Raw genomic sequence first — 144,179 nt, forward strand, 5'->3', positions numbered from 1 at the left:
ATTTATTCTGGAATTCTTACAAATAAAGACAAAATACTCTGTATTGGCAATATTATTATTATTTTTTATTTTTTTTTCATAAATAGCCACCGTGTGGGGGTGGATATAATTGTAACCCCCTGTCACTGTGTGTAGTGTGGGGTGCAAAGGGTACACAGTGCACCTCCTTCTCAAGCCCTGGCTAGCTGATGGGCATGGGTGTAAATGATCAGGGGGTCCCTGCACATGCAGGTGTTTCTTTGTAGTTAGTGGGACACAGGTAATGTCACTTTGGTGCAGTGTAATAGAAGTCACAATAATTTGGGCGCCAGACCATCTCTATAACAAACTCAACTCTTTATTTACACTCTTCCTCCAGCACGATAATCATAATGGTTGCAGCAATAAAGAAATATATGTACAGCTCCTTACTCTCTCCAGCACAGTTCTTAATGAGCAATACGAATATGGTTGCAAATATATCTCATTACTCCTCCTGCACAGTTCTTAATGTTATCCAGATGTTATGTAACATAAATCATTGGTCTCTCTTACACTCCATACTCACTGCAGATACCCTTTCTGCAGGGGCACATGCATGGATGCTAATAGGCAGGCAGCCTCTCCTCCATGCAGCTCTGACACACTCTGTGTACCTCTCAACTGCAGCTCATCCCTCCTCTGCGGGGATGATGTCTCCTGTGCTCTGACACGTCACTCTGTGTACTCTCAGCCTCAGGATCTGACACTACAGCTACCTTGCCTCTTGTAGCAGCCCTCACTCCAGGGCCTCTTCCATGCAAAGTGTCCCCCTCTCTCTTGGGTTCTCTATAGTGGCATGGAGTTCTCCCCCTCATCCAGTGCACACATTCCTTGCCCTGGCTCAGTCACCATGCTCAGACTTCCAGGCAATGCTGGGGGAGCCTGGGAGCTTCCACCCCAGGTCCCCAGCTACAACTCTCCTCTTGTGTCTCCCTTCTCAGTTCCTATCCCCCCTTAATGACAGCCCCTCCTTCCTCTCACTTAGTCTCACAGGCTGGGCTGGGTTATCACCATGGTAACCAGTTTATGTAACTTTTCAGAAACTTCTATCTTACCCTCTAGGTGACCCCTCCCGTATACACTGAGGTAAAGGTTTAACTAAAACACCACTAGGGGGGTGTTACATTCTCCCCCGATTAGCTGGGCACCCTAAACTACACCTAATGGGGCTGCCTAGCTAATCTCACTCACACCTAACTCACATATGACCACACACATGTAAACTTTTCTACATCACTATTGCATGAAAAATCACAGTGTAAAGTGAATACATACATAGCAATACAATGGCAGTATCAATATAAAACACATTTCACATTGCATACCCCACAACACCCCCAATGGATGTAAACATGTGAGTCACAGGTGTCCTGTTTTCTTTCAATGTACATTTAAATATGGCTTTATGCCAAAGCAATGTAGCACCTGCCCATGCCTGCCCATGTCTCCCCCCTCCTGGGTCAAAAAGAGACAGGTGGCTCTCGTGGGCCCCTCCCAACAAATACATCTCAGCAATATATGCAGGGGTGGCATTTGACCAGCGGGGTTGTCTTCCCCCCCTTTCTCTCCAACGTGGACGATCTGCCTTTCTTTGCTCCCCCTAATCCTCCGGAAGGGCAATATACAGACGTCACTTGCACAGCCTGCCTCTCTTTGCTTCCCCAAATCCTCAGGAAAGGCAATATACAGACTGCATTGTAATTGCACCTCACATGTTGAACCTTTTCTTCTTTTGCTTCCCACTCAGCTGGGATAAGTGGCACTACAAGTCTCAGCAACAAGCACACTGCTGCTCCATATACTGTCCTGGACAGAACTACTCAGCAAACAACTTGCTTTACCTCCTCATTACCCTTGGTCTCTGTTGGGCACCTAGAGACGGTCAGACATGGTGTCCCAAGGGTGTTTCTCCGGCTGGGCACACTGCTCTCAGTTCCTGTGTCCTGCAAGCACTTTCTCCATCTGTTGTGCTCGAGCCCCACGTTGGGCGCCATTATGTAACCCCCTGTCACTGTGTGTAGTGTGGGGTGCAAAGGGTACACAGTGCACCTCCTTCTCAAGCCCTGGCTAGCTGATGGGCATGGGTGTAAATGATCAGGGGGTCCCTGCACATGCAGGTGTTTCTTTGTAGTTAGTGGGACACAGGTAATGTCACTTTGGTGCAGTGTAATAGAAGTCACAATAATTTGGGCGCCAGACCATCTCTATAACAAACTCAACTCTTTATTTACACTCTTCCTCCAGCACGATAATCATAATGGTTGCAGCAATAAAGAAATATATGTACAGCTCCTTACTCTCTCCAGCACAGTTCTTAATGAGCAATACGAATATGGTTGCAAATATATCTCATTACTCCTCCTGCACAGTTCTTAATGTTATCCAGATGTTATGTAACATAAATCATTGGTCTCTCTTACACTCCATACTCACTGCAGATACCCTTTCTGCAGGGGCACATGCATGGATGCTAATAGGCAGGCAGCCTCTCCTCCATGCAGCTCTGACACACTCTGTGTACCTCTCAACTGCAGCTCATCCCTCCTCTGCGGGGATGATGTCTCCTGTGCTCTGACACGTCACTCTGTGTACTCTCAGCCTCAGGATCTGACACTACAGCTACCTTGCCTCTTGTAGCAGCCCTCACTCCAGGGCCTCTTCCATGCAAAGTGTCCCCCTCTCTCTTGGGTTCTCTATAGTGGCATGGAGTTCTCCCCCTCATCCAGTGCACACATTCCTTGCCCTGGCTCAGTCACCATGCTCAGACTTCCAGGCAATGCTGGGGGAGCCTGGGAGCTTCCACCCCAGGTCCCCAGCTACAACTCTCCTCTTGTGTCTCCCTTCTCAGTTCCTATCCCCCCTTAATGACAGCCCCTCCTTCCTCTCACTTAGTCTCACAGGCTGGGCTGGGTTATCACCATGGTAACCAGTTTATGTAACTTTTCAGAAACTTCTATCTTACCCTCTAGGTGACCCCTCCTGTATACACTGAGGTAAAGGTTTAACTAAAACACCACTAGGGGGGTGTTACATAATGAAATGATAATAAACCAGGTTTGTTTGCCATTTTCTCACCATTAAATACTTTCAAGGCTGACATGCATCCTCCCCCAATACCCAAGCATATATTGCTTCTGTTGTGCAGAGCATTTTGTTGATAGCATGCAGTCTGCTCTCAGTTCATTCAATCACAGTCCTGCTTGGAACATGTGGCCCACACTTTAGGTTAGGGAAATATTGCCATTGCACAAGTTGGAATTGTATGTTATCACCAGATAGTATAGCACTTTCAGTATGCTTGGTTGTACTTGTGAGGCTTCATAAGCAACATAAAGCTATGAACAACTACATTATGACGGGATTCCAGGCTGCAGGATGGGGCCTACTGACTAGGCATAAACTAAACCTACTGTATGTTAGCTGCTTGCATCCTATGAGGAGATGCTGATCTCCGTCTCATGTTGTGTGCAGTGAATTGAAAACTGTGTTGCAGAAATATTCAAGAAATATATTCGACATATGAATATAAAGGGGTATTTTACTACCCTAAATGCCTCATTTCTTTTGGGTACCAAGTAGCAATATAATGAGAACTGTAATAAGAACTGAATAGATTGTCACTCCACAACTGAGAATTACGAACTCTTTCATTTGTTTCATAGAGATCTGCCAAATAATTTCAGATTGCGATGTCCTTCAGCTGTTACAAGGAACAATCTCCCTTCACAAAACCTTCCAACATATATCTTCTGCCTTTATGGGGTTTCAAATGAATGAAGAATTCCTACTAGCAACAGTCAATCCACCGTGTGTGATATTGTTTCTGGAATTCAACCCATACACCACAAAATAACACTAGCAAAATATATTCATATGAGAACCATGGTAATTGAAATAAAAAAAATCTGAAATAGATTTTAAGATTCTAAAAAAAATGAAATATTCAAAATAATAAAATGTAGTATTCCAGAGATGTTAATGGTTTCTTCCCCAAAGGCATTTATTTTGCTATTGTTTTTTGCTTTTGACTGCATATATTTTTTTCATATTTTATTTATGTTTGACTAGATAACCTTTTTAACTCCATTTCACCATCTTCTCATCTATGTGTCACCATTTCTGAAGAGGGGATAAAACAACTAGCAGAAAATTAGATGATCAGAATATTTCTAAAAACATTCAAGAAATGAGATTGCTAATCTTGTGGGAGGCAGGGCCTGCCCACTCGTGTGATTGTGTAAGTGAAGATAGAGCTGCACGTGAGAGCAATAGAGGTAAGCAAGAAATCACAGACTAAGGGGCATATTCAATTAAGAGGACAGATTGTGGTTACACACTTCCCGTTACCGCAACATGTCCAATTTCCCTTTGCACCTCATAGGGTTTCGTAGGGAAATTCGCAATGTTGCAGTACCGTATTGGCACTTAATGCGCGCAGCTGCGATCTGCCGTCTTCATTGAAAATGCCCTGAAAAGTAAAATAGTGGAAAGAGCAGTGTCCTCCAACAGCACAAAGTGGTGATGAGGTCTCTGCAAAACTGGTGTGGGAATATTGTGGTGCCAATGCAGCTCTATATAAAATTCTGTTTACACATCCAAATTGTATTTAATAACTTTTAACAGAAAATGTGATCTGCATAGAAGAAACAAAAAATGCCTCCCATCCATGGAAAAATGGTTAAGTCAAATACTGTACCTTAAGTTCTGAATGAAAGAGTAGTCTGAAGTAAAAAAACATAAGGTCCAATTTTCTATAGGTTGAAAAAATATATCCAAAAACAATACTATCAGGTACAACAGTACTATCACTATACACAGTACTATCACTATACACAGTACTATCAGGACAGACGAGGGATTTTTGGCTCTGATACAGCAACTTCTTGGAGGTCCCTTCATAGATAATGAGAACAGTTGTTTGTCGCTGCAGTGCAGCATTGCGCCACCAAAGTGTCTGTGGTCACACTGTGTTAGTGGCGTGGCCATACTGGAAGTGGCAGCTCCTCTTTGGGCATGACATATTAAAAATGTGTTGCTCTCTTCTACCTGTTATTGTAGCTTTTCACAGCCTGCTGCTGGTTTATTGTCTGGATTCTGGGGCCAGAGAGGCTGTCACAGCCAGGAAAGAATGACACCAGATAGAAAAGTGATAGGAATATACACAGTGACAGGAATGTACATATACTTACCTTATTTGACTTCAGTATCCTAAATGTGTAGGGGAGAAGTGCGCTGAATATCAGAAGCCAGAGCCCAGTGGGGGAGGAGAAGAGGTGATGTCAAGGGACACCCAGCATATGTAGTAGCACTGGCTGACCACTGCCCCATCAGAAGAAGAGTGCTTTAAATATGGCGCAGGTGAGGAACTTGGTAAAAATCGCAACAGCGCCTAAGCAACTCACAATATGAAAAAATGAAGTAAATAAGTGACATATAATTTCCACACTATTTGAGATATAATGCAAGAATATTACACGTGAGGTGGAAAGACAATATACCCTGAACGTAATTTTAATCAATAGTATCTTTCCATTTTTAATATTTTGCAATTTAACATGTTTGTTTTATGAAAATATAATAAAGGTTATTTTTTAAGTGTGAACTTAGTAGAAGTGTAACATCCTTTTAGATAATTTCTGCATTTCTGATAAGTATAAATGGACATTTATAGGTTATTGTTTAGGATTATTAATAACTAAGGTCACTATCTTTCCTAAAAATAAATGTATATTGCCTGTCAGGCTGTCACAAAGCTGGTGGCTCAACTGCTGCTGCTGTTCTTCAAGGGCTACGTTACATAGGCACCATCAGAGCTGGCTTAAGGCTTTGGGGGCCCAGAACCATTCAGATGGGGGTTCCTATTGTCTAGACAGAGGTGCAGACATTCAAAGGGGAAGACACGGACACACATGGACTGGGGGACAGGGCACCTGTGGGTGTCATGGTGTTGCTATCCTGCATTGCAATCTTTTTATATTTTCTGATGGATGTGTTTAGGAAAAGTGACACACAGGAGAGTACAAGCAGTGTTCGCTGGGTTTTGTACCAGGCTTTGTACCCATGCCCCAGGTTTTGCATTGGTGTACAGAATTCCTGGACAGACTGGGGAAGTCCTTCTCAATATTTGTATACCAGATACAGAGCAATAGTGCAAAAACAATATTTTGACTCTGTACCGGAGATATTTAAATGAGCTGTAAGAGATGAGAGTGCTTGAAGATGCTACCTTTTTGCCCATTGTGTTTTTAAGGCAAAGTTCTGATGTGTCATTAACCACTGTATTCAATGGAGTGCCATTTCCACCAGACATGTCACACAAATAGTTAATTGCATTAATGTCACAAAGTCCATAAATATGACTACAAATAAAGTCAACTTCCTAAACTGTCTAAATAATAGCCTAAAAAGCAGTTTACTAAAAGAAATCAGGAAAGGTTTAATTATCTTACACTCAAAGTTTCTTAGTCCAGCTGGACAGAGCTGCTCCTTTTTCACAGCAATTCTAAGCAGTGCTACCACCACAGCACCCCCCCCCCCTCCTGCTTGACTTTTAGCTCTTAGGGTTACCCTCAGGCTGCAGCTGAATGTAGCAAGACCAGATATTAATTGGGTCCTTTGGCTGGACACACAATTGAGCTTCCCCCGGAGTCTGCTTCTAAAGCTGCCTCCGACTTTCCACAATCCCTTACTTCCCCACTCTCACAGATCAATGGACGAGAAGTCGGCAGCGGCACCCATGCAGTCACTGACACCAGGAACACATGCTGTGAGTAGCTATTTGGAGCCACCCCAGAGTGATGCTCCAGGCGCCATTGCTATTTAATGAGCTTCTCCGTTGAATTACTGTGCAGGAGTGAAGGGAAAGGCACCTCGCTGCGCTGCTGTGCAATGATTCGCTGAATGACTCAGTTGCCGATCCTGATTAATTCATAAGATGTGCAGCTAGTAACGGTATTGTAGGTGAGCTTAATTATGCCAAAAGCATTAAAAAAGACATTATTAACATTTATACCCTGACTCAGTGGTGCCCCCCAGAGCATGGCGCCCTAGGCAGCTGCCTAATGGAAGCGCCGGCCCTGCTTGGTATATGTATATGCACACACATATAAACAAGTTGGCTCTTTGCGTTAGCCAGAGATATTTTTTGTCTCTTGGTCTCTGACTGATTGGCCACCCATGAACTAGGACTTTGCACCCAGAAAAAAAGACAATCTTTTTCACATCCATATCCATCCTGTATTTTTGTCAAGATGCATTGCCTGGATGCTGCCTCTTTGTGGGATCATTGTATAGACCCTGCTTTCTGACATCTGGGGGTAAATGTATTAAGCTCCGGGTTCTTCAACACCCGGGAGTTCGGCGTCTTCAGTGCTTAAATTTAAAGTGCCGCTGCCTTGTAAAGGGAAGTTTCCCTTTACAAGGCAGCGCCGCTTTAAATTTAAGCGCTGAAGACGCCGAACTCGAATGTGTTGAAGAACCCGGAGCTTAATACATTTACCCCCTGGTCTAGAGTTGTAGACAGACTACTTGAAGCTCAATGTTTTGTGTTTCTCACTAATAACTGAGTGCTGGCACATTTCTTCAGTATGTATCCCCCCCCTCCCTCCTGGGTGCTTAGTGCCTGCATTGTCACCTACTTGACTTTTAGGTTATTAAATTTCCTGGAAATGCTGGCTGGCTGCATCGATCAATCAATCCTGTTTGTGACCTTTTCAGTCTTTAGTATTTGGAGTTCCTAGACTGTATCTGCCTATCCCTATCAGACTCAGATGTATCTCTCCCTTGCAGCTCTCTATGCTTAGAGACAGAACAGGCGAAGTGGTGGGCCAGCATCGTAAATTAAGGACATGTTAACGCTGATATGTATTATGCTGAGAGGGAAGTAGCCGCAGCTAAGCCTCTAGGAGGCGTATCTATTACAGCTGCTTTCTCCTTGGTGCAATATCCATGGTGATGATGGAAACCATCAACATGGACCTTGCTGTGTAAAAAAAAGGAAATAAATCATAAAAAAATACAACCCCCCAAAAAAACCCGCTTAACCAGCCTTAGTGCTCCCAGCCTAGTATAGTACTAGCAAAATGGTGGTCCCTCGAATTTACTAGTACTAGCAATAGTTTTTCCAGCCAGGGAAACCCGCAGCGTGGGGACCACCTGCTGTAATGCCACATTTCTAACCCTGAGTTCAGCTCATGGAAATTCCCACGGATATATATACGATTGTATTGCCGCTAAGAGCTCCTGCTGCATTAACTGTAAATTTAGCGAAATTACTAATACAATGCAGAAAGACATTTTACAGAACGCTGAAACTTGATTCATGTCAAATTTCACAGCAACTTTGTTCACGTTTAGTTCTGGAGCCATGCACTGCGGTGAGAACCATTATATTTAGGTGGCGTTTATAAATGGCTTTACTGCATAAAGCCTACCTGTCCGGAAAGGAGTATCAGAAAATCCCTGTAAGAGGTGTGGTCAAGTGAATTTATGCAGTGTTTGCTGGTAATATCACAGCAATGATAACCAACATGTTATGCCCCCATTTATTTGCCAGGTGGATCTGACCTAGAGTATTAACAATAGAAAGGATATATAACTATCTCCTTGGGAGTCCCAGTGAAAAAAAATAAAAATAAAATACTTACCCTTTTCTCTGTCCTGATAATTGCATTATGCTGCAAAAACAATTCTATTTGTCCTGAGGGAGAAAATATAATACAAAATTGGAAAACTGGAGTTTTCACAGGTTTTAGAGCTTTTGTCCCAGTTGTAAATAAACCTGTTATAGTGTTATTTCTAATACAAAACAGGATATGACACAAAGTTGCACAGTAAACATGTCAGATAAATATTTGAATATAACATAAATATGATGAGTTTTTAGGATGCCACGGAATAGCTATGAAGATGAAGCTTTTGTCAAACAACAAACATTACTTTTCTGTCGTTCCATTAGAACAAGAGGACCTAATATTACCACCCAAATAAATGCAATTGGCCTAAACCTGACTGCACATCAACCTGACATGTCCTCTCCTCCAATGGAAGCGGCTCATTCTCCTAAGAGGAGCTGCACAGGCTCAGCCTGCGCAATATAAGACCCACTCTGGGCGGGAAGTGCTATTAGGTGACACCATTATTCCATCATCTGCATCTACCTCTGTGCAGCAGCAGGTAAGTAGTCCTGGCCACCCATACACACAGGCTGGTGATTTGCCCTGATAACCCCGTATGACTTGGCACATCACGGTCATGCGTCCCTGATCCTAACAGTGATGACCCCGGTGAGAGTCTTATCATATTTACAGTGTAGTTGAAACAATTCAACGGCTTCTGCAAACAATAGGAAGACATAATAAGAATCTTTCGTTTCTTTTAATACATTTGATACAGCACATGCTGGTGACACTCCAACCAACACATATCTACCATTTTAGTGATGCGATTGTTCAGTAGTGCACCCCCAGCTGGACATGCATGAAATGGCTGATATTAGAAGCCGGGATCCCGGAATGTGCATGTATTTGGGGAGGAGACTCCTTACTGTACCTTACTGTACTGCGAACTAAGCTTATACCTTAACTCATTGTACTAAAGTTACTACTATAATAGTTAAAGTCAATTACAAGTAAAGAGTTAGCTTATTAGGAAAAAAAAATCCTTAAAGGGATGACTGTACCCAAAACCAATATTTAATTTTAAGAAAGCTGCACTCCTGAATGGGCTCTGAAATGGGTAGAGGGTACCAATAAGAAGCAGCAATCTCTGTGCTATTTGTGCAGCCACAAACCCTTCCACAGCATCATATATCCCCAGATGCTAACCGAGGATCTCTGGTGTATAATGACTGTGAACTGAATTGACAGGGACTTCCCTTAGCGCTAAGCTAATCACAACTGGATTCCCATGCTAGCTGTGATATGATTGGCTGGTGGCAGGTTTTGATCACACATAAATAAATAGTGGCTAAATAAATCTCTTGACCCAGAGAAGAAAAAAATAAATAATGGTATGAAAATAAATTCAACCTATAAAGATATAATTTCAGACCTATTCAATTCAATGGAATACTCCCGGAAAATAAATGGAACATTGGAATGAATGGGCCGTTGACAGGAATGGGAAAAATACAGCACAACACTAGTGTAACTGCTTCTTTTACCCCATAGTCATAGTGAGTATGTACACAATGTGCTCCCATAGTGGTGAATTTACTTTTTGAAGTGCAGTGACACGACTTGAATGAACTTAGGTTAGGTACGCACTGAATAATTTTCCGACCAATGTGTCATCTACAATGATTTTACGAACGACTGAAGGTCAGATTGCTCGGGCGATTCATGCGTACACATTAGCACAATTTACCTTCATATCTATGCTCTTCATCTGGTCATTTAGAGAATTACAGCACAATAGTCACTCATTCATTCCTGTCACACTTATTAAAACTGCCTTGTTATAGCTATATACACATTCTTACGAATTTCATTAGTTTCTGTGACTCTGAAATTAAATTTTCAGTCTCAGAACGAACAAACTATTCCATCTACAGCACTCACTGCGGGATTATGGGCCCAGTTTCCAGCTAGGTGCGGGATTGTGGACCCAGATCTCCCAGTTTGCGACTAAGTGCGGGATTGTAAGCCCAGATGTCCCAGTTTGCGACTAAGTGCGGGATTGTGGGCCCAGATGTCCCAGTTTGCGACTAAGTGCGGGATTGTGGGCCCAGATGTTCCAGTTTGCGACTAAGTGCGGGATTGTGGGGCCAGATGTCCCAGTTTGCGACTAAGTGCGGGATTGTGGGCCCAGATGTACCACAAACCAATACTATGGTACAAATATACGCTCAGGTGCGAGGAAACATGAGCGGATAATTCTGTAAATATCTATGAACTGAGGGCCTCATTTAGAGTCGGACGCAAGTCCTTTTAATCAGCGCAAAAAGCACTTTTGGCCAAAGATCCGTCAGGGCGCTGTGTATAATACACTTGCACACCGGCCCATAAGGCAGATAAAGAGGCGTGTTTGTGCAATTTGCACACTATACTAAGTCACACGGATCTAAAGATCTGTGCCACTTTAAATACTGTGTAAATTACGGGATGTAATGTACACTTGTGATTTTAGTGTAAATTGCGTCCGATTCTAAATGACTTGTGTGTCTTAAGTGTCTCTGGAATGCCTGCAAGACAATTCATGCTGAATTGAAATTCCCTCCCCAAGAGTCAAATTGATCTCATCCAATTTGGACATGCACAAGTGTAGCCTAATTGAACAAAGTTTCCTTTATCAGTCTAAAACACAGTTGCCCACCCCAGATTGGATCACAGAATGTCTTTTTGGGGTCCCCTGATTATCAGATATGCAGCACCTTGCATTGTAGATCACCACTTTTGACGAGCGTTAGCACTCTGACACTCAGGGCCACTAAAAACAAAAAAAAGGATTGAGCGCAACAGATCTACATCATGTCCTTTTTGCCTCATTAGCATACACTAACTTTTATGACTGAAAATGACTTAAAAGGGTACAAACTATTATTCAGTTTATGGTAATTTTTGTAGAATGACCAAGTTTTCCAAGTGCCACTTCCATGTCTTCATTTATTTATTTTTTGAATTCTTTCAGTACATTTTAACTTTGTCACTTTTTTTTGCCTTCTCAAGACATTTTTTTTCTACTTCTGATTTGAATATATTTCTGATAAGATTGGATCTATGGGGTCTAGATAAAATCTTATTGGCTAGCTACTCTCTAAAAGAAAAGAAAGCCCTAAAGTGACCAGAGCACATCTCTAAGAAACATATACACAAATCCTAAAACTGATGCCTGTTCACAAAATAACATGAAATGACTTTGTAGAGGAGTTGTATATACTGTAGTAGCAGCTTTTTGGAATTCCTGAATTACATTTAAATGTAAAAGAAATATATATTTTAATGAATGTGTTTTCATCAATGTGCAGATTCCTGTAGAACTCCATTATATTTTAACGAGAGTTAATGCTTCTGAACACTGCAGGGAATGACGAATGTCTGTATACAGGTTTATTCACTTAAATGATTTTTATTATATTAGGGTCAAAGCACATTTAAAAGTATTGGAGAATGTACCTTGCTACGCTTGCGTGTGAGACTGTAGGAGGGATATCAGCTGTACAGGTCATTTGTTGCCTCCCTTTGATTAGTCTCCCACACAGACATCTACACATTCCCAGATGTTGCAAAGTGTTTTTCTACTACAGACTAAGACCGTGTCAGTGTAATATTAAAGGAGTGTAAGTTACCTTAGCCTGAAGAAGTGAATGTAATTTACAAGGAACCCATTTTCACTCTACCTTTCTGATCACTGTAGGATAGTTTTGTCAGGAGGACAAGGATGCCCAACAACGGAGAGCCATTTACCAAGCCTCGCAGCTCTGGGCTGCCCTCCACAGGGAATCATGGAAAAAAGAGCCCGCGGTTGCCCAAGTGTGCTCGCTGCAGGAACCACGGCTATTCCTCTCCACTGAAGGGGCACAAGCGTTTCTGTATGTGGAGGGACTGCCAGTGCAAGAAGTGCAGTTTGATAGCAGAGAGACAGCGCGTCATGGCTGCGCAGGTAAAAGATACTGCATTGGCCTATACAGAGATAAGGGAAATCAGGAAATATGTTTATGGGCGAAGATATCGCTATATCTAGTGATACATGTATATACTGCTGATGTGATGTAGAATGATTATATATATATATATATAATGAATATTTGTAGAACATAATTTCCTTTCTACATTAGCAATGGTTCGTAGCTTTAAAAAAAAAATAAAATATATATATATATATATATATATATATATATATATATATATATATATATATAAATAAATTGAAAAATGTTGTGCTCTGTAATACAAATCGTCTGCTTCAATATAATCATATGAAGTCTAAAGTGGCTAATAAAGAGAATAATAGACAATAACAAATTTAGATGTCAATGGTCTCATCTCCAGTCTTAATTTAGGAACTTGCATATACATTTGTGTCGGTTACAGGAAAAAGGTGCCTGGTATTTTACATTTGGAAAAACCCATCATTGTACTTGTAACATTATTTTAATTTGCATTCTATTTTTTTATGTACGATTGTTATATTTACATTTACTATAGAAAAAACAAAAAAAAGTGTGCATTTTTCTCACAAACATGTACAAAATATCTATAAGTATCGGGGAAGTTCATCAGAATGCAAAATACTTATCTTCATGTTTATGTTCAACCAAACTGTATAGTTTCTTGAGCACCATGCAGTGATTTTGGATACATTTTTCTCTATTTGGAAAAACTAGGTTAAAAATGTAAATAAAGTCCTGTATTTTCATCTGTTTTAGTCCCTTTTCAACAGGGAGAAATATAAAGCTAGATTTAAATTGAAGAAAATGCATTAGTTGGAACTTTTGCATGCAGTTATACTGTGTAACTCATAGGGCTCGTTCACACATATACACTGGGAAAATACATACGTGAACACTGACATACACTTTAGACTCCTAATAACATGCTTTTCCTGAGCGGCGCTTTTACAGACATAATTTATTGTACCGAATACAGGCCTTGAGAAATGGATGGTGCAGCATTCTAAAATTGAAATGCTGCTTTAAAATATTAGAATGCAATGGTGGGATCCACTCTTCCTATGTATTTTTCAGGTGTTACCCTGAGCCCTAAAAGTTGAGGTTTACAAGTTGCAGTATAATGCACAAACCTGTATTTATATTATGATACCTTATTGTTCTTAATATTTTCAAGATTTTAGTGTGTTTTGAAGCAAAATACAAATAAATGATTAAGAAAACTATATACAATAGACATGTTGTCAAGTTTTTTTCAGATTTCACTAGGTCAATAAAAACAAACATCTTAAGGTCTTGCTTACCCTTATTTACTGTTAATGCACTTTCATGATAATTTGCGACTGGCTTGATATTTCTTTCTATGGACAAAGAGGACAAATCAGGACTATATTTATATATGCAGTGAAAACCATGTTGTGTTGCTGGTGGGGCAAATCAAAAATTTAGAGTTGGAAGGGGGCAGTGTTTTTATTAGTGTGCTACCTGCAAAAGCAGGTGGTATTTTCCTTGCATGATGTATTTGCACCACTTGCATGGTTTGTCCAGGTATAAATCTCCACCCTTTATCAATGTTTCCTAAACCCAGTCTTCAGGGCTCCCTAACAGTACATGTTTTCCATATCTCCTTGCTGGAGCACAGGTGTAGTCATTACTGACTGACACATTGTAACAGATCCACAGGTGGTATAATTATAATATGCTTCTCGGCCTTTTGGCTAAGATCAAGTGAGTACCTGTCTGAGTAAGGCCTCGCCCAACCTGAAAAGACCATGGGAAAGCTTGGTCTGGCCAGAAGGCCGGTAGCTTGGAAGCCTGAGTTTAAAAAGTGCCCCTGGAGTGGTGACCCAGGGGTGCCGATATCACTTGAGGTTTAAATCATCCTCACTTGACACGAAGGCACAGAGCACAATCTCACTTCCAGCTACCACCACCTTTTCTTGCCCCGGCCTTTTGGCTGGGCAGGAACAATTTTTAACATCTCGGCCGGAAGGCTGGGGCCGTTATGCACGGCACTATTTATTTTCTACACCGTTTTGTCACTTGCCTTTTTTATGTTTTTTCTCACGGATTGGATGGGTTTGGGGCATCCCTTATGGGTCCGATCCCCTGACGATCTAGGGGAGGCGGTGTGGTCCTAGTGGCTCCCATCTCCCTGAACCCCTCTGAAGTCTCCCCCTTTGGGGGGAGGCAGAAGAACTGGTGCCTTGGGGTAAAACCCTTGGCAAAAGGGACCCCCCTAGCCTTGCGGCGAAGGGGGTCTGAAGACCCTTGCCCCCTAAGGGTCCTTATGGATCCGGGGGTCGGGGATCAAGGGACCCTTCCTCTTTTGAGGAGGGTCTGAACCCGCAACATTGTGCACGTTTTTTATTTGGGGTTTCTCACTTATTTTTTCGAGCACTAGGACACGAAAGCACGCTCAAGGCTTTCAATATAAAAAAAAAATAAAAAATTATAATATGTAATATGTTTGTCGGTCAGTAATGAATACACCTGAGGACTGAGTTTGGGAAACATTTGGATTTGTTCCTAATTCCAAATGATGCCCTAAGTAGCATTTTTGCATGACAAACATTTCCAACCCAGTTTGTGAAATGGAGAAAAATGTATCCAAAATCACAGCAGATCGCTCATAAAGCAAAAAGATTTGGCAGAATACAAACATAAAGATATTTTACATTCTGATTATTTTCCAGATACTTAGTTATTTTCTGCAAAAAATATGTCTCTGTGAAAAATACACACTTTTCTTTGGATTCTATTATTTAGTATGTGTAAGTGTAATTGTTATTAGCAACAAATGTAATTGTTAGAAGTACAGCCATTAGAGTTTGGTTTTCAAAGGTAAAATACCAGACACTTATTTTAAAGTGAACGGTCACAAATGTATATGTAAGTTCCCAAATTAATATTGGGTGATTGACCTCTGATCTTGTCTTATCTGATTGACATGGTGCAAACAATTATTTTCCTACAGCCAGTTTAGATGCAGAATAAACTTACTAACAAGCCTGATATGCACAAGAAGAAACTCCCCTTTGATTAAACACTATCTCCAACATCTTTTACTTCTGTCAAGCTCTCAAATCTATGTGTGTATATATAATCATACATATTTGACAATATTAGTAAATTCTATATAACAGAGTACATCATCTCAGAGCTCAACTAGATTGATTTATATTCTTTGGTGGAACCTGAAAAAAATGAATTTTTGACATGTCTATTGTATAATGTTTTCTTAACCTGTATTTGTATTTTGTTTAAAATTGATACTACACTGTTGAAAATACTTTAAAACTGTAAGACATGATGATAAATATACAAGTTTGTGCAATGTACAAACCTCAGTTTTTACAGCGCAGTCCTGTTAACACTTTAATGTGCTTTTAAGCTGCTAACTACCCCCTGAAAAGTGCATTAACAATAGGATGAATGGTTGCTTATGGGCTCATTTCTGCAAGTGCTTTCTAAAATTCTAACACCGCATTTAAATGAATGGAAGGCAGCATGATTTATTTCTCATGCGTTAAAACTTGCTCCATGTGAAATAGATGTTCGTAAAAGCACGACGCTTTTGCACACTAAACGCAACAATCTTGAACAGTAAATAAGCCCTGGTATCATCAGCTTTTTGTATGTGTAAGTTATAACGTTTATATTCAGTAAGGTAGAATGTTTGCTGTTTGGGTGTGTTGACAAGACAAAAATAAATCATTTGTGCATTCACTTCATTCTTGAATATATAAGAAAGTCTGTGTCCACAAAGCGGTAGGCTTTAAACTTGCATAGTGTTGTGGTCGGTCATCTAGGTACATGGTTCTCAAAACAAAATTATATGTGGTATACATCCAATGCACTTCATAAATGAGGTCCAATGTGCATGCTCAGCTGGTGGCGCTCAGTCTAATAAAAGTACTTATTTTAGTTATCAACAAAATCTAAATACTAACATTATATTTCCCTTGCAGAGTCTGTAGTGGTTTCTGGATCTTTTCAATTTTTTTTTTACCATAAAGTAGCTATGGAATAATATTTATTCTAAGATTCCACATTTGTTGGTTTTGCCATGTATGATGGGTAGATGCACAGAGCTCAAGAAAGCAATTTTTTCATATTTCATATTTGCTCCTGCTTTTACTCTAGGATTTAGTTCACCAAGATGCCATCTGCTAAGAATTTGGCTGCAGATTGTGCGAATTGGGCTGTTCCTTAAATGATAACTCCCACCTTTAGTGGACCCCTCCTTAATCAAATATGTCCTTCACATATACCTGTCACCTGGTGGTGACCTGTTACCTAGAGCTCTGTGAAAGTGATACAGATATTTTTTAATAGACTGGCATAAATCAGCTTGAGCCAGCTTCAGATAACATTCCTGTGGAGGGAGGGGGCAGGATTACCCATTTGCTATATATAGGGCTCATATTTATGAAGGGTGGGTCCCCAAAAGTGGAATTATCCTGTAACTAGCCTAGTGTTTGAGTTTGTGAGTTGAGCCTCTTAATTTGTAAAGAATTACAAAGCTCTCTCAGTTCAGTTGGCTGAATTTGTATATGTTTTCTGAAGGTAATATAAGGCTCAAATTTCAGTGGTAATCTATATTTACACCCAATAAATGTAAATCCAATAAAGTAAATGTTTTAAAGGCAACTATCTAACACAAGTATCTCACACAATCCTCCCCTGCTAAGGTGAAGGCACTGCACATACACATTGACACACCTACATACACAACCTAAAACTACAAAGGGGTATCACACATGTCTCCACCCATATCCAAGATCTGAGTTATTAGGGAGCTTCTGGGTCTTGTTACTAATAGAACATTAATGGGCCATACTCAATTCAGCCTTCTGTTTGTCTGTAAATGATGGTTATGAGTTATTGGGGGATGACTGTCATCTCTTGTATATAAGTGAGATTAAATTGTGTTTTTTTTACTTTTTTTCCAAATATAAGTTCATAAAGAGTGTGAGAAATTACAAATGGATATTAGGAAATGTTCAGATTAAATGCTTTGCTGGAGTATATTTCTAGGAGTCTACCTAAAACCCGTCCCTCTAACGATTAAAGGGGTTCTCCAGCTAAATTAATAATTGGCGCACTCCTGCACCGGTTTATGACTGCCCCTTCCAAAACCATTTTTTGTTAAATTATGTTTATGCCCAGCCACTGAATCCTGGTAGATGGTGAAGCTTGGAACCTACCTATCTGATCTTCCCATAAATAGATCTATTTTAAATTCTACTATTCCAGCAATATTGTGGGATGAGCCAATGTTCATGAGATTGCAGCTTATGAATTCTTTAGCAATCAGTGACCTCACTGTGACACTTCTTAACAAATATTCATGAGGCATGACCAATATTTATTATTTCCTTGTGAATGGATAGGCTGCGTTTTTATTAATATTGGTTCTGTCCACAAGATGGCTGCCTGCACTGTGAGTAGGCAACAAGTGCTGAATGGAGCTTGTTCTCATTGGGTTTAGTAAATCAGCCTAATAATACGAGGACTGTACTTAGATACTGTATTTTAACTTATACACTAAATTAGATATATTTTATCTGTGTTCCTTTAAATATAATGAAAATGCATTATCATATATTTTGTGTTTACTTTTTTGTTATGCTCCCACCCATACCGAGGGTCTGATGTAGAGATTTGGGTACAATTTACACGGAAATTGTAATTGTAAATTGCATCCCGCAATTTACACTGATTTCCAAATAGGACAGATTTTTGCACAAGCACAACTCTGTATCTGTCTTATGGGCTGGTGTGCATGATACACTTAAGCGTATGAGTCAGAGCGGCTCTGTAAAGCAGAGGAATAAATAAATGAATGTAAAAAAAAAATTGTCCTCTCTCTTCTCTCCTCCCCAAACATCACAAGGGTTGGTTATGCTGTTTGGGAGGGGTGCATACCTTTTTTTTAAATTTAATTATTTTTACTTTTTTTAACACATGAAGGTCTGTTGCACCAGTAGAAAGCACCCGCAAAAAATAAGTCTCCTAGAGACCTATATCTGGCTGCATAGCATGTAAAGAGTGTGAACACGCCTTTACATTGCTAGGCTCGCCCACTACCTCCCCCGTTTCACCTCTAAGCGCACAGAGGTGCAAAAGGGAGATCCGTCTCAGTCGGATCCTTGGCTGAAAGTACTTTTTGCACTCATGAGTTGGACTTGTGTCCAACTCTACATCAGCCCCCAAGTAAGCAAACTGGAAATAGGTATTAGAGATGAGTGGTTTGGATTATGTTAAATCCGACGTTAGGGATTCGAGGGAAACCGAGTCATGACTCCCACCAACCTCTGATCTCAAAATGAGGTGAAGCGTCATTTCCGGGAATTTATTGTGCAAAACTCTTGCAAGCTTTTGATCGCCCTCTTTTGTATATATAGTCCTCCCTTGTTTTCTCAAGCGTGTAGGGAGGAGGTTAGCTGCGGTGCTGTGCTTATAACATAGCGTTCAGGGTGAACCAGGGACATAGGAAAGCAGTAGAATTCTGTAACTATTGTAAAACAGTTCTGCAGACAGTAGTTTACTGATCAATTGCTTATAATTTCACACTTAAACAGACTTTACACAGACTAGTGGCTACTGGTTGTTGTTGTTGTTAATGCCTTGTGTGTGTGTGTGTATATGTGTATGTATATATATATATATATATATATATATATATATATATATATATATATATATATATATATATATATATATAGTACTAGACAGTATATACAGACAGAGTTAGATAGCTATCTTTCTGAGCTAACTAGTATATTTATTTCTTAGTAAAACAGTGTGCTTTTGCTGTCAGACTATTAGCAGCAGAATCCAAAAAACAAAGTTTTTCTAGTAAAAGTAATCTTGTGTGGGGCAGTGACAACTGAAATAAGTTTCAGCAGTAGTTGCACACTCAAAAAAAGGCTATATATTATTATACTCTAATCTTTTCTATTTTTCAATACTTGTCTATTTTGGAGGGGTCAATCAGTGAAATCTATTTTTAAAGGGAGTTTGTGTCTGAGGGTTTTTTCTGGGCATTTTCAGCATTCAGTGATCGCATGTAGAACATTGCAGCGGCTGCAAAAAAATGTCATCTGCCATGCTATCAACTGAAGCAAGCCCATTGGATAAATTAAACACCCCCAAAAATTTACTTTAAGGTGCAGTAGATAAAAATGTTGAAACGCAATGTACACACTGTTTGAATCTTTATACAGCAGGCATTGTGGAGAGTGAAGAGGCAGTAACAATACAATGTCATTAGATGAACAAAGGCATCAGTAGATATTTAGACAAGTAGGTACTGAATTGTAAAGAGCTACCTAATTTGCTGTCGCTATATAAACAAAAGAGAATTCTGAGAGATGAAGGTGGCCTGCACCCATACTATAAATATTCAAATATTAGGCACACAATACATTGCCAGAGCATTCATTGGTTGCCAAGAGCATGGCTTTCATTTCCTTGTTTTACTTATATGCTCTGTGCCATAATGCTGCCCTTCTGAATCAAACCAGGGGACTTGTAAATATTTATGTGGGAGGGAGGGTAGAAAAATCATTGCCCGAGGTAAGCTTCTTCCAATCCCGGGGTAACAGGGACTGCCCGAGACTTGCAGCAGAGCGGTGTATTCACTTTGATGCCAGGGCAACAGGGACACCTCACACTGCTGCTGCATCCAGGCTATTGACAGGCAGACGGGGCACGCGGTTGTAATAAATTATTGCTGCCTCCTGAGTGGACATGGTGGGGGCCGTGCTCTTGGCCACGTTTCTCCTATCTCCTGGTTATACTACATTGAGTTAAGTCCTGGGGGCATCCAAGTACATGTGAGTGTGTCCAACTCTATGGGAAAAGTGGCTGCTATAGATGAAGACATCTCCTGCTAGTTCTAAAAGCTTATGACAGTTACTAGGAAGCTGTAACATCTAAAGGATTATATTCTGGGACCAGCGGTGTAATGGCAATTTGACCATTCACTGTTTGGTATTGTTGTTAGCTGACTCGCATTGCTCTCTCTGCCACCATTTTTGTTTATTGGTGTCCGTGTGGTTATTTATTTATTCAATTACAATAGTAAATCTGAACATGCAAAGGAGCTTTGGGGCCAATGAAAGGGAGATATCAACACTATTCAGTTTATTATTTTTTTAATTGAATTAGAGAAAGCAAATGCGATGATCCTTCATTAAGACAGCTCGCTACAGACTTTGACCAAAAATTGGTGAAAATTGTAAAGGGATCATTAGAAAACTGGGAATGACTGGAAATGAATGTTAATGCTATAAATAGTAATATAGGAGCAAAAAAACTCTCAAAATTACATCATTTTATCAATTTTAATTAAATTGAAATCCAAAACCAAAACCTTTTGTGTTTGTTCGACAAAATCGGTAGCTAAGCCAAAACATCGGTTTCGAAATCGAAACACGAGGGGCAGCGCATATCTTTAATAGTTATGTCATTCACCCATACACCTAAAATGAGAAAATTAGAAAAGACATCATCATCAATTCTATATTTATATAGCGCCATCAATTACGAAGCGCTGTATGGAGTCCCTGCTCCATTTGATCTTCCAGTCTAAAGTCCCTTACACACAGACTGACACAAACACACTAAGGTTAATTTTATCAGCAGCCGATTAACCTACCTATTTTTGGTTTGGGGGGAAACTAGATTACCCAGAGGAAACCCACGCAAGCACGGGGAGAACATATAAACTCCACACAGATAAGGCCCTGTTTGGGAATCGAACTCATGACACCAGTGCTGTGAACAAATCAGTAATTAATACCATCACAATCACATTCATCGGTCAAGAACAATTAATTTATCCACACTCATTCATTTGTTTGTTTTCCAGGTAGCTTTGCGAAGGCAGCAGGCCCAAGAGGAGGAACTGGGAATAAGCCACCCAATCCCGCTAGCCAGTGCAGCAGAATTGCTTGTGAAAAGAGAGCATGGCAACAACAACTCCTGCCTATTGTTGGAAAACAATTGCCCCCAGGCAACAAGCGCAGTTACACTAGCCTCAACGACCAGCTCTTCAGGTAAAGACGAGTGCAAATCATACATTGAATAATTAGTTGGGAGGAGGCTATGTACATGTTGGAAATACCTTGTCTGACAGCCTCTAATGCTTTCTCTTAGTTTACCAACGCACCATCTGTATAATGTGAACATTTCCTCATGAACCTACTTTAATTTTTCCACTATCCTTCTTTTCTACTCCACACGTCCCCCTTTCTTTACTTTGAAATAGCCCTCGCACACTGTAAATGCAAGAATTAACAACACGTTCTGAGCTATGTGAAGTTATTATTTTTAATATGATCTTATCCCAGTGGGTTCAAATTAAAAATAATCCAGTATTTCCCCAAACCCACTTCAAACTCTGAACCAAATCCAGCAACGATCTGTACACTGGCTGTTGACAGCAGAGGTGACAGCCTTACTTATTGTCTTTTACGCACAATTCAGAACTCCCTCTTGGTGTTTTATGTTAATTCTGGAGTCATTCAGAACCAGTGAGTTTTCATTTTAGTTTTCAATGACCCCTGGACACTGAGAGAATGAAGTGTAGGTTGGGATGGAGGGAGGGGGCACTGATTATCAGGTGGATGGGAGGAGGGAGTCTGTGCAGCTGGAGTAACCCCTGAACATTGAGAGAGTGATATGGAGGGTCCAGGAGATCAGGCTGGTAAATTAGTGGAGTACGCAGGAGGGTTGGGAGGGAGAGGACTCTGTGCAACATAGGACTGGCAAATGGGGGTTTATGTGCTAGTAGTGACTGGTAGTTGGGTTGATGTCTTGCAATATTTGGTTTGAAATGTGGGATGGGGCAGTATTTCTACTAATTGAAGTGAATGGTAGTCATTTGCTGTTTAGGAGAATGGCAGTCATGGCTGCACAATAGAATGTGGTTATTGTTGGATATGATATGTAATATTTAGCTGTCCCTTATGTGCATGCATTCTTTGAAAGGATTTTACAAAAGTGTAAGTATGTTTTCAATAGAACTTGTTTCAAGATTCGGTATCTCTCTCTCTATGGCTGTGTAGAAATCTTATAGATAGATGGAGAGATAGATAGATAGATAGATAGTTTTTAAAGGCATGTCTTCCGCAATTAAACACCATGGGAATGACCTGGCACTAGTTTGATTTAAAAAGTTTAAACAAAACTCCCCAAACAAAAAATTGGAGTGCTTAAGAAAGATGTGACTACTTTGTATAAACTAGATTTTTTGCAGCTCCATAAAATTCATGTGACAAAAAACACGCATATTCGCAAACACTGTGCTTTTGACGTTTTTAAATAATAAATGCAGATGCAAGATAACCCAAACTTAGTCAAAATTGGTGTGCACTCACATGGTCATTTTGTGCAATTACAAACCTGGAGAGTGCCTCCCTCACTCAGATGTTGCAGCACCTGACTGAGGATGACTCAGACCGTCCAGTGGAGTTTGCATACTGGGTAACACATCATCTTCAACTGAACCCACATTTTCCACACCAGGGGGTAAATGTATCATACCCCGGTTTTCTCAACTCTCGTGAGATCGGCGTCTTCGCAGCTTAAATATAAGGCGGCGCTGCCTTGTAAAGGGAAATTTTCCCTTTACAAGGCAGCGCTGCTTTAAATTTAAGCTGCAAAGACGCCGATCTCACGCGAGTTGAGAAAACCGGGGTATGATACATTTACCCCCAGGTATTGTTTAGTGATGAGGTATATTTCTTCGTCAATGGTGATGTAAATAAACAGAACCACAGGTACTGGTCAGAGACAAACCCTCACTGGATGGATGCCTGTAGGCCTCGGCTCCAGATAGCAAGACAATCTCCACACGTTCTGTTTGTATTAGTGCCATTGTCATTAATGTCACTACCTGTGAAAGAAAGCTCAGTTAAAATTTGAGAATAAACAGTTATACCATTGTTTTTACTTTGAAATTCCGCATCTCTTTGAAATGTCACATGACTACCTTCCCAGTTAAAAAATTAAAGTTGCATCCAAGATGACCAACTTCAACATGGCCGTCATACTAGCCACATACCATGAAATATGTGTATTTTAAAAGGATGTTTCCACACTTTCCACCCATATATACACACACACTCAGTGGTCACTTTATAGGATGAAAGCATGCAGTCATGGTCAAGAGGTTCAGTTGTTGTTCAGATCAAACACCAGAATGAAGGAGAGCTGTGATTTAAGTGACTTTGACCATAGAATGTGTGGAACCAGGTGGGTGGTTTAAGTATCTTAGAAACCACTGAATCCTGGGATTTCCACACACAACAGCCTTTAGAGTTTACAGAGAAAGGTGCGCAAAACAAAAAGCATGTGGTAAGCAGCAATTTTGGGGTTGAAAATGCCTTGTTAATGAGAGGTTAGTGGAGAATGGGCAAAAAAAAAATCAACAGTTAAAGATTGGAACATGTCTATTGGTTTGGCAAATCTCAATTTCTGCTGCAACATGCTGAATTTGGTGTAAAAATCATGAATACTTGGATCCATCCTGCCTTGTGTCAACGGTGCAGGCTTGTGGTGATGTTATGGTGTGGGGAATGGTTTCTTGCCACATTAGACCCCTTAATACCAATTGAGTATCCTTTAAATGTAAGACCCAAACAGAGTATTGTTGCTGACCATACACACCTTATGACCAGTCTTACTATCTTCCAATTGCTACTTCCAGCCGGGCAACCTGCCATTTCACAAAGCACACAGTATCTCAAACTGGTTCCACGAACATGACAACAAATTCAGTGTTCTCCAATGGCCCCCACAGTCACCAGATTACAATCTAAGAGAGCACATTTGGGATGTGATGGAACAGGAGATTCCCAGCATGAATGTGCATGATATATATCTATATCAATCAGAATATTTGTAATAATAAAATTGAACAAACAAACAAAACTGTAGTCAGCAAATGTACAAATGTCAGATTTTGATGTGACATTAAATTATTTTTGTAATCATTGTCTTGTGGGAGAAACATATTGTTCTAATGTTTCTGATTATAAGGTTAGGGAGTAAGTTTCTGCCAAGGCTGCTGCCTGACCTTACAGTGCAGTGTGAAGTAAAGCAGCGTTGGCCTATCAAGCTTCCTTTGGCAGCCAGCAAGGGAGTGAACGCTTGCGGCTGAAGCAGAGGGGTATCTGAAACCATGATATCTTCATCCTTCCTCTCATGATGTGAGAAGCTCTGCATTAGGCAAACAATAACTCAGTGTTAACAAATGAATGCTGAGTTTTATGGCTTACTGCTCCGTTTATCCGTAAAAGGATTAATAACTTTACAAGAAATGTAGTCTGTTATCGCACGTGCTTGCTTTTTTTTTTGTGTGTGGTAACATTCTAGAATGACTAAAAGTGGTTTTAATCACTACAGCTGTAATGTTAGATGGATGCAAGAAAAAGTGTTCTTTTTTATGCTTGGTTATAGAAGTGAAACAAGTTTGAATAGCAAGTAATTGAAATAGAATGGGTACACTAATTACAGAAGTAGATATAGTAGTTTTTATCCCAGCAGTAGTGGACACTTGGGGCTAGATTTACTAAGCTGCTGGTTTGAAAAAGTGGGGATGTTGCCTGTAGCAACCAATCAGATTCTAGCTTTCATTTATTTAGTACCTTCTACAAAATGAAAGCTAGAATCTGATTGGTTGCTATAGGCAACATCCCCACTTTTTCAAACCCGCAGCTTAGTAAATCTAGCCCTTGGAGGCCTATTCTTTTCCCTGTTTTTGCTTGTAATAATGCTTCACAAATGAAAATAGGATCCATTTTACCTTCATCCATTCAATTCCTCTTTTTTTCTCTCTTTTGTGGGAGATTCAGTTCATTGCATATGCCACTTTCACAGGCATGTGATGAATTGTTCTCGCCTAATGCTGCCTGACACTCTTTAGATGGCAGAAAGATTCAGGGAAGGTGGGGTTCAAGCACCAATGTGCTGGGCGCAAAGGGTCACCAAAACCGTGTAGCCCTCCTTCCAAAGACGACCAACCCTGCTCTGGAAAGTTCTATCCGGCCACTCTGGGGGGCTGGCATAATAAATAAAAAGATTGCGGCCCCCAGAGATACCTTAATGCCAACGCCCATGATGGAATAAATAATTATATAGTACACAAGACACATTTTTAAAATACATTTTAATTGCAATACAAACTTACTCAAGCCCCATATTCCCCATGTTATTAAAATTAAACACAAAAATATATCCACTGGGAAATTATTCTTTCTTTATAATCCAATGTGAAACAGAAAAGTAAATAATCCATAACAAATGATGCTAGACCTGAAGTAATTGAAAGTTTTAGTAGTATATTTAAGGGGCCAAACAGTACATCAACCAACATCCACCTCCTCAACTTTCATAATTGTGAAGATGAAGTGAATTGTACCCCACGTTTCTGGATCACTCACCATAGTTAGCATAGCACAGGATCTTCTGTTTGCATTGACAATTGGCTGTAGAGGTGACATAAACAGCAATGTATTACTTTCTAACACGGCCGTTTACTGCACAGACCTGTGACTGTCCAATACCTGCCTATTTTAAAACCCAACAAATACATAGGTTATAAACGTGGACAGATGACCTAGTTCATCTGTGGTTTGTGAACTGTGGTTTCTCCTGGCATGTGACTACTACAGTTCTGCTATTTGGCTGCCAAATATCCTTTAGTTACCCAGAATACATTGTAATTCCTGTTTCAAGAAATGATTGCCTGTCATAAATTTTGACACATTATTAAGGGTCATTTAAAATGCAGAAACACACAAAGATGCAGTGCAAGTTACATTTTTTATCTATTTCTACGTATACATAAGCCCTTTTATACATTTACTCACATGGGTTAATATGTCAAGATTTGGCCAGAGGGCAGAATGTGGCTCCTTCTGATGAAATATTGGGGTGTTCCATGCTGAATGTGGACCAGCTGCAGTAAGGCGCCTGGTTCTGCAGCCAACAAATATTCTAATGAACTTCAAGGGTTTGGAGTGTTCTGTAAAGCATTTCAATTTTAGTGGCTGTCTGCAGTGCCTTGTTGGGTCTGCAACATTTTTACATTATCTGGGATAGCAGTGATTGGGTGTTGTCCTGGGAGTGATAAAAGGCAGTACTTAAATGATGCCTGCCACATACTTCTCCAGCTTGTTTCATTCCCAGCATATAAAACACCTCTTCACACCTGTCTGTGCTGTTATTTACTATACTTTTTTTGCGTGATTTGTAGTGGAGCATTTTGTGGTGTCAGTTAATTGTACAGGCACACATTTAGCAGGGAATCAGCCAATTGGCCCAGCTCATTTTATTACAAGGAGTCAAATTGAGGTGTACTATTTGTGGAAAATGATATCATTTAGTGGATTGAGTGCAGTACTGAAGAGAGATCTTGAAACAGAGCCTTGGATGTGTCACAAGCCGGGCCCGTTGTCGGGTTCTGCCATACTTACCTGCTACGAGCTAGTGCCGTGCTTCCTCTGATGGCGGCCACCATCTTGGATTTGGATCTGCGCATGCGCAGGCCCAATCCTTTTATTAACTTCCTTCATCCCTGTAATAGGATGCCTGTCTTGCAAACAGGATTTTTAAGGCACCTGACACTGCAGTCAGGTGCCTGTTCTATGGGGCATATTCAATTGTCCGGATTCCCCGCCGCGTTAAAACTACTACCGTTATTACGTTAATAGTTAGCTGGATTTCAGCTCGCGGGTTAGGGAGCTGCGAGCTGAAAACTAGCAAGAAAACTAATGTAATAACGTTTTTTCCATGCACTATTACCGTAATAACGGTATTAGTGCGCGGAGTGCAAGATTTTCGGCGTTTCTGACAATTGAATATGCCCCTTTGTGTCTATCTCTGGCATAGGATTAAATGTGACTTCTTGCTCTCCTGCTGCAGTCCCAGTTGATTCCCTGGGTGCTGTTCAGTGTTACTCATATCCAACCATCACCTCCTCGTGTTCAGTCTACTGTTTCAGTGATTCCTTGGATGCTGTTTAGTGCTACTCATCTACAACTATCGCCTCCTCGTGTTCAGTCTACTATTCCAGTGATTCCTTGGTTGTTGTTCAGTGCTACTCACCTACAACCATAACCTCCTTGTATTCACTTTGCTGTTCCAGTGATTCCTTAGTTGTTGTTCAGTGCTACTCATCTACAACCATTACTTCCTCATGTTCATTTGGCTGTTCAAGTGATTCCCTGGTTGCTGTTCAGTGCCAGTCATCTACAACCATCACCTCCTCGTGTTCAGTTCACTATTCCAGTGAGTCCTTGGTTGCTGTTCAGTGCTACTTATCCACAGCTAGCCACCTCCTCGTGTACAGTTTGCTGCTTGGTGGCATCTCACTGCAGAACTTCTTCTATTCCAGTGTTCTCCTCACGGATTTCATCTTAACACTCTTTTATAGGGCACGACCTGCGGGGCAGTGGCCACAAAGCCCATACCTGATTGTGGGGGTCCCTGGCGAAGGCAACCTGCCTCGTTAGACTCTACGCCTCTGGGTAGAGTAGCGTTAAACTAGACAGATCTGGGATCCTAGTTTCTGCTGTGAACCGTGACAGGATGCTTATCCTTGTTTTTTCTTACATATTTATTATTCACTGAAACCTGGCAAGTGGTGCCCAGAGGTCACCTGTGATAGAGGGGTTTCTGTTACATACCGCTCCATCCCAGTCCTGGTGTCTGAGACGGGTCACGTACCTGTCAATTCATGCTTCTCTGAAGGCTTACATGTCTCTTCGTGGGATTTATAAGGGTGCCTATTTTGATGCAATGTCAGCAGTCATGGCATATGTGTGCTGACCCACTGTTCCATCCCTGAGCAACATATTTGCTTTAACTTATCCAGTTCTTTTTTTCTGTACTAGTCATTTCTGAACTGACCACCCATTATTGACCTTTGTTTGTTTAAAGATTATGTTTACACCTGTTTTAGCCCCTGACCTGTCCTTGGCTACGTTCTGTGTCTTGATTCCATCATTGCCTTCTCTTGCCAATGTCAGCAGCTACTTTGGGGTGAGCCTGGGCGCCGTGACCTGTGGGTCTTGCACATCAAAGTCCTTTACTTGTTTGTGGTGGTCCTTGCTGAATATTGGATACTCAATAGACTGCCCTTCAGATGAGCCAGTGCAATCTACTAGCAAACAAAGTGGGTGACTTTACCTGCATTCTGATCATACCACAATCTTATAGAACATTGCATAAACCATCTGCCCATCTGCCCATATGGACTTCAAAAAGTGGAATCTGGGCTTGCACCTATGTATTTGTCAGACTGTGATTGTAGGGCTTACATAGTGCCTGTATTGGTGAAACAATATTTTGTTCTATAATAATAAGACTCCTTTGGGCTCCAAGAGCCGGGTGGCAATTAAAAACAGCCGGGTGGAGCACCTGGGAAATAGGTTCTGGGGAGAACACTGGTCTACATCATTCATAGTACAAATGAAACTAGTGATATTGAGGAAAGGGTTAACCTCCTGGGAGTCAGCTCCACCCATTCCTCTGAGGGGTGGAGTTTGGGCCTATTTAAGGGTTCAAATTCAGTCTATGCTTGGCTGGTGTATGGTGAGAGTGGAAGTCTTACACCTCTCCATTGAAGAAGCCAATATACCCTTAGCTTTCTGCATTGCTTTGGTTTGCTGTTCACTTGTATTGCTGTAGATCCTCACAATAAAGCTCCTGTTTGACACCAACTTTGGTTGGTGACTTGCTATTAGCCCACTTAATGTCCCTACAATAGTTTGCCACAAGCCTCACATCACTTTTCTGTGCTGTTGTAGGACCCTACTTTTTCCACTATCAAAGTCAAAGTTCATGGCTTCCTGCTTGCTTCAATTCCCCTCCCCACATCATGGGCATTATTATCATTTTTACATGTTACATGCAGCCTTGCCCTCACTTATATTTAACCTTTATTTATATAGTCTAAATTCTATACCACACGAACTAGCTGCCGTAATCATTTTTTTAATCTAATTGGTTGTAGGTTATTCTGTCCTGCCCACTTTAATCTGTGGAGAAAAAAAATGGAAAAAGAAAACATAAGAGGCACTACAGTCCCTCAAAGATAAATTTCAAATATATTTCAAATATAAAACTTCACTTTTATTTAATTATATTATAAAGAAGAAACAGCGAAATATTAAAAATGTAAGTGATGTGTATGGTGTGTGTTAAAATTCTAAATACACCCGACAGCGGCAAGAAGAATATATCTCAAATAAAGTATTGGGAGCAGTCCTCAATAATTATCAGTTTCTCTATTTCATCTAATACACTGCTCTCAAAATGTTCATGGTATAGCCTGATTCCAGTTATCACTAAATGGGGCATCTAAGATTACATCTTAAGTATGAGACTTTATTTAACTCCAAGTGTGATTAAAATGAATCACTCAATCCGGGGTATGTTTTTCATAATTTTTGCACATATACCAGAGATGCTACTATGAATATTGAGCTAAATTTGGCCTCACAATAGGAGATTGAGCTTGGCTGAGGTGTACTATGATATAAGAATCCACATTTCTATTTCTGCAAAATCACACATATCATAACATCACTATTGCTGATTAAATTGGATGGATCAGTATCCTTCCCTCCATTAATGTATTTTAAATAATATCTATAGTTCCCATTGGAGCATAGTATTTATATTATCATACTATTAGGAGAATGAGAACCATTTATTCGTTCACTGCAATTAAGGAGAAAGATTTTCTTCTCTCCTCTCGTCAATCCTAACATGTTTAATCATTGATTCGCTGGCAAATCTGAGAAATCAAGTTCATGTAAGGCGATTGGACGGACTCTGTATATTAACTTTCCGAGTAGATCTCTCGGATTACCACCTTGAGAAAGCTACGAGCGAAACGTTCGTCGGGGGAATGTGACGTCACAGGCACCCAACAGCGGCACCTGAATCCAGTATCTCTCGCGGAGAACAACTCTGCAAGTGTATATACAATTATTTATGAGCAGTAAGCGGCTATACTATACGCTCTTTTATTGCTCTTATGACATGCTTTGAGCAATATATTAATCTTTACAGGGAATATTTCAATACTATGGGGTCTATTTATGACCCTTCGTTTTTTTCTGTAGAAACTTTTCAATCCATATCGCATAGATGCGGATTGAAAAGTTTCTCATATGTATTAAAAATCAACACAGGAACAGCCGTTCCGAAAAACGGCTGCTCCTGTGAAGTCTTACACTTACCTAACACTGTATTCTTCTCTTTTCCTCCCTCTGCGGTGCCGATCGTCCCTCTTTCAATCCCTGTGCGCATGCGCCGACTGGTAAACTCGGGCATGCGCACAGAGATCCGTGTCTGCAGGAACCTGAAGCATGTGATGGAGGGATCATGTGATCCCTCCACACATGCGCTGTGCAGCTCTGCTCGTCAGAGCAGCGCTGTTTTCAGTGTAAAGTTTCACTTATGTTAATGTACGCCAGCTTCAGATGGCAAACATTAACAAGTAAAAAAAAGAAATATTTCACCTGCCAGTTTTTAATACATAGCGTTACTGAGCACTCACCATACATTGTTATGGGGAGTGCTCAGAAAAACGCTAATGGGTGCAAAGCAGCAGATATCTCCGATATAGACCGCTATGAGTGACTCAGGAGAAATTATGTTATGAGCAGTGAGCGGTCATACTATACGCTCGATACTGGCACCTATGATTTGCTTATAGCAATACACTAATCTTTAGGGGGACATTTCCATACAATTAGTGACTTAGGAGAAACAATGTTATCTGAGTTCTATGAACTATGTAGAAAGGGGTCTACTCAGTGAGCACTATACTTATGTACAACCATTAAGAGAGAGATACATACTACTATATGTTACTATTAGGGTAGCATCAGATGAATGATATATGCATTTTCAGATATCATAAGCATCAGGAACTTTTAAAGAATGCCATATAGGTATATTTAAAGTAAGATTAAGATCTGTCTACTAATAGAGGTGCAAAATTTATGCTCCCTGGCTCTAATAGTATGATAATATAAATACTATGCTCCAATGGGAACTATAGATATTATTTAAAATACATTGATGGAGGGAAGGATACTGATCCAATTTAATCAGCAATAGTGATGTTATGATATGTGTGATTTTGCAGAAATAGAAATGTGGATTCTTATATCATAGTACACCTCAGCCAAGCTCAATCTCCTATTGTGAGGCCAAATGTGGCTCAATATTCATAGTAGCATCTCTGGTATATGTGCAAAAATTATGAAAAACGTACCCCGGATTGAGTGATTCATTTTAATTACACTTGGATTTAAATAAAGTCTCATACTTAAGATGTAATCTTAGATGCCCCATTTAGTGATAACTGGAATCAGGCTATACCATGAACATTTTGAGAGCAGGGTATTAGATGAAATAGAGAAACTGATAATTATTGAGGACTGCTCCCAATACTTTATTTGAGATATATTCTTCTTGCCGCTGTCGGGTGTATTTAGAATTTTAACACACACCATACACATCACTTACATTTTTAATAAATATTTCGCTGTTTCTTCTTTTAAATATAATTAAATAAAAGTGAAGTTTTATATTTGAAATTTATCTTTGAGGGACTGTAGTGCCTCTTATGTTTTCTTTTTCTCTTTTTCCATTTATTCACTGTTTAAAAACATGAGAGTGCACCCTATCGGACCTGGGCAATGATATTTTGCCAATAAATAATAGATAATAAGTCCCGCCTGTGTGCAACCACATCCTTTTGTTCTTTGTGGTACTTAATCTGTGGAGACACAGAGCAGAAAATTGAGAACAACAAAATGCTCTAACCTTAGTCAAACACACATCTAAAAATGTAGCGTTAAGACATATCATCACATTTCATGGCAGCTTTGTTAAAAAAAAGTGTAATCAAATAAAGCCCATTCCACTCCTAGTCCACTTAGATTTTGTACACACCTGTTGCTGGTACTCGCGGTATTGAAAGGGCATCACTTAGTGGGACATATCCCAAACTCCCCAAAAACCCCGAATCAGGACAGAATTGCTTTTACATGGGATGGTGGGACAGTCACCTCAGATCGGTAAGTCTGTGTGCCCTCACATCATTATTGCACACCAGTCTGTGTGTCCCCACAAAATCATTACACACCAGCGTGTGTGTCCCCACACAAGCATTGCACACCAGTCTGTGTGTCCCCACAAAATCATTACACACCAGCCTGTGTGTCCCCACACAAGCATTGCACACCAGCCTGTGTGTCCCCACAAAATCATTATACACCAGCCTGTGTGTCCCCACAAAATCATTACACACCAGCCTGTATGTCCCAACACAAGCATTGCACACCAGCCTGTGTGTCCCCACAAAATCATTATACACCAGCCTGTGTGTCCCCACAAAATCATTACACACCAGCCTGTGTGTCCCAACACAAGCATTGCACACCAGCCTGTGTGTCCCAACACAAGCATTGCACACCAGCCTGTGTGTCCCCACACAAGCATTGCACACCAGCCTGTGTCCCCACACAAGCATTGCACACCAGCCTGTGTGTCCCCACACAAGCATTGCACACCAGCCTGTGTGTCCCCACACAAGCATTGCACACCAGCCTGTGTGTCCCCACACAAGCATTGCACACCAGCCTGTGTGTCCCCACACAAGCATTGCACACCAGCGTGTGTCTCCCCACATAAGCATTGCACACCAGCCTGTGTGTCCCCACAAAATCATTACACACCAGCCTGTATGCCCCCTGCAAATGTATTACACCTGATTGTGTACTACCACAAAAGCACTACACCAACCTGTGTGTGACAACTCACAACTGTCCCAATCTCCACCCTGAGCCACACTCGCTCCTCTTGTTTTAGCTTTACCCTCTTTCAATCTGAATGTAAGCTCTCATAAGCAAGGCCCTCCCTACCCTTTGTTTTCATTTCTACATTTATTTTGTTCTCCTTTGTATATTTTCACCTGGACATGTAAGTTTTAATGTCCCTTTAGCTCCAGTTGTCTCACTTCCCCTACCCCCTCTAGAATATAAAGGTCCTCTGTACCTTATGTCTCATGTATGTCCAGTCTCTGTCTTCCTTGTTTATACTTGTCATGTTTTATGCTGAATTCTTTCTGTATTCCATGCAATTTATTTTGTTAGTTGAATTTATTCTTCTTCTTTATACCCATGTACATGTTATTATGTTCACTGGTTTTATGTGTGTCATATTGGTACTACTATGTTAGGCGCTGCAGAACCTGTGGGACCGTACAAATAGTAATCATAATTTGTATGTCTAGTGTTCCTCAATGTCCTGTGCTGCAAAGCACTTTGGCGCCTCACAAATCAGCTATAAGAAAAACCTTAAATATTAATTATGTGCATTTGTATTCGGAACTGGAAATTCAATGATATAGAAGTAGTGGTTGAAATATAGAGAGCTAGCATTAGCAGAACATGGAAAATTGTGAGTAAATCCACATGGTCCCTCTCCTTGGATGAGACACGGAAGCTATAAAACAACAACACACATTAATGACATATTTGTCCCTGCACGTGTTTCTGGAACTGCTAGATTTATTTCAGCATATGCAATAATAAAGAACATAGAGAAGGACAAGGCCATATAATCATAGTGCGCATTTTATACCTGCACTTCCATGAGATGGACAATGAGGCAACACAACGATCTTCTGTTTATACAAGGTTTTTACACTGTAGAACATTGTTTTGGTGTAATATGCTGGTACATGATGTTCGGACTAGTTTCTGCACGACTCCCTATTCAGTCTTTATGTGAAGATCACTTTCTTGTGCTTGTAGCTTTTATTACTTAATGTTCTTGTGCACATTTTAGTGACCTGAAGTTTTCTCCACCGTAACCCTTTCATATCTGGAAGTGTTATTGCCTTGGCTGACTTTTACATTTTTCCATTGCATTTGCTTTGCCAGTGAATTTTATTAAAAATTTTAAGGCGGTGAATTTTCTTGGGGTAGCAGGCTGAAATTCGTATATATTTCAATTTATGATTTATTCAGTGTGCACGGAAAAACTAGAAATGTATATTATTGTATTATTCCTGATTGCATCGGTACCAAAGATGTGTACAGAAACCAAAGTATATATTTTACTTTTAAAAGTGTTTACTCCCTACATTTGAGCCTTTGTGGATTAAGTAAGCATAGACTGGACTGTACTAGAGGGACAAAATGTGGAATAATGTCTTTGGTGCAACGTTTTTTTCGTATGTTAATTACATAATTTTCCCTGCACGTTTCTGCAAGTTTTTCTGTATCGGTGTGAAGCATGCAAAATGTGTTGGTTACACAAAATGTGTGATAAATTGATACCATACTGGGAAGAGGGATACCCCTGGGGCAGGCTGGGCTGGGGGGTATCTGTTCCCCGGGCCAGTCCCATAGTGGGCTACCTTGTGCTGGGCCACTGGGCCACCTGCATTGTTTTCCTTTAAATTGTTCCTAATAGGCGGCTAAGTCGAGTCTTGCCCCTTGGGCTAAAATTCGCCAGCCCTAGGTATACTTCAGCACCGTGTGTGTGTATGTTAGGGAATTAGACTGAAAGCTCCACTGGTTTTAGGGACTTCTGTGAATTTTTACATGTTCTCTGCACAACGCCTTATAATATGATTGACGCTATATAAATAAACAATACTAATAATAATAATCGGATTCAATATCTTGGCTTTGGAGGAGATCCATTAGAGGAGCTTGTTTATGGTGCAGAAAATGGCTGAGATGCAGAGCAAAATCCACTGTCGAGCCCCTTTCCTTATGCAGGTGCGCTTAGACTTCTGTCAGACTGCATGTGTTTTGGAGCTAGATAGCAGAGGAGAACTAGGCACTAGCAGATGGAAGGAGTTGGGTGGAGCAAGCGCGTTTCTTCACCGTTTTGCCTCTATTTGTGGAGTAGTGCAAAACAAGATTTTATATTATAAAGGGGTAGAGAGAATGCATTTTAGGGCTGTTTCACTTTCAGTTCATTCATTCATTATTTTTGCACCTAGCTCTGAGCTGGCAGAGATCGTGTTCTATACTTTTATTTAGATGCATTTTACACCTTGCGGTTGTGTGGACAAGCACACTTTGCCCGTCTACTCATGATTAATTTAAGCCAAATTGCGGCTTAAGTGAGCAGGAGAAGAACTGAAAGTCACCAGTGTAGCTCTACAGATACTCTCTGCCTCCCCAACCATCTAGGGGCACCAGTGCAACACGAAGGTGTCCAGTGTGCTTTGTAAATGTCCTATGGCTTATAAAGTTTTTTCCTGTTTTTTAAAGAGATTAGCTTAGAAAAATGTTTTTGTTGCATTTTTAAATATAGGTTATTGTCGTTTTAAACGATGTAACAAAAGAAAAACATAAAGCTAATGCTTGTCCACTGATTTTACATTAAAATTAAACAATATAATTTTACAGAGAAGGTGTAACTTCTTCATAAATATAAGATGCATAACTTTGGAATATTTAATAGTTTTAATGCTAATAATCTAGCAACAGAACAGGTACAGCAAACTTAACCTTTTCCAGACTTCCGTCTGCCCTTCTGCATTGTAGGAGTGCCCCTATTGTTTTGAGAGGACGTATAAAGACAGCGAGTGGGGATGACCACCATTAATGGTCCTGAAACGTCAATGACTGCCCAGATGTCCAGGGAGTCGTAAGGAGCCTATTGATTTGTTTCTTGGCCTCTTGATCTCTTGAATATTGTTCAAGCACTTCTTCATTCAGTGCCGGGTAGTTGATTTGCAACCCAGTGATTTCACTGTGGCAACACCAGGATTCTCTTTGGTGTGAGGATACCTTTCTTAGTGCATGTGAGGTCCAGATCAGATCTCCCCTGTCGCTATTCCTGTTACATAAAATTTAACCTTTACATGTACACTGCTCTGAGATTCAGATAACACTAAATCCAATAGAGGTTAGCATGCACGGGAGATCCTTCAGACCCTCACCTTACTACATGGGGGTCTTCAAAATGAAAAAAAGATCAATGAAAAATACACTATAAAAAGTAATAACAATAAGTAATAATAGAATTAAAAAGTTGTTATAAATAAAACAAAATATTTTGTTTCCTAACCCTTTTCCCAGCAGAAACACATTTTGCATGAGTTTCATACATGCAGTGTTCTCGCCAGAAAATTTTGCCAGCCTGGTGGTATTAAGAAGTAACCGGGTGGGGGCAGTTGTAATATTTTGCAATTATATTGAAAAAATATAAGATTATTGCCCACAACTACCAGGACTGGTCAGCCTGGTGGTCAGTGGTCTAACACACGCTGTAGTGCTCACATAGTGCCTGTTCTAATAGGAGAGACAATAATTTATTCTATTATAATAGGACTCTGTTGGTCACCAAGAGCCGGATGGCAAGTAAAAACAGTCAGGTGGAGCACCCGGGAAATAGGTGCTGGGCAGAACTCTGTACATGCACCTTAGTTTTGTTGCTGAAGTGTAGAAGTTGGGGATCTGATACAGAGTTTTTAGATTATATTTGAGATAATGAAATGAAACAATCAATTTAAAAAATGTTTGTTTCATTTAACAAAGATGTACGGTATTTTATTATTTTTATGTTTACAACAAATGCCTTTTTGATTTGCAGACATGTTCTTCATAAGAATGTAGTTTTAAAATCTCTGAAAATAAAAAGACAAAATAAAGGCTTGGTATGTTTGAGATTTTCCAACGGTGCTCAGATTGCTAAATGAGGATCCCTGAAGTACAGTTAAAATTTTTCTGATGCTATGGTTCAATGTTATGGTGTAATAATCGCTTATCTAATGCTCTTGTTCCTGTGTCCAGTAATACCTGATGTGACTCTTGCTTAGCCCACTCCTGTGCTCATTCATTGACTTCTTCATTGTTGCCAGGGACTACATGTTCTGCAGTGCTGTAATTGTACAATTGTCCTCATTTTATCAGTTGTCTGGCTACATCAGGGTCATGGGAGCTGTGTAACTTTTTTTTTTTTTTTAAAGTTACTGGATATCTCAGTAGATGTCACAGCATATCTTGCTATCTATCGGCTTGCTATCTGTTGGCTTGTAGTTTCTCAACACCTGGAGAGCCACAGGCTGGCCTAGCCCGTCCTTCACTTTGAAGTGCCACCTCTTTTCTTATTGTTAATTACTATTAAAATGGGGATTTTCAATTTACAGAAGATTGTCTACATACTCTTTGCCACATTTACATGTTACAAGACCAATTACCAATAACGTTACTTGCCGTATGTTAACAAACAGGATATACTGCAGAATATGCACATGCATATGTGCAATATCCGGTACTATCAGAACGCATGCAAAAAAAATATTTTATACAAGTAAATGAACCACTCTTAATACTATTATCATTAATAATAAAAAATGTTTTTCTAAAAAAATTTAGTTGTTTACATTAAATACATAAATCCGGATGTTCTTAATGCTTACTGTACGTACAATCTGTTTTTATAGTTTCTCTTACTTGCAAACACAGTTCTGTGCTACCTAGTGGCATGCATATGTGTAGATTGTAATACGAAACTATACTGTGACAGTCATCAATATCAGTCTTTACTTACACCTTACCTGTAGCTGGTGCAAATGATACGGCTAAATTACATGTAATTAAAAGAAACCCAGAACTTGAATTGTCCACCCCTATCCACACCAGTTCCGCCCTTGAAACCGTAGGTAGTCGTAAGTGTTGTTGGCGTGCGGACATGAATTGCATGCAATTGCGTTCATCGGTGCATGTCCTGTTCTGGCGCATGAACAGAGCTATTTCACGCAAGATATGCCATGCAAATGGATGTGTGTCCAAAGATGTATGTCACGAGTCACAGGGGCTGAAGGCCACTTGCTGATATATGCGCTGCTAAGCTAGGAGGCGCGGGGTCTAAACACGCCCGCTGTCTTTGCCAGGGACCCCCGCAAGGGAGTTTGGAGTTTGCTGCAAGGGACATGCAGGTCGTGACCCTCCAAGTTAGCTATCAGCAGAGTGGATAGTGAACAGATGTGGTCGTGAAGGCAGGGGTCAAACAGTACTGGCAAACGTGGTATAAAAGGGTAAGGCAAATCGGCGTCAGCAAGCCAAAGGTCAGATACAGCGGGAGAAATCATGCTGAAAGGAGATCCAGAGCCAGAACCAAGGAGAGCCGAGTCAGTACACAGGAGGTCAGTCTGAGAGCAGGGAAACAGGGTGGAACGCTGGAGCATAGGAAGACCTAGATACTCTGGTGCCTACCTAGTGTTAGAGGCATGTTTAAATAGTGGAACCTAATCCCTGATTGGTGGCAGTGGAAGCGGCAGCCCGGACAGCTGACCACTGGCAGGAAGTGCAGAGAAGCTTCCCGTTGCTAGGAAACGGAGACGCAAGCAGACACACATGCGCACAGCAATCCTGAGGAGAGAGGACGGCGTCCAGCTGCCTAGCAACAGGCAGCACTGCTGGCAGAGCAAGGCATCCCTGGTCCCTGGCACTGATGGTGAGTGTGGGGACGGCGCCCGACACTGTATCAAGCCCAATATTGGTTTTATTTTTGGGCTTCTTGTATAGATAATCCTGGGCTGTGAAGACCGAAAAGATTGAAGAAGTGAATCTAACAAGGTTCCCTATTTAAAAGAATTACTTGTTGATCAAACTAGCCCTCTTAACCGTTTTAGATGTTATATCACGGCTCAGAATTGTTTGTAGAAGAGCCTGAAGCTTAAAACAAATAGTATGTTCAGTGTTGATAAATAAATAAGGTTAATTAACTTCCCAGTTTATGTTGAATTGCTACATTTTATTTTATACTTTTTATTTGTTTATATACAACAGATATATTTTGTTAGTGTTTTGTTGTGTTTCTATAAAACTTATTGATAAATTGACAGTGATAAAGCCAGGCTGATCCAAAAAATATTTTATATGTTTTAAACTTAATTAATTATTCCTATAGTGCTGAAAGTTTTTATATATATATATATATACATATATATATATATATATATATATATATATATATATATATATATATATATTTGTGTGTGTGTGTTAATTAAAATTAAATGTGTAGTTATATAGTTAGTTTTTAAATCTAAAAATGTATTTGTTTTAGTAATGAGTCCCATTTTCCAGTCTCGGTATATCAGCCAATTAGAAGGCACTGTCAGACTATAAAAGACATTGTCAGTAGACCTTTCCACAAGCCACTGAGGAAACTGTGCAAACATGTTTGGAATTGTGGGAGACATCTTCGTTTTAGAAAGCAGGTGATGAAACACCGGTGGCACTTTCCATATGTTTGATGTATACAGTTTTTTTAATATTAAATTGTAAGTGGTCAATTTTTGTAATAGTTTTTTTCCTACTATTGTTTCACTCCCTCCCTATATCTGCAGGTCTAAAATGCAAATCAATATTTAGTACAAAGTCAAATATCTGGTGCCAGGATTAATAAGCATAGTAATTTTATTTGCAGACCCATATCTGTATATAGCCTAATTTGTAGACCCTATTATGGTCACACTCTTAATGTGTAAACCTTTATGTGTTGCAAGGTCTAATTTGCTAACACATATTTGTTGGCAAGAAATCAAATACACAGTAACAGCATGTATTCCATTTCCTCATGACCCCCCAAAATTATATTGCAACCCTCAAAGAAATAACAACCCATGTGTTGTACACTTCGCAGGTAATTCACAACAAACAGCCAAGTATCTCTCTCAACTAAAGTTTAGTTTGTTGTGAAATAACTAAAAAAATCCTGCTTGTTTTGTTATGTGTATTTATGGGCACAAGTGATTCACTAACCAAAGTTATGAGAAAGTGTACTTTTAAAACTGCAATGTAGTGTATAACTGCACAACCCAAGGGTCATAACAAACTGGAAATCAGCTTGAGTCATTGTAAATTTAAAACATTCAGAAATCAATATAGGTCTGGACAAATCCCAGATCTCCGCTGCAGGTAAACATTTACAGCTTGTGCCAGACTTTGTGGGGTAATTATTATAAATTTCAATGAACACTACTTTTTACTGCCTTGGTTTAAACGTCCAGGTAGCTCCTAAATGTCTAAATGGTTCATAAATACTGTATCAATTTGCTATTTGTATGAATTTTTATATAAGTTTATAGGGATCTATTCAATTATTTATGAGAAGTGGTGCAAGGTATTAAGGTCCGTTAGAACTTTAGAAAGTATATTCCTACAGTTATAAGGAATCTGTGTAATTCCAAGTAAGGGTTATATAGAACAGTGAAAAAAGAAAAACAGCACAGGGAGCAAACTTACTTATAATATATACATCAAACTAAATTTATATTATCCGTGCAAAATATTAAAAATACACAATATTTATTCAAAACATACACCTACAAGCAACACTGTTACTAAAAGCCTGCTATATGCACAAAGATATTTACTATTTCAATTTCTATACGAAGATGATCTATTTGAGATCATAAGATTTCATGTAAAAGGTCAATATTATACACTGCATTTGTTGTTGTGCTGTTAAGATCTTAGTGAAGCTTTCATCTTTATCTGTTCCTTCCAGTAACAATGCTTCCATGGGTCCTAAAGAAGGTATGAAGAGAGGACGTTCATGGGGTTCTGGTAGTATCTGATTGGCCAAGATTCACACCAGGGCATCTTGCCATGGCATCTGCCTCTTAATGCGGTTGCCTTTAATGGCATGTCTGTTGAAGCCATGATCGTTTAAGGGTTTCTCTGACAGATTGCTTGAGGCCATTCTTAAGGCTAGAATCCAGTTTTAGCTGAAAAGTTGACTTGAGACTTATCCCCAGATGTGAAAAGGGGTTTCCTACCTCTTCCCTTCGGTTGCCCTGTTTACTACTATGTTTGCAGTAAGGTCTGTATGAGTGTTTTAGACTTAGATCTCTTAAGGTTCAGGTTTCTGACTTTTTAGGGCTTTTTCAGAAAAATCTGACGCTTTTACTGAAAGTCCAAACTTTTTTTACAGGGAATGATGCACGTGAATCCTCCATACATCCAGCCCTATTGCTCCATGAGATCTCAACCTCATGTTAACAGCCTTACAGCATCCTTCTTTCAAACCCTTGGATTCGGTGGAGTTAAAGCCCCTTACGTGGGAAGATGACCTTTCTTTTGGCTATTTCCTTTAGCTAGAAGAGTTTTGGAGCTGGGGGCTCTGTCTTGTAAGACTTCATATCTTATTTTTCATGAAGACAGGGCTGTTCTTCAGACTAAACCTTTTTTGCAGCCCATAGTTGTCTCAAAGTTTCATCTACATTAGGATATTGTGATTCTGGTCTTAGACCATGATGGGTCTCCAGAAGAGGAGGAATCTCTGCACTCTTCGGATGTTGTCAAGGCTTAGAGAGCCTATGATCATAGGACTCGTGAGGTGTGCAGGACGGAGACAATTGCTAGGTGGATTACTTCGGTAATTTGTCTGGCTTACATTGGAGTAGGACGTCATGTTCCAGAAATTGTGAAGGCACACACTATCAGATCTGTGACTGCCTCCTGGGCGGCACGATAAAGGGCTTCGACTTAGCAGTTGTGCTGGGCAGCCACCTGTTGTTCTGTGCAAACTTTCACTAAGTAAAAGTAAAATTTTTGTGCACAAAGATACCCGTTTTGGATGTAAGTTGCTGCGCACAGCAACTTCTGAGCATAAATTCCTGTAGGGTAGGGGCAGCTCTGGGGCACTCCAAATATTCTAGTGTTCTCCAAAGGCATGAATGAGAAAATAGGATTTTTATACCTACGTTATATCCTTTTCTTTGATTTCTTTGTGGGACACTGGGCTTACACCTTTTATGCTTTTGTTCTTCTTGTTTAAGTTTTAAAGTTGTTTGCAAGCCTTGTTTTTTTACTCCCCTGTTCATTTGCTCCTTGTTCTTTCCTTTGGGGGTTGGTTAGAGAATAAAATAGAGTGGGAGGAGTAGATACTAAAATCTGTTCCCAAATTCCAGGACGAGTTTTTATACCACAATGTTCCAGTGTCCCCCAATAAATTCAGAGAAGAGGACTTAACTTATAAGTATAAATATAGAGTTTTTATAAACATGGGGTTCAAGCACAAATGAGTAGGCTTTCTTGTGTGCAGCTAGGGATTCTCCTACGAGAGGACAAGAGGGACACATGTCGGGTTTGCCATTATGTCAGGGGCCAGTGAAAGGGCCTATTAACTATTAATGTAACTATAATATTTTCGGACCTGGAAGAATTCAGTAACTCTGCTGGCATGTATGCGGCCACATTGTCATGTATGCTGTGCAGTGCTGTTATTCTTCAAGTGAGATGATCACTGCACCAACCCACCACCAATATGTCACGAATCAATGTAGAAATACAGCTATGGAGCCATGGATAAGGTGAAAAGACAAACAATGTTTATTGCTGGAGAGTATGAACAGGTGATGAAATAATGAGCTTGCAGAAATTACCAGATGTACAGCAGTTGCAGGTAAATGGCAGGTGAGGAAAGATTCCAGGCAGCATGTACAGGGAAATGCACAGGTAAGTCCCAGGTTCACATAAGAAACAGGTCAGCAGAATGTATGTTGAGATAGATCTCCAGCAGCATAAATCCAGGAGCACAACAAGAGGAAGTGACCACAGAGCATAACATCAGGATGTGACAACAATAACCAGCATTGTATGCTGGGAATGACAGGTATAAGAAGGGACACACCCAGGTGCAAGGAATAATTACAGGGCAGGTTAACCCCTGACACAAACAAGTAAGGCACAATAGCAGCACCTCTGGTGACTAGAGGGTAATGCTGCAACACATAAAAGAACCACAAATAATAGTCCAAAAGTCCAGGAGGCAGGTCGTTACAGTACCCCCTCCCTTAAGGGCGGATTCCAGATGCCTAAATCACTGAAAGTGTCAGAGTCATAGTCCACTATCGGGCATGTAGTGGATAAATCCTCATCCATGGACAGAGAAGGTACGGGAACCATGTCCAAGGAATGCAGGAATCCCAAAGTCACACCTCTCTTCTTTTTACCTTTCTTTTTCTTTGCTTTCTTTTTAGGGACACAGGATTGCTCAAACTGAATAGAACATGCAGGTAGCCTCAAGGGTTGGGCAACTGGAGACAGGGAAGATGGCACAGAAGATATGCAGGGAGTACGGCTGACAAGTGCTGGAGAAATTCTTTGAACACTGCCTCACAAAAAAGTTGTAAGTCAGAAAGGATGGGATCTCTGATCTCAATAAAGGGGCTGGCCCATTCCAGAGCTCTACCTGTAAAGTTGGATAACGGGTAATACACTTGCCTTCGTTGGTTATCTAGGAGGTCAGGTACTGATGGAAAAATAGATATACAAAATTTAATAAGAGCATTAAATTGCTGTATGTCCCCATTAAAGGTAGGTGGTCGGAAATCTGGAACAGAGGATGAATTTAATTTAGCACAAGACTGGGTAAGCTCGGGTTGAAAATACGGCCCTGGGTACTCGAGCAGGACACTCTTGATAGAAGACAGCCCGGACTGGGCGGACAACTTGGCAGGAGGCCCGGATTGGGCAGACGACTTGGCATGAGACCTGGATTGGGCAGACGATTTGGCAGGGGGCCTGGATTGGGCAGGCGACTTGGTAGGAGGCCCGGATTGGGCAGGCGACTTGCCAGGAGGCCCGGATTGGGCAGGCGACTTGGCAGGGACAGCGCTGTGAGAAGCCTCAGAGCAGACAGCGCTGCTAGAAGCCTCAGAGCAAGCAGCGCTGTGAGAAGCCTCAGAGCAAACAGCGCTGTGAGAAGCCTCAGAGCAGACAGCACTATGAGAAGCCTCAGAGGGATGGTGGAGATAAATCACCTGCTTCTGCATTAGAAGAGACAGAGTCTGACAGCCTCCTGAGTGGGTCCATAAGCAGGGTAGAAAATTTAGCCAGCTGGGAGCGTAGCAGGATTATGTCCATTTGTAATGTCTGTAGCTGTGGCAATTCAAAAGCTGGTAAAGCAGACATGTTCCAAAAATAAATGAAAAATTGATTGCAGAACAAAAAGGTCCCAGAAATAAAAACACTTTCACCTGACTCCTAAGCTGTTTTGTGTGCTGGTTATACTGTCACGAATCAATGTAGAAATACAGCTGAGCCATGGATAAGGTGAAAAAACAAGCAATGTTTATTGCTGGAGCGTATGAACAGGTGATGAAATAATGAGCTTGCAGAAATTACCAGATGTACAGCAGTTGCAGGTAAATGGCAGGTGAGGAAAGATTCCAGGCAGCATGTACAGGGAAATGCACAGGTAAGTCCCAGGTTCACATAAGAAACAGGTCAGCAGAATGTATGTTGAGATAGATCTCCAGCAGCATAAATCCAGGAGCACAACAAGAGGAAGTGACCACAGAGTATAACATCAGGATGTGACAACAATAACCAGCAGTGTATGCTGGGAATGACAGGTTTAAGAAGGGACACACCCAGGTGCAAGGAATAATTACAGGGCAGGTTAACCCCTGACACAAACAAGTAAGGCACAATAGCAGCACCTCTGGTGAATAGAGGTACTACTGCAACACATAAAAGAACCACAAATAATAAAGTCTAAAAGTCCAGGAGGCAGGTCGTTACACAATATACAGTCCTTTTACTTAATATAGTTCCTACAAATTTGTTTTTTACAGTACAGTAAACATTACAGTACCATCTACAATCTACAGCTGCTGTTCTGACCTGCAGTAACTACAGTTAGTCTATATTTTTTACATTGTTTTCTCTTTAAAAGGTAATGTTTTGTTGAAATTGTTTTGTTTATCGATCCCGAAACATAATTAATTGTTCTAACTTATTATTTAGATGTTGAAATGTGCAATTTTCAAACTCATCTCTTAAGAATAGGTGAGCCCAGGATCAAAATTTGTCAAGGGGTTAATGCCTTTTCAATGGGAAGAGGCAAACCATGTTTTACCCATGAAAATGAGAAAAGTCAAGCAATTACATAGAAAGAAAGAGAAAACTAAAAAAGTTTAATTGAATAAGGACATTGTGCAATGTGGTCAAATGTTAGCTGTCATTTTATAAACACTGTTTAGAAATCATCACACATCACCATTTATTTTATATATAGCGCGACTAATTCCGCAGCGCTGCACAGAGAAGTCATTCACATCAGTCCCTGCCCCATCGGGGCTTACAGGCTAAATTCCCTATTATACACACACAGACTAGGGTCAATATTGATAGCAGCCAATTAACCTACCAGTATGTTTTTGCAATGTGGGAGGAAACCCACGCAAACACAGGGAGAATATACAAACTCCACATAGATAAGGCCATGGTTGGGAATTGAACTCATGACCCCAGTGCTGTAAGGCAGAAGTGCTAACCACTTAGCCACCGTGCTGCCAATCACATGTGATTGGTTACTTTGGACTACAGCACATTCGTGCATGTTACACTATGTTGCTAAATAAACCCTATAATGTCAGTTCAGTCACCACAGAGAAAAGTTGGTTTTCTGTTTTAAATCGTACAGAATAAGGACCAGTTCTATTTTCCAAAGAATAATCTACTTAGCAACATTTAGGCGCAAGACTGTTTTAATTTGATTGTTTCTAACTTTTACTGATACATCTATCAGTTATTGTGACATGATTGTTATGATTTGAGGGTACCACATTTTTCCTTTTCATGAATATAGGACATGGGTGGACTTTGATGCCTATGTGTCTATAGTCTTTATAGTCACTCTAAAACACCAGATTCTTTACACCATAGTGGAAATGGTGGTTATCGGATGCATTTTGTGTCATTCTATATGCATTTTATAATGGAAGTGCATTAATATAAACATAAGTAAATCAAAATGTAAAGATGTGACACTTTTTTACATTACTGTTGCTCCAATGAGCAGTATTCTAGATAAAAACAGTTATTTTAAAGGGATCGTCCAATTGTGTTCCCTGTATGGACCACAAGCGCATAACATGTGCAGGCCAATTTTAAACTCCAATTTTAGCAACCGGTGGACAAATTTTTACCCAGGCAGCAAATGAAGACCATTACTACTTAACAATAGGTAAAACAAGGCTTCATCCCCAAACCTGATTATTTGATTTCCATTCAGGGAAAGGGTAAAGATCATTGAGTAAATTAGATTTATCGCTTTTGGATTGGTGACTGTTCATAAATAAATAATAAATTGGTAAATCTAATTGACATTGTTTTACAAATAACTATGATAAGTTGAATGTATTAATTTTCTTCCTAGAATTGCTTTTGTAATCTGGGGTTGCCTCATGCTGGATGCAGAATAGAAATAGAGATGACAGATAGGTCAATCACGTACACTCCTTATCATTTCTGTCTATTTTTTTTAACCTTAGTAAACTATATTTTCAGCCCCAGTGCCTGTAGGTGCTATCATATTGTTATGTTGTGTATTATAACATACATAGCAGATGTTGAAACATTTTGTTCCCTCACATTGTCTTTTCTCTTGCAGAGAGCAGGATGCTTGCTCAGGATATACCTTCTATTACCAGCAGAGGGCATATGGACAGCACATCTGACTTTGTTGTGGACTCGGCTTACTACAGCAACTTCTATCAGCCTTCTTTGTATCCTTATTACAATAACCTGTACAACTATTCTCCCTACCAAATGGCCATGAGTACTGATCCTGCAAGTGGCAGTGACATAGGTGGAATAACTGGATCACCAATAAAGAACAGTCTCAGGAGCATCCCAACTGCCTATGTCCCAGGCCAATCAGGAAACCAATGGCAGGTAAAGTAAAACAATCCCATGATCCATTCAGTTACATGAGAGATTCTTTACCTTGTTAGGGGCGTGGCACAGGTGTGCTTTGTTTATTGTAGTGCTGGGGACATGGTGCTTCAGGCAGCGTTCATAGAATGTGTAGCCGCTCACATGACAGCAACTCTGCAAGCAAATAGAGTGCACAAATGCTGGGTGTCCAAGGATAACGTGTAGCAGCACAAAGGGCCGGTGTGCCACTATCATTGGACTGGTAATCGGAGAAGTACAGCTTTGCAAACAGTTCAGTTTTAGGTTATATCCCTCTAATTAGTATGCTTAACAAATTAATTATATTATGGTCAGCAATATACAGAGAGGGAATCTAGATCTTTTTTACACAATAATATTAAAATATGGTTTCTCATTAGTTCGTTTACATTTTGAAAAAACTTATCAAGGTGACCCACTTTAATCAACCTGGTTAACTCTGACATACTCCCATTGTTGTGTCCCGGCCTCTAAGCTTTTCTCATACAGTATGCAATACGGGCAGTTGCTGATAGGCTCTTTACAATCATCAGTGTTACGCATGCGTGCTAACAAAATGTTTTGGTTTTAATTGCAAAAGTAAATGGATGACACATAATTTGATCCCAGAACCCTGTTACTGTTGAAAATTAGAAATTTCCAAATTATGTTATTGTAGAGTAGGGGCAGAATGATTTCTAATCTTCACTTGCTAAGAGAGTAATTAACTTACCAATTGCATACAGACATGTGAAACAGAAACCTTTTATTCAGAAATTTACAATACGCAGAGAAATAGTAAATAATTGCTAATTTTTAGTTATAATGTCATACACACAAATATGATCTTCAAGTGTCTCCTGCTATGTCTGTGAGAACTACTACATTTAATGAAAAGGTTAATACATGGAGCAAATTGGAGAAATAAAGGGTTAATATATAACTGTAACTATTAAGTATTATTTTAGCCATTGTGCTCCTTTTTATGGTAAAACAAACCGTTATCCAGAAACCCCCATGTCCCAAGCATTGCTGATCATGGATCCAATACCAGGTCTGGGTAGTTTGTGAAACTTGACAACTGACTGATATAAGACTAAAAAGTTACTTCCCAGTTTAGAACATTTGCCATGATGCTGTTCACATGACTGATGGGAAGTGTATGAAATATACTACTGGGAGTTTATTGGAATATAAAAGTACTTACAACAGGGTTGGAATTTTTGTTGCAATTACGTGGTCGCTAGCCATTGGTGTTCAAGGTGCACTATATGGTTGGACAAAATGGTGGGAAATTCTTAAACTGGTTAGACAAATATACAAGTACCTTAGGGCTAGATTTACTAAACTGGAGGTTTGAAAAAGTGGAGATGTTGCCTATACTAACCAATCAGATTCTAGCTGTCATTTATTTAGTACATTCTACAAAATGACAGCTAGAATCTGATTGGTTGCTATAGGCAACATCTCCACTTTTTCAAACTCGCAGCTTAGTAAATATACCCCTTGGAATTTTAAGGCGCCAGAGGAGAGGTTCGCCCCTTTAGCACTATATAAATGCCTGCAATCCCAATAATGGAAAAAAGAGAGAGAGCGCTAAGCATAAAGTCATAAAGGTACAAATACAATTTATTAAACATATATAATCACATATAGTGATAAAAATAGGGCATTTATATGTATTCCAATAATCTAAGTAGAAACCTTATAACGGTATAAAGTAAATGGAATAAAGTGATCCGTAGATAAATGATTCCCAAAGTTCTGAGATAAAAAACAATGTCACAGGAAAATGGCCAAAAAATATATAAAAAATATGGTACCATATAAAGCGGGCGGAAATAACCTCACCGCAATTGGAGGAGTCCGTATTGCAGACTAGAAATAGAACACACAGATGTTAAATCCTCGGTAAACTCTATTGACAAGTGTGCCAAGTATCCACTGTACCAGTGTCCAGTATATATATACACCGTTAGGTGCCAATCGCACCATTAGATTTCAATACAGGTACTTATCTTATAGTCTGAGTCCGTAGGATTTCTGTATCAATCGCAGGATATCCTGCTGAAGGCACTTAGCATAACATGCAGTCTCCAAATGATAGCTCAGACACCCGACATACATGTAAGAAAAATTGAGTGTCTTTCTGGACAGATGGTTTCCTGAACACACGGAGAAAGCTTTCTGATAGCTCTGTGTCACATGTGTCCAATTTGTGATGACTGCGGTTGACTGCAGAAGATAATAATCTACTTCAGTAACACTGAACATAACTCACATGGTACCCTAGTGCTAGAGCATGTATTTAAATGCTCTCACATAGACAGGGATGGAATCGCAAGTGCTGTGCTAATCAAAATATAAAAAAGTAAATAAATTATGAAATAAAGGTAATAAGTTAAAAAAAATATATTCATACACTTTACACATACTCCTCATTATGGTCAACATGTAGAATAAATGTTCACATATTTGGTATCCCTGAAAGCGTTAGAAGTTGCAGATTAACATTTTTTTTTTCATGGTTAACTTTATTAAAGCAGCTAAGGTAAAAATGAAAGGAAATTAAAATTAGCTTGTTTTATAGATCCATTCCCCCCCATATAATAATCTGCACCCCCTCCCTCAACCACCACCCCTTACCTCAAACAAAAATTATATTTGATATAATATGTTTAATTTGACATATGTTGGATAATGGTAGAGAAGTGTGCAATTTTCAATGTTATAAGGGAATATATGGTATCACAGTCTTAAGGAATAATATATATTTGAAATTTGCTATATAAGTAATGGTGCCTATGCATCCTGATGCACTGTTTGGTCACCTTGAAATGAGTGTCCAGATGTTTTTTTAGAAGCCTACTGCTTTTAAATTTAGTTTTCCGTATGAGTATTATTTATTAATAGTTATTTATATAGCGCCTACATATTAAGCAGCTCTTTGCAGAGAGAATAAATAATTATTCATATCTGTCCCTTCCCCAATGGAGCTTAAAATCTATACTCACTTCCACTTCAACACACAAGGGTTAACTTTAATTAGAAGCCAATTATCCGACCAGTATGACTTTGGGATGTAGGCGAAAACCTAGGCAAACATGGGGAGAACATATGAATGCCAAACTTGATTTGTCAGTAAATAAAATATTTTTACTTCCACAACAAGGTTAAATAGTCATAGCCAAACTGGCTGATAATGCAAATGGTGAAACAAGTTTCAGTTGTAACAGTTAATCACTTATAGGGGCATATTATATTTGGCGTTATAGCCAAAATTCTCTCGGCGCGTCATTACGGTAATAGTGCACATAAGTACCGGTATTACGGTACTTTTCTCGCTGGACTTCAACTTAGGGAGCTGCGAACTGAAATCCAGCTTACTATTACCGTAATACTGGTAATAGTTTTTTCGCGGCGGAAACCACTGACAATTGAATATGCCCCATAGTGTAATAGTAACATAAATAGCCAAACAAGAGGGTGGGGGTGAAATAAATAAAAGGGATAGTGGGAGGAAATAAGTATTTGAGAACAATATTCTCTGTGACAAAGAGTCTCTATTTAGACTTGAAGATCCCAAAGAGGCAGCGAGTTTGTGGAGGTCAGCACAACGTTAGAGGGGAGTTACCTTTAGGTGTCCAGAACACATGCTGTAGCTCTAACATTTAGGAACTTATTCTAGCGCATCTTACAGGACAACTTAAAGCACAGGCCAACAGTGGTGTTATAACCAGGGTGACTTATAAAGGAACTAACACATGAGAATGCAGAGAAGCTACCTGATGATAAACACGGGTGGCATAGTAAATGGGGGTTTTATATGGAGGTAGCACAGTACTTATAAAATGATGGAGACACAAACACACAGCACTTGTACAACATTAAAACGTTGTAGGTGACATGTAAGGGGATTTACTTTTACTACACCGTTTACTGTTGTCTTCACATCACATCACAGTGAGCAGCACGAGATTTCCAGGATTGCTGCTTATTTAGTAAAATTTTTTTTACCTTACTTCCACTCTTAGAAAAATAAGATGAAGTTACTGCTCTTTAATGTCAAAAAGACAGATGTTATGTATGCTCACTAAAATAAGATTGATATTCCTGATATGATTTATTACAGTCGCTTGTCCAAAACATACTTCATTGCAAAAGATTTATAAGGCAAACCATTTGCAATAATGTTTATTCCAAATCCATGGTCAGAAATATAACGTACAGTGCTCCCTGTCTTCGGGATTTGATGAAATGATTTTTAGCTTACTGCCAGTGGGAACCACGAATGTTAAATTTGCATGACATTTGTCATCATAGCTGTGGCCTTTTTAGAAATTTTTAAAATAAAAATTGTGTGTTAATGTATAAAATAAGTGCTGCCTTTTGGAATCTTAAGGGGTTGTCCATAAAATAGATTGGCCTGTACAGATGTAGATTGTGGACTATAAAATGTACATTGGCAGTTCAGGCAAAGGGAGGAAGCTCTACGTCAGGACAAGAAGGGAGGATGGGGAAGATTAGTCACAATATGCTAGCTAGGCTCTTGTTCTCTTGATCAAATCTTTCACTGTCTCTCTGTAACAGTAGAAATAAAATAAAATGTTACTAGAACTACTTAGAGTCTGATGGGTCCCAACTTACAGTGACTTTGTTGCCAAATATTGTTTTACTGTGGCATGGGGGGGTCATGAGCCCCCGTTACTTAACCATTATTATCGATAAAATATGTGATTTTATCCCACATCTCCCTTTTGCAGCCTTTCTGTTCCAAAGCAAAGTTTATTTAAATGAAATAAAAAAATAAAATACATAATACATAAATAAAAACATATAATAATAATAATATACATTTTTTTATGCTATACAGTTTTACAATGCAAAAATCAGAACCCATTGCTTGTGTACAATGGGTATGCACCTCTCTCTGCATTTAAATACACACAGAACAAATACAGATTTTGAGCCAAGAAAACAAAAAAAGTAGGAATTCAGTCTAGATACAAGTCCTATTGATTGAGACATTAATGATAACTATTGTTGATGACATAAGGTGTAGTGTAAATTGTATGAATATTACAAGTCACCAAGGAGTTCTTTGTTCATATATACAGGTCACAGATCTCTTAAGGGTATTTCTAATAACCTTATGATCTAAATACACTATATTTTAGCCCTTTTTTATGATAAAATATAATTTTTTCAAATATTTGCAATCACAACTCAATAAAATGTGCTGGATGAATAAGGTTTTGTTGTCTTCTTTTTAATGTGTCTGAAAGTAAGAGGATTTGATGTGAGGAGTAAGAAGTCTAGGACAAGTAGTTAATATACTATACTTTTCAATGCACTAAACCTTTTTTCACATTTTTTTTGCCAAAGACAAGAAGAATATTTTGCGCTTGCTTGAATCAGTCTGTTTATTTGTAAGAATTGCACTGCACATTTGTGTCAAATGATTGATATTGAATGTTTTCATGATGCCATTGGTAAAGCTGCTTGCAATGTGATGCTGGAATAGACTGTTACTTTAAGAACATAATGGAAAGAGTAGGAACACTAAGAGCCTCATGCCGAGTTGGACAAAATGTAGTCGTAAAGTGCATCTGTGAAAATTACTCAATTTGCATAGTGTGCAGAATCTTAAGATACCCGCCAGGCTGCATAGTACTCACAATTCATACATTGGAGTAAGATACACGTAAAGCATGTGATACACTAAAAGAGTAACAAGGAGTTTTAAAAAATAAATTAATTAAAAAAGTGTTGCAAGACCCGTGGGAAAAAACTGCAGCAATAGGGCTATTCCTACACCACCGGTGTGGATTAATTGGCAGAATTAAAGTTATACTGAAGCATGTTTACATGGGGCACTATTGATCCCAGCAATCCCTGGACTCCTTAAAGGGTTTGATTAGACTGGTGCTTGTAGTACTACAAGTTCCAGCGTACCTCTGACATCCATGGCTCACTGGGACCTGTAGAGTACCTTGGAAAAATGTATTTAAAAAAAAACTTCTTATTGTTTTATAATGCTTGTACGAGGTCCATGCTGCCGCTGCTGATCGTTAGCAGATACCTCGCACTGCGGGGGAAGTGTAATTCTTACAAATAAACAGACTGATTCAGGACTGCCCTTACTGCACATGAGCTATGTTAGCTCGTCCCTTCCCTCCCCCGTTTCATCTCTGTAAAATAGACGCAACAGACAGATACATCTAAGTATCCATACAGACTTAGGCGTACTTGTTTTTACTTCATGCTCAGTACTAAAATGCACAACTTGCATCCAATCCTACATGAGCCCCCAACAAAGTAAGGAAGGAGACGAATAATGTTAATGTTAGTTTCTGTTTTATTCTTTGTTAAATCTTCCCGTATTGAAATTGCAACTGAACAATTGTATAAAGTTATTTTGCACAAACAATGTTGTTTAATATGTATTCTATAGTTTTCTGAAAAATAAGTAAAGGTGGATGTATGTGCTGTGTATTGTTTCTGGATGAATGTTCCAAGTCATATAATATGTATTATTACATCTTCCACCCTGCAGATTTATGCTAAAAGTATCATAGTGTTTCTGACAGCTCATGTGTGACCTGAATAGAATCCATATATCTCACTGCAGATAATATAATAAACAGTTTTTTTTCCCCGATAGTGCTGATAGGGCTATATTTCTTTGGTGTCACAGCAGTTTGAGATTCTGATGGCAACATATTGTTTGTGGGTCAGTGCTTTTGTCTAAAACAGTAGCTTGGAACTGAATAGCAGAGGTTAATTAAGTATGTCTATCAACACAGACAGATATAGATGTTTTCTCTCACAGGCACGCCAGCATTTGTAATGATTCAAGGCAGTGTCTTGTCTGTCCCCCCAGTACGTGCTTCAGATCTAGAACAGACTACAGGAGTTACCAGTCAGGTACTTTATAGTGGTATGTACACTAGGCAATAGAATATTCTGCTGTGGTTCAGCTCTGGCTGATTGCATTTTTCTCAAAAGAAAAACAAAATCATCAATTGCAAAGATACACTAATATTGACATTAGTGCTCTTTGGTGTGTGTAATTATGAAATCATTCATGGCCAAATAGTTCATAACAAAACTTGAAGACCTCCTTTAGAAGTATTGCACCGGTGTGTGTGCTTTCTCAGTTAGATGCACTCCTTCCTCTCTGTGCAATGTTGTCTTCTCAAATGTTGTAGCGTCCTTTGTTTCATTTATGCTGTGATTCATCTGTTCATTGAGAGTAATAGTACTCGTTGGGTTGTAGCTCTGCCAACTTCTCTGTTTGGACTCGGCCACTCATTAAATTGAACATTTCCTAAATGTTGTGTTTGACCCTCAAATGGACAGTTCATTGGAAGAAATCCGGAAACGTTTGAGGAGTGGGATAGTGCAATGAAAGGGGATGTCCGTCCCGGACATTGACGTGTCAATGACGGTCAAGGCCCCCTGGCACTCCCTTTACACAAGACATAAAGCCAGAATTTGATTACCGGTGTTTTTAGTCCAATGTGTCCAAAGTGTGTTCCTTCCACAGGTTTCCAATGTATGCTAACCTGTTCACCAATCCTTCACAGTTTTTATATGTTCCCCTTTAGAGGCTTTCAGTATTGATGTTGGACTAATCCACAAATACGTAAAACACCACTGTGAAAGCATGCACGTAGTGCCACTGTCTTATTTTGGCATGTTGTCCCTGCATTAGCTTTCTTATTGTCCCCATGTCACCATCCTAGCCACATATAAGCCACAAGTTAACCCGTGCATGATACTCATGCATTCTAGTCAAATCAAGCTACTTAAGGTGTTAAAAAGGTTCTTGTCATGCATTTGGGCCTAGCCCAGGCCTCCTCAGGGGAAGAGCGTTACTTCCCGACGCAAGCGCCCTTTTTTAACGTGGTTTTGTCCACATGTCACCACCTCATCATTTTTCTCCATCACCTCATCCTTCATCTTCATCGCCACATCCTTCATCAAGCTACTTAAGGTGTTAAAAACTCCCCACTGTCACCCCCGGCAACCACCAACCACGCCCAACTGTCACTTCTCCTTCAAGAAATATATAGGTCAGTGTATAACTCTGCCCAGCAGGTGGCGCTGCAGCTTTTTTTTTTTTTTTTTTTTTCACACATGCCACTAGGCATTTATATAGTAGATCCTTGTGGGGTGTCCAGGAAGGGATCCCTTCACACCGTCTCATCCAGCCCATCTCCAACTGCCTTAAGCAATGGCAGGCCAGCACCAATAGTGCCAAACTGAGTTTAGCCACCGCAGGCGCATGTGTATTTCAGGGGCCATTAAAGACCATGTCCGTAGAGGGCTCAGGAGGTTTTGGGTAAGCAAAGGCTAGTAATAAAGGTTTCTGTCTGGCTAATTCACGTGGGAATAATTGTGGAACAACAAGCAATAGTTGTTTGCCAAATGTGGGGAGACTCTAGGACAGTGTTGTCTAACCTGTGACACTCCAGGTGTTGTGAAACTACAAGTCCCAGCATGCTTTGCCAATATATAGCAGCTTATTGCTGGAAGGGTATGCTGGGACTTGTAGTTTCACAACACCTGGAGTGTCACAGGTTAGACAACACTGCTCTAGGACCTGGTGTTACCTAAGATTAGTGGCAGTGTGAGGCGTTTAAATACTGGGATGTGCATCAACCTGTGGGAGCATTTTGTAAGTTCCAGACCCAGAAGGGAGCTAAAAGCCGGTAATATTACTCAACATATTACTTTTGTTTGGTTCCTTTAAACGTTAGCTTGCACTTTAACTATTTAGTGAGGTTGTTGTATTAGTAGCTGTCAATCTCCTGGAGGTTAAAATAAACATGCTTAATTTTAAATCAGCCTCAGTGTGAGCTAAGACATGTTGGTACCTCTCTCCCCTAGTCCCTAATCGGGTAGACAGGTTACCACTAGATGAAGCTGAAGTAAACCAGATTGAATTGGGTAGTAGAAAAGTATTATCTGACTTTGGAAAGTGAGATGCTAAAGGGCCTCTTTATATCAAGTGTAATATTTGTTGTTTTTTTCACTTTGAAGTATACATTTTTGTTTCTAATTTGACACTTATCCTGGCACACATTTGTGTGTAGATCATTCTACATATGGAGTGACCTGCAATACCAATCTTCCAGAGCAAATGTTTGCCTCTAAATAAAAGATGCACAGAGCAGTTCCATCTTGTTGTAAATGACCCCTGGGATCAACATTCTCATCAATAGATAAATGCTGAAGGGTAGAATACTGGAGAGTGTCAGGGCTAAGACTTCTTCTATGTCTATGAGTTCTAATTTGCTTCTATGTTGTTAGCACTTGTCTGTACAAATAACTTATCAGACTAATTCGAGTTTTGTCTTTGTACAGATGAAAAGCAGTGATAACCGTTTGCCCGGACACGGCTCAAGCTCCCAGTACAGGATGCACTCGTACTATCCTTCATACCTGGGGCAGAGTGTGGCCTCCTCTGCTTGTGTCCCACCCATCTTCACTTTTGAGGAGAATCCATCCTACCCAGAGGCCAAGGCAAGTGGTAAGTTCTGGTTTGTTGTATATTATCATTGTGTGGGACAAGGTACACTTTAGATTATTATATGAGGATACTGCAAGTCACTGAAGAGAGGGATGACTTGTGATTATCTTCTGTAGAAGCACTTTCATGTACAGGATTTCTAACTAACAGTGCCCTTACTGAATAATTATATCAAAGCTGTGGATTAACATGGATATATCTGCTAATTGATTATATGTACACTCCCTATTGTAAAGTATAAGGACATTAGAATCCACAGAGTAGTTCCATGACCATATAAAAGCACACCCTGCAGAGCATAGACATGTATACAGGTTAATAAAGAAGTGGAAGTTGCTCAATCAATTTATAGGCTATAGTAGGTGCTTGAAAGGGTGGGGTTATCCTGAAAGAAACAAACACACAGAGAGATCCCCCAGCACACTGCTATAGCCAGCAACAGATCTGCTATTTCTACTGTAGATAAAAATGCAAAGTCTTAGTTACACACATTTGCAAATCTATGTTAAAGTATGTATACAGGTTACAGAGACTTCTAATATGTATAATCATTTTTTTTTAGCATGAGGTTTGTTATTGCTTATAAGACACAAACGTTTGTATCAAAATAATTTAGCTGAAATCTATAATCCATAAGATACGATTCCCTCTCTACAGAAAAATGTTATTTAAGCACATTAGTTAGACTCTTTTGAACATAATATACCTGACATTCTGGGGTTACATTTGTTGACTAGATGGAGACATTTTACAGTTATTGTGCAATTAACAACTGCCCTCTTTTGTAAAGATACTTCAGTATTTCTTTGTTTTTCTAGCTTTCTGGGAAACCTCTATTCTTTTTTGTCTTAAAATTAATGAGATGATATTTCAACATTTCCTAGAAACAAACAGTTCAACGGTTGCTCAATAGCTGTAATTAAGTTCTCAAATTAGATGTGGAGCCTTTATTTGTCTTTTTTCTAGTTCACAATTAAATCATTGTACAAACTGGCCATATGTAACATAGAACGTGTATTTTGTTCGTGAGTGTAATACTTACATAAAGGTGTCAATAGCAGATCTATTTTCCTATTCGTTTCACTTATTATTAGTTATATCTCTTTTTAAATGGATATTGTTTACAAACGCGTAAGCTTTGTCACAAGTCCATACACCTTTTTGTACAGAGCATGGCATAATGGGCTGGTTTAGGCATTTCCTTCTGCTCTGAAATAGGGGCAAATATACCCTGCACTATGTGCAGGAGCTGAAACAGATTTCACAGGACCAGATATTTAAATGTCTGGGAAGGCTTGGTGATTGCGCCGATTACCGCTGTCCCCATAGAACTCTGTGGCACAACGAAAAGAGTCTATTTAACAAGCGGCGAAAAATGTCACTTGTATATTTATTGCTTGAAAAGTTAACGCTATCTGCGGATGGCATTTACCAGTTTTGTGCCTGCTTTTTGCCCTGAGGTGCCCAGTGGTGGCAGCCTGATCCCGCTGGAGAGCTCCCTGCGCACACCTCAACGGCTACTTCTTCACCCTGGGTGCACAGACACAGGGTGACGGCTGCAAAAGTTATACAAATTCAGGTACAAGTGATCCATTTTGTAAATAGGTGATCCTGGTGCAAAAATCGGGATATCTATGGAGAAGTGGGAGCTGAGTTGGCTCTGGCCAGTGTTCGCTTCTTATTTGGACATCCTGCTCCTCTCAAAGCGGATGGGAAGTTGTCTTGAGCACTGAGAGTACTGAATGTGCCATTTTGACTCAAGTTGTCTCATAATAAGTACAGCACTATTGTCACAGATGGATCCCTGGATTCGTAATACAGGTGGGGCTGCAGGAGGGTACTCTATGCCAGGACTGTGATAAACGGCGGTAAAAGAAGATACTTAACTCCGAGGTCTAGTGATGAATGATAGATTTCTTAGAGCCAAGTACGCAGTGTTTTGGGAAAAAAAATAAAGAAGTAGAAGCTCCCAGTGATCATTAATCACTATGTAGAAACATAGCATAAAATATTTAGGACAAAAGGCATGATCAATATTGGCAAATGAAGATAGGACCTGCTATACTTTACTCCATCCGTGTTCCTCATCTGTTTTCTTGACATTTTTGTATGCAAGCTTCTGCTTCTCTCCATAGTGGTCAGTGATATCTCTGTCTCTGCTACATCTCCATGTTACCAAGTGCTGGAAAAGCAGAATGGTTGTTTGAGGTTTTGCAAAACTCAGAACAACATGTAATCTACTTATGGCCTTTCCCACACTTAGAGAGCAGATAGTTTAAAGGGGAATCCTCATTCATACATTATATTGCATTTCCTGAGGGACAATAATCGGATTCTATATTGCGTTTCAGTGTTATTGAGGCTACATCTTGGTAGAATTGAGGTTCATGGCCATCAAAAATTATCAGTGAAAAATTACCATTTTTGTTTGAAAAAATACCAAGTTGGCCAATACACTGTGATTTTTTGCTATTAGGGACTTATGTGTGGTGAATCCAAGTACCCTCTGTTTCTGGAAGGAGGAAATCAAAGTTGCGAAACATAATTGCTAAGTTTATCCACGGAGATTATTGCGTACATTTTCCCCCCTACCTCTGTTGTCCATATCCTCTATGGAATTTCTTAAGTTCAGGGGATCCTATATGATAGATTCTGTTTCCTGGCTTGGGTCTGTACTATATGACCATCCTGTCTACCAGTTCTTGTTAGCAGTTCAGCAATGTCTGTTTGTAATACCTAATTTTGTGTTAGCTTGATTTCTTATTTCTCATTGATATATAACATATTTATATCTTATGTTATGTTAAGAATAAATAACCAATCCCTGAGACACACCTGCTATAAGACATTTAGTAGCAGAATCCACTATATCCTGATGTCTCCTACACAATTATGCAAATCACTACAGCGACCAGCTAATTTATACATAGGATGTGTCTAAACATTCGCAAAGAGAGAGAAAAATCTTGCACGAGTTAGCAACAGATTTTCGTACAATGATGGATGAATGGCTGTCCGTTGATTAACGGAGAGGTAGGGTTAATTTGGCTCTTTGTTTTAGGACCCTGCTTGCTTACTTAGCTGTTGCATGTTAGTCCCCTCGTCAGTAAAATAAGCCGAGCACGAGTTGAATAACCTTCAGGGGAGCTACGCTGTCCTTCTCTCGGCCGCTGTCTTTGAAAATTGCCTACAGAGTTAGTGAGCAGGAACAGTTAAGATTTACAAACAATGATGAAGCTTGTCACGCATCTTTCACCATTCATCATTGTGGCCGCCGGAGCCGGGCGGTGAAGTGTTCTTCATAAAAACCAGCTCAGTGTGAAATACACCTCGCTGCAATGTTTACTGCTATGAAACTCGTCACAGCCCTTTATAGTAAATCCAGATTGCGATGTGACATTACAGTATATCATTGCGGAGCGCGGTGGGGTTTACACTAGGAATGAGTGCAGTTCACACCAGATGAGATGTCCAGATTGAGTTATGTAGGAATTTGGCTGTTAGATGGGGATAACTTATTTTTTCCTCTCGTGTTTTGTTTTGTGTTTTTTAAGCTAGGAAAGTTAACTTATTTCTCTACATCCTTCTTATTTTCCTTATTTCATTAGAAACTTCCCTGTACATTTCTGTTAACCTTGCATTTGGAGATTGAAAATGATATTATGAATCACAAGATCACATTGTTTAGGGCAATATACTTTGTACACGGAGTCATATATCAGGTACACACATACCTTATGGTGATAACATATTACAAATCCTGCTTGCTTTGTGTCCCTGGCCAATGCTGCATGTAATGAAATTGCCATGTCTAGCGTTCTACTTGTGCTGTGAAACTGCAAACTGCAGGAGCTGCTAGTACCACTCCTAGTCCATTCATATTTAGTATGTATACCAGAACAATTGCAGCAAGGTATTACATGTCTGTGGATAATATGGTAACGGGGTTTACCAATAAATTGCTGTCAAAGCTTTCTGAAAATAGACTTAATTGCATGCCCTGGTGTAAAATAGCATTGCCTCACAAAACTAATAAATAATTGATTTTGCATGTAGATCAAGACATGCAAATAGTTCCCTATATGTCAGTTGTGGCCAGTTATGCACCCAGAATACATTGGTTATTATCTCACTTATACATATACAGCCATGTTCAACTTGCATATACTTGTTTTAAGTTCATTACTTTGCATTGGTAAAGAAAAGGAACAATGGTCTTACAGTGTATGAACCATAATGAACTGTAGAGAATATCCATTAAGGTTCTGGTAAGGTGGGCTAAAAATAAACAAATGTGCTCTACTGTTTAATTGCCCAAACTAGAAACTAGCATTTCCTCAAAAATTACACATGTCCCCCATATTGCCATAAGTGAGGATGAAATCCTTAATTTTTGGGCATTTGAAGGCACTGCTATTGTATAGGAGAGATTTGAGAATAGCCCCAGTTGTAGGAAGGGTTTTGCTTCAGCAGAAATAATTGGAATGTTCTAATCTTATTATCAATTTGTAAAACTTAATACTGCATTAAAGCATATCATTAGTGTAACAGTGCATTTGTGGCCTGTAATATCAGGCAATGTATATTTTCTATAAATGGCATACATAGCCTAGCAGAACTTTAAGGGTTCCTCTCCTGTAATCCCCAACATTGTAAAGATTGTAATGTGCGGATTAATGAAAATTATTTCCAATAAAGATGCCTGCAGTGTTTTCCAAAGTAGAGGTAGTTGAGATAGTGATACGTGATTTGAGGACATCTGCTCAGGTGCCTCCTCCCTGTAAACACGGTCCAGCCAAATACATTCATTTTCCAGATGCCTTCTCTGGAGAATACATTGTTATTAAGTTGTCCTACAGAGGATTCCTCACCATTCTTCGTAAGCGGGAAACGGGGTTTGTACATCTCCATACTTGAATTCAGGGTGCGGGATACACATCAGAGATCCCACAACGTTTACCATGGGTTCATGTTATTATATATTATATATATGTTCATAAATATATGATATGTTTAGGTGCCAGTTTCTGTTGGAAAATGCTATCACATGACAGGGCAGAGATTTACATCCTTGGACCTAAAGAGAAAGATTACACTCATTGTGTTTGCTCCTAGACCAGGGTTGTCCAACCCGCGGCCCGCGGACCACATGCGGCCCAGCACGCCTTTAAATGCGGCCCAGAATGAGTTTTGGTTGTGGCAAGGGGGCAGCACTGTTAATGGAAAAAAAAAATCCTGCAAAAAAAAGAAAAGAAAATACTTACCTTGCGGTCACGCGGTCACGTCAGCTGGTACTCCGACCCCTCCCTTGTCTCTCCTCCTCCGTGCGGTGCTCGCAGTGAATCACGCCCAACATCCATTGCGGAGCGCAGCACAGAGGAGTCACCCGCGCGAGAAGAACAATCAGCAGCACAGAATTGGAGAAAAGAAGACAAGAGGACAGGAGAACAAGCCAATTAAAAGGTAAGTTAAGGGGGATTTTTTTTATTATTTCAAGGGACGCTGACCAGTGAATAAAAGTCACCTGGTCCTGGAGCATCATGGACCTTATCTCCCTGCTACATACTTCTACTTGTATTACTAATGGGGCATTATATATTATTCTCTTTGGCCCATTATAAGTTGTTATCCCTTAACTAACATAGTGGTGTAATTAGCAAAACAGGTCACAATTGGGGTCACAGTGGTGTATATGTCAGGTACCGCAGGCCTGGTCAGGGCACCCTGATATACAATGCCTGGCTTAAATGCACTTTATTGATATTGCATCGAAACAATACAAAAAGTGATTATAGTATAATAACTAGAGAGGATTTTTTGAACAGGGCGATTGAAAGGTAAGTATAGGGGGATTTGGAAAAAAAAGTGATATATGTATGTATATATATATATATATATATATATATCTCACTTTTTTTCTCATATATATGTGTTAACTATGTTTTCTATGGTTTTTTGGATGATCAGCTATCGTTATTGTTAGTGTATCTTATGTGCGGCCCAAACCAACTCGTCGACTTCAAATGTGGCCCAGGGAAGCTAAAAGGTTGGACACCCCTGTCCTAGACTGTGTACGTTGTTGTGATCAGTTTGTGATACCCATAAAATGAGTCAGTCATAGGACTTGAAATAGCAATAAAAACTGTGTGTTTTATCTTCTGTGTAATAGGTATAGTTTGTTTTCTTCTGTGATGTTCTGTTTATGTTTATGTTTACCCTAACAGCATCCAATCATGGGTGGGAGAAGTTTGGTGAGTCGGTAGAAATTTACATTGCTTCAATAATGTGCTGCGTACACCTGACACTGTGTGTGGTCAGGAATTATTACTCTCAGTACCTGGCAGGGCCGGACTGGCCATCTGGCACTTCTGGCATTTGCCAGAAGGGCCGATGGCTGTATGGGCCGGTCCGGTCCCTGCGCTTCCAGTCCTTTTTTTTTTTTTAAAAAAACTTCCGCGCGGCCGCGGGATGTGACGTCATGACGTCACGCAGCCGTCTAGGTGCCGTCGGTCTGTTGAGCGAGCAGGTTGTTGAGGTGAGTTGGTGTGTCCGGGGATAGTGACAGGTACTGCAGGGGAGGGGGGGAAATGAGTAAAAATAACTGCAGGGAGACTGTATGGGAGAAGTGATTGAAAATGTCTGCAGGGGGAAGGGGGGGGTGTGAGGGACAATGTCTGCAGGGGGGAGGGGGAGTGTGAGGGACAATGTCTGCAGTGGGAAGGGGAGGTGTGAGGGACAATGTCTGCAGGGGGAAGGGGGGGTGTGAGGGACAATGTCTGCAGGGGGAAGGGGGGGTGTGAGGGACAATGTCTGCAGGGGGAAGGGGGGTGTGAGGGACAATGTCTGCAGGGGGAAGGGGGGGTGTGAGGGACAATGTCTGCAGGGGGAAGGGGGGGTGTGAGGGACAATGTCTGCAGCGGGAAGGGGGGGGGGTGTGAGGGACAATGTCTGCAGGGGGAAAGGGGGTGTCTGAGGGACAATGTCTGCAAGGGGAAGGGGGGGTGAAGGACAATGTCTGCAGGGGGAAGGGGGGTGTGAGGGACAATGTCTGCAGCGGGAAGGGGGGGGGGTGTGAGGGACAATGTCTGCAGGGGGAAAGGGGGTGTCTGAGGGACAATGTCTGCAAGGGGAAGGGGGGGTGAAGGACAATGTCTGCAGGGGGAAGGGGGGGTGAGACAATGTCTGCAGGGAGATTGGGGGGGTGGGTGACAATGTCTGCAGGGGGATTGGGGGGGTTGAGTGACAATGTTTGCAGGGGAATTGGGGGTGAAAATGTCTGCATGGGGGGCAATGGCTGTAGGAGGGGAAAAATAAAACATTGCCAATGTGTGTGGGGGTACAGTATATGACTGTAATGTATGTGGAGCGACAGTATATGACTGTAATGTGTGTGGGGGGACAGTATATGACTGTAATGTGTGTGGGGGGACAGTATATGACTGTAATGTGTGTGGGGGGACAGTATATGACTGTAATGTGTGTGGGGGACAGTATATGACTATAATGTGTGTGGGGGACAGTATATGACTATAATGTGTGCTATTAAGTGATTGTGGGGCTGTTTGGGGAAAATTAGGTATATTTATTAAATTAAATTATAAATTATTTAATGCCTGAGATGGTTGGGAAATGGTTATTTTTATTAAATATAAATGCTATTTTATTTCTTGCTGGGGTTGATTGGAGGGAGGGAAAGCGGTTTATTTATTAAATGGGAATACTATTAATTTAATGTTGGGGCTGGTTGTAGGGAAATAGGTCTATTTATTAAATGTATATACTATTTAATGTCAGGGCTAGTTGGAGGGAAATAGATGTATTTATCAAATGTGAATACTATCATTTTAATGTTGGGGCTGGAGTAAGGCCTAATTTTAAAACGTAGGTGTTATATTGATTTAACACCGCTGCTGGTTGGAGTTTTCTAAATTTCATGTAACCATTTTTGTTTTCAAATAGGGCCCCCAACATTACAGGATCCAGACAAGCAGCAACTGATCTAAAGACACCAGCAGCCACAAGTGGAGACAATGACAAGGCAGGTAAGAGAGACCAGGACATTCTGCCAACTGCCCTGAATTTGGTGGGTGACTGTCCCGCTTAGTCAGGATTTGGTGTGAGTACAAGGACAGTTGGGAGGTATGTACTGCTTCACATTGTACTGCTTGTGAAGGCAGAACTGTGTGCTCCTAATAGTGCTCACAGTATTGCCTGTGTATTTGTTGAAAATGTGTCTAATAACCATATTACATCATAGGAGCCCCTCTGTCTTAAGTGCCTAGGGCCCCCTGAGCCTAAGTCTAGCTCTGGTTAGCAGGAGGGAGCGGATAGCTACTCCCAGTTCCTGGATAGGACACAGCCTGCAGAGAAAGCCGAGGAGCTCTAAGTCTCATGAGATTTATTAATCTTGTGAGACTAAGAGCTTCCCTGCTCACTCTACAGGAAGTTCCCACTCTGATGGATGTCAGCAGCATCAGAAGCATAGATAGGTGCAGTGGGCTGGGGGTGTTGTAATGTGTTTCTGGGGTGGGGTGTGGTATGATAGGGTGGGCCTGATAAATGTAATGTTTTATTATAATGTATGTATCAATGCCCCACGTTGACCATGCCCCCAACATAATGTGGGTACGCCCCTTCTGGCGCCGCTGCTGCGCAGCGGCAAACAGTTTTGTCCTGCTCATCAACAGGGATGGGCCTGTATGCTTGAAATGCCAGGGCTGATTTTTAGTCCCAGTCCGGCCCTGGTACCTGGTCAGCCTATCACTATACTGAGTACCCAGAATGAACATTGTGTTCACTTTATCAATGCAGAAGCGTAGGATTCTGCAGTAAAGGACATTCTTGCGATATTACAGTATCCACAGCACTAGTGTGAAAGAATATCCTTTGAGCTGTCAAGATTAATAATATATTATTAGTGGTTCAAACAGGGTGTGCCATTTCAGCTGCTGAAGATTAAGGTCACACCACTGAATAGCAGGAGAGGGGTCTGGACATCACACCATAGGGCTGCACATCATTGAGATATGACCCATTTTCAGTTGCTACTTGAGGCAGAAGGAAAAAAACTATGGGCCAAGCATCGTTGAGGCCCTCAAAAGAGAAAAAACATGTCTGTAAGAGCCTTCTCACAGTGGCAGTGGGGAAAGTTCTTGCGTATATTATTGGGGATACAGCTGTACAAGGCACTGATATTCAGGGCCGTTACAAGAAAACCAGATCCCCCTTGTACAACATGACTCCCTCTCTTCTCCCTCTACCTTAGTTCTGGTAACTAGTATATAATCAAGAGCTCATTCTAATGGCATCTATACAAAAATGTACCAAAGAGTCCTTTCTGGTGCATAATATAAATAACAATACCCATTTTGGAGGCAATAGTACAATGCAAATTTTAATGTGGTGGCTTGTATATAAAACTTGTTTCCTATTTGGTAGATGTGCATAAAACTTCATCAATCTTGCTAGCGTACAAAGCTGGCCTCCAATCTAGGGCTAGTGTGTAAAACAGACCTACATTCCGAGAGCTAGTGTAAAGTAAGAAGCAAATTTTTCCTTCCCTTCATGCGTTCACCCAGTTTAAAAACAAACTATTATCCCCAACACCTAACCCCATGTCTGTAGTTTCTTGGTGGAGGGAGGTGCCAGCAGCTGTTATTAATATCAAGCAGCTTACACACAAAGTACTGCTTTTACAGTGGACTCCAACTGACTGCCAGAATTTATTGTACACATAGCTTTTTAATATGACACTATTAACAAAATTAGAGTGCTAGTTGCTGTCTGCTAGACCGCCAGCAGCACTTCCCTCTCGCCAGGATCGAGCGCCAGAGGCCAGCGGAATAGACATTTGGAAACTTCCATGCCCAGGTTCCCTTGTACTCTGAGGATGGTGGCCATACTGATATTTGTAGTGGAAACGGAAAATTATAGTTAATTTCCTTGTCTATTAAATGGAGGACAGGCTCCCCAGGTCAAAGTTCTGGCCAGCGTACACCAACGGGAGGTCCAACTGAGACCTACACCCCAAGTATGTCTCCTGGGATCGATTGTTAAAGGTCTTTGAAATTTTCGTTCAAATCCATCCAGTGGAAGGCTTAGAACAGGCAGCCACGTCCGAATCCAGCTCTGAGGGTCTCAAAGTTACATGTTTTTCTACCGTATCTCTTGCTCCAGCTACAGGGGTATTCTAAGTCCTGATCAGTAGTGATGACAGTCTCATATGCATACTATAACATATGTTTGCAATCACGTGCAACTGTAATAATGTATTTTATGCTCAGTAGACATTAACAACATTCTAATATATGTATTTCATTGGAAAAAAAACATGTTTTAAAATAGCTGTTTTATCATTAATGTCTGTATTATTAGCAGGTGACATTAATGCAATACATTTTTTTTTCCGGTTCTTTTGCGAATTTATAATCCACATAAGTATTGAACGTATCCTGCAGCATCTTGTGCAGTAAAGCACAGCAGACCTGTCCCCAATTTCAAAAGCACACGTATCTTGAGATCTGTGCCTTGCTGAATTTGGGAGTACACAAAGGCTAAATACAGGTGCATAATAAACGCAGGTTGCGCTCAGAATATGTGCCTTGATTAATCAGGCTCGTAGTATTTTTCAAGAGAAAAAGGGGAATCCCTAAGTAATTTTATAGGTGAATCAAAAGTGGTTAAAGACTTTGAAGTGACCTTTTTACTTTCACCGGCATGCATCTATTATCATGTGCTGGTCATCCAAATGGTTGCACAGAGGCACACTCATAAAGGGACAGTGGTGAAATAGGAGCATTTGCACTAAAAGTATGCACTATGTTACACGCTTGCTTCAACCTTTGTTATTGCAGCACATTCAGCACTTTGCCAGTTCCTCTGTATTAGACACACTGTTGTACAGACTGTACAAATCCGGTGGATGATGGTTTGTTGCACACTATAGCAAGTGCAGGTATTCAGCTTTCTAAGTTCTCCCATGGCTCTGAGCGAGTTGAGATAGGTAATCCTTGTTTTAGATCTTTCATTGTGAATTGATAACAGGTCTGTGTAGCAGCTTGATTGCATTTCCTTTCACTCACACATAAAGAAGCAGAAGAACAGGCTCTCACTGTATTTCTATCTGGCACTAATTTTGCGGTTTCACTTTAAAAACTATTTAGCTATAAGTATGATGCCAAAATATTAACTTTATATTGCTGGAAGACCTGTTATTTCTCAATGGAAGATATGTGCAGCACAAAATTGTAGATTTAAAAGAATGCGTGATGTTGCCAGCTTTGTATAAGTAGAATGGCATAGGCTTTCTTTTTAGCCACTAACTGAGATATCTAGACATATGTTGCTTGTCAGAGGCAGGTATATAACATCATCATCATCACCATTTATTTATATAGCGCCACTGATTCCGCAGCGCTGTAGAAAGAATTCACATCAGTCCCTGCCCCATTGGGGCTTACAGTCTAAATTCCCTAACACACACTCACACTGACTAGTGTCAATTTTGTTAGCAGCCAATTAACCTACCAGTATGTTTTTGGAGTGTGGTAGGAAACCCACGCAAACACAGAGAGAACATAGAAACTCCTCACAGATAAGGCCATGGTCGGGAATTGAACTCATAACCCTAGTGCTGTAAGGCAAAAGTGCTAACCACTTAGCCACCGTGCTGCCCCATTTGACATATTATCTTCACCCACTCATCATGAAAACAGGATTGAGCATTATTGGTACACCTGGGACAATCGCCATACTCAGGGGCAAACGCAGGATTTGTACAGGGGTGTTTCCACACCACGCCGCCAGTGGGTGTGACCAGCATGCATGGGGGCATAGCTATAATTTTAGACAGTGCTTAGCTGCTCTCCAACTCTTCCTATCCCCATAATATACATGGGCAATGCTGCTTGCACTACTGTTAGGTGCACGCAGCTCTCCCTTTTCAAGCAGAGCAGTGTGAAGCGGGAGCAGGGTCCAGCCACCTCAATTATACAGTGCCCCAGGCTTGGAGGCGGTTTCCAGGCACCAGGAAACCCTCCCTCGGTTTGCCTATGATACTGTACTACTCAATCTCAGTAGTTTGTACAACTCCATGCACCCTTTCAATGTATAATTCTTATTTTTTTTTAAAAAAAAAACAACCAAAACAACTACCCACATTCTAAGTATCCCCATCTAGTTATGTATAACTGTATAGATGACATTTGTTAATATAATTATAATTCGTTATTTCAGTGGCTTTGCTTCCAAAGTGTAATAAAAAACACTGCTGATGGGATTTTTTTCTCTTATGTAACGGTAAATATGTGTACATTATTCTTTTCTGTGATGATGTGCTAGTGTTAAGATAATTTTGCAACTTTTTTTGACGCAGTGCAACTGCCCTTGCGGAATCTACTGTGTAGGTTGTGCAGTCTTCCAAGCAAGGTTGCTCACTAGGGGCAGAGGTGAGACTCTGCTGACACCAGCAGTCTTCACAGCGAGTGACCTGCCTCTAATGACCTCCTCTCAGCATCCTAGAGTTGTCAATCTCTCCTCTAATTCTAGCAGAAGTGAGAAGTCAATGCACAGCTGTTTTATTTGACATGACTCCTGGGTTAAGAGAGCGTAATGGCTAGAGGGGACAGATAAGTAGATTGTATTCTGTCAGCTTGTCTCACTTCAAATACGGCACTAAACGTTTTGTGCCGATGAGCCATAGATTGGGTTAAATAGCAGGATAATTGCTGCAACCATCTTCTTTGTTATTCCTTGTACTACATGTGTAGCAGCTCTTGCCTCAGGCTGTGTAAGACTTTTCTACATATCTACTGTATACTCAGTCTAGGAAACTGTTGCAGAGCCAAGCGGGTATTATGAATTATTTCAGTGCTTTGCCGGCGAAAAGGAGGATATTATAGAAGAAAGGCAAATGTCAAAGCTTTCTGAAATATACTTTCTGCCAAGCATACCCGCAGCATGTTGCTCTGACAGAAGCAGTTTTGCATTGCATACTTGTATAAACCATGAAACCAATATGACATTCTCTATTGAAAGAGCTTTACTGTTATACTTGTGTTTCTAACCACCTGTGAAAAGAAGACGAACAATGGAGCTTTCTCACCCTGTCGCCTTTTATATTTTCCTGGTGAATATTTTGTAAACTCCATAGAATGTTAGGGTTCATTGCATTTAAGTGTTATTATATTGTGAAAAATTAAATTTTTCTTATGCAGTGGGCTTGGGGGTATATTTACTAAACTATGAGTTTAAAAAAGTGGAGATGTTGCCTATAACAACCAATCAGACTCTAGCTGTTATTTTGTAGAATGTACTAAATAAATGATAACTAGAATGCGATTGGTTGTTATAGGCAACATCTCCACTTTTTCAAATTCGCAGTTTAGTAAATATACCCCTAGGTGTTATTGGCTAGACATATGGGGGCCAATTAAATTCTGCCGAGAATAACACGGCGTTAGCAGTTTTACTGTTAATACGGTAAAATTGCGCAAAATTGCCCTTAATGCGGTAATTTCAATGGTGGATTTTTACTCGCGGCTCCCTGAGATGCGAGATGAAATCCAGGCTAAAATTGCCGTATTAACGGTAATACTGTTAACGCCGCGCTTTTCGCTGCAGAATTGAATCAGCCCCATGAAGTCATTATGCTGCAATAGCCCAGTGAGCAAAGTTGTCTCTTTTGGCTCTGTTTTGTGTAGTGTGTATGGCTACAAAGGGTCTCATGTAGAGTCGGACTCTTATTACCCTTATATTCACCATTATTGCACCCTGTAATTTACTTAGGATTCAGAGCCACATGTATGTAAAAGATACGTGCAATTTGGAATGGTAAGCAAATTGCATATGCCTTGTAAGATACAATTATATATCTGCCTTGCTGGGCGCTGTGAATGATACACTGTGGTCCAAGAAGGCCGAAAAATAAATAATATTTATTGTCCTTAACCAAACAGCTTATCCAGCCGTAACGCTGCCAGCTTAGGCTGGTACTAGCGAAATCGGGGGGATTGCAAAAAAGCGTGGGGTGTTGCCTTATTTACAGTGGGTGTGGGATAATATTAAAAAACTAAATGTAAAAATCTATTTTGTCCGTGGTGCATAACAGGACCCAGCATGACCAGGCTGCCATTAAGTGTTTTGGCATGGTGGCGCTTGTAGTACAACAAGCACCAGCATACACTGGGGCTTGTGGTGCACCAGGTAAAAATGTGAGTACAGCACAGACAGTTTTAAAGATTATTTTATTTGAAATAAAAACACCAACACATCCTTCGTTCATCCTTTTCATCAGGTGTAAATTCATGGATCTTTGGTGTGGCAAATAAAAAAATAACTCCCTATGGAATTCATCATGTGTTGGTTTGGCATTATGGTAAGGGGCCCAACACTTTTAGCCCCCCTGAATTTGCTGGTACCCAGCCTATCATGGCAGCGCTCGGCTGGTTAAGATGTTAAGAGGGGGAGGGGAACGCTGATTTTTATAATTATAGAAAATGTATTCTTTTTTTTTTTAGCACAGCAAGGTCCGTGCTAATGGTCATCATCAGCAGCGTGGATCTTGCACCAGGTAGAAGTGACCACAACAGGTAGAGGCCTATCTGTGGTTACTTCCTTTTCAGCATACCACGTAAGAGTATGAGCACCCCATTGCTTGTCCACTCCCTCCCCTGTTCCCTTTCTCTAAGCATGGAGATACTTCTCAGTCTGAGAGCAGACTGAGACGCGTCCTGGACTATTTTTGCCCTTAAGAATTGGACTTATGTCCGACTCCTTGTGAGGTCTGGAGTGCATAAATAGCATACATTGGTATTGTGACCGCTATAATACCCTACCTATGCGCAAACCATGTGTTCTAATTGCAGACGTGTACAGTAATACCTCAAAACTGCTTATTTGAGGCACACCCTATTACTTGCTTGTTCTTAATATTTTGAGGTGAATGAGCAGACAGTGTGACTGTGTGTGTCATTTGTGTTTTTGTTTTCTCAAATATTGTCTAATTAGACAACATTTATGGGCAAACATGTACCTGATTCATCTTCAAACGTAAGTCTCATTGTGTGCTATATCTTGTGTAAATTTGCTCTGCACACACTCAGAAATGGACTTTCTGACGGTGAACACAATTGCATCCAATTCAAGTCCAAACGCAAATTACACTTCCAACTTCCTATGTCTTATAGGGGGTGGAACAGGGGAAAGAATGGGCGGACACACATAGGCATTGTACAGTAAGGGCGTGCTGAGGATTACTGCTTGTGTCTGTTTGGCTGACAGTTTGTAATTTATCCTTAATTAATCACCAGTCCCTTATGGAGCTGACTGAACATGCGGTTGACAGTCCAACAGTTTAATTGAATACTGTGTGATCATGCAATGTAACAACGGTTATAACGTTATGGGAAAACGATTTGATAGTACTGCACACTGGTTTCAGTTATTGTTATATAATATGTTTAGTTAAGACTCTTCCATATTTTGATAGACTAATTGTGTTATGTTCCAAATATTTTGTCCACTTGGACAGCAAAAGAAGTGACTGCAATTAAATGATGCACTTGTGTGCCATGTATTCCATTGCTGTTTGTGTGGACAGCATTCTTGGCATGGCATAGGGATCCATTGGCTGCAGATCACACATATATTGGCCTATAATAACATCTGGTCAATCAGCACATCCTGTACACCTGGCTGGGTGATGACCGCATCTGACCATACATCATCTGACCTCACTCATGGTGGCCTGTGAGTCTGGCTGTATGCCTGAGCATGGAATGGCTGGATGTCTGATTTGTCTGTATATGTATGGTCAAATCTGACAGAGCTTGTGTATGGCCATCTTAAGATAATTTATTCTATATATTGCCTTACTATATTTAATAGAGTAGACAAGAGGAATGTGTGGAAAGAAATGTAGGCAATGTATTAGCTAAACAAGTTAGTGGAATATATAAGAAAATGAGAAACTATGGCATAAATCTAAACATCGCTATAACCCCAAAAATTACATTAGAAAGGAAAGATAGGGATTTGTTCACTGTGTCCTGATTAGCCAATTAAACTGTATCTTCATCCTGTGCCCTGATCATATAGACATATGATATTAATACATGCTTTTTCCGATTGTAGGTACAGTTAAAAGATGATCATGATAGCCTTGTGTATGCAGTAATCTTCTGACCACATGTAACAGGCTCCCATTTTAGCTAGCCATTAAACTTGAGCATGGAATGGGCGGATCTGTCCAAGTTGGCCATGTGTGGACATATTGGCAAATGGTCCTGTTATATGGCACTTGGACAAAGTATCAAGATTGACCCATGTATGGGCCGTTTTAGGTATAAAAAAAAAAATTGTGATCTCCGTTACTCACAGAGACTACCTCTCTGCTGCTTCCTGATTAATTAACAGTCTCTACAATAAAACATTTATAGTGTCACAGGCTGGTTAAACTTATGCTTCCTGTTTTCTTAGAGGCTCTTAGGAAACACTAGTACGCTAGACCTTAATTTTAATATATATCCTAATTTTCTGAAGACAGATGGGATGGTCTTTAAAATTCAGTGTCCTTTACTTCATGGGTCAGTTGGACATTTTATAGTGATTCAAGGACAAAAGAAATTGCCATGTTTAGTAATCATGGGCAAAATAATGAGAATGTACAATTTTATATGTGTGATTTCAGTCCTTTGAGGAGCACAAGTGGGAAAGGGGGATTTATTGTAGGCTCTCTTTGCCATGAATGTATAGCATTCCCCTTCCTATTAGCTACAATGCAGGCATGTTCTGGAATCAAATGCACTAATCCATCCGATGAGGTGGAATAAAGATCTCTATTCATGGCTTTACCTTTCACACCTTATTTTAAGTGCCAGGAATGAGCACTCTAGAAAGTACACAATAAACTTGTCAAAGCATGGGCGTCTGAGATAATCCTAATTACTTTAAATGTTGGTGACAGGGGTAATAGTTCAGGAGAGAAACGGGGAAGCTGCACTCTGCAGAGTACATTTTAAGTAATAGTGATTGGATGGATTTTTTTTTACTTTACTTACCGTTCTCTCTGCCCAAAAGCAGCTGTACTTAATGCTCTGCAAACTAGGACTGTAAGGAGCACTGAGAGCGGTGACATGCAGTAGAAGGATCTGTGCAAGGGAAATAGATGTGTCCAGCTCAAATTAATATGTTAATTACTTCCACATTATACTAAGTAGAGCTGTGATTTCCTGTCTTCTACTCTGCCATGCCCGACCCGCACATCATTGTACTCAGTGCCTCTTACTGGTCTAAGGTGCTGAGTGCTAGCTGGTATGTAGAAGAAGAGGTGACACCAAAGAGATAGAGTGAAAGTTAGTTTAGTGATTGGCACACTAAGGGGGAATACAATTCCCCCAGAATAGCGCTGCGATAAATGTACTACCGTTAATATGGTAATTTTAGCCCTACTCGCAGCTCGGGGAGGTGTAAGCAAAAACCTGGCGTTGAAATTACCATATTAATGGTAATAGTGCGCAGGCCGCGTTACGGCTGGGACAATTGAATTCCCACCTAAGGGCTTGATGTTGAGTCTGATGCAAGTCCAAATGAACAGTGCAAAAAGCACTTTTAGCCAAGGATCTGAATGCAAACTGAGACAGATCTCCCACTTGCACCTCTCTGCGCTTAGAGAGGTGGAACGGGCAAAGTTCACGCACTTTGCGGCTGTTTTTAACTCGGCATAGCATGAAGATAGGTCTCTAGGAGAGGGATCTTTTGCGAGTGCTTTCTGCTGGTGCAACAGACCTTGCAGTATTAAAAAAAGAACTAAAACAATTATTATATTTAAAAAAGGTTTACACCCCCTCCCAAGCAGAAGCACAATTTTTTTTTGTTTACATTAATTTATTTATTCAGTAATTCGCTTTACAGGGCTGCTGTGACTGATACACTTAAGTGTATCATGCACACCGGCCCATAAGGCAGGTAAAGAGGTGTGTTTGTGTAATTTGCATAGAATTCTGAGTTGCAAGGATTTAAAAATGCATTGACTTGGAATACTGTGTAAATTACAAGATGCAATTTACACCTACGAGTTAAGTGTAAATTGCGTCCGATTCTACATCAAGCCCTAAGTATCTACTTTTTTTTACATAATTTGGGGACCTCTTTAAAATGTTATATTGCAGTCTCTTTGTGTAAGACCCATAGGTCATTTGCTTGCTGCTCTAAATTATCTTTACATTAGTATGAATTGTATTGCATACACTCCAAGACTTACGTTAAATAGCTTGTTAAAATAAGGACAGAAAGTTAATATGGTTCATGTAAGTGTCAAATTTGTGTGCACTAACCCTCACTTAATTTTCTGTTTCACGCTTCTGTGAAGTTTTCCTATAGAAAAACCATCTTACTGACACCTCCGGACCAGTCAATAGAAATTGACCTAGTTTGCACTATCTGTAAGGTTTGCTATCCTGTGCTCAGCAATGGAACGGATTTGATCCTGGCCTAATGCATCATTTAAAGGAATTTTCCACCTGCATATAACTAATTTATTAACTTGTGCTTTGCCTTTTGCCTTATGCAATGTTTACTAAAAGCATTGGTTTAGCTTTGCGGCTTCCTTCTGGACCCTTGTGTCAAGTATTTATATCATCAAACAAGTTCATTTTAATTGCCTCTGTATACGACACAGCCTTGCTGTGCTCTCGTCATTGAAAACATGTAGATTAATATGTCTTTAGGGTAAACAAACTGAATTTGAACATGTCTTTAAAATTTTAACTAGGGACACGTGGCTTTTCCGTCACACATGACATTAGTTTTGACAAAATCGCTTAATTAGCCTTATCCAGAACAAACATTTGCAAACTATGACAATTAATGACCAAAAAGCTAGGAAAATTTAGTAGATGTTGGATTAATTGTCCATTTCAAGGCAATATTATTGTATTCCTGTGCACGCTAATTGGGAAATGATAGTTTTTCTCTCCTCTTATTGAATGTAACTGATTTCCAACCAAAGTTAAATGTTTTTATTACAAATGTATCACATTCCTGTAGTTATCATCAGAGGTATGGTATATGAAATGATGACGGACTAGATATTGTGAATGTAAATAGTATATAGAGCAGCCATCACCTGCTGTAGAATACTGTAGGGCTTATTTACTGAACTACATCAACCAAGCAATTTTTGTTATGTGTAATGAACATTCAACACTGAAAGTAAATGTCTGATTGTTTGACTATGATTTAGTGCAATTTTGCACTTAAATACAATCTTAGTAAACAAACACATGTGTTAGGATATTTGAATTCATTTCCATTATTCATAGAATTTAAAGAAAAGGTATATTATTTCTGTTTTGGTGTAATATTAATTATTTAAAATGCAGTAGTTTAGTGAGTCCCTAAAGGACTACTAAATCCCAAAATGTAAATATTCAAATATAAATCATGAAGATAAAATGATTATTATTATATTTTATTTATTAGACGCCACAAGGCTTCCGCAGCGCAGTACATAGGGGCTTATAACAAACAACAAAAGTATATAAGCTCTCTTACCTCTCTGTCTGTATGTATTACCCAGTATTGTCTTATTAATGTTTGTTCCCAATTGTAAAGCGCTACGGAATTTGCTGGCGCTATATAAATAAATGTTGATGATGATGATGATATAAGTGCATACATTTAAGAACAATGGGATAAGTAGAATAATAAATGTATGGATGCAATTAACAACACATTTCAGCGCATTCAAAATAAATTTAGCATCAGTCAAAACTGGGACAGAGAGGAGGACGGAGAGTGGGCAAACATGAGACATAATAGAGTAGAGTACAGACGTACGATAAAGGGTAGAGCACTCAACCTGTTAAAGCTTACGCTCTAAAAGGAGTGGATAATGAGAGTCAAAAGCAAAATCTGAACAATAGGCATAGTTCACTATGGTGCAGAGGTCTGCAAGAGGCCTAGGTGGGGTCATGATGGAGCAGAGTCCTAGGTGGTACACATTCCTGGGGGTAAATGTATTAAGGTCCAATTTCTGCAAATCACCGATATTCGGCAACCTTGCAGGCAAAATTTAGAAGGGCAATGTGTTTAAGGGCAAGTTTACCACCTGGAGTGTCCAGATGGTGCAGAGGACTATTCGGGCAAGATCCATGATGGAGCAGGGGCCATGATGGTGTCTGGGCCTAGGTAGGTAGTGTAGAATTTTAGATGGTAGCAAGGGAGGTTTGACAGTGACAATGTAATCAGTAATGTAATAAGTGATAATATAACAAGGGAATGCTATGGCAATGTTTTGGTAGAGCAGTAAAAAGGCAAAGGAAGGTAAAGGTGAGAGAGAGTGTGGCAAACAGAAAAAGATAAAGGGTAGCAGTCAGAGAGAGCAGGAGTTAAGTAGCTAGATGGTGAGAGCAAAGCAGGGAAATAAAAAGTATACTCTGTTTATATGGCACTTTCTGTATGCAGACAGACACAATACACTGCAGAATACGCACAATGCATATGTATATATAAAGTCCCATCAGAATGCACTGATAAAATACATTTCTCTGCATTAACCTGACATTACACCACAGCTGAGTTAAAATTATCAACCCCAAATATGTTGGCATGCAGACTTATATTGTTTGTTATTAAACCTAATATATTTACATGCTCCTTTTTGTTACCTATTGTCATATACCACTGCATACCTATGACCCAGCAGCAACCAGTGACACACAATTAAGATCAGGAAGGAATTTAGCGTATTGTCTGCAGGCGCTGTCAAACAGAGGTTGTTCCTGTCATTCAAGATGGTTTGTTACAAAGATTAAAAATGCAGTTACAGGAGGTCATGTAGAGTTGAACGCAAAGTGAGATAGGCTTCATCTATTGCGCTCTTTATTTCTTCACGTGCACACAAAGCACTAGTAGCGGCCTTATGAAGACTGATTCATAGTTTGCGCTTATGACTGCTTGCGTCTTCTAACTATTGAAGAGGCGAGAAGAAGGGTGCATGTAAGCATAGCCAATATACATTATAGGTGTGTTGGCGCAAATGCAACTTATGTAGACTGAGACTCAGATGCACATGTGCTTCTCAGGAGACGGGAATCTTGCAGGTCTTCAACCACTGGTGTAAGGTATGGACTGATAATGATGACGAACCGCTGTGGTGCGTCCGGCATAACATACCTGTGTAAAATATGTCCTTGTTTTAGACACAATTTTCATCTGTGTTTTAGACCTGTGTAGACGAACATTGTGCATAATTTTGCGTTCCACTCTACATGAGGTCCTAAGTGACAGTGATGTTTCTACTTGAGAACAGATACCCGGGTATAGCAGGATAGTAGTAGTGATGTTTCCAGTAACGCCTTTCAATAGTAGCACTATTTTCATCAGGCATATGTGAAAAGAGGGACGGTATCCCCTATTTATACATAAAATCCAACTCATTTGTGGATAACTATATTAACGTGCAATAGATATTACATGATTAACCAATTCGTACACTATGAAAACATATTGTAACTACCATTGAAACCATCCAGTTTATGTATTAACAAAACCTTTTTTTCCTGTAAATTCAAATAATCGCCTCCCTTATGACGTAATTGATCAACTTTAATCTCATGGCATTTTCAAAAAATCCAGGATATGCATATATATGAGTCAAGTGTCTATAGTGTTCATGTCGGGTAGATTTTATTCTTTATTTTTCCCTTATGCCAAACGAAGATAGTGTTACTATTTAAACATTTCACTGGGAAAATCACACCTACGTTTATGCTACACCCAGGTATCATTTCCACGGCGGAGAAACATGATTGATATTTGTCCTGACAGATTAAGTGACATTAAGTTTTTATTCTGTGAAATACTTGATTCATTGGAGTTCTCTTCCCAGTTTAACAGCGCCTGCACTATGCGGAATACACTACTCTCCTTTGTGACGATGACTCTCAAGGAATTTTATTCTAAACAACTGCATTTGGATTGGCAAACCTATCTTTTGAGACACATATAAGTTTTCTTTCTTACTGTATCGTGACTGAGGGGATACCAGGTTTTTGGTCCTATTTCATAGGTCCTTATATCCCAGCAGGGGCGGATTAGTAATAGGCCTTACTGGGAATTTTCCCGGTAGGTCGGTGGCCTAATTTGACTGTCTGATGGGGTTTTTTGGTTGTTTTTTTTAAAAAAAAAATTAATTAAAGTGATTTTTGTTTCCAGTGGTAGAAGCAGGGGTTCTGGCACGGGGACAGGATGGTGGCTGGCCCCTCCCCTGGGATCAGCTCCCTAACCTAATTTGCCCGCGGATCTCCCTCCTTCCTCCTGTTTGGCCTCCTCCAATCTCTGTACATCCACACATCACATGGGATGCGCACTACATGACAGGTGCTGTGCCCAAGCGTGAGAGGTGCGACGCAGAGAGGAGTCTCCAATACCGCTGGAACAAGATAAGTATGAGGGGGTCTGGTATATTCCTATACTATGTGAGGGAATGGGGGGAGGCTGCTATATTCCTATAATATGTGAGCAAATGGTGGGAGGCTGCTATATTCCTATACTATGTGAGGGAATGGGGGGAGGCTGCTATATTCCTATACTATGTGAGGGAATGGGGGGAGGCTGCTATATTCCTATACTATGTGAGGGAATGGGGGGATGCTGCTATATTCCTATACTATGTGAGGGAACGGGGGGGTGTTGCTATATTCCTGTACTATGTGAGGGAATGGGGGGGCTCCTATGTTCCTATACTATGTGATGGAATGGGGGGAGGCTGCTATATTCCGATACTATGTGAGGGAATGGGGGGGCTCCTATGTTCCTATACTATGTGATGGAATGGGGGGAGGCTGCTATATTCCTATACTATGTGAGGGAATGGGGGTTCTATATTCCTATACTATGTGAGGGAATGGGGAGCTGCTATGTTCCTATACTATGTGAGGGAATGGGGGTTCTGCTATCATCATCATCATCACCAATTATTTATATAGCGCCACTAATTCCGCAGCGCTGTACAGAGAACTCACTCACATCAGTCCCTGCCCCATTGGAGCTTACAGTCTAAATTCCCTAACACACACACACATAGACAGACAAACAGACTAGGGTCAATTTGTTAGCAGCCAATTAACCTACTTTCCTATACTATGTGAGGGAATGGGGGTTCTATATTCATATATTAGAACACCCTGTTTTTTGTCCGCTTACTAAAGCTGTTACAACTGCCCTTCACACGATTGCAATCAGATTGAAACACTTGGGATTTTTAACGAAATAAATCTATTTGTTTTTTGAGGTGCGCTGCTCCAAGTTAAGGAACACCCGGGGCCTGATTCATTAAGGAAAGTAAGGCAAAAAAATAAGCAAGTTGTCTCCTGGGCAAAACCATGTTACTATGCAAGGGGTGCAAATTAGTTTATTATTTTGTACATAAGTTAAATAATGTTTTTTCATGTAGCACACAAATACTTGATAGCTTTATTTGTATACAGAAATTTAAAGGTGATCTAGGACATGCCCTACCCCAACTTTAAATCTGGCATCACAATTTAAATTTACATCCCCTCCAATGCAACATGGTTTTACAGATGCAAAATTACTTATTTTTTTTCCTTTGTTCTCCTTAATGAATCGGACCCCCTGTGTTTTCACCACTTACTAAAGATGTCTCTGATACTGCCCCTCATGTAAAAAGGAAAGTTATATCCTGCAGACTACAAATCTGTACCATGACTTTATAATCTATTACAACATAGCATGGTTAGATACTCACCCACCCATAGTAATTTGGATGACCATATCGCTTGTGGGCTGTGCCTTTACCTCCACAACTGGCTCATTGCTGCTGCTTCTTTTCTGTAGGTATGCCATCACCAAGAGACTAAATCCAATTATACAAATTACAGCTCCCATTATTTCAAGGGACAGACAGCTATTAGGTTTTCTCTCTGAGCCAGTTGTTTCTTCAATGGTGGTTCTGCATCCAGCTCCCCAGGATCGAAATAAGCAAAGCATGAGTTCAAAAATCATAATCAGCAGCTCCAAACCAAAACAATGTATGCACTGCCGACAATGACCACAGATTAAATATCTATCTGGGTCGTTTTCTTCCCTTTGAGCCTCCAGCCTGGCTGTACATCTTGCAAGAAAGATCACACGAATGCCAATCACGGCCAGAGCAGGGCCCAAGACTTCCTCAGTTCTACTGCAGTTGTTGTTTTTGTTACTGCAGGACTTGAAGGTGTAGATGGCGAGCATTGTCCCCAGGCATAATAACATCTCTCAGAATATATAAAGGCCGCATATAAAGCTACTTATTCTCTCAGGAGTCCAGTACACATATGGGAAACAGAAAGATGGCATTCTCTAGGTTCAGCTCTCGGCCAGACAACTGCTTCACCTATACTTCACTGACTTACTGATTCACCTATACTGAGCAGGTGATGCTGTGACAGTTACATTTACACTTACCAGGGCTCTGTGAGGTGGCATTGCTATTGTGACATCACGTGAGGTATCTGTAGGTCATGTGACAAACCTACCACTGAGCTGAAAACATTAAGTTGACAGTTATTACGTTTAAAATATACACAAATTCAAAATACCTGTTAGTCCCAGCGGCCGCGGGCACCACCGCGACTCTGTCTGTAGTCTTCCAGGCGTCCCTGCCGTCAATATGATGACCGGGACGTCACTTCCTGTAGCTTCGTCCCGGTTGCCTGGGCAACAACCGGGACGCTGGGGAGCTTCTTGCGCCGCGCCTGGCCAGCTGTCAAACAGCTGGGCGCGTGCGCACAAGTGACTTCAGGGCCAGCCGTTCAAGGCTGAGTTCAGCCAGCCAATCAAGGCTGATTAGGAAGAATAGTTACTGCTGGCACTCTGCTATTCCCATTGGCTGCAGGCTCTGCATGTTCATCAGTCTGCAGTTGAGGATACATTCTGGTCTGTGTCCTGATTGGCCATCTGTACTTTTTAAGGCAGTGAGGACTGGGCCTCACTGCCGTATATAGCGTCCTGTTCACAGTTCTGCTGCCTGCTTGTTCTCTCTCTGTTTGGTGTTTAAACCTGTGACTGACTTCCCGTGTATGACCCTCGCTTGTTCCTGGACCTTGAACCTACTCTTCTGACCCTGACCATTTGCCTGAAAACCGGATTCTGCTCCTCCGTTAGTGCCCCTGACCTTTCGCTTGTCCCTGGATTCCGAACCTGTGCTTGTGACCTCTGACCTTGGTTTACTCTGCCTGAACCCCACGCTGCTGTCCGCCAATCTCTCCACTCCTGGGTTCACCTTAGCCAGTATACGATTCTCAACCCTCTGTCAGCCTGAGGCCAAGTCTGTCCCCACCACTAGGGGCTCCAGCGAACACCAGGCTTTCGGAGTAGACTCCAAGTTTTATTGTGCTGGCTAGGGAGTTCCTATCAATACCTTGGTACAGTTTTGAAAAAGACGCCATGTCTGTAGGAGCAAAATAATTATTATATAATATATAAGAATATATCATGTAGTGATGATATATGTAAAAACTTCAAATGCTTACTAAATTGACATATGGAAGGAAATGTCTGCAGAATTAGTACAAATAACAATTGTTACTAAAAATGTCATAAACACAGATATTAGTCATAGTCAGTGAGAAAAGAGAAGTAACGTACCAAATTCACAACCGATGTGATGTGTCAGTCCAATGTAAAGGCCAATAGTAGACAGGATAAATAAGTACAAATTCAGGATCCAAAAGAGTAATCAAAATCCAAGCCAAGGTTCAGGACAGGCAGCAAACAATCAGTCTGAAGCAGGCAAGGCCAAATGATAGAAATCCAAAAGTTTCATGGGAATTTTCCAGGTAGGCCGGTAGCCTAATGGGGCCACCTGATGTTGTTTTGTGTGGTTTGTTTTTTTTTAAATTATATTGATTATATTTTTTTCAGTGGCGTGGGCAGGAGTTTCCCCTTCCTCCTGTTTGGACTCCTCCAATCCCTGTGTAAAGATTGGAGGAGGCACATGGGGTTTGCACCACATGACAGGTGCCATTCCCGTGTGTGAGAGGTGTGACACAGAGAGGAGTCTCCAATACTGCTGAAACAAGGTAAGTATGAGGGGGTCTGCTATACTCCTATACTATTTGATGGAATGGGGGGCTGCTAAATTCCTATACTATGTCATGGAATGGGGGCGCTGCTAAATTCCAATACTATGGGAGAGCTGCTATATTCCTATACTATGTGATGGAATGGGAGGGCTGCTATATTCCTATACTATGTGAAGGAATAGGGGGCTGCTATATTCCTATACTATGTGAAAGAATATGGGGCTGCTATATTCCTATACTATGTGAAGGAATGGGGGGGGGGGGGGGCTGCTATATTCCTATACTATGTGAGAGAATAGGGAGAACTTCTATTTTCCTGTACTATGTGTGGGATTTTAGGTGGGAGGCTGCTATATTTCTATACTATGTGAGGGAATGGGCTGCTATTTCCCTATAATATGTGAGGGAATAGGGGGGGTGGCTTCTTTATTCCTATACTATGTGAGAGAATGGGGGGCTGTTATATTCATATACTATTTGAGGGATTTCGGGGCTGCTGTATAACTGCTATGTGAGGGAATGGGGCTATGTTCAGTGTCGGACTGAGGCATGAAGGGCCCCACCGGAAGACTGCAATGCTAGGGGCCCACCAGAGGGGGTGTGGCCAGCCATCATAGAGGCCAGACTAGACACCAGAGGGAGAGTGGTCAGCCCACGATGGACAGCTAGCACCCATAGTGTAGTATATAAAGAATGCAGTGTGTGTGTAAAGAATACACAGTCTTGACCTGCCCCTTAGAATTGGCAGTACAGTCACCAAAAATCGGGATTGTCCCACTAGAACAGGCTTGGCTAACCTGTGGCATTCCAGGTGTTGTGAAACTACAAGCCCGAGCATGCTTTTCCAATATATAGCAGCTTATTGCTGGAAGGGTATGCTGGGACTTGTAGTTTCACAACACCTGGAGTGCCACAGGTTAACCAGCCTGCACTAGGCTCAGAACATTTGACAGACTGTCCTACCTGTTCTTGTCACTTTTAACACCTGGGGCTGTTGGTTTCTTTAGTTGCAGCTTGTCTGGATCCTGGAAAATTGGGGACCCTATTTGGAAAAAATAAAGGGTACATTTAGAAAATTCCAACCAGCCCCAGCGTTAAATCAATAGGACCTACAATTAATACTTAGGCCTTCCTCCAGCCCCAACATTAAAGTAATAGCATTCCCATTTAATAAACCTATTTCCCACCCTCCAGACAGCCCCAGCAATAAATTAATCGCATTTATGTTTAATAAATATACCCATTTCCCGCAACCATCACTGCTATTAAATAATTAATATTCACATTTAATAAATAGACCTCATGCTCCTCAAACTCAGCCCCACATTCAATTAATAGCCCCCAAACCACCCCATCTTAAATTAATAGTTCCCACTATAAAATTAAATTGCCCCACCTTCACCCTATAAACAAAATTGCACCTATTATTTATCCACCACCTACCACACACACATTACATTTCCACAAGCCTGCTGTGCCATCACACACATATTACTGTGCCCCTTAATCACCATGCTGTGCCTCCTTATAATCACTTTACGCCCACCATGCTGCCTTCTCCTGGCCCCCCTTCATCACCCTGTGCCATTCTGATTTTGATCCCCCCTTCATTAACCTGTGCCCTGCTGCTTTTGCTCCCCCCTTCACACTCTGCCATGCTACTTTGGCCCCCCTTCACACTCTGCCATGCTGTCTGTCCTTCCCTTTACACTCTGCCATGCTGTCTGTGCTCCCCTTCACTCTCTGCCATGCTGCCTGTGCTCCCCTTTCACTCTCTGCCATGCTGCCTGTGCTCCCCTTTCACTCTGCCATGCTGTCTGTGCTCCCCCTTCATGTTGTCTGTGCTCCCCCCTTGCTTCTGTTCCTTCACTTACCTATTCTATTGGCTTCTTTCTTCTCTTCTCTGTTCTATCTTCATAGAAGGAAGGGCGCCAGCACTGCGGTAACGTGAGTATATTTTATTTTATTTTTATTTATTTTTTTAATGTTTCCTGCTCCCCCCACCAACGAAGAGGGGAGCGATCAGGGTCGGGGCCTGCCAGGGGATAGCCCAGTCCACCGGCAGACCATTCAGACCCTGGCTATGTTGCTGAAATGTGTATGGGAAAGGAGGTGGGGTCTTAATATAATGTGTGATGGAAGTGAGTCGGGGGCCTTAAAATGATGTGGGTTGAAGCTATACATTTAATGGAGGAGTGTAGTGGGGGCTAAATATTTAATGGGTGCTATTTTATTTGTGTGGTAATGGGGCTATTTAATTTAATAGTGATGCCTGTTAATTTAAGTTGGGCTGATGGAAACTTTAATTTAATCTTTAGGTGGTATTGGGGCTATTAATTGAATGTGGGCTGTGTCGCGAGAATGTATTTATTATATATGAATTATTAAATGGCAGTGACGGTTGTGGGAAATAGGTGTATTTAATAAACGTAAATGTTATTAATTTATTGCTGGGGGGGGATATCTACTGTAATTTGGGTGGGAGGTAGGCCATAAATGTAATTTTTGACTGTAGGTTGGAGCTAATTATTTAATGATGGTGCTATTCATTTATTTGTGGAGTGATGGTGGGACTATTTAATTTAATAGTGGCCCCTATTAATTTAAGGTGAGGTGACAGGACTTTTAATTTAATGCTGGCGTGGTTTAGGGCTATTAAATGAATATTTGGCTGAGGGTGGGTAACAGGGCTATTTATTTAATGTAAATATCAATTTTTTAATGCTAGGGATGGTTGTGGGAAATGGTTATATTTAGTAAACGTAAATGCTATTAAATTATTTCTAGGGCTGTTTGGAGGGAGTGAAATAGGTTTATTTATTAAATGGGAATATTATTAATATTGGGGCTGGTTGGAGGGAAATAGATCTATTTATCCAATGTGAGTACTATTATTTTAATGATAGGGCTTAAGGGAGGCCTAATTATTGAACGTGGGCGCTATTAATTTAATGCCGGGTCTGGTTGGAGTATTCAAAATTTTATGTACCCATTATTTTTTCCAAATAGAGTGTCTAGAATTCCAGGATCCATACAAGCAGCAACTGTGCTAAAGACACCAGCAGCTACAGGGAGTGAAGGTGACCAGAACAGGAGAAAGCAGGACAGTCTGCCAACTGTCCTGAATCTGGAGGGGCAGTCCAGAATTTGAGTGACTGTCTCAGTCAGGATTTGGTCCGACTGCAAGGACAGTTGGGAGGTATGTCCTGTTTCACACTGTACTGCTCGTGAAGCCAGAGCTGCGTGCACACTGTATTGCCTGTGTATTTATCTACACTGACAATATCACCAATCCTGCCTCCTTTGCACTTACTGTATCACCAGCTATCCTTTGGAATAGCTCTCCCCTTCACTTATGCCATTCTCAGCCTCCACTGTACTGATCTCATTGCCAACCCTCCCTGCACTGTGATTAATTCAAACCACTCAAAATCACTGGACAAATTTAGAGCTTATACACAGTTATTTCAAAAGAAGTGTTTTGTTGCAGATGCTAAAAGCATTTCACCTTGATCGCACCTGGAAAGCCATTTATTATAAGAATTACTTTAAATGCATTTTTTGAAACATGGTACACACATATATATATATATATATATATATATATATATATATATATATATATAATATACTATAGAGAGAGATTTGACTGCTGGTTTGCATCTCATGACGTCAGGGAAAGATGCAACAGTGCGGTAAGCTGTTCATATGCTGCTCTGGTAGACTGATCAAATACAATTGAGCCAACATGTTTCGTAATAGTTAACAAAGTCAGATATGTTTCTATCAAGGGAATTTTGAAAGGATGTGTTAGTAGGCAACTAAACAATTTGGAGCACAGAGGCATTAGCCAGTTGCAGACAATGTAAAAGGATTCATGTATTTATATATCACAGGACTGGTAGCTTTTCCCTGCATTACTTTAGAAATGACCCACTGTGTCTTAAGTCATCTCATCTAGGTTTTCCTAAATGTTACTACAATCAAATTCCAGTAGTTCTAAATACCGCACACTTTTCTGTTGGCCCCACCTACAGTTGATTTGGTCTCACCCACATTAAGCCACTTCAATAATTTTTTCCAGGGCCACTTTAAGTTCCCAATCCGCCCCTGTATTCCAGAGATAAATCTATGGTCCCCAGGCTCCTTGATGTGAGAAATGTCTAACACAGAAATAATGTAATAAGAAAAAACGTGACATAGGATCTGATATTGCATATATATATATTCAGACACAGATGTACAGTGACAAAATGCCTTGCAATATTTCATAGAGAGGCCACACAGTGTGTATAAGGGTTATGCAGACCATTTTACCTTGAAGAACTAGTAAACTCTAAAGTGAAATATTTAGTCTTACAAAGTTATGCCTTCCCTCTGCCTGTAAATTGTGCGTTATTACTTACAGCAGTGATTCCCAAACTGTGTGCCGTGGCTCCCAGGGGAGCCTCAGCCAGAGCTGGTGGTAAGCAAGACGGGGGACTACTTGGTAATTATTTTGACTTAGGAGTGTCTTGAAAATATTATAGAGACCCTATGCCTCAAACTGAGAAAATTTTGGATGCACTGCCTTACAGGATAGTTTTGTGTTAATATACTATGTACATGCAGTGAGGAATGTGTAGGTGATAGAAAAGATTTTTTGATTTGAGGTAGTAAAAATTACACTACGGAGTCAATTCACAATTTATGCAGACAAGATCCATGGTAATCTATTGAGCATATTGTCATTTGTCGAATGTAAGAATAATAAATAGAGGTACTATTAAAAGACTAGGCTGTGACTGTATTTATTAATATGACATATTGGTTTTGATAATGTGAAACGCTTACTGGACTGTGCGAACACTTACTTAATGTACCTTGATGTAGTGTGATACCCCACTCGCTGATGTCCTCTCCATCAGCTCCGGCTATGGGCAGAGGGTCTCCTGAATATTCAGTAGTTTAACATAAATTTTGTGGACTGGTCACTAGTGGTGGTACGGTGCAAAATCCAATAAATATTGGGCGCCAGACCATCTCATTAAAGAATAAACGTACATTTTATTTACACTTCTGTACTATAAGCTTAACGGTTGCAATGGATTAAAGACTCATAAATGGCAAACTCCTGCAGCACATATCACAACAGTTACACGTATAGCTTCTCCAATGGCCTCCAACACATTTGTTCAGCAGATGCAATACTGCTGTATTCACCTCTTTACTCCACCTGTACAACTCTTACTTAAGTCCACTATTAATAATACTACAGTTGCATACCCAGTGCTGGTGGGTGCAGTACTTCCACACATTCTGAAAGCACTTAGCACTCTCACAGGTATCAGCAAACACTGGACATGCTTCAGAAGTTCTTGCACTCCAACCAGGATTAACTACACCCTACTATCTGTTACTCTCCTTGTCACGGTGCACACCATCCAATTGCAGGGACCCTCCTACTTACAGTCCCCTGCGGCTGGCTACACTGTCACTTTCACTGGGTAACTTACCATTGTCCAGGGGCCCTTGTTTACTTTGGAACCGCACTGCTGCTGTGTAATTAAATGGACAGTAATATACTCAGAATGACCTCTTACAACGTCCCAAAAGCCAGGGCCTTTCCTGATGTTATTGTTGTACAACCACAGGGCTCTTTCTGTACATCACTGTGGAGACTCCTTCCCTCCAGAACAGCCATGCTGCCTGGTTGCAGCAACTTCCCCTTCACTGTATGGGGCACTTTCTAAGGGGGAACCTCCTCCCCTAATTCAGCTCCTGTTGCTAGCAACGCTGCCTCTGCAGTGACACCCCACTCCTCTGAAACTGTTTTTGCCAGTCCATGCCTCCTATCCAGCCTATCCTCCCTAACTCTGTTGCTTTCACGCCGTGCCATTGGCCATGCTCCCACCAATGTCGCGGCCGCCTGCATCATCACATGGGGTTATATCTGGTGATGAGACAGCACATATCATCAACGCCCTCTTACTCTAAGAGACGCTCTCCTCTCAGTAACCTTACCTGATATCATAAAGAGAGGCGAGACCACGTTGTAACGCTACAAGCGTTACACTAGTACATCCATAATATCATGATAGAGATTAGACTGAGACTGTAGCTGTGACGTAACATTTATTAGTGTTTTTAGGGAGTTTATCTTTTTAAATATATCATTTTTATAATAGAACTGAATTTGTTAATAGAGACTGCAATGTTTTACTTACTTGTGCAGTTGTGTAATTTATTCAAAATATAGCTAACTATTAACATTAATTGTAATTGTATAAATATTCATTAATTAAAGAGCAGTATTCTTGGTAAGATTGTATTGGTTGGATTACTGGTTGTACACTATAAAACAGCATCGCCAGTAAGCTTTTCAGTTTACTTGTCAATATAGCTGTAAGGCTGAAACAAATGTAGACTACCTCATTTAAAAGCTAATAACGTTTAAACACATCTGTAATTTAGTAAAGCATGTTGATTGCAGTTAATCGTCTTGAAGAATATATTGCACCTTTGAGAGTTTTGAGCTCTTGTGCAGTGATCTGTCCAATATATTCATGCTTCAGTTCATGACAGATGCTTTCTCCCAGTGGAGAAACACAATTGCTCCTGGAGTGAGGAAATAAAGGAAAGGTCATGCGTGCTTCCCATCCTATTGTTCCTCAAGTGACCCAAGAAACATAGTTAAATATCGTTTTGTACCAGCAGTAATCCATTGCTGTCCCATTGTTTGGAGGAGAAGTGTTAGATGAACTCGAGACTGAAGGTTGCTTCATTTAAGAGCCTATTCTAGAAAAGCAACACATAAATGTGTAGTGGGTCACTTATGCAAGTTATAATTTTTGAAATAACTAAGTTGAGTAATATCTAGTTACCAAACATTATGAGCCAGTTATATTCAATTGAAATTATATGGAAATTGTAAATTGGGCAGTGGCTCTGTGTTTGATCTAGCATTGAAATGCTTGTGAAATAGAAACAGTTTATATTGAGAGTGCTGAATCTGATAAGCTATATCTTTATTCTATATTAATTGCCTAAAAATACAACTAAACATAAGGTATATATTTTATGTATATCCCCTTTTCTAAATAAATGGCTCCTGCACCTATTACATGGGGATTCCATAATTTAGGAGTACTAATAGTAATTTGGTATTTTCTTGGCTTTAAGATCTCTTTCCAGTTTCCCAGCCTTTTGCCTAAGATCAGGTGTACTATCCTAGGAGGGTAGGTCATCCCCTCCCATAATGGACAGGCTGCCTTGGTCCTCTGGCCATTAGGCCAGTAGCTTGGAAACCTGGAGCGCTGGGCCCCCGGAGTAGCGACCCAGGGGTGCCTGAAATCGCTTGAGTCTTGACCCTCACTTGAAAGTATGGCTCCGTGCACGAATCCCACCCCCACCACCACTCATCTTCCCCTGCAACCCCACCACCCTCCCTTGTAATTCCCCCCATCCTTTTTTCTAATGTACCATTGCCTCGGCCGTCCCTCTTCACCACCTCCCACACATGTTATTTATCACCCCTGTTCATTATCTTTCTTCTCAACTCCCCCACCCCTACTATTATATTTCATCCTCCATGATAACCATCCCGGTTTATTTTTGGAGTATAGTGTGAGAGGTTGGCTCATGATCCCCCATAATAGCTACACATACCCATTTAAAATCTCACATGGTTTAATTTTATTGCATGAAATGCTGGCGTCCATTGCCACATGTGTGTGATCAGTGTTTGACCGAAACTGTGCAATTATGTTGTTCTATACAGCACCTGAACAACTGAATGGGGCAGGGCCGTAACTAGGGCTGTCCAATAAGGGTGACCGCTGAAGGCAGACATAGTTTATGAATAGTTTAGATTAATTTGGTTAAAATTGAGGGTATGGGGGCTTTATTTTTTTTTTCTCGCCACAGGCGCTAACATTTTAAGCTACGGATCTCTTTTGAGGCAGTCTGGCCGCCTCCATGTGTAGTCAGATTGATCACTGATCTGTTTGATTGGAAATTGTACCAAACAATCTGACCTTACACTGTGTACTCGAATGATAACTGTGTGTTCACATGAATAATGCTCTTACTGATTTATATTAAAATCTTGCAAAAGCGCAGTGTTGTAGTGACCCTTTCCTACTCAAACATCTGGTTCAGCTATTGCATATCTAGTAATCAAGTCTGTCTTTAATAAATCTTTCACATAAAAATGATGGTCTGATCGATAAAAAGGTAGGTCATTTGATATATAATGATACCTGTAGAGGAAATGTCTGTCTTCATGTATATCCTGTACCCTACTTTTTAATTGTCCTCATGATACTTTTGTCTGTTTCTGACTTGCCATAAATTGACTACTAGTGTAACAAGCATTTTCCAGAAGGGAAGGCAATGGAGTTATTCTGTGAGTACTGGCTCTTGCTCAAAGCTCTTAGCATGAGCAGGCTTAGGTAAACTATAAAAATGACTGTAATCAAACATAATAAGCATTGACACTGAACATGTCAGAGCACAGTGCGGACTGCTGTGATTTAGACCTGCACTAGGCTACCAATGCGTTTAACTTAATTACACCATAGATTTCTTCATTGATGAACACAGGTTGAATTAACACATGAGCACTAATGTACCTTCCCAACATTATTGTTGTACAAGAAGCAGTGGCAGATGCCGGCAGTTAGTTACACAAACATTAGTATTAACGATTGGCCATTTGGAATTGGTGACAAACTGCAGCCTGGCGAAATCTTGAGGCTGAAACCAATCAGCAAGTTAATGAGGGGAGAAATTGCCACTGCAGCTTCCCCTTAATTACATTCAGGCTTGGCAGGAGCTGGGAGGCAGAGGGCTGTGGACAGGATGGGAATCCAGAGGTCGCAGGACCTGCCTTCATTTCTGTATCATTTGTGATTCGTAACTGCTGTTATACTTGTCCATTCTTGGCTTATCTTATTATTTCTATTTAATAACCCCATCAGTTTACAGCTTCCATGTTCTTTTTATACACTAGAGAAAAGTTTTTACATTTAATTTCTGCAAATCATTTTAGAACAATTAATTTGTTTTTGTTTTCTGTAGTATGTCATATATGTGAGAACAGGACATGTTGGCGCACCGGTTCATGCTAGTGGTTTTAATTTTTGGGGCTCCCTAGTGCACAAACCTGATTAAAACAATGAGTTTTGTGTCCTGTGGTGCAGCATAAATTAAAATATTAACACCACCATCACATCATATGAACCTGTGAAGTCTCCTCTATTCCTTTATATAGTGTAATCACGGGTGTCCACAGGGGAGGGAAATCACCTGGTATTTTGTCGCAAATATAATGTAGTAGTACCAGGACAGGACAGATACTGGAGGGCCCAGTGCACCAGGATATAAATACCACAGAAGTACTTCTGTTCTGGCATACCAGGTCCCCATGTACCTGTCCTGTCCTACATTGTCACTGCGGCCTTAGGAAACTCTCCCAGTCCCCGCAATGAGACCCGGCCATTTGTCAGTGAGCTCAGACAGTCTACCATCCAATTGGAATATATCATCGGCATCTTGCTTTGCTTGCAGATTGTTACTGTACTGAGGAGCTCTTAATATTGCAAATGACACATGAATACAATTTCATGTTCTGAGACTTGAGTTTAAGTGCTGCTGTCATGGAGCCTGCTTGCCCCCACCACAAGTGTAAGCTTGTTTAACATTAATTAGCAATCATGTCCTCAGAGGAGCTTCAAGGTTAGGATCAGTATTGATCTGGTGAAGAATCTGGCAACTACCACCCCCCCCCCCTTTCCACCCCCAAAAAAATGTCCAGGGGATGTCAATGAGTGTCATGTTCTCTGTCATTTATGTAAGTTTGCCTTTCTTTTTTTGTTTAAACTTTTTTTTTATTGCAAGTAAGTTTTCCTTTCATCTAGATACTTGCCAGAACTGTCTGTGAGTTGTTAAATTGGTTGCTCAAGATTTTGTTCAGTGCAACCAGGTGTCTGCACTGAAGAGGTAACAGAATTTAGATTGTTGGCTGCCTCTTTGTGAACTCCCAATAGCCAATTGGTTATTAAAGAGAAGATAATGCTGTCTGCTTCCACTTAGTTGAAATATTAGCTTTTGCTCCTTTCTTGAATCATCTCTTGGGAGAATACAGAATACAGAAGTTGATTCTTTACTGCTTTGGTCGGATTGCATTGAATCCCCTTGAGTGAGTGTTGGCAAGAGTGCAAGATAAGTTTACTGTTTAAGGATTACTGGGTGTTGGTCAAAAGGTGCTGATCAAAATATGCAGAGTGCTCGGGAAAGGGTTCTTGTTGCTGGTCAGAGTGCAGATCAAAAGGTTCTGAGTCCTGACCAGAAATAGTTGAGGGCTTGTCAGCTGGTACTGGTGCGGAAATGCTGGTGCTGGTCAGAGAGCACTAGTCAGTAATAAGATTAGGTACATGGTCTGAAAACATTTCTTACACAGTTTACTCTATGAATGTTTGTCTATATATTTGTTCTTTTTCCCCTTCAAATTACATGTGTCCACCAGAGCTTTATTGTGGCCAGATTGTCCATATTCATTCAAAACACTGTGAACATTCATATTACAATGAAAATACTATCTCATTTATAGATATCCCAATACAGTGGCCTAATACTAGAATATAATGGACCTCATTTAGAGTCGGACGCAAACTCCATTTAAGAAGTGTAGGAGTGGGAGTGTTCCGCAGCTGGGTAGGGTATTACAAGTGGCAAGCAACCCCAGTTGCGTCTCACTCTTAATACCCTACGGAGCTGTGAGCAGTTCCTGCAGCTAGCTAACTACTTGTGCCACCTAATTCCTGCCGCACAGCTTTAGCCCTGTTTTGACATGTGTTGCGTCTGCGTCTCACTGCGACTAGGATGTATTTACATGGTCACGCCTTCACAATTCCGCGTTCCTCCCATTCTCTCGTAGTGAGTCGCAGGCTGTCGCAAGTGTTAATTGCGTCCAAGATGCAGGCGGATTTGGTGCTTTCTGCACATGCGTGGTAGTGGTTTTTGTTGGATGCACCTAAAATGGACTTTGCGTCTGACTCTAAATTAGGTTCCATATGTTCATTTTATCATAGGTTTGTGTATGTATATATATAATATAAATATATATATATATATATATATATATATATATATATATATATATATATATATATATATATATATATAAAGACAGACAGACACACACATACACTCTAATCACATTATTTTAACCATGCACATTCCATAAAAATCAATCCATGGATGTTCAGTGTGTATATGAACAGGCCAGCACAGGCTTAGAGAAAAGTATCAAACAATTTAATTAGGTATAAAATACGTAATGCCCAATGATCATTTCAGTGTTCCACGCTTTCCTCATGTGATTTATTTATATATATACATATATATATATATATATATATATATATATATATATATATATATATAATGACTCTACTTATTTGCACATTGCTAGCATGATTTGCAAAATTTCCTATCTTGTCTAGTCAAAATGTTATATCCTCCACAACAATCTCTTTACTACTCTCCAAAACATGCATTCTTTGCAATATATGAAATTAAAGGGTGGTGTTGTGTATATCTGCAAGATATTTTTAAGAGTATTTTCCACTATTTAAATGGGATGTTTGGAAACAATTTTTGTTTCTAAGTTTAGTAATTGTTGACATTTTAATATATAACCTGGGCACATGATCTGGACTTGGATGTTTGCACAGTCTCAGGAATTTAAAAGGATTGCAGTGATACTCCATTTAGCAGTGACAAGTAACTCACCTGTGTATCTCTCTCTTTTCTCCGTGTGTCCAGTGTTTTCACCACCAAGCAGCCAGGATTCTGGATTGGTTTCTCTATCCAGCAATTCTCCAATTAGCAGCGAGAGCACCAAAGGTGTAGCAGAGTGTGAAGCTCCTACTGAAGCCTCTCCCTACACAGTCTCCACTATCACAGATGATGGGGAGTGAGAAGACCTGGGCTATGTGACACTTTCAACAAATGTCACAGCAACAAATTACAAGTGCAAATTAGGCCTTTTATAGAAATTTATTGAAAGGTAGAGCCAGATTAAATACTCCACATTTATGTATTAACAACCATGGAGTCAAGATAGATGTATTGAATGATTTGGCACGTGTTGCTGTGCCTTTAAATACAAGCGTCATGTTTATCAAATGTTTTGTTTGCAAAATTAATTCAACATGTTTAGTTGCATAATGTTATCTTTGCCTAAGTTGTGGAAACAATCGTTTAGATTAGAGGGCTATGTTTCCATTGATAAAATTATTCAAAATAAAAATATGATGGATTGAACCATAAATTGAATGCACAACATCACTGCATATACTGGTCCTGATCAAAGTGGATAATAAATGTACACATAACCATATCAACCTAACTCAGGCCTGGCAAAACTGTGGCTCACTATGTGTTGTGAAACTACAAGCCCCAGCATGCTTTGCCAGTAGAAAGCCAGCCAAAAGCTGGGAAAGCATGCTGGGATTTGTAGTTTCACAAAAGCTGGACAGCCACAGGTTGGCCAGGCCTGTTCTAACTGAAAAAGAAAATAATGCTTTGTCCATATAAAAGTTTATTGGGATATGCTGGCATTTCAAATACTTTACAGGCCATGATGTTACTAAGGCACATTGGGGTTCTGTTGAGCTCTGTGCAAGTTGCCTTTTCAGGGCATAATACGTTTTTTTTACTTATGAGCATACGCACAAATAACTATTTTTGGAATTATTGCTTTGCGCCCTTGTGCAGAAGACAAAATGCGTATTTTACGTCAATAGCGCAATTTGCCTCCAACTCAACATGAACCCCATTGTGTTCTCAAAGAGTAGCTGGCGCTTTAAGCAGCGGAGAGGTGTTTGAGATACAAAGCGTAATGAACAATCAAAGTCGTGATTAGATTAGGTGTCATATCTTAATATTGATGAGATATTTTAATTGCATGTGACACAAATGTACATGTGCATTTGGTTCAACACATATCAACATTCTCGCAGTGGAAACAAACAGCATACTTTACAAGTATGTTGCATTTTATATTATTTTTATATGTCAGATAGAGATTGCAGCAGTTAAATTTGTGGTTTGAAAGTATTTTGTAACAAAGAAAAAGCAAGTCAATCCATTTTATTAATGTAGTTGTTTCTGAGTTTTAAAGTTCTGGTAGTATGCTAACACTAGCTGTGATACACCTTGGTAATCCAAATGTTTAAATGGTACATCTTAATGTACACTTTATTAACCCTCAGCCTAGGATACAAATGTTACAGTATGTGTTGTATTCTTTCTACAAATCTCAGGCTGAAGTGCATTGTTCTATGTATTGGAGCCGCACTGAAAATAAAGAAATGTTATTGATGACTAAATCTACCTTGTGTGTATACTTGGTAAGCTGTATTAAAATAGAAAAAAAAGAAATTACTTGTATTTTCTTCGCTTGGTGCTTTTGAACACATCTATTTGATTTCACCCCCATCTGTTGTAATCAATAACCTGACCATCTTGTTTTTTTTATTAAATGTACTTACTCTTAATTTCATCCACCAGTGGTTTTAGAGAGAATAATGTGGAGTTACCTATATAGCTTTGACATTATAAATCACTTCTTGAGGCTGAATCATATAGCAGTATCGATTGATCCTGATATATCACAGAAATTTACTGTCACTTCTGTTTTCAATTAAAGATACAATCAGTCAGATAATGACTTAATTGGATTTTACAGAAGATTGAGTTTTATTGCCCAGTGCTTTACGAGTTTAGTTAAGGGAGATCATTTTATCACACTTGTCAGCCAGTTACTGCAGTCCCTATGCCCTTCTACTGCTGCTATTGTGACAAAGCCACACACAATAGGCCAGGGAGGGGGTTATATACTTATGACCATTAGGATATATACAATTATTAAAGAAAACACACAGGAGAAATAAGGGGGATCAAGCTATAACTATTTCCTCTTAACCTTGCTATAGAGGTCATGAAAATGTGCTGACAGGCTGGGTTTATTATTTCAAGTTTACCAAACTGGGCACACAGGCCCCTCTTGACAGGGGTTCCGGGTTCAGCTATCAATAATATGGGGTGCAAAACGGATTGGGTTTGTGCTTTTTTTTTTTACACAATAAGATGTAGCTCTTGTACTGCCCATACTAACATATATACGTTTTTAACTGTGGTAGAAATTAAACCAATAAAATATATTAGGTGGATGTGATGCACAATTCTCAAACTACCTCACCCAAATATTAGTCAAAGCCGGGACTGTCAGTGCGGACGTTCTCTGGGAATTTCAGATATGTTTTGTTGGGTGTATATATACTTTTCCCTCACTTTTAGAAGTGTTGTCATTTAGGGCAGTAGTTCTTCGTGTGTATCCACAAAATAGTGTATTGGTTACATTGTCTCAATGAAAGGAGAAGTACATCTGAAACGTTTATGTCTGTAGCTGGTTATGAATCATAACATGGAACGTTTTATGTTTAACCTAACGTTCTATCGGGAATTACAAATAAACAATCACTGGATCTGCTGGTGAGTTTGTCAGATAGATACACTTACAGCATTGTAGAGGAATTAGTATCTATGTCGTGGAAAGTGTTATTCCTAGTGTGTTTTGACAAAAACTCGGTAAATGGCACTAAACATACCAGATTGCCATCCTGCCACCTGTAATGTGATATACCTGGTACCTTGAACACACGCTACATATATCGCTAAATATCTGGGACCTGGCACAGTTATTATTTAACATATTTATGTTATATAGGTGACACGATTTGTAAGAATATCAGAATCCAGTTGAGAAATACAAAAGTGAACTTTATTCCTTAATGGTGCGTTTTTAAGACTTATATTGGCTTTATGCGCTGCCAGTTATATTGTACATGTCTAATCGGATACATTTGTAACATAATGTAGTTAACATACAGTTAAACGAGGCAGCTTTTTAGCGCAGTATGGTTTTTAAAAGGTCCCGTTTTCGCTGTTGTGCTATATCATATATCCAGGAATGATCCTGATCCGTGATTAGTATTTTACAAGGTCACATAGAAACTAGTCTGCTTCTCTTAAATATGGAATGTAATGCATATGAAACTAAATATCATTTATATAAGTAACTGATCATTTTCTGCCGGTCATTGTGATATATGTACTGGAATCATTCATGGAAAGAAGCAAAATCCGGATCAGGACGTCAAGTTTGCTGTTTAATTTTCCCTGTAGCTAGCAGGTAAGATCAGTGCCCGAGCATCAAGCAGGATATTTTATTCGCTCATTTCCAATCCTATTACACTGCAATGTCCTATCGGGATGATAGTTACAGTGTCCATCACATACATTGTATTATCTGCTGCATACAGTTTACTCACATTTATAGAACCTTCCACGTGTGATGTAGAATGTGTGCCAATATTCAGACGTGTTATTTGAGTTACAGAATCCTGTCTTTGGATACAGTGTGAGGGTATTATGACAGATCGGCAGGTCAGGATGGGACAAGGACCCGCATAACTTCCACATAATAATGAGTGCTCTGTGCTGTGCTTACCTGTTCCTTCTTGTATAGCCTGTGAGCCCCATTACACTGAGCATTGGATGCTCCATAACTACAATCAGCCTCTGCTTAAACCTCTGGTATAACTACCGTACCTGCCGTCACTTAACGGTATCAATTATTACTATTATAGAATTTATTATTTCATACTAGACTCGGAGGTTTACTTTGTATAGTAAAGTAACAGCTGCAGGAGAAAAACCTTATTTATACAAATTAAATTGTTAAATAAAATATATAAGAGATGAAATGCAGTTTTGTGTTTTCAGGTCTATGTAGTACTTATGCGTCCAATGTACGATGGTTCCTCTGCGTCTGGCTCTAATTCATGATTTAGGAGCGTTTAAAGATAAATGCTGGAGAGACGATTAAAGAAACAGTGTATGTATTGTCTAGCAGGGCAATTAGCTGATAGACCAAGTAAAATGGTTTAAAACTAGCAAGTCCTGTAGTGACAGCTGCCTCAAGTTTTGAGATGCTTTTCAGACAAGACTCCTGGTATAAGGAATAGCACCCCACACTATACACTTCCATCTTTATAACTGTATTGTTAAATATTGCGCAGTGAGCAGCCTAGCAAGGGACAACCTATTAGTCACAGGGGCCATTTACTCTGTCCACAAGTATTTAGTGGTCTGGATCTCTGCTCACTTGTACAGCCTCGGGGTTTATCCGATTTCCCAGCATGAGACGTGTAAACACTAACAGCACTGGGAGAGACAGATCATTATATTACAATGGCGAGAAGGTATACTACTGGTAATTACGGGCTTGGCATTTTTGGAGGAAATACTGCTCACATGTTGATATTGCTCATCCATTAAGTCATCACAGTGCAATATGAATATATCATGAAAAACAAATACGCGGAGGATTGATAACAGACCCTGACTGAATGCATAATACAATACTTGCCCACCCTGGATAACCGGAGAAACAATCTTTTACATCTGCACTTATTTATTAACAGTGTGTAAGTTGAGCTTCGCCCTACAGCCACCAGTCAGGTTATAGCTGTCACATGTCTAGCACAGATTGGAGAATAAAGGGTTACATGGGATTGGTCGCTATCGGTTAGTACACATGTGTGCAGATGTTATCAATAGAATCTCCATGTGATTCGTGTACAACGTGTGAACTAGGAACCTGAGAGACATTGGTGGTGGTGTCACTGGGAGGCCCCCGGTCATTGGCACGCATTTGGTGTCTGGCCACTGGTTTCCCAGAGTCACTGCAATTAGACACTGTTCTGTGTCTCTGTCCATATGCTGTGGACACTCATTCTCTTTCAGTCTATTCTGAGAGGCGCTAACTACTAACGCGTTATAGTCACCTTGAAATTTCCTCTGCTATTTTCCAATTAACAGCTTAATAGCCCTGGAAACCGAGTTCATGTGGTGAAGTTTACCATGGCCCCTTTCTATGAAAGGCTTTCTGCTGGGATCCCATTATGTGCTTGAATAAACCCTTTCTCAACACACTAAGAGGACTGGAGGTTGTCAGGTGTTGAGTTACAATAGACTTTCAGGCAGGAGACATTGTGCCAACATAAATACAAACTTGGCCCTATAGGGGTATGTTGTCAAATAGTAGGATATGTAAAACATTCCCATCAAATTAAGTATGAGAAAAGGATTACTGCACTATATCAATTGAGTATTTAAATGTGCACTGCAGTGTGCAGTGAGGTGAAACAAGGGGCCCCTCTACCCACAGAATCACGAATGAGAAGGGAGACGATGGAAGCAAGTCACTGTGATATATATTTATGTGTGTGTATAGTGGGACAGGAGATTGAAAATAATAATAGAGGATCACTGAAGATTTCTTAAGAACGCTGATTCCCGCAAGAATGTTTCATTATATCATCAATATAATTTACTTGCTGCTGTCTTACATGATTTGGAGGATTGTTACTTAAACCAATGTTTATCCAATATATTATATGGAAAGAGACATCATGTTAAAACGTGTGTAGTTTAGAAAATCCAGACTGGTAGATTAAATCTAGAGATAGATGGCTAGGTACAAAATAGATGGATAGATAGATATAAGATAGATGGATAGATAGATATTAGATAGATGGATAGATAGATTTCAGATAGAAGGATGTATATAAAATGGATATATATAGATTAATAGATACATATAAGATAGATATATGATAGATGGATGAATAGATAGATATAGGATCAATGGAAATATAGATATAAGATGGATGTATAGATAGATATATGATAAATAGAAGATAGAACATAGAAGGATAGATAGATAAATATATAGATATAATAGTAGGATAGATAGATTGATATATAGATAGATGGATAGACATATATATATATATATATATATATATATATATATATATATATATATATAGATAAATACAAAGATTGATAGATAGATTGGAGATAGATGGACAGATAAATTAATAGATATATGATAGATATATAGGTAGTCGTAAAATATGTTATCACAGGTGTCCACCATCTCTCATTTCTATATGTTCCTGTAAAATCCTAGACAGCAGTAGGAGAATTTAAACACTGCCTTTTGTTGGGAACAATATGTGAAATCCGATTCTAAATCTGAAGCTCTGTGATGTGAGAACTCTTGTATAGCACCAAGCAAAATAGCATGTTTAAATCATACAAGGGAACACAAGAAGGGACAATGAAATACTTTTTTTGTGGCACAGGAAAAGAAAAGTTTTAGATATTTAATAGGTCCGTAAAAAAGTGACAAGAACATTTGTTAGTTCAATGTACAATTGTGTGCATTGAGTTCTAGCTGTGACATATCTTGAGATAAATGTATTGGCGCTGCGAGAGGTGTAATAAGTAATGTTTATTATGAATTACACTGATAGGTAGACCGCACTGTACATTCCCTTGTCAGGGACAGGCTTGGGGCGCAAGTGGTTCTGGCACAGGAAGGGTTAGATTAGAATATCCTGGAAGGTGATATGGATTAATGCTCATTGCACAACACCACGTATCCCACACAGAGAACGCATTGGAGATGTCTGGGATTTAATGAAGTTCCCATCTATTTATATAATAAACTTAATTCAATGCTGGAAAATAGGATCTAGGAGTCTGTAGCAAAATCTAACTGCATGTGCTGCCGTTCATCTTCATGACAACCTATTAAAACGAGTTCCCTTTTACACAAGTAACTTAATAAAAACCGTTTTTACAGCGAAATATTATTGTGCAATTTTTCAGTTTCATAGTTTCCTCCCTAACTCTTAGAATAAATATTTTTCAAATATATTTCTGTAAAACAAACCAAACAGTATTTTGTTCTGACTTTAAACACAGTCTGGAGTAGTAATTACAGCCTCGCCTCGTTGTTCTTTCTCTTATTCATTTATTTGGCGAATAATCCTCTTGACATTTATATTCTGTAATAAATGAAAGCTAAGTCACATAGCCTGCTAGCCTTACGTGGAAAGTATCTAGTGAAGTGTTTGTAGAGGGTGTTTACGTTGGAGGCAATATGGGAAAGTCAATGGAGACAGAAGGGTTATGTTTCTCATTTGATGCACCAAAGGGTTGAAACAGATTTATTTATTTTGGCAGATAACTAAATCCATATAGTTGCTCATTTGCATTGCATGTCCTTTACATTAATTGCAGATTATTCATTTACTAAATGTATGGATCTACAGAACATTCTCTTGTCCCAAGTATCCAGTGACAGATACTGTACACTATTTTTACCTATGTATAAACAAACCCAAATCTCACTCATCTTGATCCCTTATTCTTAAACTTACAGTCATTAAGCGATTTTTTTTATGAGATTTCCAGCAAATAATAATACATAGACCACTGGTAAAAAAAAATAAGCATTTATACACTAAATTCTAGTGCAACAGGGTTTTTAAAAGAAAAATGAAAAATATTTTCTATTTGCTTATATGAAGCAGGGAGTTGAAATGTAATACACAGCCTTTCTTTGAAGATCTATTTAAAAGGCCAATAAGCAAAAACCTAAACATATATGTAGAGCCTATGTCAAAATAGATTTTATAATATTCACAAATGTGTGTTAAATAGTATCTATTTATGGTATTGGTTAATATATCTGAGGGTGTTTATAACCTTGTTATCTATCTAATTGTTAGCTATTGTAAGCCATTTTAAAGCTCAGAGAGGTTCTTTGTAATTCTTCAGTTTTGGCTTACAAGACCCTGATGTACACAGGGAAAATGCTTTTTACATGATCTAAATCAGGGGTGTCCAACCTTTTAGCTTCCCTGGGCCACATTGGAAGACGACGAGTTGGTTTGGGCCGCACATAAGATACACTAACAATAATGATAGCTGATCATCCAAAAAACAATTGAAAACATAGTTAACATATATATATATATATATATATATATATATATATATGAGAAAAAAAAGTGATAGATATATATATATATATATATATATATATATATAAAAACAAAAACAGACATAGGTCCTCTGCACTCACCATGTACAGACTGGGGTGCAAGAGGGGGTTGCCCACATTGTATAGACAATAAAACAGGGATACTCTGCACTCGCCAAACACATAATTAATGCTATATCAAGTACTGTTCTATATTAAAAACAGGGAATGTTAGTTCCACATATTGCAATATATGTTTAAGCTGACCAACTGACGCCAAAGTCTTCCCATTCTGGTCAGTCCTAACATGATCAAATGCTATGCTATTTTATCTGGGCTTAAGGCTTACCTGCACACAGCTTTTAAAGGCAAGGAGTTTTGGTTGTGGCAAGGGGGCAGCGCTGTAAATGGAAAAAAAAATCCTGCAAAAAGAAAAGAAAATACTTACCTTGCGGTCACGCGGTCACGTCAGCTGGTACTCCAGCTCCCTCCCTTGTCTTTTCCTCCGTGCGGTGCTCGCAGTGAATGTCGGGCGTGATGTCATTACGCCCAACATCCATTGCGGAGCGCAGCACAGAGGAGACACCCGCACGAGAATAACAATCAGCAGCACAGAATTGGAGAAAAGAAGAGGAGAGGACAGGAGAACAAGCCGATTAAAAGGTAAGTTAAGGTGGATTTTTTTTATTATTTCAAGGGACGCTGACAAGTGAATAAAAGTCACCTGGTCCTGAAGCATCATGGACCTTATCTCCCTGCTACATACTTCTACTTGTATTACTAATGGAGCATTATATATTATTCTCTTTGGCCCATTATAAGTTGTTATCCCTTAACTAACATAGTAGTGTAATTATCAAAACAGGTGACAATTTGGGGTCACAGTGGTGTATATGTCAGGTACCGCAGGCCTGGTCAGGGCACCCTGAAATACAATGCCTGGCTTATGTGCACTTTATTGATATAGCATCGAAACAATACAAAAAGTGATTATAGTATAATAACTAGAGAGGATTTTTTTGAACAGGGCGATTGAAAGGTAAGTATAGGAGGATTTGAAAAAAAAGTTATATATATATATATATATATATATATATATATATATATATATCACTCTTTTTCTCATATATATATATATATGTTAACTATGTTTTCTATGTTTTTTTTGGATGATCAGCTATCGTTATTGTTAGTGTATGTTATGTGCGGCCCAAACCAACTCGTCATCTTAAAATGTGGCCCAGGGAAGCTAAAAGGTTGGACACCCCTGATGTAGAGCTTTACATTGAGGGCCTCATTTAGAGTCGGATGCAATTCACACTGAAATCGTAAGTGTAAATTGCATCCCGTAATTTACACACTACTTAGAGTGGCACGGATCTAAGGATCCGTACCACTTAGAATACTGTGCAAATTGCACAAACACGCCTCTTTATCTGCCTTATGGGCCGGTGTGCAAGTGTATCATGCACAGCGCCCTCTAAAGCATAACTAATTAAAAAAATTATTCTCCCCCTTCTCAAACAGCAAAAGGGCTGGATATTATGTTTGGGAGGGGGTGTATACCTTTTTTTTTAAAATGTAATTATTTTTTGCTTTGTTTTTTAATACATCAAGGTCTCTTGCACCAGCTAAAAGCACCCGCAAAAGATACCTCTCCTAGAGACTTATTGGCGGTTGCTTTCAACTCAAAATAGCATGTAAAGTGTGTGAACACTTTATTCATCTTTACATTGCTAGGCTCACCCACTACCTCCCCCGTTCCACCTCTCTAAGCGCAGAGAGGTGCAAGAGGGAGATCCGTCTCAGTCGTAGTGCAAACTAAGACGGATCTTTGGCCAAAAGTGCTTTTTGCGCTCAGCAGAAGGACTTACGCACGACTCTAAATGAGGCCCAGAATGTTTAATCATTCACATCAGTCCCCGCCCCATTGACTCTTGCAGTCTAAATTCTTTGTCACATTAACATTAGCCTACTAATATGTTTATTAACTGTGGGAGAAAACTGGAGCTTCTGGAGGAAGAGCATGCAAACACTGGGAGAACATACTAACCTCATACAGGTAGCGCCTTGGTCAGAATAGAGCCCATGTTAGGCAGCCATGCTAACCTCTGTGCTGCCCTAGATTACACTTTTTGCACTAACCTACACCGTTAACATGCACCAGTTGGTGTAAATACAGCTAACACAGGTGGGAACTTGGTGCTTAAATTGCACACAATGGTCATATAGAGATGCACTGCATGTTAATGGGGACCACAGGAAAAGATAAATGGGTAAATTAACTCAATTGTGGCACTGAATATTTGTGGGTTATTTGTATATTAAAGCCCCTTAGCATGATTAATTATTCTTCAGAGGCCATGCCCACTTTAAGGCTACGTTTAAGAGAAAAAAAGAATCAACATGAGTTTTAACAGTGGAGCCTTTTTCAACATCGGAATAGAAGACAGGGTAGTTGTCTAATTTGATGATGTCTTAGGACGACATAGGGATTGTCATTATTTGTGGAGGACCCTCTCTGTTGTGCTAGTCAATGGGAAGGAGGATGTAGGTTAAGAAACAAACAAGCATCGTAAATTCACTTTAACAACGTCTTTAGTGGAAACTTAAAATGGTGCGGATAGAACTTGTATTTGGTGACTTTGGATATACTTTAGTGCTTATCCGACATTCATAATCTCTTACGAACCTTATAACCTAAAATCTCTCTATATGTAGACTTACATGGTGGCACAATGGGCCATGGGGTAGATTCAGACCAGGGCACCAGATGTGTGGAATTAGCATGTTCTCTGCATGTTTGTATAGGTTTCCTCCAAGTGTATGACTCCAAGTTATATTATTTTCAAATGCAATATAGTATAGTTTAAGTAAAATCCTGTTTTATATAATAAAATAGACACAACAGGATTTTACTCAGACTAATTCAGGACCTCTTTTATCCAGTTAAAATGAGCTAAAATTGATTGTTTAAAACGTTAATCGAAAAATGACAAAACTTTGAGGTTATGTTGTAAAGAGAGTTGAGTCTGCAGTTAGCTTAAAATTCATATCTACTGCGCTACAGAATTTGCTGGCACTATATAAATAAAAGTTGATGATGATGTTGATTAGTACAGTTTGAGACAGATTGTGGTGAAAGCTGATTAGGGAACTTGGGATGTAGCATGCAGGAGAAAAGTGAGAAATGCTATAGATCAGGTTATTTGAATGTTAAAAGTAGCATAGGAAAACCGGTAGCGCACATCCACATATAGGAAATGCACAATTGCGTCATAGAGGCCCAACATCACTCTCAAGCAGTTACTGCCCTTCAAAAGTAGATATAGCTAACAGTAAGAGCTGGGTCTGGCTGGGCAGGGGGGCATTTGCCCCCCGGGCTGGTCCCATAATGGATTACTGGGGATGGTTCACTGGGACACCTGCATTTTTTTTCCTTTAGAATAGGGTGCTGAGTCGAGACTCGCCCCCCGAGCTAAATCTGCCAGCCCTCCCCGGAGTATGAGCTTGCACCTTGCTGCCCCTGCTCTTTGCTCTTTTGATATAGAGCGATTGGCTGGAAAATTTTGCGCTAATGTTATTATCTTTGGACTCGACACCAGCTTCTGGGAATATAAACTGTCTTTATACTTATACTTACTGATATCCTGCTTACTATAACAAATCTCCACTTTCACTCTCCTCCCTATTAAATGAACTCATTACTTGGAGATCTTTCAAACTGTAAAATCAATAGAAACAAATCTCAAACCTTCCCAATAAACGTAAATGCTAAAACAATTGATTTATTAAAGCAAAACTATAATTTCCTTTGTTAAACCTCCAAAAATAAAATACCTGGTGGTTTATCTAACCAAACAATACGATCATCTCAGGACAAGTTCCCAGGGCTAATTGACTGGGAAAAACATTATATTTCCTGGATTGTAAGAATTTTAACTAGATGAACATCCTTCCCGGATCAATATACCTCTTTCAAACTTTACCAATTTCAGTACAATGCGATATAATCTGCTTTCTATGAACCACAAGTTAGTACCACTTTGGATCAATCTTGCTTTCCCTCAAGGAAAAACACATAATTATATTGGGCTCGGGCAGCTAGAATTAGGAACAACACGGAAATCACGGGTATTCCCACAAGTTCTAGAGATAATAAGATAGCCCTATATGCTGATGATGTCATACTCACATTAACTAGCCCACACACTTCATTGCCTAACCTTTTTAAAGAAATATCGCTATATAGTTCCCTATCGAACTACAAGATTAATGTGGACAAGTCTGAAATTTTAGATCTTAATATCCCTCAACATATCACCCAACCACTTAAAACCACTTATAACTTTCGGTGGCAACACAATAAGATCAAATATTTGGGAATATACATAACTAAGAATTACTCCTCTCTATATGCGGCCAATTTCCCTAGATTAATTAATACAATTCGGGGTGATCTAACACAATGGAATAAATCTCATATTTCCTGGATTGGCAGGATGGCTTCAATCAAAATGAATGTATTGCCTAGATTACTTTATCTGTGGCAAACACTCCCAATTCAGGTCCCCTTACATGTCCTCCAGCATCTTCAGCAAATGGTATCTAAATTTGTATGGGCAGGGCGTAAGCCTAGAGTGCGTATGCGAATACTCTCTAAACATCAAACTTCTGGAGGTCTGGGCCTCCCAAACATAATAAAGTATTATAGAGCTACTCATATGGTACAATGTATCTTATGGCATTCACCCCCTCATTATAGAGTGTGGACGCAGATTGAGGCAGATATATTACAATTATACTCCCCATATTCCCTTCTCTGGGTGCCATCCCAGCATAGGACCAGACGTTTAACACAGCTTCCGTCTGCTCATTTCTCGGTCTCAATTTGGGATCAAGTGACCAGATTCTATAAGTTGCGATCCGATTACCCATTGCTTGTCCCACTTTGGAACAATAAAAACTTCGAACCAGGGTTAGATCATAAAATGTTTCATTACTGGTCCGCACATAACTTGCTCTTTATTTGGGATCTGGTCCCAGCTGGGGTTTACCATACATTTTCAGACCTACAGAGAAGATTACATTTACCCCAAAAAATCTTCTAATTATATTAGGCTCGGACCTTCCCAAAATGTTAAATTTCTGACAGATTTAGCTCCCTCCTGGAGTTAAGTGATTTAGAATAAGATTTTGACCTTCCCAAAAATAGTTTTCTCCAATATTTGAAAAATGCTACAACACTTTTACCTTTAGAAACATTCTGTAAAAACGTGACATCTTCAAGAGGTCACTTATCAACCTTCTATAAATTAATTATGGAACAAGACCACTCACAGAATGATAAGTATGCGATCAAATGGGAAGAAGATATGGGAGAGACCCTCGAACCAGAGCGGAATGAATGCAAATAAGAAAAAGAATGAATAAAACCTCCATCTGTTGAAAACTTAAGTAGAATGCATTTCAGATATTCAATAAAAGGTTCTTAACACCTAGATTACCTAGTAGATTGCATGAAATTAATGGACACAACTCTGAGAGATGTTGGAGAGGATGAGGGGAGAAATGCACCCTGTCTCACATCTGGTGGAGTGTTCAAAAACTGCAAAACTTTGGGATGAGGTTCATCAGCTCATGATAGACTTCTCAGGAATTATGTAACTTACAGGTCTTCTTTCTACTCCACTGTCCCGTAACAAATACTCTGAAACAACTTAGTGCTTCATAATCATATTTTGAATTCTACAAGCTTATTAATCACTTCAAACTAGAAAAAAATAGAGCAAGCTACCTCAAAAGGTATCAAAATAAGAGATATTAAATCAGGAGTATGGCCTCTGCAGATGATCTACTTTTGTACATCTCTGACCCTCAAACACACCTTTAAATTAATATTAGATAAAATCAAAAAGTATGGAGAAATATTAGGCTTTACTATCACTCAGTAGAAGCTAGTGACATGTCCATAGGTCCCATTGCTAAACCCAGGGTCGTGACTAGGGCTGTGCGGTAGGGGAAATCACCCAGGACATAAATATCAAGGGGAACACAGAAAAATCATATTGTACGTTAATTTGGTTAAAGTTGAGATCAAAGTGGTGTCAGGTTTCTTCCTTGCCCCAGGTGATAACATTTCTAGTTAGGGGCCTGGGAAAACCTTCCTGGAGTAAAAATCTTAAACTTTTTAGGGCTAATAAATCCCTTAAGTTTCTAGACATTCAATTACCAAAGTCCATCCACAATCTATACAAACTTAATATGAGATGGATAATAAAAGAAGTAATTTTATGTTATGTCTGGATTGAGCTAACCTACACATTTACAAGGTTGCACTATCCACTTTAGGGGCCTGATTCATTAAGGTTCTTAAATGAAGAGGATTCTCATTTCAGTCTCCTGGACAAAACCATGTTACAGTGCAAGGGGTGCAAATGTGTGTTCTGTTTTGCACATAAGTTAAATACTGACTGTTTTTTCATGTAACACACAAATACTTGATAGCTTATTTGTACACTGAAATTTAAAGTTGATATTTGTGTGCTACATGAAAAAACAGTCAGTATTTAACTTATGTGCAAAACAGAACATACATTTGCACCCCTTGCAATGTAACGTGGTTTTGTCCAGGAGACTGAAATGAGAATCCTCTTCATTTAAGAACCTTAATGAATCAGGCCCTAGATGATACTAATACTTCCTCTACTAGACTTAACCTACTAATTCCTCTACTGGTCTTTTCATAGTCTTATCCAAAATACTATTGTTCTGAATTTAATATACTGTATGTCTATAACTGAATAGTTTGTTTAACAACATTTCACACTTATTCACACACTTATAAGTTTCACAAGTACTTATTTCCATTGTTGTTAGTTTTCTGTAAATTCCTCATTGATCTGTATAATACCTAACAAAATATATGCAAAAAAAGTAGGCAAACTAAATACTAAACACTAAATACAAACACAAAGAAGGACATTTTTTTGGGGCCTTGACATGTCAGTATACCATCCCACTTAATAATTTCTACAAAACCGTGATTCAAAATTAATGCTTTTCATATGTACTCAGCCAGTTGGTATACTCACACTGGTGTACACCTCTGGCACTCTAGGCTCACAGCTATATAATATTTGCGCATGTACCTTGTTTGGCAGAACTAGCTTTAAAATCTACGTGCGTGCACTCTTAAATATAAATTTTGTTCTTCATTAAAGATTATGTTTAATATTAGTTACAATTGAACGTGAAGACCTTTAAATACACAAATTTAGCAAAATTACACATGGACATAAACTAAAAAGTATGTAGTTAAATGAAACCATAAGGAAAGAATAGGGATTTTTAAACTGGTTTTATGGGCAATAAGAGATACCAGCCAGATTTCTGCATATGTCTTTAAGAAAATATCAAAACAACTGAAAAGCAAATCACCTGCACAATGTTTAGGCAGAAGGACAGTGTATGATGTCATCTGCATTTCTTAAATGACACTGCACAGTGGCGGAATGGTTAGCACTTCTGCCTCACAGCACTGGGGTCATGGGTTCAATTTCTACCATGGCCCTATGTGTGGAGTTTGTATGTGCTCCCCATGTTTGCGTGGGTTTCCTCCAGGTGCTACAGTCTCCTTCCACACAGTCCAAAAACATACTTGGAGGCTAATTAGTATCTGACAAAATAGATCTTAGTGTGTGTGATAGAGAATTTAGAGGCCTATTTATGTATGACTACATGTTTGCACCATTAAGACCATTTTCAGACCTGTTTACAATGAAAGTCTCGTCATCCAATATAAGACTGTCTCGGGATAATTGTATGCCACTTTGAATTCTTTAGTTTTTGCTGATCACAGCAGAGAAAGAGTAAACTTCCTTGTTCTGGCGCAGGGTCTTTATTGCGCATGTGACTCCGTCGATCAGTGCATGTGCACAGACATATTAGTTAGAGGAAGGAGAGGAGCAGCGTCCAGCCTGCTGATGATTGATTAGACGATCCTTCTCCAGTGGCGCTTTAGCTGTAGGTTGGATCTACTAACGCCAGCCTCAGATGAATGAAAGCAGGGTCTTATGCTGCACACATACAGATTCATTCATCTCCATTTCATTAGCCACCAAAATAACAAACATGTAACTACAGAATCAAGAGAAATTTAGGTTAAATCATTTATTTTTTTCACTACACAAAGTACAATTTGTCTCCTGGGCCAGACCAAAATATCATTTCTATGAAGATTTCAAGCATGCACAATAGTACAGATGAGTTTTAAAATACATACATTGTTCCGAGCTTTTCAGACTCTACAATCAACAGAAATTTGGAGGGCCAGATGAATTAATTCATATTAATCGTGTTAGAATTTAATTGGCCTTTTGTTACCCACACTCTGAACAATATCCAAACAGATAAAAAAAATAAAGATCTGGATGATCTAATCTATGCCCATAGATTGTAAGCTTGCAGGCAGGTCCCTCTTATCTCTTTGTCTGTTTTACTCAGTTTGTTTATTACTATGTTTGTCCTCAGTTGTAAATCGCTATGGAATTTGCTGTCGCTATATAAATAAATGTTGATGATGATGATTGTGATGCATATTGCAACACTCACCAGTGATGTGTTTGGAACATGAAATAAAGCAAATTAGATATGGAGATTTACCTTGATTATATTGTAATTTCTGTTAGAAATTAAGTATCAATGGGTTTATGAAAGTAGCAAGAGAAAGATTATATCAGACTATTCAGTGGAGCATCAGTTTGGGCAGCCTCTGACTGCCTGCATAAATACCTATAATAAAATTGTTAATAATATAATTGTTAATTGTAACTAATTACATTAGTAACAATCTGACACATCAGTCTGAATTATATTTACAGCCATTTTATTCACATTACTTTACAAATCATATAACTGTTTGGATAAATTTGTTATGAAGCCATATTAAGTGTCTATTTTAAGGAACATTTTTTTTCCTCTGGGACAGCCCCTGTATTGCTAGACCCCATAACAGCAATGACTGAGACAAAAAACTACAAGTCCAGTTAAGTTTGTCATAAATCATCATGTGCGTAGGCCCAAAACAAATTACTGGTACCATTAAAATTGTATTACATTGGATGTGCTTTTGATTGAACCAGGCAGTAAATGTTGTTGCCTGATGACCATACCAGCCTGTGTCTGTGGTCACCCAGTGACAAGATACACTGTGCTTTATAGCTTTATAAATATATATATATATATATATATATATATATATATATATATATATATATTGATATTAGCTAATGCAAAATCACTGTGTTATCAAAGCAGAATAAGGAATAGTGTGGGGGGTATATTTACTATGCAGGGGCTCTGTAGAAAGTGGCAGGAATCAGTGGTACTACAGAGCCAGTTATTTCATGCCTGCTGTTCCACAAAAAGAGTTGTCATAAATAGTGACAATCTTTCATTCCTTCCTATATTTACATATTTACTATATATATATATATATATATATATATATATATATATATATATATATATATATATATATATATATATCCCTCTAGATCTAGATGGGACTTTTATTTTTTACACAGGCTGCATTATTTCTTCTGAGCCACAGATATACCTGTGGAGATTACAATGCACAGAGATAAAAGAATAACAAAACAACATGCAGACAGTAGTACAACACATAATGTTAAGGCTGAGAACACTATAAGACCCCCAGTAACTCATGTTACAGTGAAGACTGCTGCATTACATCAGTGTATATTGTTACTGTAGAAATTGTGTATGGTATAAAACAATGCAATAAGCCAAAAGAAATTGATACAACCTTTGATCAAAGCCTATAAAAGTAGGAAAGCAGGGGATACAAGCGGCTGGTCATATACTCAGATGTGATAGTTATGAGGAGCAGGGTAGGGGCGACAACCAGTTTATGGGTGGATGACATGGGGAATGGGAGGGTAGAGAATGGATGAAGGACTATGATGAGGTACTGAATGTTGCTCTAAGCTAGAGAAGAGGGCAAGAGGCGGAGACGTTTAGAGGATGGAGAGAGCTGCAATCTAACTCCCTCTTCTCATACACACACAGAGCATGGATCGTGTATTGCCTGGCAGCAGCCCCAGCACTGTCTCATGATCCTAAACAAGTGACATCTAAGCAGCCAGAGAAGCCGGGGGTTACCCTGCTACGTGTGTTATTGCTGTGAGGACACTACTTGGAAAGAGGGATCGGACCTTGAAGATCACAAAACACACAGGGACAGGAACTTGCTTGAGGCACATTCTGTTGATGTGAAGAATCGGATACTTTACAGGTGAAGAGATTAGTGCTGAGATGATCTCCTTAGGCCTGTGTGGTTAGAGCAGAACTGAGGGGACTGCACATGCTAAGGAAAAAGTTATTTTCTCAGGTGTTCTTTCTCCTACTGCCTTATTTATCTGTAGGCACTCAGAGGAGGGTGCAAGGCAGTACTCATTAGCTACTTTTCTATCTTTGAAGACAGGGCTACTGGTGTACATACAGGAACCACTTGTGTCTACATTGTAGTCTGGCCACAAACATTACCACGGTCCTGTAACCAGTAAGGGACATGAATGGTTACGGTTCTCCTTACCTGTACATGGGGGGACCAGTGTCGCAGCCACGTGCCCCATTACAGAGGACCCCCAAGTGTGCCCGGTGCAGAAACCACGGGGTGCTCTCATGGCTGAAGGGCCACAAGCGCTACTGTCGCTTCAAGGACTGTACCTGTGAGAAATGCATCCTCATCATTGAGAGACAGCGGGTCATGGCTGCCCAGGTGGCGCTCAGGAGGCAGCAGGCCAACGAGAGCCTGGAGAGTCTAATACCAGACACCCTGAGATCAATGCCAGGGTTGCCAACCTCCCTGCCAGCCGACACGAGCCTACCAGCCGCTCGGCCAGGAGAGATGACCATCCGATGGGCACAGGAACCGTCCTCTACAATGCAGCTTCCAGTAAAGACAGGTGGGTACCAGGGCACTTAGTTTGACTTATCATGACAGGTGAGAGGGTGATCTTGTGCAGGTAAATACAAGTTCAATTAAAGAAATGAATAAGAAATGTATGATACGAAAAATCAAAAGCAAAAAAACAAACGGGATAGTTGAAATTTTGATACTAGCATAAATGCAGCCTGTTAAACGATATCATTTTATATTGTAACTAGTGGTAGTTTAATTGGGCTTGGACGAAATTGACCATAAGGTGTGTTTGTGTGGTAGAAAACTTAACATGTTATCTCCACTAGGGCATGGACTGATTTGAGTAATTAAACATTCTCTTTAAAGTACTGCACAATATGCAGCCACTATGTCAATAAATGATAATATTAATAATATGAACTTGTGACTAGAAACTTTGGACACTTCTCAGTCACTAAAAAAAAGTTGTCATAGTTTACCAACATCCCTTATCACTAACAAATAATAAATATCCTGACATAAGAAGAAACCTGCCGAAACTATGGTTAATGGGGCAGACATGTCTGCGTTAAAAGTAATCTCTGCTTATATAAAAATAAACCTGCAATAGTTATTGTGATATATAAACAGTGTATTTGTTCTAATCAATTACCAAAGAAGAATCCAGATTTATGTAATTCATTCTTACATTATAATATATTAAACAGTATATATTGACCAGTATTATCTTATCGATAAAACCCACATCAGTTCCGTCGGTGAATTTGCCATAGAATTGTTATTGTACATAATTGCCCGGCTATCACATGGCTAAAACTATTGTGCTGCATTCAACTGCTAGAAAAAATGGCATATGGGTGTAAATATTATTTTTGATATAAAAATGTCTAAAAGTACAATTTCTAAGAAAATCCTATAATTAGATTATGATAAACTAAAATGACGGGACTGCGTACTATTGAATACTAGCGATTAATAATATTGCAAGCGTTAAACCACGCTTTTGTGAAACGTGTTTAAATTATACTTTTCATTGTTCATTGCGCTACATTTTTAATTAGATTGCAAGCCTTTGGGACTACCGAGGTTTCTTTATCAGACGTGTTACTTGAATTAAAGTATCAGTCCTGTGTTGTCTAAAGAGAATGCTATTTAAATCAAATGCACTTTGCAATATAAGCTTAAACTGTAATTCCACCGTTGCTGCTCTCTGAGCTGTGAATTAACTTTGTAATAAGATGTATTTCCTGTGCAAATAAAACATTCTTGGCTGCAATAATTCACACAAGGCAATGCTTAGTAATTTAAGGAACAGTGTCGGTTCCAGTAATTGGAAACAATTATATGTGCAAACACAGTTATAATGTTGTTCTCACTTGCTGCTTATGTGGTTATTGAAAGCGTCCAGGCAACTTTTCATCTTAGGTGAAGGAGACAAGTACTGAAGCGTCTAAAATTGCTCAAGAAGCAATTCAAGTGTAGCCTCAACTTGTGCCAAAACATGTCACCAAGAGTGGGGGGATCAGGTTACTGCTCTTCCCATAGAAAGCCTTTCACTAGTCCACGCATCCTCACTTATCATGACAGGGTGTAAACTCCATGATCAGCAGTACCACTCACATGCCCTGCTGTAGGATCCACTTATAGATAATGGATATGATAGTGTGCATAGCTAATTCAGATGGAGAGAAGAGAGAATAGATTTAATTTTTGAAAAGAGGGGCAGAGAAACTGTAGTCCCTTCACTGTACATTAGCTGTTTATTTACATTGCTCTGTTCATTATATTTACAGGAAGGGAGCTAGCAGCGTGCTATGCAGAACCACGCATAAAGAATGTGGATAAATAATCCAGTTTGTTTATTGTCAAGTGTTTACAGCAAGGCTGCTCTGGCGCAAACTGCTTTTATTGTTAAATAACCACAAGACGAACTTGCGGATGTACTGTGCCTAAATAGTTTTATAAATGTGTAATCCGCACTAGGCATATACATTGTTAGATCAAAGGGTATATTTACTAAACTGTGGGTTTAAAAAAGTGGAGATGTTGCCTATAGCAACCAATCAGATTCCAGCTGTCATTTTGTAGAATGTACTAAATAAATGATAACTAGAATCTGATTGCTTGATATAGCCAACATCTCCACTTTTTCAAACCTGCAGTTTTGTCGATATACCCCCAAGAGTAGTTTGCAAATATTTTCTCTATTTTTCTCTCTATCATATAAAATGCTACTGAATACAGTGCTAATTTCATCATAATTATCCAATTAAAACAATACATAGCATAGTAAGTTAGATAGTGTACCAATTATAAACCTGTTAGTTTATTGAGATGTCAGTGGAAAGTGAAAAGTTCTATATAGCGTACTATATATGTCAGTATGTGAGAAGACAGTTGTGATTGCTATATAGGAGCACACACAAGTTTAGACGTTGTATGACAGCTCATCGTCTCTAGGAAATGACATCCCTCCATCTTTCAGGCTGACACAGCAATGAACAACATATCCGTGGTGTCTGCTGGTGAAGGAATGTGACTCAGCTGATATACAGCTGCCTCCACAGCAGATATTTATTGTGTGATGGCTTCTCCTGGCCAGGACAATAAACTCCCCTCTCTGTGATGTATGCATTTCATAAAAGATTACAGTAATAACAGGGAGACAGTGTAAATTGAACCTGATAGCAATAACTTTAGCAGAAGGTCAGACTCCAATGGAAAGTTACCAGCTTGTTTGTAAAACACAATCACTGAGCATTGATGAGACATTCATTACTGCTGCCATCCGCTGAGCCCCGAGTTCACATCACTGCCACATCCATAGGGATCCATCTTGCCCGAGTGCAGGCACTTCACGGCTCAGGGCCGTGTTCACTAAGCGGCTCCAAGTCCGCTGGAAACATATCTACATTTCTGTCAAGTTTTAAAGAGGAATTAATTAGGTCTCCCCCATCTTTAGGAGAAGATTGTGTAATGGATCATTTTTAACATTCTAGCTATATAGTTGCCACTCCTAAATATATCCAAAGCCTTTCTTAGAATCGCATCATCATTTTAAAAACAAATGTAGGAAGGAATACAATATTCCTTGCATTCTGTTGCATTCTGACAATTCTGCTAACTAATCTATTTTTCTATATAGATTAATGAACAGAATCATCTGCATGGTCTTACAGCGCTAAGTACAAAATATATATATATATATATATATATATATATATATATATATATATATATATATATATATATATATATATATACACAGATAGATAGATAGATGGATAGAGGGTCACGAAGCTGATAGAAAATCCCATTCTGAATAAAGTATAATAATAAACAACATAATTACGTTAATGACATTTTAATCTTACCATATGTAAACTTGTCGATAAATATATTAGACACATTTTGGAAGGTTTATTACGATTACTCAAATATGCAAAAATAATTATATGACTGTTTCAAATGTTACAGAAAATAAGTGAAATAGCTTATAATATTAAAACACACACATAATCAAAAAATGATCTTTCATCAAAACATATTTATGGTAATGCTGATTAAAGCTATTACAGCATTAAGATTTACTAAAGAACTATACTTCACCCAATATAATTTATTGAACTATGCTCTATGATACTGCATGCAGTATAATATATATAGATATAGATATATATTTATATATATCAGAAATATGTATAAAACACATTCAATATGTCACTGGATTTATTATATGAAATGCTGGATGCAATAACTGTGCAGCTGGATGTAACAGAGCTAGGAATTGTCCTTTTCAGTGAGTTAAGAATCTACTTATTGCTCTGTTAAGAAACAGACATAAACCACTCATAAAAACAGCATATCAAGTAGAATGCCTAACAAAATCCTTTTCAATATTCTCCTAAGAATTACTAACAAAAAAGGATTAATCACTGTAGCTTTAATTATTTCATTTGTCAGTATGCTGAAATTATCTCTCGCAGGTAGTCCAGCAAGTACAGGATATGCACAAATAAATCGGCATATTCATATCAAGCACAGTATTATCGGACCATGCCTATAAGTAACCGTATATCATGTATACTGTTTATTGCACGCTACTGTACAGATTTATGAATCTATCTCTATGGCTGTCTCTATCATGTGTCTGTTGTAGCGGAGGAATGGTTCCTAATCAACCTCTTCTATATACAATGGGTACATGGTTTGTGCTGCCACAAATGAATTATAATCCTTGGGGAACATAATCATTATTGCTAAATACCAATCACTGGCCATAGCACACTTTGTTTACAAATCAATGTAATTAATTATTCTTATCCTTATAATAATAATAATAATAATAATAATAATAATAATAATAATAATAATAATAATAATAATAATTATTATTATTATTCTTATTATTATTATTATTAATAATATTTTATTGAATTGCACATTATTTATTATAAGTTGAATTCATAGCGTAATTCTTACCATGTGATAATATACCACGAACACTATTGTTAAATATATATTATACTATATCCGAGATTTCTTCCCCCTAATTTGCGGTGTGATGTTGCCAAATTTATATCTGCCTTTTCTTCACATTAGAACAGTAAACATTTTTAAGGCTATTTAAGTTTGAGGTTAAAATTATCCGCCTGTTCTAAACTATATTTGTAAATATAAAGGTAAATGATCATGATCATAATTCTACCAGGTGCACAATAACCTGTTTTAGGCTTTTGTGTTGCTGATTTTATTTTAGAAACACATATTTCAGAATATATATTTGGAAATGGATCACCTTTGTTTTGTTTATTTTATCTTCTGACTTGTGTTAGTTACATTGTGCTGCGCACCGAGCTGTGTTCAGTACTTTAATGTACAGACATTTGCTGCAAATAGTATGTACGGTAATCTAAAAACATCCACAACATTCAGGACGAGCTCATATCCACTTACTTTTTTTTACGTGCGGTTTACTAGCATTTTTAAAAAGCGTAAAACCGCTCTGACAATAGAAACCATTGTTTGTAGTCACCATATTCGCTGTTTTTTTCCCCCTTGCGGTTTCATGCGTTTATAATAGTGTTAAAAAAGCAAAAAGGTGCCAGTGTCTGTGACCCAAATGTCACTACTGGCGCTTAGCCTGAGTCTAACACACACCATAGAAGCTGATGGGGTTATGAAATAATAAACTGCAAATGTCCAGTGACCCATAGAAAGCAATCAGTAATTAGGTTTGATCAGTCTAGTGCACATTACACAATGAGAGATAAAGAAAGATTGGCTGCTGAGGTTTCCTGCACATTTGTTAGTAAGTAATAACTAGTGATATGTATTTCTGAATATATATATAAAAATTCCAGGCACACACTATATCACACTATATTTTTATCCAACTGAATTTCCTTATAGATGTAAGTAGTTTTTATTCATAATCATTCAGTGAGATATATGACTTGACATTGTTTTGCATTGACAATCTTCATATATGTGTTTCTTTATGTAAACTGAACTGAGATATGAGTGCTAATAGCAGGAGAACAATCCAGCCACAAATAGGGTTTTACAGTAATCTGTCCTTACCAGTATCTCACAGACTAGCCAGTAACAAGCTTCACAGAGACAAAACAATAATAATAATAATAATAATAATAATAATAATAATAATAACAATAATCATCATCATCATCAGCTATTTATATAGCACCACTAATTCTGCAGCGCTGTACAGAGAACACACTCACATCAGTCCCAGCCCCATTGGAGCTTACGGTCTAAATTCCCTAACAGAGAGAGACAGACACTAGGGTCAATTTGATAGCAGCCAATTAACCTACTAGTATGTTTTTGGAGTGTGGGAGGAAACCGGAGCACCGAAGGAAATTGTACAGAACCACTTTCAAATATTGACTTTAAAGAATTAGTTAACTATTGTGGACTTATTTTATAATATTGTAGGCTAATTACTAAAATGGGCATTTTTAACAATTATGCCACCTATCTATATTTTTGAGCATGTTAGATAACCTCTTTAGTAAAGTGTACCTAACATTTATAATGTAAACATTTTCCATCTTTTGTTTGTGGGCAGACATGTACTACACACATATATGTCTCCATCACAGCATCAACTACGAAAATCTATTGATACTTTAGAATTGAACATTGAGCAGATGCTGTGATGATGACCGCAGCTGACACATTCGGAGCACATACATGCTTGTCTTCAGAAGAAAGGGCATTCTTACCTCTGCTAGAGTGAAGAAGGATATTTTTATATATATATATATATATATATATATATATATTTGTCACCCCTTGAACGGTGTCATTGTTGTAGGAAATAACGATATTCACTTCCCTTATCAGTGGTTTTAATGTTGTGCCCGATCGGTGAATATATATATATATATATATATATATATATATATATATGCATGTCTCTATATTGTAAATATTAAAATGTTCATCACTTGTCTCAAATTCAGAACAATATGCATTATTGCATTTATACTGTCAGTCATTGTATATTTGTATAATAAAATCTAGTCATGTACACTATTAATGTCCTTTCTCTGTCATCTTTGGTCTTGTAGATCTGTCTGAGGAGAGGTTAGGTGACAGCAGTGGTACAGAAAATGGGGAGAGCTACAGTGACAAAGACACAGATCAAAGGTCCCCCCCTGACGTAAAGCCCTGCTGCACCCCGGAAAGTCCTGAGGTGGTATCAGTGGATGAGTCAGGCTATCCAGTGCAGAAAAACTGCACTAGTGCAGAGAGTACATCAGAAAGCCCCAAGTACCAGGCAGAACACAGTCATCTTCTGATTGAAGGTTCCACAGGGACAGTTTCTTTGCCCTTTAGTTTGAAGTCCAACAGACCTCCTCTTGAGGTTCTTAAGAAGATATTTCCAAGCCAGAAGCCCACAGTGCTAGAACTGATATTAAAGGGATGTGGAGGTGATCTTGTTGGGGCTGTTGAAGTCCTTCTATCAAGCCGATCTTCTGTGACTGGAGAGAGAACTGCAACCGAGCCGGAGGGCCTCATATTACCTTCTAATGGTCATCTGTTTGAGCACACCATTGGCTCCTATCCCTTGTCCTCATCTAAGTGGTCAGTGGGATCAGCCTTCAGAGTGCCAGACACACTGCGATTCTCAGCAGATTCTAACAATGTGGTCCCCAATCCCTTAGCTGTGCCCCTGCAGCATCCCTTCCCACAACCTCCGAGATACCCACTCCTATTAAGGAACACTTTAGCAAGAAACCAGTCTAGTCCCTTTCTACCCAATGATGTCACCCTTTGGAACACAATGACCCTGCAACAACAGTACCAGCTTAGGTCTCAGTATGTCAGTCCCTTCTCTAACAATTCCTCCAGTGTCTTCAGGAGTTCACCTGTTCTTCCCCCCAGAGCTCCTGAGGATCCCAGGGTCCCAGGCCCTGAGGACAGCTGCCCTATTGTAGTAAAACAGCCCATTTACACAGAGGAGGACTATGAGGAGAGATCAGACTCAGCAGACTCCAGAATACTTAGCAGCTCTTCCTAACGGTCAACAGCAGTTGTACACAGATTGTCATATGAGCGTCTGCATAGGCCGGTGAATCTAATTCCTCATGGATGGAATATCTCGTATTTAATTATCCCAGATTCATTGCATTTGCAAAGCAATAAATGGTGAATACCCAGTTAGACATTTCTAGTGAGGGACTGTGTAAATATTATTTGGTTAGATCGTCAGCTCAAGATTTGGGATCACTGTGAAGAGACTGAGGTCATAGAGCTTATGTTCTTTAATTGATTTATACTAAAATCTAGACAATATGACTGATATTATGTTGACTCACCATGTATTATCACAAAATACTGATGATCTGTTATAAATGTTAGAGTCATAGAGACGAATGAAAATATGTGAATTTTGCAGACATCACCGAGTCTGGCTATTTGTTCTCAGATAAATGAACATATGTGATGCTAATGTAATATTGAAAACAATATGTGAACTGCATGAATTGTATTATTAAATGAGCCCAAGATTAAACATTGTCAGGTTAATGTAGCATGCTAAAGACTCTAGATGAAATAAAAATGATGATGAGCATGTCATTTATACTTGTAGTTTGTCAAATAAAATTAGCACACACCAATGAAGAAACAACCTGGAGGCTGTAAGACGGTGCTTTGACACTCAATTGCTTGATCATTTTCTGCAGAAAAAACAGTCAGTACCTGTGCATAATATATTGCAGTTTTCTTTATTTCCTTTTGTGACTGTAAACATTTAGTCTCAGGCAAATGTCCCAGCCAATTCACAGGGGCAAGGACTTTATTTCCTTAATTCTATTTAGCATTTTCAGTAGGCTGGACACAAATGTTTCTGTACTTGTTTTTTTTTTCTAATTTGATGGGATCACTGCGTGAAGACATCATACTTGCCTTACTTCAAAAAATAATTTCAGGGAGATTGTGCAAGTAACACCTAGAAGCTGCATGTAGCACTGCGCACTGCAGAAAGGGGCGTGTCCTGCTCTATCAAAGGGGCGTGTCTAGGCCCACCATTAAGCTTACATAGTGCTGGCCATGGGCGTGGCCAGGAACCTATAGTACTCTGTGCAGTATATGAGGTCACCGGGGTTGGAACTGTAGCTCTCTAGGTACCCAGTCCATTAGGTTCAAGGAGGCGAGGAAGAAATAACAATCCCTTTATTTATCAATATGTGCACGCACACAATAAATACAAGAGTGCTCTCCAAGGAGAAATGTCTTCCCCCACCTTTAAATAACCTATGTCAATTTACACCCAGTGTCAATACTATCCCCAACAAAGTCTTCCAGCAGGATACCTCAGTATACTAGAGTCCCAACAGTCACAAAACTCCCAATGTCCCAATTGAACAAGAGAAATAGCCCTGCGGGTTCTAATCTGGTTGGTGAGTCTTTGTATATCCCTGATCCTGGCTGCTTGGCCAGCTCTCCACCAGCTTGGTGGGACTCTGGGTACCAGTCTCCCTATTCCTGTAGGCACACCAATTCCCCAGAATCTACGAGTCTCTCCCATTGGAGTGATGGTAAGTCAGGTTTAGAATTCAGCACCCGTTCTGTCCTAGAGGTTTTTTGGTCCAACGATCTCCTGTGGTACTGATAGAGTACCACTACTCACCATCAGCCCCAAGTACCAGTCCTTTCAGAAAAATCCCACATCAACCCCTTTCTCTCTCAGGTTCCCCTCTTTAACACCTACAAAATCCCACGGTTCTTCCCCCTCCCAGTGCCATCCTTCCGGGTCCGGATCACTCCTTAATGGTCGATGCTGGAGTCTGGGATGTAACGGGGTGGAGCTAGAATATGTTCTCAGCAGGTGCTCCCCTGCTGTTTTCCTGCCATCAAGTCTGGCTTGTACCGTCCTGGAACAATGGTCAGTAAATACCCAAATTCAACTCCAGACCCTCCCGTTACTAACCCCTTACATGACTTTGTGATGTGTAAGTGTCTCCAGCTGTTCCTTATTTCCTGTGGGGCTTCTCCACCTCCTTTCCAGGACCATAATAGACATAGACCCAGCCACCGGGTGGAATTTAAGAATTTGTGGTTGGGCTGGGATCTAGATTTGCCCACTGATGACCAGACCAATCTGACTGGTATGAGCTGCTGTAGGGACTGGTCCCATCACACGGTATGCCGCCAGAGGGGTTTGTGTATGGGTGGCACGCTGCCAGAGGCTGTATAGTGTAGCAGGTCTAAATGGAAGATTATTTTTATTTTACTGTAAAAGTTATGACAGTAGCTGAGGGGCAGTGCTGGCGCTGTATTGCCATTTGGAGGCTTCTGGGGTACCTCTTGGTAAGTTAGCTCTCAATTTAAAAACACATATATGTATGGCCCAAATATATGGGACTTTCACTGTTTAGCGTTAGGACCACCATATTAGCAAAAGTGTCGTGGAGTGGCGGGTGGCTGCAAATGTGTGCAACTGAGACTTATGTATGTTTATGTACAAATAGAAATGGCAGCTCTTTTTCTGGCTATAGCAGTGTGCTGGGGGATTTTTATTTGTGTTTGTTCCTTTCAGGATAACCCCACCCTTTCAAGCACCTGCTATGAGCCTTTAAATTGATTGAGCAACTTTCACTTCTGTATTACAACATCAGATTGTATCTACAGAAAGTGTTTTAAAGGGTAGAAATGTAAAAAGGTAATGGTGTTATAAAGAGTACTAAGGATAAGCAACTGTGAGGGGTGTGAAATGCCAGGGATAGATGGGGTTTAGTGAGAAGTGATAATATGGATTTGAGATGTTGGAAGAGGAAAGGAAATTCTAAAAATAATAAACATACTGATAGGTGGGGTTCATATAGAGAGAGAGTATAGCCTGCAAGAAATGACCCTGAAAACCAAACTCTCTCAGCGCAGGAAACCTTTTCAAATGCCTTCTCTGTGTCCAAGGCAAGTAAGACTGAAGGGAGCTTTTTTGTATTAATATAATGAATTAGGTTGATTACTCTATGAATGTTATCGGGGTCTATGAGCTCAGCCAGGTCTCCGTTCCTTCTGTTTGCCAACATTTTGGCAAAGAGATTGGGCAGAAGTTGGCAAATATAGTGTGATATTTATCTGGCTTGGGTATAACAATGATCACGGATGAGGTGAAATCAGGATTGAAGGTGTCGTCCTGGAGTACCAAGTTAAATAGGTGAGTTAGTTTAGGAAGCAATTTGGGGAGAAGGTTTTTTAGTAACACATAGGTAGTCCATCAGGTCTCGGGGCTTTGGAAGGCTTCTGAGAGCTGGGGGCGAATTTGACCTCTTCTTCGGAGATGTCCTCACACAGCGCCGTTGCCTTCGTCTGACTTAGTCGTGGTAAGGCACAGGATTGTAAATAATTATTAGTATCAGAGCTGTGTGAAGCAACTTCCCTTGGAGGTGAAAGATTGTAAGAACCTCGTAGAAGGAACGAACGGTCTTATTAATTACATTGGGATCATGAGACAAGGAACCTTTGTAGTCCCGTATTGCGTTAATTATCTGTGAGATCCGTTTGGCTTTAAGGCTATTTGCTAGGAGCAAGTCAGCCTTGTTGCTTTTTTCATAGAACCTTTGTCCCAACCAATGAAGGCTCTTTTCTGTTTCTCCAGCTAAAAGGTGACTAAGTTCACCCCTTAGTTGAGTGAGTTGGGCAAGAGTGGATGTACAGTACATATGTTTATGTTGTGTTTCTAAGGTTAGGATTTGTGAAGAGAGCGAGTCTATCTGCTCCGTCCGCTGTTTCTTACGAGTGGAGGTGCATTTACTGATCTATCCTCGGATAACCGCCATATGTGCCTCCCATGTGGTAGGGAATCTTACGTCCTCGGTGGTGGTGATCTCAAAATAGTCTTCCAACATATCATAGATCAAACTCTGAAAGTAAGGGAGCTTGATGAGTGTTTAATTTAGTCTCCATGAAGCTCCCAATTCCCCAGTGACAGAAAAATCAAAAGTAGCCTTGATGGGGGAATGATCAGATCAAGTGTTGGAATGAATATTGGTAGACACCAAAAAGGAAATCAATGATGGACAGCAGGGGAGCATATCGATTCTAGAATATGAATCATATGAGTGCAAATAAAAAGTATAGACCTTCGCAGAGGGGTATAGGGTACGCCACGTGTCAAATAGGCCTGCCTTAGTCAAATGTTTGTGAAGTGGCTTGGATCCCTGGGGGTGTGTATTCATTGGGGTCCCACCCAAATGATCAAGGTACTGGGACAGGACCAAGTTACCGTTTCCTCCCGTTAAAACCCTAGCAAAACGGTGGATCTGAAATGGAGAAAAAAGAGCATAAAAAAGGAAGTGACCTATGTTAGGAACATAGATAGACATCATTGTAATTGGAAAAGAGCCAATCTTACCCAGCAGAATAAGGAACCAACCCTCATTGACATTGATCATTTTGGAAACAATGAAGGGGACTGAGTTGCGTATCATAATAACGATTCCATGGCATTTAGAGGTGTGGTAGGAGTAAAAAAGAGTAGGATATCTGCTAGAGGACAACGAGGGATGGTGGTCCTTCTTGAGTTGGGTCTCCTGTAAGTATACTATATCAGCATTGTTTATTAATATAAGAATGTAGGAGAGAACGTTTTTGAGGAGTGTTCAACCCTTTAACGTCCAGTGACAGTACAGTGTAAGGCCTGATAAGTACACCAAATATCAAGTAAAAGTGAGCTACCTGGGTGAATCTGGGGCAATAAGGTTTTTGATCATGTCTTCTTTTCTGTATCCACTATACCTTCAATGTACAAATGTGAAGCTTAACTGTACTACTTCTAATAAACAGTTTTAATAAAAAATAATTGAAAACCATGGGTGCCATGGGTTTCAATTAATCATCATGGTAAGTATGAACATACCTCCCAACTTCCTGTGAGACCCGTACAGCGACAATTGGAAACTTTAGCTACTCATCTGGACGCTTTACAGGTAGCTCCTCCTCCTCTGGCAGCTCAGGCTCCTGAAGTACTTCCTGGCACATCTTACACTTTACGTTTAACTACTCCTTCTAATTTTGATGGCGACCCAAGGCTTGCAGTGGCTTTTTAAATCAATGTTCCATCCAATTTGAACTCCTGTCACAGAATTTTCCCACACCCAGGTCCAAAGTGGCATACATTGTCTCCCTACTTTCTGGACAGGTGATAGCTTGGGCTTTTCCCCTGTGGGAATGCAATGATGACCTCCTAAACTATAGCTCTGCTTTCATGTCCGGGTTACGTAAGATCTTTGATGGACCCGGGTGAGTTACCTCTGCAGCCTCTAGCATCTTCAGATTATGCCAGGGATCACGCTCTGTGGCACAATATGTCATCGAATTTTGGACCCTCTCCTCTGAACTTCAGTGGAATGACGAAGCCCTGGTTGGTACCTTCTGGCAGGGCCTCTCAAACAGGTGAAGGACGTTCTCTCCTCTCAAGAACTACCTTCCTCCTTACATGCCTTGATTTCCTTTTGCAGCAGAGTTGATCTTCGGTTTTGGGAAAGATCGTCAGAGAAGGAACCCCCCGGCGCTCTTCCTGCAAGCTGGCACCCCACTTTCAACATTCTAGTCCCCCTGACGAACCCATGCAGTTGAACCGTTCTCATTTAACTCCAGAAGAAAGGTAAAGGAGAATGAAGAACAAATAATGTATCTACTGCGGGGATTCGGGTCATATTTTGAGTTCATGCCCAAATGCTCAGGAAACGCAAACCCTTGCTTGCTCGGGAGAGGTCAGGCTGGGGACGTCCACATCCACTCCAAATTCTCCAATGGGGCAAACTTGCTCCTTCCCTATTACCCTACAATGGCTACTGAATCTGCCCACTCTAACGCATTATTGGATTCGGGTGCACCCAGGAACTTTATTTCCCAATCCTTAGTGGCCCAACTGGTCCTATCTTCTGTTCCCCTGAAAAAAACGGTATTCATTACCCTTATTGATAGGTCCCGCCTTTTTAATGGTCTTAATCATAGGCGCACCAAGCTGCTCTCCCTTCAAGTAGGGGCATTACATTGGGAGAGAATCTCTTTTTTCATTCTTCTTCTAACCACCAGTCTAATTATCCTAGGCTTGCCCTGGCTCCGTTTACATTCACCACACCTTGACTGGTCCTCTTCTCAAATTTTATCTTGCCAGCTCAGGGAAGTGTCTTACACAACTTAAACCACTGGGTATTGTCCAAACTTCATTGGATTTCCACTCCACGACCCTGCCATCCCCTATGCCTTTAATAAAGTCTGAGCGCTTACCTCCTCATCGTTCCATGGACTGCCCTATCGACCTACAACCCGGGAAGATTTCTCCACGAGGTCAAGTCTATCCTCTTTCATTACCAGAAATAGAGGCTAGAGCACAATATATCAATGAAAATTTACAATGTGGTTTTATCAGGCCCTCTTCTTCCTTAGACGGAGCCTACTTCTTTTCGTGAAGAAGAAGGACGGAACCCTCCTCCCTTGTATTGACTACCGTGGCTTAAACACTATTACCATCAAATACTGTTATCCCATTCTGGGGACCACCGAGCTCTTCGATCGGATCAAGGGAGCCAGAATTTTCACGAGATTAGATCTTCGAGGGACCTACAACCTTATCAGGATTCGAGCTGGAGACGAGTGGAAAATGACTTTTAATACGCGAGATGGCCACTACGAATATCTTGTTATGTCTTTCGGATTGTGTAACGCTTTTGCCGTTTTCCAGAGTTTCGTCAACAAAATTTTTCGTGATCTCTTATAGTCTTATGTAGTGGTTTACCTTGACAACATTTTGATTTTCTCTAAGTACCTTATGTCTCATCGTCACCATGTAGCTGAAGTCCTCTCCAGGCTGCGAAAAAACAACCTCTACTGCAAGCTTGAAAAATTCTCCTTTAAAGGCTCAAAGCTACTTTTCCTTGGATATATTGTCCCTGGTTCAGGTCCACAAATGGACCCTGAGAAAGTTCGGTCTATACTGGAGTGGCCCCAGCCGAACACTCTTATGTCCATCCAGCGATTCTTAGGATTCGCTAATTATTACAGACAATTCATTTCAGGCTATTCTACTATCGTTGCACCCTTAGTAGCTCTTACCCGGAAGGGAGCCGAGACCCACTCTAGGTCACCGGAGGCCATTGAGGCTTTTCTATTCCTCAAAATTGCATTTTCTTCTGCACCTAGTCTTAAGCAGCCTGACATGGCTCTTCCATTCTTCCTTGAAGTGTATGCCTCCACAGTAGGAGTAGGAGCCTTCCTATCTCAAAGAACCACTAAAGGCAAGTTCCATCTGTGTGCCTTCTATTCACGCACGTTTCTGCCAGTGGAAAGGAATTACGCTATTGGAGATAATGAACTGCTGGCTATGAAATTAGCTCTAAGTGAATGGCGCTATCTCTTGGAAGGGGCTCTACATCCTGATACCATTTTCACGGGTCATAAAACTTACTCTATCTCAAGATGGCCCAGTGCCTCAACCCCAGCCAAGCCCGGTGGTCTCTCTTCTTTACACGCTTTGACCTCCATGTTACTTTCAAACCTGGTCTTAGGAACAAGAAGATGGATGTACTGTTCCAAGCTTTTTTTTCAAAGCCTCTGAACCCGAAGACTTCTTCAAATGCCCTATCCTGGATCCTAAATTCCTTAATTCGGCTGCTTTGTCTCCTGCTCCTACGCCTCCTCATGGGAAGACTTTCGTTACTCCTCGTCTGCAGAAAAGACTTTTCATGTGGTTCCATGATTCACGGTTTGCTGGTCCTGTTGGCACTTGGAAAACCTTTGAACTTATTTTCTGAAATTTTTGGTGGCCTAAATACCAGTCTGAAGTTAGAGATTTTGCGGCAGCCTGCTCTGTATGCGCTCAACAAGGGTCTACTCGCCAATCGTTAGTGGTAACGTTCTGCAGATCATTACACCCTGTGTATTCTCTCCACTCCTTAGTGGCAACATTCTGCAGACCACCGCACCCTGCGTATCCTCTCCACTTCTTAGTGGTAACGCTCTGCTAACCATTGCATCGGTAGTCACCGTAAACCTAACCAGCAGACCAACACCTCCTGTGCATCCTTTCCACTCCTTAGTAGTAATGTTCTGCAGACCATCTCATCAGCTGTCACCGTGAATTTTACCACAGACCACCGCCTCCCATGCATCTCCCCCACTTCTCAGTGGTTTCGCTCTGCAATCCTGCATCTCTTTCTCTCACAGTTCGTTGGGAACTTTCTTAGGGGGCCGCGATCTGCAGAGAGGAAGCTGCGAAGTTCAAATTCTGCTCTGTTAAACTCCACGCCCCTAGGAGAAGTAATGTCAATTCCAGCTGAACCCGGTTGGATCCTATTAATCCTCATACAATTGTGACACACAGTATAGATCAATTTTAAATAGACTCACTTTCCTGAGTTTTATGATGGATATTTGGAAAGTTTTTGGCTTGGAGCACGTTCACCTGTTAGAGACCCGTAGTTATTTTGCAGTAGGAAGCAAATGAAAAGGGTTACAAAACCAGCAAATTTTCTGTGGTTTTAATAAACATAATGAATTTTCCATAACTTTGTAATGTATTTATGTGATAGGGACACGGTGGCTTAACTTAGTATATACGATATCAACATTGGTATACTCTGTCTGCACTTACTTAGCGTGAACACTATACTGCATATGCGTGGTGGAGCTTTGCCATATCTTCTAGAAGAAGTTTTTTGCTCCCCATACCTTGAAAGAGTGGTTTGATACCACAAAATAGCTGCAGGTTATGTTATTCAGTGTCGCTGGGCTATAATGTGTATCTATTGCTTTGGCTGGATATCTGACTATTTTCTGGATTACATGGAAATAGCTGTATTTGGATCAATAACGTGCTTTATATCCGTACTCAGGTATGCTTACACTGAGGGAGGGCTTCATGAAATATAAAAATTGGGTTATGGTATTCCAGCGGCCTCGGCTTCTTAGTGGCCCTCATTCTACCATTTCCTCCATCCCATTATATATTACTTCTGGAAGGAGAGCTGGGCACCACATGGTCTGAAGACATGCGCACTGCAGCCATTCACTAGACATGCTTTCCCCAGCAACAACATCAGCATCAGGTAATATAGAAGTAGTAGCAGCAAAACCCATAGTCTGGACACAGAAAACTGCACCAACCTTAAATCCATTTGTTTATAGGTCCTTTTACAGAAATATAAGTATCCTGACTGGCACTTTGAACAGTTGGCAATGTACAATCAGGGTGTGCCGAGGTCGAGTACACTCACCATCATCCGATTCAAGCTCTGGGCATTTCTAAGGTACGTGTATTTTAGCTGTATCACTTGCACCAACTACAGGGCAGGTGTAAGTGCCAACTGATAGTGATGACTGACACATATACATGGCAGAACATGCCTTTGCAAGAGAAACTATAAACATGCATTTATGTACAGTATGCATTAAGAACATCCTGATTTATGTATTTTGTGTAAAAAATGTTTTCAAATATGTTTTTATTGATGATTATAGTTAAGAGTTGTTAATTTATTTAATAAAAAAGATATTTTTTGCATGCATTCTGATGAGACTTTATATTGCACATATGCATGTGCCTATCCTACACCATGTTCTGTCAGTCTACGTATGACAAATAACGAATAGTCAGAGCGTACTTATGCCCAAATTCAAATGGAAACGCTTCTATAGATCCGCTCTTATTTGAATACAGGAGTACGTGAATGTATTTTTTTTTAAAAGGCATTTTACCTTCACATTGCATTCGAAGGTTAATCAGGACCCAGGTGTGCTTATTGTGACCAATAGCTAGTAGAGTAAACACGTAGATTATACCCACTTCTACATTTTTTAGTACTTTGGTAGATAAATACTTTGGTAGATAGATGCCCATGTAGAAGTATTTTGATTGTGACAAAATTGTAGATGTGGTTAATTTCAAATGTGAGACTTACCTTGGTACACTTTAAATTATTTTATATATGGTTTAATATTTGATTTATGTTTGCAAAGTTCAGGTGCGCAGCATGGCTATGGGGATTAAGTTTGCTCCTAGCTACGCAAACCTATTTTTAACAACCCATTTTTGGAGAACATTATATCTTGGTTGAGATATATAGATGACATTCTTATCGTCTGGAAAGGAACACGTCCGAATCAAGCTCTGGGCATCTCAAAGTTGTTTGCTTTTTTCTAGCACCTGCTATAGGTCTAGTCTAAATCCTGAGTCCTAGTTATGTCAGTATCGTCTGCATGCTCTAACATGTGTCTGCAATCAGGAGCAACTGTAAAAATTTATTTTATGGTCAGTAGACATCAATATCATCCTAAAATATGTTTTTAATGGAAGGGAAAAATAATAGGAAAGACACTTTATTGAAACTGTTTTACCACTAATGCCTATATTATTGCCAGGTGAAATTCATTTAATATATATATTTTTGTCTGTGCGACCTTTAGTGAGTTTAATATTCTACATAGGTATTGTATGTATCCTGCAGTGTCTAGTCTAGTACACCTGTAGTCATCACCACATGCATCTTCACATCCGCTCCTTGATGACTTTGGTTGTATGGATACCGGAATAACGAGGGTTCTAAAGCAAACGTGAGTTGCGCTCTGCATGACAGTAATGACTCCGGCCCTGAGAGAGTCACATGAACCATTTAGACAAGGACACTCTAGAAATTCTGTAGCTACAAAAACTCCTTACACTAAGAGGAGTATAGGAACACTACTCAGACAAGCTGTTGCACACTAAGAAATTCACTGAATGAATGAAAACCCAAGTGGCAACATCAGCAGACCATCAAATAGAGCAGGAAAACTACTGATTAAATATAGAGGTGAAGAAGTAAAGGAATATCTAAATAGTGAGCAAGACTTTCACTGATACCTCCTGACACAACGGAAGAAGAAAGTTGTGAACCAAAGAACCTGAGAGGTATTAATGAATTGTAAGACAGGAATCAACACACTTCTGCGATTTAAAACTTTTCTGCAATTTCAATATATAAGAAAGGAAAACCATATGAACGACTTTCTATTACCTTTAGACTCTATTTGCAAACAAAAGAGTTACAAAACCTGCAATTATTATGCTGTTGTAACAAGTGCAATATTGTGATAACTTGTTCGGTTCTTTAATAATTTTTTTTATTTTTTAATATTTTTTAAGGAATGTGAAAATTGTTTATTTTTTAACACTAAAATATTTTTTGATTTTAACCATATAACGTACAATCTTTGGAACATCTTTTATATTGTTTGAGGGACATATAGAATTCAACTTTACAAACATATATCTAACACTAGACCACAAATGAAATAGTTAAGAGTGCACCAAGGTAAGTCTCACATTTGGAATTATTGGATTAGGGAGATCCACCTACCTAAAACGGCACTAACTTACAGGACACTCACAAACAGGTAGTGCAGCCTCCCTTTCAAAATACCATAAGTGGTTAATTTCAATACAACTGATTCTGAACATTTTGATAACGGCATAATATCTAGCTCATTCCGCATTTTTGTGCACAAATTTACATGCTCTGTTAGCAGAATTTGGCCATGTCTAATTGCTTCTATCACTTTTTTTACACGCCAACCTGGATTTGCCTCTATCACTTTTGTTCCGTTTGGACTTATTATAAAGAGAAACACACAAAATCTGCCAGCACACTGCTTTTAGCTTATAAAGCAGTGTTTCCCAACCCCAGTGCTCAGGACCCCTAACAGTGCATGTTTTCCATATCTCTTATGGAAGCACAAGTGTATTTATTACTAACTGACACATTTTGAAAGATCCACAGGTGGTATAATTATTTCACTTGTGACCTGGAAAATCTGCACTGTTAGGGATCCTGAGGAATGGGTTTGGGAAACACTGCTATAAAGACACTTCCTATTGTAAATAAAATGCATAAGTTTCAAGCTTCGTTCACATTGCCAACCCGGCAATATCCTGGTTATATGAACCCGGAATATTGCAGGATGACAAAGCCTCCCACCCTGGCAAATTCCTGGGTCGACTGGATTCACACTGAACCCGGGACTGCCTGGGTCTCCCTGGCAACATTACAAGAGGAGCTTTAAATGCCTTCTCTTGAGATGTTGATTTTATTTATTTTTTACCTTTCAATAGTTTTCGATGAGACCGGGGTTGAAAAACCCGGGTCTCACCATTCAGACTGGTATCTACCTGGGTCGGACCCGGGAATAACCCTTCAAAAGACCTGGGTTCAATTCCCAGGTCATCCAACCCAGATAGATGCAGGGCACCCCGTTCACACTCAGCTTCAACCAGGATTGCCAGGGCGCACAGGTTTTTGAGGCAGTGCAAATGGGTTGTTAGTTGCACACATTTGCAAATATATGATAAGCTATCTGCCACATACAACACTTCTGCTAATAGAATTGAACTCTAAACTGAATTCTTTACTGGGTCATAAATGTTGGCAAAGCAAAAGTGTAACTCAAAGATTTCATCGCCGGATGACCACAGTTCTGAGAAACTGCTTGTTCCGCCACAAAATTAAATTTGTGTGAAATTCAGCCACAACTTTCCTCATCTGTTTGTACATGCCATATGTATGTTCTGCTTTCATACTTATGCTATTTTTTATTTTTTTTTGCAGGTTGCGATAGGCTATGGTTATTGGTGTTCAGAAGGAGTAACTATGCTGGCAGCACCCAATGAGGGAGCTGGGAACACTTAGCCTGCTTAGGCAGATAAAGTTAATTAAATTTTCAGTGTGTCATACAGACATGTAATGCAATACCATAGTAACATAACACAATGCTATGTCACACAGGCATTGCATTCTCTGCCTATTTGGAACAATCATAATTTTTCTGATTTGTCCGGACTGCCTCACTGTGCAGATGAAGTGTCCTCAGCTCCCTCTAGTGGCTACTCCCTACAGTGCTCTAACTTCAGAATACAAATAACTGATTTGTTAGGGGATTGGATTTCCTCCTTTGTCTCTTTGAACCCCTCCCATCCCAGCCTGTTATGAATTTTTCAATAGTGACAGTACTCGCCCTTTGTGCACCTGGGCTCTGCATACTTTACTTCTGTCTCTGTAAGCATTGACATGATAATGCTGCAATAGTTAGCCTTAGTACTGCTACTCTAAATGGTTCACAAAGAGCCAGCTTTTCTCTGATGTGCCATCAGAGAGTGAGCTGGAAGGGGGATTGGAACATCATTTTAAGTGCCACAAAAAAGTATAGAAGGTTCCGCAATGCCGAGTAGATACTTCAGCTGATCAGAAGTTTTAGTTACTGATTACCAATCAGAAACTGTATATGAGCAGCTTAACCTAACCGTATAATAAAATGTATGTACTTGCTGGCTTCTATTATTTATGCTGGCATGCAGAACTAAATATGCATTTGGGCAGTAGTTTGGATATCAATGTGTTGAACAGAACACTAGACAAGAATGTTCCTTATGTATACACGTATTGCTCAAACAGTAAACAAACCAAAATGTATACACTTCACACTTGCACACACCCGCATGTAACTATCAGAATAGTTAAAGTTTAAGCAAACTGTTATACCATTTCCAACACCCTGTGCTTTTAGAAGCTAATATATTTGGAATACTATAAGATGCAAAAAAAATTGCATAGTGGGGAAATTTTCAGGGGAATCTGACATTTACCAATGAAAGAAAAATCAAAATATTTGACATGTGTCATTTTTGTCAATGACATACCTCCCAGCGGGACAGTCCTGATTTTAGGGCTCTGTCCCACCCAGGGACATATTTGTTGAGAAGGGAGGTATGTAATGGAAAACCTTACAGTGCAAGGCAGCCATCTGGGGGCATAGCCACGCCCCTGGCCCGACACGGGCACGCCCCCATTTTGCAGTGGCTATGTCCCCTGTCCCACTGGGGGAGACAGACATGTTGGGAGGTATGTTATGGGTTCATTTAAAATTGGATGTATGCTTATTTGTGCAAGATTCATATTTTTGCAATGTACATGTTTATAAAAAGTGCACATATGGTTGTATAACTTTTTATGCATATTTGTTCGCCTATGGAATGTTGACATGGATGAGGGAAGGGGTGCAAAAGTGTAGGTTGCGCTCAGTAAGGATATGTTCACATATTTGCTATTAGCTGTGGACACAGACACAGATACGCCATCAGGAAGTGTCTTGTAGGTGCTTGAGGGCTGGTACAAATATACCCATTCAGACTTGTGGCCACCACAATGCTAACTATTAGGGATGTGCACCGGCGACTTTTGGTGTCTCGTGTTTTGGATTCGGATTTTCTCGAAGTTTTGGATTCGGATTTGTTTCGCAAAACACCTGCCGAAAGGTTTTGGTTCGGATTTAAGGTTTTGGATTCAGATTTTTTTTGAAAAAAACATAAAAAGTTCAAAAATCTATTTTTTTGGTCTTATTTTTACTCCTACGCTATTATTAACCTCAATAGCATTCAATAACAATCATTTCCACTAATTTACAGTGTATTCTGAACACCTCACAATATTGTTATTAGTCCAAAACGTTGCAACGAGGTATCTTTCTGGACTGCGTAGTGGAGTGGTCACCACAATATAATAAGAAAACCATCAACTGGTCTTAATCGCACCAAAAAATGTACCTGGACTGCGTAGAGGAGTGGTCACCACAATATAATTTAAAAATCCAGAACTTGTATGATTCGCACCAATAAATGTATCTGGACTGCGTAGAGGAGTGGTCACCACAATATAATAAGAAAACCATCAACTGGTCTGAATCGCACCAAAAAATGTACCTGGACTGCGTAGAGGAGTGGTCACCACAATATAATAAGAAAACCATCAACTGGTATGAATCGCACCAAAAAATGTACCTGGACTGCGTAGAGGAGTGGTCACCACAATATAATAAGAAAACCGGCATCAACTGGTCTCAATTACACCAAAAATTGTACCTGGACTGCGTAGAGGAGTGGTCACCACAATACAATTAAAAAACCCTCCATGGGTCTGAATTCCAAAAAAAAAGTTTCTTGACTGCGTAGTGGGGTGGCCCCGGTACACAACTTTTTACCGGGGCCACAATATAATTACAAAAACCCTCCACGGGTCTGAATTCTACCAAAAAAGTTTATGGACTGCATAGTGTAGTGTTCCCCACAATATTATTTAAAAATTTTGCAGCAACAGTCAACGTTGTTTAATATCTGATACACCTCTATCTGGACTGCATAGTGGAGTGGCCCCTGGTACTAAATCTGGTACCGGGGCCACAATACCTCCTCCAACTTCCAAGTGTAGTGTTTATAACATATAAACACTACAGTAGTTCTAGCATGTCAATACCTCTTGTTTTAAATTATGACAGGGCATTTTACTTTTGGTTTAATTTTTTGAATTTGTTGACATTTTGTTTTACTTTTTGAACATGGCAAACGACTGTTGAATGGTCACATAATGCCAAAAAAAGAGTTGCAAGATGGAATTGTCCTTGGGCCCTCTCACCCACCTTTATGTTGTTGAAATAGGACATGCACACTTTAGCAAACCAATCATTTCAGCGACAGGGCCTACCAAACAACTGTGGCTGAAATGATTGGTTTGTTTGGGCCCCCACACCAAAAAAACAATTCATCTTTCCCTGTACAAACTAAACAGGCTCTACTGAGGAAAGATGTCGTCCTCATCCTCAACCTCTGATTCCTCTCCCCCTACAGTGTGTACTTCCTCCTCATCACACATTATCAATTTGTCCCCGCTGGACTCCACAACCACAGGTCCCTCTGTACTATCTGGAGGGCAGTGCTGTACTTCATTGAGGAATTGATTATTCATTTTTATAAACATCATTTTTTCAACGTTGTGAGGAAGCAACCTCCTTCGCCGCTCACTGACCAGGTTCCCCGCTGCACTAAAAACTCTTTCCGAGTACACACTGGAGGGGGGACAACTTAGGTAAAATAGAGCCAGTTTGTACAGGGGCTTCCAAACTGCCTTTTTTTCCTGCCAGTAACAATATGGACTGTCTGACATGTCTATTTGGATGGTGTCAGCAAAATAATCCTCCACCATTTTTTCTATTGTGACAGCATCCAATGCAGCAACAGTAGACATGTCTGCAATGATTGGCAGGTCCTTCAGTCCGGACCAGATGTTATCAGCATCCCCGCCAGGGGGTCTTTTAGGAAAACTGAGCTTTTTCCTCGCAGCTTTATCCTCCAAATTTTTGTTTTCCATTATATGTAGCACAAGAGAGCGTACCCCTAAGCCACACACACTCGGCAAAGCCTTTAAAAATTATATGCGGCACAGGAGAGTACCACTGGACTTATACTGCAGAATCAGTGAACTTTTTAATATTGCAGTACCAGTGGTGGACTTATACTGCAGAATCAGTGAACTTTTTAATATTGCAGTACCAGTGGTGGACTTATACTGCAGAATCAGTGAACTTTGCAATATTGCAGTACCACTGGTGGACTTATACTGCAGAATCAGTGAACTTTGTAATATTGCAGTACCAATGGACTTATACTGCAGGATTGTTTTTGGATATTTTTTTTTAATTTCTTTTTTTTATAATTCTTTTTTTCTATTTTTATTTTTTATAACTTTTTATTAAATTTTTTATAACTTGGGAATAATGGGGAAATAACAATGCCCTTAGAAGGACAGAGCACAGCACCACTGGACTGAACAGGACACAGCACAGGACCCAGCAGCACCACTGAACTCAGAAGGACAGAGCACAGGACACAGCACCACTGGACTGAACAGGACACAGCACAGGACCCAGCAGCACCACTGAACTCAGAAGGACAGAGCACAGGACACAGCACCACTGGACTGAGCACAGCACAGCACAGCACAGGATATAGCAGGGCAGAGGACCACCTAAAACAACCTCCCTCTACCCTGATCAATGCCTGAGTGAAGATGGCGGCGGCCAGCGGGGAATTTATAGAATCTGAGTATCGCGAGATCCGACAACGGGATTATGACTCGGAGCCTCGCTTTCAGTTTTGCAATTGGCGGGAATACCCGGATTTGTCTCGGATCCGGCTCGGATCGGCAAGGTTCGGGTGGGCTCGGATTTCAGATATCCGAGCCCGCTCATCCCTACTAACTATCAGCACAAATATTTAGCTGCTTCTGAATGGTTGTTTGCAGACTGACCTCCAGCTGATGGTACTTCATTATTTACCATTGCTAATGTATTAGATCAATTAATTAAATTAATTAACAGACATTTATTTGCACTACTTATTTTTTCTTTCCACATGAAGAAAATTCACAATTATTTTTTATTGGGGTAAACAACGGATGTGGAGATGCAGTATTTAATTTTGTCAATATGGTAAATGTGACTCTCTCTTATAAATACACACTTACATAACCTGGTAAGCTTCGAATAAGTAACTCTTTTACAGTTGTTCATGTCGCAAAATGTGTCCAACTCAACATTGATGTAGAATTATTTGAATATTCAGTATGGCTTACAAAATGGAGTCTGGGTTACAAAATAGAGTTTAGCAGCCATGATTGTATTTATATGCTACAGCTTTAATGAAAGTAAGTTTTGCAAGAAATAAAGAAGCTTATAACTTTCATGCTACATGGAAGACGTTTTGCATGGCCGTACTGTTTTGTCTTTGTGCTTATTTTGAAAAACAATGATAAGTGATAGTAGCCGCAAAGGCCGTGGGCACCGCTGCTTGCTTCTGCTGGTGTCCCGGCTGTCGCTATGACACGTCACTTCCGGTTCCTTCGTCCCAGTTGCCTGGGCAACAACCGGGATGCTTGAGGTTCCCTGCCGTCTCTCAGCACGCAACCAATCACAAGCTGAGCAGCGCCACAAGCCGAGCAGTGCCATCACAACTAGCGCGGACGAAGTACGCATGCTCGACACACAAGCAGCCCGTAAACACCGGTTTAATGATTTTGCCGCTGACCTGCTACGCTCGACAGGGCGATTCAAGTCCACGTGGACTAAAAATCAAATGTTCAAAAGTTACTTTTAAAACTTGGAAAATCCATTGAAAAAAAGTGCCGGAACTTAGTTCTGTGAGTTCTATGACAAAAAAAGCACTGATGTTATGACATTATCCTTGGGGGTAGGTCCAGTCTGAATTGCACAGAACATTTAAAGGAATATCCACTTTTTGAAACCCATCAAACTAGCTTTCTCTTATGTATATATAGAATAGAGGGTCTCCAAAACCAGGACCCTCCCAATACCTACTCCAGAGAGCTATTGCCATGAACCACACTCATTTGTGCTTTCCAATCTGTCTATATAAATACCATAGAGCTATGTGGACCTTTATCATGACCTAGGGAGATGCTTAGTCCACCAGTGCTGAAACCTAGGGATATACATGTTAGGGCTCACGAACATCAGATAAACTTTTAGAATTGATGGTATAGAGGTCTTCATCTATAGCAGCCGCCTTTCCTATTAAGCGTTATGTGCTTACAGGAACTTAGATGGCCCCAGGTCTTAAGCTCTAGTGCAGTAGAAGTTTATCTTTGCGGGCCGTAGTGCAACTGGAAATAGGAGGCAGTAGTTAAGAGGATAACGGTAGTCAGAGGTAACCCGAGGTCAGGGGTCGATAGCAGGCAGCATAGTGAGAAATGGGTAGAGGTCAGGGCCGGCAGCAAGCAAGAGTATCCGAGTAACAGGCCAAAGGTCAGGGCAACAAGCAAACAATCAGAGTCCAGGAAAGGCAAGGGTCAGTGACAATGAGACAATCAAAAATCAGGAGACAAAAAACAGGTCTGCAACAACAACTGAAAGCTATAACCTGCAGGGAGGCCAAGCCCTCCTTGCCGTATATATATAGGGGGGACAATCAAAATGCAGAGAGCACACATCCCAATCAGCCCCAGGGGCTGTTTAATTAATTGATTAAAGATAATTGCGCACGCACCCAGCTGCCTCTCATGCTGGTACACAGCACTTCATGCACGAAGCATCCCAACCGTTGTCTTGACAATGGCTGGAGCTAAGAGGAAGTGACTTCCCGGTCGTCATGGAGATGGACGGGACGAGGACCTGCACACAGCTCAAAACAATACATAGGTAAAAGTGAGTTTTGGAAAATGCCTTTAACAGACCAATTCCTGTGTTTTTATATTTGAATAACTCATAAAACCAAAAGACAAATTCATTATTGATTAATGATATTATTGATGCACTTATGACATCACATGGAATAGTTCAAACATTAATAATCACTAGTGACTTAAATCACACAACATCTCTTAAAAAAAATTACATCAACAATCACAAATATTATAACAACGTATTCAATACTGGAAATAATAGAATTACTCAACCCTCATATATTTAATTTAACATGATGAGAGCTATTTAAGATATATCAGCTTACGGAATTATGGAAAATTATAAAAATATTAGTACATACTGCATAGAAATGAAAAAACTGGTGAAAACATACAAACTTATAGATGGGAAAAACATTTTTGACTTCTTGAATTAGGGAACTAGTTATAAGGATGCCTGTTTCTCCGCCATTAAAACCAGACTGCAGGACTGCCACAAGTCATTGTTACATTATACATAAATGGGCTGATGCAGAGTAGGACCTACACCACTTTGCGTAGCGTATCTTGCGTAAAATTGCTCTGCGCATGCCCAGAAAATGGCTGTACACACATGCTCCTATACAGGCTTCCGTCATTCTGGCATTACGCCTTCCTGTTCCTGGAGAGGCAGGATGTGGGAGGGAAGGGAAGTGCAAACAAAGGCTGAGTACACTATAGGCGTAGTCACACAAATGGGGCTCATGCAGACCTGCAGAAACATGCATATACATCTGCTAGTAGGCGCACGTTTTGCAGCTGTTACAGGGCAGGTACAAGTAGTGGCTGATGATGATGATTTATTGTAATTCAGACACATGCAGAGCTGAACGCATCTCCAGATTTTCGTTTTTATGTTCTATATGGTTATGTCAGTCACCAATATAATACATGTAATTTGATTTTAATCATACACATTATAAAAACCAATAATATGAATAACTTTGCAATAGTTGATGGAACTAATTAACCTGATCACTTGGGTAGTTTTTCCCTTGGATGGTAAATAAAAAAAAACAGATACAAAATAACCTTACCTGAGACTTTGTGATGTCAAATCTATCTGACATAGTCTGATAGATATACACAGTACACACCTGGCACAGAGAGCTAGCTAACTGTTATACACAAGTTCAGTGACATCACATGACCTGAGAGAAATTACATGTCAATTTATCACATATAATTATTTGGATATTAATGAGCAATCCTTTCTGCTCACAGCAATGAGTGTTGTGAAACCTGGGAAGACAACTGCATTCTTAATTTACAAGTCTTAATCCTAATCCTTAAATAGTTCAAAGATTAGTCAAATTCTTTCTCAGAACCTATGTCAAGCTTTAAATTTACCTTTAAGATTAGGCTATCCAAGCCTAGATCTTACTATAAACCCAGCTCAAGTTGTGTAACTATCTAGGGCAATCCAGCTGATAACATGTCCTCCAAGGTGGTGTTCCAATTCAGGCAGTGAAAAAGCCACGTGGGGTTCAAGGTGAAATCATACCTCCCAACATATCAGTCCTTAGCAGCAGGCCAAGGACTGCTGCCAAGTAGTCCTTGGCCTGCCTGCCATTGTGACGTGGACACCCCCTTTGTGCCCACATCACAATGGGGGTGTGGTCATGTCATGATGGGTGTGGTCATGATGGGGAGCCGCCAGAGGGCTGCCTAAATGTTTCCTTTTATCACTGATACACTAGATGAGCACATAATATCTTGTCACTTAAACTACAAATGCATAGTGTGTATAGAAAATATACATGTTCTTGGCAGCAGGATAAAAATGCCTTACTTTACTCTTTAATTATGTTCGTTTGTACTATAGTTTTCACTTGTAAGAGAACCTCCCCCCCCTGCACACCACTAACAGAGTCAGTATTACCCGCCTGCCTATTATACCGCTAATAGGAACAGCGGGACATCAGGGGTAACAGAGTGGTATATTCATTTGAGTGGCATAGGGCTGCATAAGGTGAGAACCAGTGTTAGGCTCTTTCTCTGACAGAGAGTAACTGACTTCTTTCATACACCAATAAAGACTCCAATATTGTTCAAATCATATAATTTCTGAAAGCAGACAGACATTGACACATAAAACATAGTTTGCAGTCAAAAACCTTATGCAGACACGGTGTAAAGCTGGGCACACACTAATGTAATTATCGTGCAGATCACATGATAAACGACCGTTTGGTCAGACATTGCATTAGTGTGCACGCTCCTATGATCATGTTTTATCACACTAACGCACATTGTATCATTTGATTGGCACACTAAATACCACTAACTGTAAAAGTTTAGTGTGTGCAGTTCATATATACTACATATACTTTTAAACATTTGTATGCTTGAAAGCCAAACAAAACACTGGAATTGTAAATAGGAAAATAACATGAACCATGATTCTATCCTCTGCACTTTTGTCACACTCAAGTGCTGTCCTGGAACTATCCCGACATTGAGCCTGTGACATCTTACATTTATATGGACTTTCAATATAGCAGCATTAGTTATAGCTTTTGTGTGTGGTATAATATGTATGACTAGTCTAGCATTTGTGTGATTTTTACATGTTGTATTTTCTCTCCTTTTGATGGGAGGCACATAATAAGTATGTGTTTGTTATCACTGTGACAAGTGGTAATGCCTCCCATGTTACAGCGTTTATAGACTGTTAGAGCAGCAATGATTGTTTGCTCTTTCACTCACTCTTGGCTAATCAATATCACAACGCAATATCTGCATTGAGCATGGAGCCGGGCACCTTTGTTCACTATCGCGGTCACTGTCCAGGGGATGGGCAGGTGCTGCTCTGGACGATGTCGTTGGTGCAAATAGCGAGCCCTCGTTATGGCCCTGTAAAATGTATACACATAATTCTACATAAAAAAAAACAAGTTAAAAGCTAAAAATTAGAAAAGTATATATTTGAGTAATAATAAATATTTATTCAAATTATATGAAAATCTCCACATATATTAACTAAACATCAAAAATAAATTATTTATAAATAATAATACAATAAATACTTTTAATGGTTAAATTTAATAAAAAGCAGAACAAAAGCAGTGATATCCAATTCCCTATTTATGTTAATATCCAGGTCTCCTGCTCAGCAACATGTTATATTTATACTATTTAGGCGTAGGAAATCCTGGAAATTCTGTTCCCTGCTATTTGGTCCAGCTATCCAACTCAAAACCTGTGAATCATGGCAAAAATTGTAACTGGAAAAGCACTAGCATTAATAGAGCTTCTGCGCATCTGTGAAGAGGTAATGCAGCATCTGCGGAGCATCATTACTCCCCTCTGATGCTGGACCTCCTTGTGCCAACAAGGAAACAGTTCTGCTTTTCCAGAATAAGTGGAGAGACTGATGAGCTATTAGTACAGCAACAATTGTGTTTTGTAGCAATCAGTGGAGGTCACTTACAAATCACCAAAAGGCAGCTCTGCAGGTCAAATGCAGCTTTGGGTACTGGATTTGCACAAGTGCGCCCTCTTTCTCTCAGCAGAGGTTTTACACATATAGAGGGGAGGAAATGGGTGCACTGAAGGCGTACCTATTGAAGTACGAAATAGGTGCCCAGAGTAAGAACATTTTCAGTGATGTTCTTTGCCAAGCTCGATCTCTAACCCTCCACCAAATGACATACAAGCTCAGAGCTTACTTTTAATTAGACAA

General features: G+C 39.8%; 2 protein-coding genes across 3 annotated transcripts; both read left to right on the forward strand.

Moving 5' to 3' along the window:
* The first annotated feature begins 9,104 nt into the window (after positions 1-9,104).
* On the forward strand, positions 9,105-96,395 carry DMRT1 (doublesex and mab-3 related transcription factor 1). 2 transcript variants are annotated; one of them, XM_075208804.1, is made up of 6 exons: positions 9,105-9,195; positions 12,376-12,621; positions 21,510-21,696; positions 47,111-47,394; positions 56,767-56,932; positions 94,828-96,395. In XM_075208804.1, exons 2-6 carry the CDS (start codon positions 12,400-12,402, stop codon positions 94,980-94,982), a joined length of 1,014 nt encoding a protein of 337 aa, XP_075064905.1. In that variant the 5' UTR covers positions 9,105-9,195; positions 12,376-12,399; the 3' UTR covers positions 94,983-96,395. The 2 variants fall into 2 exon arrangements, with proteins under 2 accessions (XP_075064905.1, XP_075064914.1); XM_075208813.1 differs by lacking the exon at positions 9,105-9,195 and adding an exon at positions 12,216-12,298.
* Positions 96,396-113,564: 17,169 nt separating this feature from the next.
* On the forward strand, positions 113,565-121,984 carry DMRT3 (doublesex and mab-3 related transcription factor 3). Its single transcript, XM_075208791.1, has 2 exons — positions 113,565-113,961; positions 120,515-121,984. The coding sequence occupies exons 1-2, from the start codon at positions 113,565-113,567 to the stop codon at positions 121,465-121,467; spliced, it is 1,350 nt and encodes a 449-aa protein (XP_075064892.1). The 3' UTR covers positions 121,468-121,984.
* Positions 121,985-144,179: the final 22,195 nt, after the last annotated feature.

Source organism: Mixophyes fleayi, chromosome 1, assembly GCF_038048845.1.
Source record: "Mixophyes fleayi isolate aMixFle1 chromosome 1, aMixFle1.hap1, whole genome shotgun sequence".
In the NCBI taxonomy this organism is placed as follows: Eukaryota; Metazoa; Chordata; class Amphibia; order Anura; family Limnodynastidae; genus Mixophyes; species Mixophyes fleayi.

Excerpts from the sequence above, each read along its gene's own strand:
- DMRT1 (XM_075208804.1), top strand. The coding sequence starts at position 12,400 with ATGCCCAACAACGGAGAGCCATTTACCAAGCCTCGCAGCTCTGGGCTG. Across the intron at positions 21,697-47,110 it reads CTCAACGACCAGCTCTTCAG|AGAGCAGGATGCTTGCTCAG; the intron begins GTAAAGACGAGT and ends TTTCTCTTGCAG. Across the intron at positions 56,933-94,827 it reads CCCAGAGGCCAAGGCAAGTG|TGTTTTCACCACCAAGCAGC; the intron begins GTAAGTTCTGGT and ends CCGTGTGTCCAG.
- DMRT3 (XM_075208791.1), top strand. The coding sequence starts at position 113,565 with ATGAATGGTTACGGTTCTCCTTACCTGTACATGGGGGGACCAGTGTCG. Across the intron at positions 113,962-120,514 it reads GCAGCTTCCAGTAAAGACAG|ATCTGTCTGAGGAGAGGTTA; the intron begins GTGGGTACCAGG and ends TTGGTCTTGTAG.